This window comes from Fundulus heteroclitus, chromosome 18 (assembly GCF_011125445.2).
Source record: "Fundulus heteroclitus isolate FHET01 chromosome 18, MU-UCD_Fhet_4.1, whole genome shotgun sequence".
In the NCBI taxonomy this organism is placed as follows: domain Eukaryota; kingdom Metazoa; phylum Chordata; class Actinopteri; order Cyprinodontiformes; family Fundulidae; genus Fundulus; species Fundulus heteroclitus.
The window spans coordinates 9,563,622-9,707,800 of NC_046378.1; the positions used below are offsets into that span (position 1 = coordinate 9,563,622).

At 40.6% G+C, this 144,179-nt stretch overlaps 1 protein-coding gene across 3 annotated transcripts; it reads left to right on the forward strand.

The window, feature by feature from the left end:
* Positions 1-15,755: 15,755 nt before the first annotated feature.
* Positions 15,756-62,795, forward strand: ets1 (v-ets avian erythroblastosis virus E26 oncogene homolog 1). Of its 3 annotated transcripts, none has more exons than XM_012866729.3 (10): positions 15,756-15,877; positions 17,059-17,157; positions 24,067-24,214; positions 48,772-48,891; positions 49,668-49,868; positions 50,202-50,279; positions 50,674-50,871; positions 54,002-54,262; positions 58,361-58,479; positions 59,678-62,795. In XM_012866729.3, the coding sequence occupies exons 2-10, from the start codon at positions 17,089-17,091 to the stop codon at positions 59,891-59,893; spliced, it is 1,410 nt and encodes a 469-aa protein (XP_012722183.1). In that variant the 5' UTR covers positions 15,756-15,877; positions 17,059-17,088; the 3' UTR covers positions 59,894-62,795. The 3 variants fall into 3 exon arrangements, with proteins under 3 accessions (XP_012722183.1, XP_012722165.1, XP_012722190.1); XM_012866711.3 differs by having other exon boundaries at positions 15,758-15,877; positions 50,626-50,871; XM_012866736.3 differs by lacking the exons at positions 15,756-15,877; positions 17,059-17,157; positions 24,067-24,214 and adding an exon at positions 36,850-37,347 and having other exon boundaries at positions 50,626-50,871.
* The last annotated feature ends 81,384 nt before the right edge of the window (positions 62,796-144,179 follow it).

The window sequence follows — 144,179 nt, forward strand, 5'->3', positions numbered from 1 at the left end:
TGCACACTAGTTTCAGAAAGAAGCTGTAATCCCGCTCAGCATCGATGCCACGCTCTCTGCCATCTGCAATTTTGCCATGAGCAGCCAGCTCCCAGTCACTCCTCGCTGGCATGCTAACATTTCACAGCACCTCCCCCTGGGATTCCACCAAATGATCTTGTATTTGAGATGATGCGGGCAACCTGCAGATTTGTATGATTACATAGCCTGGAGTAAATGAAGCTCCTTACTCTGAACTGTAATGAGTTATTTATTTAGTTGAGGGGCTACTGAGAGATGATCTGGAGATGGAGATTGGTCCAGCATCGTTCCAGCCCTTTTTCTTTGCTCCTCGGGGAGGGAGAAAATCACACTGTGGCACCAGGGAAGGCAGGGCAAGAATATCAAATCTTTTCATGCACGCTCCCAAGCATTTAGGACCCAGACAAGGAAAGGCAAACAACCACAAGCCTAAAGTTCAAAAGGCTGGAAGTGCTCCTACCTAATAGAGTTTTTTGTGGTGAGCTTCCAGAAGTTTTATTAGTAATACCTCCCTGACCTGCAGCAGAAACATGTCTTATATTTGAGAAAATTAAATATCTACCATTAAGCAGTTTACTGAGTGTGAAACTATATTCCAGACTATGTAATGTAAGGAAAGAAACAAGAACATGGTTAGACTGAAGTAACTGTGATTTTTACATTTTTTTTCAGAAGCTGACTTTAATTTCACTAACCAAACACAAGCTGGATTTTCCACCAGACCTGTTAAAAAAAAGCATCACTTTCACTTCAACGGTCTCATAACATGAAGTAGACTAAAATATCTAAAAAAAAAAAAAGTACTACATTGTGCCTTGGTCTAAAGAAAATCAAGAACAGATAAGAAACAGGGTCAATCAGAAGGGGTGACCTGGTTACTTCTGGATCTGGGGATCCAGGGAACCACAGTGACAGCCCTGACATCCGTGACGTGGAAGAAGACAGAAGAGCGGTGAACAGCCTCAGCCTCGCTCCAAAAGCACACCAACAACCCTCGGTCACAAAACCACCCAGAACAAATTATTATTATCTCAGTAAATGTTGGGGTTTATGATCAATAAGGAAGAGACGAGAGAGTTCCAAGGTGGAAACCTTAGACCAGGACGAACACAAAGGCTCATCTGATGTTTGCCACAAAAAGAAAAACACTTTCGAGTTCCCCAAGACTTTTGTGAAAATATTCTGTAGAATCACAAAAAGAAAGGGATTTTTTTGTTTCCTTAAAGTTTGTGTGCTGTTATATTCAGAGTAAAATAAAACAACAACAACAACAAATAGTCAGCATTTCAGAAAAAAGCACATTAAACAGACGGCCAAACATGGTGAAGGTCTAGATGTGGGCCCCTAATTCTACTTAGGGTCCCATAGAATATTGGCCAGGCTCTGGGTTTATTAAAAAGAAAGATCTTTGTGAATTTACTCTGTCTGAGCATGGTGTTAATGGTTTATCTACCTTTCAAGAAATCTATCAAGAAGTCTACTGAGACAGCGTCACAGAAAGCGGAGTGCAGACAGCTCCCCACTTGTGTGAACAGTGATAATTAGCAAAGGGGAAGTATTAAATTAAAGCGCTCTCTTTTATGAGACCAGCATTTATGAAAGTAAAAGCATCCCTATAAATGAAAGGCGTCAACTCCAACTCGTCCCGATGTGCTGCCACTCATCAGGTCCGGGGCACAGCGCTGACATGTCCCCTGATGATTTCGGTCCGGTCTTGGTATTTTTACCCTCGGGGGTAAAGCTCAGATGAGCGCTGGGGGAGAATGGAAGGAGATGTGGCGGCGAGACGATCTGCATTTTATTATTAGCGTGCTCTTGTGCGCACTCTACAAGGGATTTCCAGGGTTTGCAATTTACATTTTAAATCATCTGGCACTTGTGAAGTAGAGGTCATCCCCGCATAAATAAAACGTGGCTAAGAAAAGCCACTGAAGGTTGGCTAAAGGAATCAGGGGGAGCAATAGCGGGAGGAAGGTAGGGGCCATTTAAAAAAACTTAAATCATCCTCTGAACTATAAATCCTCTGACCGCTCATCATTCAGCAGCGCTTCTAAAAGCCCTTAAAGAAAAACACTGAGTGAAATGAATATGCTGTCACCTCTCGTTTGAGTCTGGCCCACCAGCTCAATAAGAAGAGCGTTGTTCCTAGGGCCGAGCCGAGCTCTCAGGTTTAGGGTTTACCCTGTCCCACATTCTGGGGGCTTTCACTTTGAGGCCAGAGTCCCCTTCCTACCTCCCCCAGACATGTCTGACAGGCTGAACTCGATGTGGGCTGCTCACCAGACTACGAAAATCATTCATCTGTGCCTTCAGACGGTCAAATCTGGATCTAATAAAGGGGGTCTGCCTATTGATCCCCATTCACGAGGAGAGGCAGTGCCAGCTCCGACCACTTGAGGGCTCTCTGGCTCCAGCTAGAGGTGGCCAGTGGAGGTCTTTTGTAGTCTTGTTAATTGAGAAACATAAGATCAAAACCGGTTGAAAATGATTTCATTGAATAAAAAGAGGATTTAAATTAGCTTAAGGAATTGTGTTGAATGAAATGTTACTTGCACCAACACTGAGCCCAAACGGGATGCAGATTGAACCAGAAATTAATAACATTTCCTAAAACTTAGAATCTCATGTCTGAGCTGTTTTCCATTCACCAGAAGTGAGTATGGCGCCTTCTCTTTTCACCTGTGCGCGTGTAAGCTGTCTGTTCGACAAACCTGTTGGTGTCAGGAACGAAACCCAAAGCCCATAAAACCACCTCCCAACAAACGTGGTCACGCAAAGCGCGCCAGGCTGCAGGGAAGAACTTAGTAGTGAAAAGAGCGAGAAATGAGCCTGAGTCACTTTTTTTTTTTAAAGGTTTTGTTTATGTGCGGGTGAGGGCACTACCCCAAACGCCTGGGCAGACCGCAGCATTCCACAGAGGCTCTTAAAGAGACAGACCGACGCTGTCATCGCAGCTATCTGGGGAGTAAAGTGTTAACACATGCTGTGGCCCCTCTGACACAGCTGGTGAGATGCACAGAAGCCAGTAGGTGGCTGCGGCCCCCCCACCCCACTCCGACGGTCCCATTCCAGGGAGTCAGGTATTGAAAAATGCTGAGTTTTAAATGTGATTTTCTGCGACCAAAAGGACTGCAAAGAAACCCTTAAATTTATTTAAAATGAGTTTATTTCCCCCCCTTGAAAGTGATTCATAATCTCTGATGATTTCGAACATGCTGCTGTTCGTTGCATTTTGGGCACCCGCAGATAGAGGGCACAATTGAGCTACGGAGAAAAAAAAGGGCAAGGCACTGACACAGACAGGACCGGCCTGTGCTTCAAGCCTTTCACGTCACGAATACTTAAGTTTTACTTTGGCGTGCCGTTATCAAATAACCTTTCCTGCTCTTACGTGGGGGAACATGTCTCCGATCAAGTCACGTGAACTGGTGGTAATTCAGTTTCATTTAAAAAAAAAAAAAAAAAAAAAAAAAAAAAAAAGGAAAAACACCGCATCAATCCAGTTGAAATCTTTAGTCAAAAAATGTCTTTCTGAAATGATCTCCCACGCACAGACAGGCCCCAGAGTGGCTGGCCATTCGGAACGATGACAGGCCCTGATTGCACGCAGAAGAAGAGCAAGAACTCTCTGCCGGGAAGAGTGCAAACCAAGACGAGAAACAGCAAGAACAAGTGAGCTGGGGAGGTGTGAGCGTGGTGGTGGCTGTGGCAGTGTTGCAATGGCTGTGATGTTGGTTAGAGAAGGAGTTGAGGCATGGTAGAAAAAAAAAAGTAAAAGTGTGCTGGTATTGGGTGCTGTTTGGACAAGGTCTCTTAGAGGAAGCAGGGAAGGAAATGAACAGAGGTGAAGGGGCAAAAAAGAGAAGCAGCCTGTTTCCTCCCTGAAAAATCCATGGCACAATGTGGACTTAGTATCTTTAAACCCATCGACGGAACTCTAAAAATAACCTGCTTTCTTGCTCAGAAGGAGCCGGGAGCGGGGGTATGGGTGGAGCGAGGGGTGTGTATGTGGGTGAGTGGGAGCAAAAGCCATTTCAGAATGGGACTCAGCGGGAAACTGTAAGTGAGAAGATGGAGAGAAAGACAGAAACCCCAAACCAGCCGGAGAGCAGCATAGAGAGTGGGATCAGAAACATGAATGGGGAGCGATAAATGAATGACGCCGAACGCATGAAACTCCAAACCCCAAACTAAAAGCAAGCAAACTCACCTACCGGGATCTCAGCTAGTTGCTATGATCATGGGAAAGTAAATGGTTACATTTTTGCACAATGTAGTAGTAGCAAAACTGGACAATAAACCCAGTCTTTACTTACATGTGCTCACTGCTGCACACTTAACACATACCAAATGTTACTGAACATCTTTTATCTTTGTTTCTGCACCGTAACTTCCTCCATTCCTAAATTGAGAAATCAGATTGACCAAACCTTCTTTTTTCATCACTCCAGTTTCTTGCAAAACAAAGTTCTTGAACCTCTTGAACTTTTTTGTGTTCTTTCTGTCATGTTACCACCGCAAACCTTGCTCCGTTCCATTGCGATTTTTTATTAGGTGGACGGAAAGTATTAATGGCAGCATCCTTCCATCGATCTTTCCGTCTTCCAGCTCATCCATGCAGGTTGCAGGGTGGTGGTGGTGGTGGCGGGGGGCAAACTTTGTGGCAAACGTTAAATGGGGCATAGCAATTGTGGAAACAATTGTTCTGGTTTGGTGCTACCAAAACTGGACCTTTTAACCTCCGTCCAAAATGCGATGTTTGGAGGAAAGCTAGCATAGCGTGTTAACCTATACTCATTGTTTCCACGGTGAGAGCTCAGAGTGGCAACGTCATGCTGCATGGAAGGTTTTCTTCAGCAAAGAAAGGGAAGCTGATGAAAGTTGATGCTAAGATGGGCAGAATTAAATACAGGTTAATCATGAATTATATGAATGTTAGAGGTTGGAAAAAGTAATGAGCTAGACTAGATGTTCCTTCTTCCAGCAGGACAAGGGGGCCTATATATACAATCTGAGCTATAATAACAGCGTAAGGTATTGGAAGACTTGATTATTGATGTTCACAGATGCTCTCTGTATAAGCTGACTGAGCTTGAGCATTTAAAGGCACCCCACATAACAATGAGTAAGGCTTGAAGTTCAACAGATATGCATGCCACACTTGTCAGACATTCATCTGCAAATAAATAAATAAATCAAAAATCAACATCTTCTCTTCCGTACGTCTTTACAGTTATGTTTTAATTTTATGCACTAAGGCTATGTGGCAATGGTTTATCACCTAAGACTTGAGAAGTAATGCAGAAATCATAAAATAATGATGTGAATTTCCAAAAAAAAAGGCAAAAGAGGCTTTTTCTCTCCCAACCAAATACGTTTGTTAGTGTTTAAAGTTTCTTTCTTTCAGCGTGAGATCATGCAACTGCAATAGAAGAAGAGATTCATTTAGGTTAAATATGGTTTGGGTTAGGTCACATTACCAAAAATGCTTGAAAGTTACGGTTGACGGTGACAGTTCTGCCAGTGAGATAAAGTGTTCTACTCCAAAGGCCTGCAAGCTTACCTTGCTATTAAATGTGAAAGGATCTTGTGTTTTTATGAGATCAAGATAAAATCATGAAAATAGGCCTTAGATCCAAGACGGAGTATCATGAGCAACCTTAGAATTTCCATCCTGTTCTTCTGTACCTGGTTTTACCCAATCAGGGTTATCAAGGGGCTGGTGCACCAGTGGTTAATATGTTCTTGCCAGTTGATCAGAAAAGGGATGCAATCTCACCTAAGGTCAATGCAGAAAGTCCAATTAAACCAAGACACGTGTGGGAAGAAACTGGAAAAGAAAACATGCATTCAGAGACAGCGGCCACAAACTATCCCAACAAAGCTACAAAGCAGGGTTTGGACCTAGGATCTTCTTGCGGTGTGACAACGACCAGTGCACAGCGGTCCTGAATATGTGCACGCTTCCTCCAAGTGTGGGGCTGAGGTGGGAAGACGACCGGTATCAAGACACAAAACAGATTCTAGTGAAAACCAGCTACTGACAGCAGTTCCCTCTTCCCTCTCATCGCCCTGATAAGGCCTTTCTCTGTAGCGTGACTACACCCCCTGACAGGCTGACTGAGGAGAGCAAAGCCAACAGGCCTACCGACTAATGGCACCGCTGTCGGTTATCAGTGTGAACACAAGAGGGATGCGGTGGAGCTAATGATCATCCAGTGCTTTTTTTGTTTTTTATTTTTTTAAGGCCTGAGATCCTCAGGTGGACTTTCAGACTCAAGTCCTTAATTACCAGCAACAACAAAAGTGTGCACAGAAGGATTAACTCCGTTAAAGGAGGATACACTTTGAGTTAATCTTTTACTCTTCAAGGATTTACCCATTCTTAGGAGGAAACATCAAATTTAAAGCCATTTCATAGATTGTGTGCCTGTAATCACAGCAAGCTCCACCCGCGTGACATGGGGAAGTAGGGACGACAACTCCGCAAAAGACCCAACCAGGACAATGGGTTAAAAAGCAGGAAACTTAGTCACATTTGTCCTTGTAAGCTTGGAAACAGATTGCATTTTTGTTTTGTTTCATTAAACTTGTTTTTATTTCCATGGCTCATGCACACGTGCCACGCCTACAGATCGCCCAGTTTACGTTAGCCCAAACCTCGGGGAGCATTTGGATGATTTGAGGAAAACATGGGGCAGGAAATAAAAGAGGCAGTCTGGTAATTCTCTTTCTTTTTGTTTTCTGGGCCACCTGGTTAAGAGTTTGTGTTGATTCACGCTCTAGCTACTTATTTCCTTTTAGTTGTTTATCATATATGAACTAGGCAAAAAATAGGGCGAAAAAAGGAGGAAATATGTTTCAACTAACCTCTGTTGCTTTGCAAAAGTATTCATACCCTATGAGCTCTTACATATTTAGTCAGATTCCCACTGCAGACCTCAATGTATTTTCTTGAAAGCTCACGCGATAGACCACATAAAGTAGTACACCATTTTCAAGTAAAAAAAAAAATTTGATATATGATCTTCAAACCTTTCTTCAGGAATAAAAGCCTGAGATGTTGGCTGTGGATTGGCATGCATATCTCCACCCCTTACACAATTCTACAGAACCACATTGTGCAACTCTTTGTCCGTGCTGGATAGACAGCATATGTGACCAGCAATTTTTAAGTCTTGCTCCCTGTTCTTGATGTCGCTTTGACTGTGTGTTCAATGTTCTTGACTTGCTGAAAGGCAGATCTTTGTCCTAGTCTCAAGTCTCTTTAAGCTTCTAGGTTTCTTTTTCAGGTTTGCCCTGTATCAAGCTCCACTTGTCTTTCCATTAACCCCAACAAGCTGGATTGAACAAGGCTGTGTAAGATGTTCAACGCCTTTGGGGTTGTTCTATAATTACGGTCTGCTTTAAACTGCTCTGCAACTTTCTCCCTGATGTTTTTTGCTGTGATTTTTGGTCTTCACGATGCTGCTTGTCCGCTAATGTTGTTCGAAAACCTCCGAGGCAATCACAGAACAGCTGCATTTAAATCAAATGTGGGCGCATTTGCCCAAATCTGCACTCAAGTAAAACGAATGGAAGATGAGTGAAAAAGTATTTGGCAAGATTGTAACTCTTTGGTCATCACGACATTTTATTCAGTTTGTGAAAATGATGAATTAGGCTGACACAAATTTAGTTATATGCAAATTATGGTATTTAGATGGTAGAAACACACAAAATTACAAGATACAGAATTTGAAACCAATACAGATAACAGGGAATGTATATATGTCCAAACAAAGAAAAGTACTATGAGTAACAATATATGCTATTAAGTGTATACAGTCATATTTAATCAATTAGAGTATGGATTCCTAAGAGGCTTCTTTGTCAGATTAAAAGTACTTTTTGAAAAAACATCAACCTTTAAAGTTATTAAATATACTGTTCATCAAAGCCACAGTCGGCCCCATTTCTGCAAAAAAATAAAATAAAATAAAATAGAATTATCAGAAATAAAGGCTTTAAAGCATTCATCACCAGTCTGTGTTAACCTATGCAATGTGTTACCTTTAGTGACTTGAGTACATTAAATAAAGGAACTTTTCGATAATATTCTATTGTATTGAATATGGCTGTATTTACTTGATGTCCTAAATGCACAGCAGGCTCTCAGCGGATAGCATATACCATTAGAATAAAGAAGCTTAAGAACAAACAAAAATTCTCTCTTTAATTAAATAAAATGTCTGAGGCTGCTGCATTTTGTTTTTCATTCAGTGAAGCAAGTAGAGTAACCAGAAATTACACTCAAGAGGAAAGTTATGTTAAAATAATATTACCCAGACAGAAGTGAAAAGTGTGGTGCCGTAAAACCACTCCTAGAAGTTCTTGTTTTAAAATGACGTAAGTGAATGTAACTAGTGACGATACATGTCTGGTTTTCACTGGGATAAGTTACACATCAACGGACTCTTTTTGCTGACTAGGTGACTTGTGAAGGCGATGAGTTGCACAAGATTTAATTTAGATGTAGCCAAGAAAAAGTGACAAATACGATCATACTTTTCAGACTTTTATTTTCTATCATCACACAAAGATGCACAATAGGATTGCGATCACCATACATCTCAAGAGAGCAAATTAAAGTTTGGGTCAAAAAGTGACAAAGTTCAAGAGGTATGAATACTTCTGAAAGCCACTGTAACTATGAAAGTGTTAAGCGATCGCACTCCTCGTCGTTCTCAGGTCAAACAAACCCCTCTCTCTTCAACATGCCGCATTTGCACTTTCTTTGTTTTTTTTGTTTGTTTGTACTCCATGTATTTTTTTCTTACTTTATCGCCTTTCTGTCCCTTTCCGTCTGCCTCCCCCTGTTGCTCTCCTCGTGCCTCTCAGGCCTGCTTCTCCAGCTCCCCTCTGTAGCTCCAGACGCCGTCTTTCACTCCTCTAATGAGAGTGTGTTTCACAGGCATTCAGAAGGACCTTCTCTGCTAATTACACGACAAGCATCTCGTTCTGGGACACTAATGAAGAGGAATAGGGAGCTGGAGACGCCACTGGAGTAGGGGTAGGGGTGGGGGGGGGGGGGGGGGGGGGGGGGGTAGGGTTAAGCTCACAACCGGCCAGGCGGTTTGACTGTGTGCTTGTGTGAATGGAAGAGTGAAGAACTGTGGCACCAGGCCAGCTGCTCATCAACCGGGCCAAGTTGGACTCAACATCTTTAGGACCTGCTCTTCGATGCTAAGTGGGACGTCCACTGTCCCTTAAAAAAGTATTCGGACCCATTGAGCTTTTTCATCCCCCCCCATTACAACCACAAACTTCAGTGTATTTCAATAGGACTTTATGTAATACGCCAACATAACGAAGAATATTATTGTGAAGCTGACCTTTTCAGACTTTAAAATTGTCTTAAGTCTCAAAATGTGCAAAGCTGACAGAGACATACCCCAAAGGGCTTGCAGCTGCAATTAAAGTTCAAAGCATTGGTCCAGGGAGATTGAATGCATATTTATAGCACAGTTTTCAGATGTGCATTTGTAAAAAAAAAAAACAGTTTAAAACCCCGTATCACTTTCCTTTACGTTACTGCTTAACGTTGGCCTACCAGATTCTGTCCCACAAGCATACAGCGACGCTTGACTTTGTAAAACGCGAAATCATGAAAAAGGGGCTTGAACACTGGACTCAGTTGGTCATGGGAGAGCTATCAGTTAAAATGTGCAGTTTGATGCATGGCCTACAAACAAACCCACTCACAGGGAAGAGGAGATCGAGCGACCTCGGCCCCGATCCAACGACTCAGCGTGTGATTTGGGAGAGCTCGCTCCGTCAAGAGGCGGGCTCGAACAGAAGATCGCTGTCCCGTACCATCCCTTCGTGAAACGCTTAAGAAACACAAACCATCTGGAGGCTATAGTGCACACTCTCAGCCCGTCAAATATCGAGGATGTTTGTCTGATTTACAGGGCCCATTTAGGACTGTTTGGACAACTTGGCTGAGGGATTGGTGCTTTAATTAAAAATAATATCAAGAGCTAATATTGCCCTCAGGAACTTTGCCTCACAGTCAGCAGTGCAACAAAGTCACAGACCGCGATTTCAAGGGAGCTGGGAGCCTGAGCAACAAACAGTTGTGAATGAACGCAGTCAAGCCTGATACAAAGGCTTCTCCAAGAAGGTTGTTGCCCTAACTCCCTCCCCTCTCTCTCTCTCTCTCTCTGCTGATGCCAACAACAACGCGAACCGTTTCAGGCCCGAGCCCACCGCAGTGATAGCACATTGATACTGTCATAAAATATTACATCCTCACTTTATTCATTAGATTTGGGCTTTAATCTAAAAATACTGTGGGCAGAGAATAAAACAGAGTTTTCAGCGGCAGAAAGATTAGGCCTGCGCCCCTCTCGCTGAGCACCGAGGCTCGGAAACACTGAGGCCCAAAATAGATGTTCTCCTCATAAAGGGCTCCTTTCTTTGTAGTCGGCATACAGCAACAACATCTGCAGGGCAGTTTCTATGGGGGGATTCGGGCAGGCTATCAAAGAGAGAGGCGATCTCCTGTGAGAAGTAGTGGGTGGAGGACTTCCATATTCTTCTTTTTTTTCTTTCTTGGCCTCTCTCTTATACTCCTTCCCTCTGTCTAGCACTTCCAGAAAATCTGCAGCAATCAGGCCGATGCTAATAAAAGATCATTAATATCACCTGTCAGCGCTATCTTTGGAAGATCCAAAACGAGAAAATGAGACAAAAGAACTCCCAGTCTGAAGCTCCTCAGGGGAGGAGAGAGACGGGGGTGTTTGTTGGGTCCGTCTATTTGAATTGAAAATGGGATAACGGAAAAACCAGTCAGAAGGGGAGAACTCTGTATATTGAGTTTCAAATCCTCTTGAAAAACATTAAACTAGTTGACATGGGTCATGGCCGTCTAATGTAATTCAAAATTAAGAGTAAAATCACCGCTTTTAATTCTCAACAATCATGGATCGCTAACTCACTAAGACACATACTAAGAAGGATTCGGACGCCATCATGGCGGTGTCAAAATTTCTTCATACACGACATGAACATAGTAAAATTAAACGTGGCTTGTCTTCCTGAAAGATAAACGGTTAAGTAGCTATTTCCTTCAAATCCACCCTTGGTCTTTAACATCCACCAGTCCAGATCGCGAAGCAGAAGCTCTGCTGCATGATATCCATTCACCGGTTAAATTGCTTGTATAGTGAATCAGAATGGAAATGAAAGGAGATTTCAGGGGCACGGTTTGGCTGTCGCTACCAGAGAGAATAGTCTGAGTATTTCGGAAATTCCTCATCTACTGAGATTGTCATGAGCAACCACTCCTCAGGTATAGAGACAATGGTCTAATAAAGAGACCGTATCTAGTGATCATTAGCCGTGTGGACTAAAATACCCTGCTTGTGTCAGAGGAGAATGGGGACACAGCTTTGAAAACAGTAGCAGATCCAACAGTAGCTCAGTGAATCAGCGGTAGCAGCCAAGTTACGTGGAATATCATCTCTTAACGCACAATCTGTCAAACCTTGAAGCAGATGGACCATAGCAGCAGAAGATCACTCTAGGTGCAAAGGGTTGGGAAAACGTCGCTTGTAGTGCTCAGTCTCAGCTGCGACGTGTAGAAGACAGGGTTAGAATTTGACGCAAACGTCTTGAAAACCTGAATTTATCCTTATTCAGGTGTAATAATGCGGGGAACACATTTTCTTCACACACTTTGGGCCTGTTGGAAATTGTTTAAATGCCACAACCTGGCCAAGATTCGCTGCCGACCATGTTAATCTCCCGAGGGGTTGCTTCCAGCCGGGTAATCCTCAATGACACAAATAATCTCATGCACCTATTAGCTAAGAGAAACGTTTAGCAGGTCTGGAAACCGGTTTCTGCAGGCTGCGATAGCAATGCTCCGACTATCTGTTTAATGGAAAACATGAGCGCAAGTCAGCAGGCGCATAGAGGCACTGAGCGAAAAAAAAAAAAAGGACGGTACCGTAATGGGGAGGTGAAAGGCAGCGGCCAATGTGATGATAGCGGCTTCATGCGGAGCAGAAGGGTATCGGGGGGGCCTCGCCTTTGAACTGGTGAGCCAGCTAATTGAAACAGCATTGCCGCGGCATTGGCTTTAAGATCTGGATCACATTGAGGCTTTGCTTTTATTCAATTTGGTCTCATCACAGGGGCACAGCCCGTGCTTTTCTCTCCGCGTGGCAATAAGTCATGCCCCCGCCTTTTTGCCCTCGACGTGTTGCCCAGCTGTGTCCCCCAGAGGCCCACGGTGCTGAGGCCCACGGAGCACAGGGGGATTCAGATGAGGTCTTGAGAAAACGCAGCCTGCCTGCCTGCCACCGAGCCCCTTATGGTACTTCTTCACGCCTCTCACCTCAGACTTGACCCTCCATCTTCTCGTGTCTCCTGAGCTCTTCTCTGAGGCACACACACACCTCTTTACCCCCAGACTCAAGATTTACTGTTAAGAGCAGTGGTTGTCAGGAGGTTTGGACCATGCACTTTCTAATTCAAACAAATGCTGCGCTGGGGTCAGAGAATTATCACGGAGCCACAAGGTGTTTCAGATCATTCGCAAGTGTTGAGTGTTAGGTTGATAGAGGGGAGAAAGCAAGAGAGAGAGAGAGAGAGAGAGAGAGGGGAAAGACACACTGTTCTCAGCTATTGGCTATGGCACTGTACTGGAAAGGTTGGAAGCTTGGTGCATGGAAATAAGTGATCAAATAAAGTGATAAATAAGCAAATACACTGATAAAGCGCTGGTTTCTTATCACTAACAGTGATCAAAGCAAGAGGGAAGAGATCTTGCGCTGTGCCGAGGGAACTTTACTTCTCATTTCACAGAAGGGTGGCCAACATTGCCGCCGTAGCTGTAATCAGTGTCCCACAAGCTCCGGTTGTTTTTGGGGAGGAGGTATACGACATTCAGCCGTGTATGATAAATAGAAAGTGCAGAGGGTGCAACCACACAGTGGTAGAATTTGCGGTTGAGGTTTCTTTAAGGTTTAATATTTTTTATAATGTTCTATCCGTTATGGACATACCTATGAACATGCTATCGGGTGCAGAGTTATGACCAGCTTGCAGAATATAGTTGTTTCGCCTCGCCTTAAAACCAGCCATGACCTACGAGGCATGGACTCCATTAGATTGCAGAAGTGTGCCGTGGGAGCTGGTTCCAAGATGTTCGCAGCAGATGCTTTAAGTCCAGTACATCGAGGAGTGGGGACTCCACGGGTTGGACATGTTTGTCTGGGCCAGGTCAACACCTAAAACATTTTGCTATGATCCTTAAACTATTACAGAACCTATGGTCTACAATAATGCTTAGCTAGGTGCTGCCTGTCAAAGTTACGGCCACACTAAAGGCAGTTTTAGAACACAGTCGCTATATCTGCTCATACCTCAACATCTGTGAGCAAAAAATAGTTTCATATTGTCTAAAATGTTTTATATATTCTGTCTGAAGTGTTAAACCAATCTGGGTATGTTTAAAAACATCTGGCATACTGTTTATGAGGAAGAAAATATAACAGGAAGATTGGGCATTGTCACAGTCACACCCTCTCTGTGTGATATTTCCCTGCCTCCCTCCTGCTAGTCCCCCAGTTTGATTATGACAGTGGGGACACGATCTAAAGGAATTTAGCATAGAATAAAGTAATTAATTTGTCACAAAACCAGTGATTAATCAATTCTTCAGTAAATGTCAATGTAATAATGTTCCGATTACATACAAAACTTACAAAAGGAGAAGGTGGTGGTACATTTGATAAAAGATGAAATATTTAACTGTTTCTGTAATTCTATTAAAAAACTGAATACTCATTTAGTAGAAAAAACTCCAACTTACATTTCTTATAGCTACATATCACACAAAGGTATAAATGTCACTGATTATTTTGTTAATTTAGATGTTTCTGGCTGACAGCTAAATGGAAACCCCACATTTAATTAATATATTAGACCAAACATTAATTCATTTAAAGGACCAATATTATATTTTGAAAATAATATTACTTGCCCAATCATGGGGAAGACTGTTGCTGCAGAAGCTGGTTACTGAGTATGGTGCATGCAAGCATAGTCGTGGAAAGCTGTGTGGAAGGAAAAACTGTTGCAGAAAATAAGAAGACAAGTGACATCTGCTGTATTCAGAGGAATGTGAAACTAAGCCCATTTAGGAGTTTTATCAAGATTCAAAAGGTGTGAACAGAGACTGCAGTCAGTGATTCAATGGCTTCAACACAAGGATATGTCCAGGATGTGGAATACAACTGTCATATTCCTTGTGTTAAGCCACACCTCAACCCAACCCAAGCCAATAAAAGCAGTGTCATACTTACCTGACTCTGCCAGATAGATTTGCTCCGCATATCCATCTGGAAACCTTCCGTTGAAGTAATTTTGGGAAGGGGCGAAAATACTGGTTAGCTGATTGGCCTATGTTGGTGATAGACGGGCCAAATAAACCAATCAGATTCGTCGTCGCTTGTAACACGACGAAAACACAACCACAAGCCAAGCTACTCTTGCTGCTGCAGGTAAAGGCTCGTTAGCTCAGCAGAGAAATACTCTGTAATTCCGATAAAACTTGCTCGATAGCCATGCTAACGCTAGTTTCATCGGCTGAAGCCGCCATGTTCTTTAGACTGAACTGTCGCGCTTCCCGTTGCGTCACACCTCAACCCGCCTCAAAGCCAACGCTGATTGGACGTTCGTTTGGTGAACGGCTCCAAATTTTCTTTAACGGAGAGTAGCCAGACTGATCTGCGAGTGAAACCTTGAAAGCTCGCGAGATCAGGATGGTCTCACGAGGCTAGTGTCATACCTTGGCAAAAGAGAAAAAATGCTCTTAGTCATCTCTTGCTTGTATGCAGCTCCCTGTGAACATGACTTCATATATGACCTTTTATTGTGAAAACTCCTAGTAACGAAGCATTGGTGACTGCAGCCTCGAGAGGATGGTGAAGCAAAGCTCCCTCAAGAGTTAGGTGGACTAAGGTCACAGTCTGTGCTTCAGGACTGGACCCAAGGCAGTATCAGAAACCTCTTCCCTGGTCTGAGGAGAAAAAAAAAAAGGATTAAAAAAAAGGATTCCACTATTTACTATCTTATTAGTTCACTCTTTATTACCACACTTCCCCCTTTCTATATAAGTTTGCTTAATGCATTTTTCTATTAACAAATGGTTTCTACAGAAATTACCTTCTGTGGTTTCCCTCCTTGTATAGAGTTGTCAGTGACTGTTTGCTGGGATAACTGTCATGTCAGTTGTCTTTTTTTTAAGCTAGAACATGGTTACAGCATATTACTGTGTTAAAAGATTTTCTTGGGTTTTATACAGCCTAACATCAAAATTTCATAAAATAACGGAAGCTGGGAATGTTTTGCTGTTAATCATAAGTAACAAAAATCTACAGAAACAAATGCTTGTTGTCAGTCATTCTTGTGTACCGAATCTACGCTATGAATGGGCTTTACTTTAGAAATGAATGCACTTTTTGATGATATTTCATTAAAATGTGCCTGTGAATGTTTTAGAGAAGCAGGGAAATTACAGAATAAAGGGAAATCTCCAGTCGACTCTCTGTTCAAGATTCCACCTGCGCTGTGGCTGCCTGTCCAGTCCAGAGATCGCTCCAGTCCACGCAGAGGGAAAAAAACTGGGATTTGGAGAGGATCACCGTGCGATTGAGGGAGGGACTAGAAACGTGCATAATTTCCCTTCCTCCGCGGGTCTCGCTGCGAGCAGGTACAGCATCTCTACAGTCCGCAGCTCAGCTGTCATTCTCAGCTGTCCAGCGCTCCCAGCGTCCACAGGAAACTTTCAGCACTGCAATCGGTAAGTGAGAAGTTTTTATTCCTTAAAAAAACTAAGCGTGAGAGGTTGAATGGGGCTGGGCTCTTGTCTGGGCTCGACGGAAAGTGCTTGCCTGTAAAGTTTCAGTTTCTCCCCGCAGGAATTCTGATGAATTCATGCGAAGCGCGCCTTTGGCAAGATGCGCCACTTTCAGCTTGTTTCATATATATATATATATATATATATATATATATATATATATATATATATATATATATATATATATATATATATATATAAAGATTATATATATATATATAAAGATTATATATAAGATTGAAACATCCTATCAATTTATAGCCTCCCATTAAATTGTTTATAATAAACAGAATTTCAGCTGTAAATGATAAAACTCACACAAGGATTTCCATTTCTTTATTACAAAATTGCATCATTAAAAAAAAACAAAAAAAAACAAAAAAAACCAAGGTGAGCGAATAATCTGAATGGCAGAAATGAGTTTTATTCACTCTGTGTATGACCCCCCCCCCCACCCCTCCTCCTCCCCTCCTCTCTGAAACAGGCGCATCTGACTCTTTTAGAGCTGCTGAACATCTGCACGCATTGAACGCTTTGCAGTCTGTCAGCAGCTGCCACACAGTCTAGAAAATGCCAAATTGCTTTACATATGAATGTGAAGAAGATGGGGACCTGTGTTGCAGAATGCCACTGCCCATATACGCCGTTTCCCCTCCAATGTAATCCTGAAGCTTTGCGTCTGTAGTTAAGCGAGAAGTAACATGTGTGGGAGCCGGGTTGAGGAGGAGGAAGAGGAGGAGGAGGAGGAGGAAAAGGGATAGTGGGTATGGGGGGGGGGTAGGAGGAGGAAGAAGTGGGTTTGATGAAAGGAGGTGATAGCATAATGGGAAGGGAGAGAGACAGAGGGGGAAGTGATGGGAATGTTAGATTTGTGTAGGAAGGAATCATTTATTTAAATAAAGATCCAGTAAAATTTTGTTTTTATTTAAAGCTGCAAGAACCAAATAGCTGAAGTTTCAGCTTGAAAACCAGTTCGAATTTCTTTTTCTTTCACCCTCTTTTCCCTACTCCCACACACAAACACAGCAGACACTACAGAGATGTACACACCAAGTGTAAACAATGTGTGATAGATAGCTCATCCCACCCTGCCTGGGCTGTTTGCATGTTGATCCGTTCAACAGGCCCTGCGTCTCCTGTCCGCCGTGTCCGCGATGAGTTACTACATGGATCCAGTTTCTTCCTACCCAGCCCTTCACCCCTGTGACCGTCTGGGCGCAACGGTAGGACCTGCGTCGTAAATTATCCCTGTGTTAGGGCTACCTACCACGCAGATGGCTCGCAGCGAGAGGGGCTGAAATGTGTGTGCGCACGTGTGTCAGGAGCTCACTTTGCAGGAATGCGTGCAGAAGCCTCTGCCTGTGTGTTTGGCAACTCTTCTGTCCGGTACATAAAGTGCATACTTTTTTCTGGACAGTTTAATCCACCGGCGTTGCATTAAGACTGTTTCTGTTTGTACACACTGTTCCTCATGATTTCATTCAAAGTTAGGAAATAGTTGTTGAATAAGACAGCTTTTTCCCCTAGGTTGCACAACCATCCTGCATTATGCACTCCTATTTAGCAAGCGTTACTATAAATCATGAAACCTGCAAGCATCTCCATTGCCACTAAACAAAAGAATAGATAGAATAGAATATCCTTTATTGTCTCTCGGTGGGCAAAGTCAGGTGGGCCAGCAGCAAAGTGAAAGGCGAGGCGAAGCACGCAGATTCACACAAAGGTAAAAACATAAAAACAAAAAGCAAGAAAAAGAGATTGTACAGTAAGGGTCCAATTAGAGCATGAGGAAAAAAAATGTCGTGCAGTTAATAAAAATAGGAAAGTCAGATTCATGAAAATGCGGAGCTGAGTATGATAATAAAAAAAGTACAACATTTGCATGTGTTCTTATGGATTAAAAAGCAACAAGACTATTTACCTGAAATAAAAAAACAAAAACAAGCAAACAAAACTGTGCAATTAGCAGCTAGGATCTTACCACTTATTGGGTTTGTTTGGAGCAATTATGGTTATAAAGCCTAACAGGTGCTGGGAGGAAGGATTTTTGATATTTGCCCCTATTCTGAATCGAGGATGTTGCAGTCTGCCACTGAAGGAGATCTCCAGTTCTGCATCAGCTTCGTGGAAGGGCTAGGAAGTCTGACAATCAGAGAATCCCTGTCATCTAACACCTTTCCCCGGTGTTCGCTGACAATCTGTGCGGCAAAGCGCCGAGGCTTCGTTCAGTGTCCAAAATGAGAGCGCCGAACACAAAGTCAGAGACGGCGGTAGGTGGGAACATTTGAATTCCTGTCAGGTGAGCATTTGAAGGGTGAAGGCCAAGGAGCAGCAAAATAAATGCCTCCATTTGTATGCAGAGCACCAGCACATTAGGATAATAGACTGAGGTTACATGCAAATGGCAACCCCACCCTGGTCTGATAGACAACACGGAAGGATGCAGCCACAGAGAACCTAATTGGCTCAGGTGGCGAGGCTTGCCTTTGAAATTGAGAAGACTGTATACCATGGTTGCTTGGTCAAAAGGTTATGCCGTGTCACTTTGGTGACTGTATTCCCTTGAATTTACATAAATTTAGTCAAAAAAAGAACCAGGTCTCGTGTGTGTTATGTTTCATGTTTGGAATGATGTCACTGTTGGACCTTTAAGACCTAGAGAGAAACAGAAGTTGGGAAACCTCACAGCTTCTGTTTACCTTTAAAACGTTAGGGAGGCATTTCTCAGCAACACTTATTTCACCCTTATGAATTCATAATTGTGTGACGCTTGTGTATGAAAACGCCCAATCGTTAATGTGTGACACATCCTGACTAGAGCAGACTTTTGCACATATGTTTGGTCTACAGCAACATGCCCAAAACCTTGTTTGGATGTTTTATTTCATAGAAATGAAGACCCAATGAATTAACCCCAAAGGAAGCAGATGCCAAGAAGTGCAAAAAGAAATAAACTCTCCTTTACTCAGACACACTATCTTCATGCAACATGTACAGTATGTAAGACTAGATGGTATGTAGTAGTTCCTGGGATATTACCGATAAATCAAGGTGTGACTGTGACAAGTGTAAATCAGTTTATTAAAGCAGCACTGTGTAAGTTTTGACCCAAGTATTAGCTTGGTTTCAGATATATATTTTTTCAGGTAAATAAACAACATTGGCACATTTCAATGCTCCGTGCTGGCTGCCCTTCTCAAAAACTCATCTATGTAACTAAAGAGGGTCGGATCTGTCTGTGTGAGTGGGTCATGTGACCTAGAACACCTCTTTGGGTCACATGACTCATTCTAGGTTGCAGCAGTCTGAGCTCAGATTGCCGTAACAACAAAACAGATATGACACCTTCCTGATCAGCCATATTTTTGCTACTATGATACAGGATTTAATCTAGAGGGGTGAATGTGGCTTTGCTTTTACATCTCGATGACCTTTTAATCGGCTGGTCTAAAGTGCTCTGCTATCAGATTCCAAAACTGTTTAATTTTAGGCAACTGTTTAATTTTGCGACGGGGAGGTGTCGCTAGTGCCCCTCATGGGTGCTAAACCTGGAAATTACAGGTTGAGCGCCCCCTAGTGGCGAAATGTTACAGGGTGCTGCTTTACAAAACAGAATGGACCTTAAAAGTGGTCAGAGTGAACAAGAGACAGTTTCTTCTGGAAGGAAACAAATAGTCCAAATGCATAAAAATGAGTCATGGCAACCTAATTCTTATCACAATAAGCAACTTTGTATTTGATGGAAGGCAACCCTTCAAACACAATGTTTCCTTGTGTGACATCACAGGCAAATCAAAATAAATCAGCCAAGACATCGGGACATCAGATGCATAAAGGTTCGTCACTAATCTGTTCAAACAATTATACAATATAAGTACAAACCCCACTGGAATGTTTCTCCATCGTTCTGTTCAAGGACAATAAGGAGTTCTGTGTCCCAGAAAGTTTGAAACGTGTGTATTAACCCCTGAATAAAAGCATAAGACCTTTTTTAAAAAAAAAGCTGATAGGTAAACCGGTAAGAGAATATTGTTATCCAGAGTGAAACAAGCAACAACTAGGATTAGTTATTCAGAGAGGAAGAAGCCATTACTCCAAAAGCCACGTAAAAAAAAAAAAATAAGCTCTCAAATGCACTCAAGGGCATGCCCTGGACTTGGCACAGGACATGGTCTGTGGTGTAATAAAAACAAAACTAAAGCATTTGACCATAATGACCATTGTTACATTTGAAGGAACAGGTGGAGACCTGCCTGCCTATGAACACTATCACAAGCTTGAAGCACATGGGTGGCTGCAGCATGCCATGTAGTTGTTTTGCTGCCAGCTGGATGGGGTCACTTTATGCAATAATTGGCACAATGTGAACAGAACCATACCTGGAAACATTTAAGTGACATCTTAGCACACCAGCTAGGAAGTTAAAATTTAAACAAAAATGCATACCACCAAATTAGTTCAAAAGTATCTTGAAGGCAACAAAGTCAATATTTTTTTTCGAATAGCCATTACAAAGCTTTAACATCTTTTCATAAAAAAAGGTTTGTGTGAACAAGGCAGCCTACAAACCTACCCCAAGACTGTAGAATATCCTACTTCTCCATGTCTGCACCTCTCAGATCATAAAATCATTTAAATGTCATTTAAAAACTCGTGTCTTAATTATTCCACTTGGTGCCACTTTGCTCCCAATGAAGACATTTCAAGTACAAGAGCAAAAAAAATAGGTCAATATAAATATTATTTCTTGTGAATATGAGTATTTATATGTTTAATATACCAATTTATAATTGGATTGGTGAAAATAAGCATGGTCTCAATCGGGGCCCTTTGGATGCTAAGTGTTCATTAGATTGGCTGCCTTGGGGAAGAAACTGTCTCTGCAGCAGCTGGATTTAGCAAATAGCGCTATGTAGCGCCACCTTGAAAGTAAAAGTCTGTACAGTCCAGTTTCCCAAAATGCAGATGCAACAAGGTCAAAGTTTACATTTAATTCAATTCAATTCAATTTTATTTTATTTATGTAGCGCCAATTCATGAAACATGTAATCTCAAGGCACTTTACTATGTCAAATTCAATCATATTATACAGATTGGGTCAGATTATACAGATTGGTCAAAAATTTCTTATATAAGCACTTTATATCTTTATATCTGGACATCATGATGACAGCTTAGGCTTGTTATAGGCAAAAGTGCATACTGGCAGCAACTGACTTCATGAAAAAGACTTGGTACGTTTCAATTGTAATTACTCTTCTCACCATGACTCCACACAAGCAGTGGTTGTGTCAGAGTGCACATGAGCTCAGCGTTTGCGAACATAGCCTAGAAAATAAGAAACAATTGCTAAAAGTTAAATTACTGAGATCAGAACTATGAATAAAAAAAAAAAAAAAAAGTCAAGTAGAGACTGTTCAAACCGAAGAGATGACGCCAAAAAAGGTTGTCGCTGAATTGCTGAACTCAAACCAAAGACGTTTTAGACATTTCAGCAAAAATCAAAGGAAGTTTGGACTGCTGGAGATCACATTATTTGCTGCAATATCAGATGCGAGCACTCCCTAAAAGCAATGTATTTTCATACAGATAGATTCAAATAGTTAGACAGGGGCAGAACAGCGGGAGCTGAATCACAAGTCCTTACCGGTTAGAGGGAAAATGTGTCTGGAACTAGATCTGGAACAACCAAAATACATCATGAGGAATAAATGTGCTACATATGTAAGAATTTGTTTAAATGCATTGTTGGTGAAGAAAATCCAGCCTGAGAAATGCAGACTAATGATGCTTGATTGTTTCAGGTTCCTGTCATTTTTCTATCAGGAACAAGCCAAAGTATCTGAAAACAGCTCAAACTTAAACTGCATCTTGAGTTTTACACTTAATTTAGACAGTGTTCCCATTTGACAACACATAAAAAGGAAATAGTAAGGAATTAAAAAATATTTTATTCTTTGATTCACTTATTTTTTTCTTCATCTGTCACACCCCACCCTTTTATCCACCTTGAAAAAGCTGCATTAAGGCCCAAAATAGACAATCCCTTAGTTTGTCCAGCTAACTTCAGCCAAGCAAACGTTCTTATACGAAGTGGATTCTCTGCATGCTTCTACCAAGGTTTCAGCTCTTGGTTATGAGAAGAAAAATAAAATGCCACAATGAAAATTGGCACCTTTTACCATTGCTTTTGCAATTGTAAATGAACTAAAAAGTGTTTGGGTGCTTCATCTCAGGAGCTGAGTTGCATCTTCAAGGTCTGGGTCAAGAAAGGCCCTGTTCTTTTTTTTTTTTGATTATTATTCTGGGGTCTTCCCTCTAAGGAAAGTATGCTTACTCCATCACATTATAAATTATGCAAAAAATTGCTACCGCTGGCTCGTAAAAGCGTTCTCATTAATTGGATAAAAAAGACAAACCACCTCCTGTCACACGGTGGTACGAGGAAACATTAAGAGCCATCCCTCATGGGAGAACGTGTGCTGCTTTAGGAAACGAGGAGCTATTTGCTATCATATGGTTTCCTATGATTAAGTACTTACCTCATGAACCATCCTGTTTGTCGAGGAGAGGTCAGTTATTTTTACAATGGCCACAAACAACTGGTGCTTGAGCTGAAATATTAGTATCTCTTTTTTACTTTTTGCGATGTTGCTTTGATGTTTTGAAACACACACGTACACCATTTCATTATTGTTGAATTTCTTTTCTTTTTATATATTGTCAGTTTATTTTGATGTGTCTTTTTGTGTCGCGTGTTGAAACCTAATTCCTCCTTTCAAACCGAAGTTTGAAAGGAGAAAATAAGGCAGAAATACAAACAATACAAAAAAATTTGCAGCATTGGATGGATATAAGGCAGATAGTGGTCCAATGTTAGAAGTAGCGAATCACTAGGGTGGCCTGTATTTAAATTCTGATGAAGAATATTATGTTTTCAAACTGCTGGCCCAGCATTTAAAGTTGTTCTCCTCTCACATTGACCGAGTCTGATTTGATCCTGTTTTTATCTTTGCCTAATCTTTAAATCTCCCATGTAGCTCTTGCCGTAACATATCTAACTTTCCCCACTCGCTCGCAAAACTCGATAGGAGATAGCGGCGCTCCATGCAAATCTCTCAAGGCTGCCCTAACCCCTGATCCTCTGACCACATTAGGCATCCGTGAAGCTGGGTGATAAATGCTGCTCAGCCTAAACAGAGGCTGCTTATCAGATCACTCTGTCTGCCAGGCTGTCAGATACACTGATGACAAACAACATTCGAAAAGGCTGGCATTGTGGCTATTTTTTTTTATTTTTATTTTTTTTTGGTTAAATATTGCAAATACAGTCATGGAACACTGTCTGGAGAAGTTGAAAAATATAACACGAGCAAATCAGTTGCAGCATGAGCAATTTGATGTAGTTCTCAGTATTTACAGTGCTTGGCCAAAACTACAAAAGAAAGCAGGGAGACCACCATACCCGTGTAATTGTTGTGAGATATTCACCAGCTTCATTCTAAAATGTCCAAAAAAACATTTCCTTTTGCTTCTGTTTGTTGTCAAATGAAGGTTTGGATTAGCTAAAAATGGCCCAGTGGCTATCTCCCTCCCTGTATCCAAACAGAATTCAATATCTCCTCTGGCTCCTGCGTCAAGTGCTGACTTTAGACTCCCCCCCCCCCCCCCTCGTTTAGTTCATCTTCTGGCATGGACATTTCTGTGATAAGCTGCAGTAAAAACAAAATAAAACACACGCACACAGCAAAAGATAAACCCCGTTGAGTCAAATTTAGACGCGGGGCTTATCTGCGCATGAAAACAATGACAAAATGCAGCTTTCAAGACCTAAGGTTGCTCTCTCAGTAAAAGCTACCGGACAGATTCCTCTGTTGTAGCTTCACAACATCCAACCCCACATACGCATTACAGGCACCACGACATCAAGTCAATTTCTCAAATAGTGTACATTTTGACAGCTGTTTTAGTTTTAAACTAAAGGCAGCGAAGTACAAACACATGTTAGCGTAACCTTGACAAAGTGCAGGAACTGTTCTTCAACAACTGTCCTTGTGCAGATGAACCATGCAGCACTAAACGAGCGTGGATGCAAGTTAACTTTGGAGCATGTGTCCGCTGTCTGTTACCAGAGACAGAGTGGAGGAGTGGCAATGGGTCCTCAGAACCAGCTCCCGGGCGTGGTCCACCCCCAGCAGCAGTTTTACCCATCGCAGCCCATCCATCCGCATGAAATACCCCTCCAGGAGGTCCCAGAGGGCCACGTCGTGTGTCCTACAGGTAAGAAGTTAAGAAACAAGTTGTCTGAAACACAGCATGAAAGTCATATTTTGTTGCCTTGAAGGTGTAAGCTGCAGGCGCCATGGAGGAAAACTTATAAAAAATTAGACGAACCACAACAATATATTGATAACGGTTGCAATTCGTATTCAAAAGGCTCATCGAAGGTCCAAGGAAGAGTCTTGGAAAAGCTTTCTTTTTTTTTTTTTGTTCATACTTGACCACATTCATTCTGTCACATAAAAAATGACTAAATTCAGCGCAGCCTATTGAGGTTGTATGTGATAGATCTACACAAGATATGAAACAGGTGTGAAGTGGAATGAAAAAAGTACACAGTCTTCAAAATTTCCTTCAGATTAAAGTTTTCAGACATAAATCTGAAAAGTTTGGAATATATTCCTATGCCAGGATTACATGGAGAAGAAACCAGGAGACCCATATTAACTGCAGAGAACCACCGTTCAAGCGAGTATCTCTGCTTGCAGAACAAATATTAGCTGTGCTTTCCACAAATAGGACTTTTTTAAAGAGTGGTAAAAAGAAAATTGTTCTCGTTGAGAAAAAAAAAAAAAAGCCATAAGAAGTCCTGTTGGCAGTTTGCCTCAAGCAATGCAAGGGACACGGCTAGCATGTGAAAGAAGTAGCTCTGGTGAGATGAGGACAAAATGTAACTTTTTGACCTACGTACAAAATGCTGCGTACAGTGGAAAAGGTTAGGGAAAACCTGTTAGAGGCCTGAAACAGCTTGATTCTTGGGAGTAGGTTCACCTTCCTGCAGGATAATAACCCAACACATTCAGCCAAATCTCTAAAGAAATGGTTCAAATCAGAACATGCTTTTGTGTCCCGTCAATTATCATCTTCCCACTTCCCCATTAAAAAATATCACATTTTTGTTCATATTTAGTTTTTTTGTTGTTGTAATGTCATAAAATGTCAAAAAGTTCAGACGATCTGAATGGTGATGTATTTCGTATGCCGTAAGAAACTGACTTGTTTAGTGTTCGGTTGTCAACAGTGAATATTCAAAGTGGCAAACTAAAGGTTTTTGTCTGAAGTGTAAATAAAACTCCATTCCAACATGCTCACAGCTTTCAAATCCATGCTTGTATCATTTCAAAGGACACAAGACTGACTTAAAAGCCGTTTTCTGGAGATTTCTGTCCGCTTTGATTCCACTCCGCTCCAAGCTCAGGACCCATCTTAATCGCAAACCCAAAACTTAACATGTGGAGATTGATTGCGGTTGAGTTCTGAGGTAAACAGATTTCCGTCTCCACAAAACAAATTATACAAGCAAACTCGCGCAGAAGCGCACACATGAAATCTTCTTCTGGACCTGCCTCGCTAGAGATGCTGGCGATGGCGACCCCGAGGGCAACGCCTTTTACCAGATACCACCCCTCCGATCCATTTATTTATCCTGCCTCCCTCACACTGTACTTCTGGGGGACAGAGGCATTCCCTGAATAGTTGCTGCCCCCCCCCCTCTCTCCTCTCCTTCTAAGTTTCATTTAATTGTTTTTCAAATGAGTTTTATTTTAAGCTGGAACATTCTTTCCAGTGCATTTCCCTGTGTTTGACTCTGGCCTCTTGTAGTCCTCAAAAGTGATTGATGCTGGTGGACTGGGACGCACGCCATGGGAGGAAGGAGGGGGTGCCGGGGGGTGGGGGATAGGGTGGGGTGGGGGGGGGGGGGACACAAGCTTTCTTCCGTCACCTCCCTGTGCTGGATGCACGGGGGCAAGACAGGGGGCCAAAGGGCGGCCATCTTTTTCCCAAGCCTCAAGCTTGGTCCCAGGAGAGGCGGCAGTGAAGGGAGGTGGGGTTCGGGGAAGGAGTTGGGGGCTAAGTAAGCAGATATGCGTGTGTGTGTGTGTGTGTGTGTGTGTGTGTGTGTGTGTGTGTGCGTGTGTGTTTGTGTGTGCGTATTTGCGACTGCATGAGAGGGAGTGAGGACTTGATGGGATTTGCTGATGTTTGTTGCCAGAGATACACTCCTTTGGAGCGTTTGCTTCATCCCTCCCGGCGCGAAACTGTTGACGTAAACACCGATGCCGAGTGGAAAAAAATGGCCGAGTGCTGACCTTTTTTTTTTTTTTTTTTTCTCCTCTCTTCTTCTGACGTCCGTCTCTTGAATCAAAGCGCGCCGCATTTTCAAAATTTTTAGACACCTGGAGATACTCAAGTCATTTTGGGTCTGTGCAGCGGTATCACAAAGAGTTGCTGAGGTTTCTGAGCTACAGGCGCATGCCGTTATGAGTTGCTGCTAACCTCAGAAGCAGCTAAGGACCTCTGACACAGTCTCAACGTGCTGAGCCGTTACTTTGACTCATTTCTCTCAAACTGATGAGCGTCTCGTTAAAGAAAAATGCTTTTGCTTCTTTTTCCAAATGCAGTGCCGCGTAACGGCGTCGGTCCTCCTCTGACTTTATTAGTTTGCCGGGTTACAACCTCAAACTTCAATGTGTTTTAATCCACAGCGCAAATAATTGTTTTCTAAGTAAGTTATTGAAAATTATAATTGTAACTGTATTAAAGTCTGGACTTTGACTACACCATCTTAATACATGTTTATGATTTGATCTAAATAATTCCATTGCACCCCTGACTCTAACTTTAGGGTTGTCCTGCTGAAAGGGGAAGCCCTGCCCCAGTCTCAAGTCTTTTGAAGCACCTAACAGATTTTCCTCCACAATCATGTAACTTCATTCATTTTCCTATCAACTCTGAACAGCTTCCCTGGAGAACTAATGCACACAGAACGCTGCTACCAGCCGTTTTCCAGTAGTTATCCGCGCACGTACGGCAAAATAATTCAACTTCAGTCTCATCTAAGCAGAGCACCTTCTGCATGGTTTCTTCCTTTTTTCCTGACTTCTGGCAAGCTGCAAAGAGGACATTTTATGGCTTTATTTCAACCACGGCTTTCTTCTGCACGTAATCCCACCTAAGCTTGGGATCTCTGCATCTCTTCCAAAGTCACTGCAGGCCTCTTGGCCTCTTAAGGCTCCCCCTTTCTCTCGCCTTGTCAATGTAGCGGTGAAAACTTGAACAGTCTGCTGTCCTCCTTAACCTGCAGGACGCTGTTTGTAAACTTTACCTTCTCGAACAAGTCTTTTAGATCACAAAAGAAGTCGCCTGACTAGGTGACGTGTGAAGGAAAATGGATTGCACTGGATTTTGAATTAAAATGCATGTTGAAAGATATGTATTGTTTTCCTGCCACTCTAATTATCTAACACTGTGCTGATCAGCCACATAAAATTAAAATGAAGTACATGGAAATTTGCAGTCACACCGGGACAAAATGGGAAAAGTTACAAAAGGAATGAACACTGTAGCAAGACATTGCAAGTATGGGCCAAAAAAATCCCCAAGGTCATCATTACAGAAATGCAGCAACAGTGTATAGGAGCTTTATTCCCATATTTTGCATAATTGAAGCACATAACGGAAAGGTTCCCCCAAATCCACCCACCCAATCAGAAATGTAACATGATTTGATTGAACTGGATGACTGAATGAATATTGTGGGCTGCCACTTTAGATGCAAACCTTAAAGTGAGCGACACATTCATCTGGCTTTTATTCAAAATAAGCAGCAATTTGAGTTTGTGGTTTTAAACGCAAACATTTTTACCAGGACTTCTTTTGCCCACGCAGATCTTTAGCGAGACAAAATCTATCTGCAGATAGGGGTTTAGCTGTCAGCACGCACGCCTCAGAACCAAGACTCATTGCAATAGTTATGCGTCGACTCTTTAGTTAAAAGGATAACATTTTAGAGCATATGTCACTTTTTTTTTTTCTCATGCTAAAAGATTGAGTGTTTGTAAAATAAAATGTGACAGTGTGAGAAAGAAACTGTTCCGAACAGATGTGAGGCGGGGATGTTGGATGTTAAAAAAAAAAAAAAAAAAAAAAAAAAAAAAAAAAAAAAAACGACGCATGTTTGGCCCTGAGCCCAATGTCACACACACTCCTTCCTGACGACAGCCATGCCGTGGTTGTGTTTACACTGAAGTCGCCCCGCTCTTCAACCGTCCCAACACTCGCACCGGGGGGGGGGACCTGCTTTAAACCCCTCGCTTTGGAAATTATCTATACGTGTGAGCATGGAGGAGGAGGAAAAAAAAAAAAATTTTTTTTTTAACGAAAACAAGATGAAGTGCGTTTGTCTGCGCAGCCTCATTGAAATCCTGGGGCAGATATATCCTACATACATGTGCACACCCCGCTAACATCCTGCAATGATGCGCGCTCCACATATTCATTCATTAAATTCACACCCTGCACTCTGGCGAGTATTGTATTACAACATCCTTCCATTCAGTAAAGCAAACACACACACACACACACACACACACACAGGACACCCACCCACCCACTCCCAGGCAATTGTGAGTTCGGCGTACATTTAAACATGCACTCACATTTAGTGCATGGAGCCACAGCTGTGATTTGGCACTCAGGGACCATTGGCCTGCGTTTTATTTGATGTGATTTGACAGCTGGACAGTTGGAAGAGGAGGGGAGTTGTGGGCGATCGAGCAAAAGGGAGAGAGAGAGAGAGAGAGAGAGGAATACAGTTTTAGGAGAGAGGACGGAGAAGGAAACGGGATAAGACGCAGGACTACGACTGTGATAGGGGGAGGAGAGGAGACGAGGAGGAGGATCAGAGATGTGGAGCTCTGGGTTGTTAGGTTGTGGAGGTGATGGTGGGGAGAGGAGAGGAGCAGAAGGAAAGGGGGAGGGAGGGAGGGAGGGATGGGGCGGGGGGTTGGGGGGGGGGGGGGTACTTCGCCTCTGATGAGGGGCACGTCCTCACGGGCGCAGGCCCATTTTTTATTTCTAAAAGTAAACAGGCAGCCTGCTGGGGTCCGGGGGGTTATGGGAAAGGAGGAAACAGTGATGCTAATCAGACCAGCGCACACTTCCCCCTCTAACAATATAACAAAACATGAGTGGAAATGCGGAAAACCAGCAGACAACTGTGGAGGAATGGGCTGCCTTGGTCCTATATTTGAACTCGCACAATACGAAGCACACACCGAGGCTGGCGAATTAACAGAGGAGAGAGACAATCTGTTTCTACCAGCTTGATCAGGTGTAGGTTTTAGTTTTGGGCTTCGGTGAGTGAGGGGTGGGATTAAATTTGATAAGACAGCAGGACTCTGGATCATTATACTTATTCTCAAAACACAGATTCTGAGAAGCAGCACTTTCAAAGTTTTACTTCTCAGAAAGAACGTTTTTTTTTTTATTATTATTTCCCTCTTACAAGCCATTTACTGTGATTTCTTTCTTTTAATCATGAGTCATGACCTTCTCACATTAATTTTCTATTTTTCTTTCCTACTAATGATTAGCTACTGTGCTCGTCATGGACACTACCTGAAAACTTGACCCACTTCTTGGAGTCTGATTTAAAGTTTTCATCAAAACTGCTGAAATTTAAATCGGGGGTCTATGCAATACACCCCTTTTTTTTTTCTTTTCCAAAAAAGAAGAATTTTCTTTTCTTTTCCTGTTTGTTTCTTTTAACAAACCCTCTTGTAATCAACTCTGTTTTAAAGAATTCATGATCAGTCCATGTTGGACTTGTTAAGACAACATGTTAATGTTTTTTATAATTATCTAAATATAAGGAGGTTGAAAAAAGGGATTAAAATGTAATTCTTTTGTTCACAAATGCGTGACGTTTTGACAAGCCTCAAACCAGGTTTTACATAATCTTTGCTAAATATTTAACCAGTCTTAATATTTTATGTTTTATACTAGAGAAATGCAGTTTTATTTCATTAACTTTTAATTTGTCCTCCTTAGGGATAAGAAGCACTGAAGCAGATGCAAACCTTAGCATGGTCAATAGCTAATAGTTAGCCAGCGCAATGTCGTTACAGTACTAGCACATTGTTTCTATGTTGTCTCTCTTGCTGTTACTGTTTTGCTTTTCTGAAAGGCCACTGGTGTAATTATGTTGGTCGTGTCTTTGACTGTATTTTTGACCGAGTGCTGATGGAAAGCCCAGCAAGCACTGGATCTGTTGTTTAGAAGTGAAAGGGAGGCGTGAATCTTCTGAATTGACGGCAGTTGGGAGAGATGGCGAAGTGTAGACTGGGGTGTCTGCGAAGGCTTTTGAACAGGGAAGAGCCACAGCAGACACAGCTCATTATCAAGAGTAGGAATGACACGTGTTTATGACAGAGTCTCCCTCAGGTCAGAAAAACTCACCCATATATATATATATATATATATATATATATATATATATATATATATATATATATATATATATATATATATATATATATATATATATATATATATATATATAACTGGGGGTCATGCATCACCAAATCTGGGGCTCATGGTAGCATACTGGATGGGGCTTTGCGAGACTGACTTCAGTTTGACGAGAGATAAAGAAGTGTTGTAGATATACACTCCTACTGAAAAATCCTCCAAACGGACAACTTTTAATCTTCCCTTTTCCATGGCACCAACTATTTTATTTCCAGGAAGTGTTGGTGTGGTAAGTTCCCTGCTGCTTGTGCAATGAGTCATTGCAGACCCGGGTCGGAGAACAGACAGTTCCAATAGCTATGCAATCATTGATGGGAGATGATGCAACAGATGCCAGCTCATCGGGAGAGGTGGTGCTTTAACGAGCCCTTGGAGAGATTTCCCATTGTTTGAATATATACGTATGTCCAGCTCTTACTGTTAGCTTGTTTCTGTGAATGTCTTTTTTTTATGGATTTGTTTCACAGAATAGTCAAGTTTGGTTTGCGTTAGTTTGAGGTCATCTATTAACTGTAATGAAACGAGTTCATACAATCAAAAACACTGTCAGCTGCCTCCAGTCTGCTACTGTATTCAGGCATCCAGTAGTCTGCTGCTGGGCGTCTGATTAAGAGCAACATTAACGTTGACTGCGATGCACAGTTAAATTAAAAACAAATACTTCCCAAATAACCCTTCAGGTCTGAGGTGGAAGAGGCCCTTTTTTAAAGCGTGCTTCTAAAAGTGAGGAGGGAGGGGTAAAACGACGAGAGGGAAGTCTGGGAGGCAAAGAGCCTCAGAGGGGGGTGGGGATAATTGAATTATCTGCACAATGGAGTGATGGGGGGCACGTGGTGCCACTAATGGAGGAAGAGATGTCCTTTTTAGCGAAGCTAATTGTTCAGAAAAGAGCTGAGCCTTTGTTCAGGGAGGCCCCTGCGACTTTCCCAGTGCACTTACGCGCACATTATTCGGTAGCAGAGGCGCACACCACTGCGTGCTCTCGGTAGATACTTTGGAATGTGAGGTGCAAGGAAGAGATGTACATGAGCAACCCCACGCACGCACACACACACACACACACACACGCACACACACGTGCAGAGATCCGGTCCCAACTAAGCGTGTGATCTCAGCAGGAGTGCATCCAGCCTGTGGCACCTTCACACAGCAGCGCTCCACAGATAGAGCTGTGACTGAGCCGCCAGACAGCAGTCACAAGGACCCCACTGTTTTACTGTTTGACTGTCTGCTCTCTTTCTCTTTGTGCCCGCGAGTGCGTGTCCGCGCGCGTGTCCGTCGCCCGTCTGCGTGCGTGCTTGAGTGGTCGAAAATGAGGGGCTGATTGATGACACGCCAAATGCTTTCTATTCACATGCCATACCGAGCCCATCACGTCATACTCTATCTTTTTTTTTTTTTTTTTTTTTTTTTTCCTGAGACGTGTTACTGTTTAATCCTATATCTGGATCGCCATTTAGCAGTTTTGCAGACACGAGGGAAGAAGGGAGGGAGGGGGGGGGAAAAAAATGAAAAGAAAAGAGCTCCAAAGACTTTGAGAAGGACTAACCCTCGCAACCTGCTGGGAGGGCGCCAACATCAAACACAAATATCACTTGACAGCTGTACGGATTGCTCTAAATCGAATAACCTTTCCGTTAACTCTGTGAAAAGCAGCAGGTGCAATGGTTACATCTAAGGATTACAGACAGGCAGGCAACGCAGATGTGCCAGTGAGAGACAGCTAGCAGCGGCAGAGAGCAGCGAGGAGAAAGAGAGAGAGAGAGAGAGAGAGAGAGAGAGAGAGAGAGAGAGACGCTTGCGTCGGTGCAGCACAAATGAGTGAAGCCTGCTAACTGTCAAAACCATGGAAACAGCATTTGCCAGGTGAAGATAGGAGACACTGAAACCGAACTTCTCTTATCGGAGACAGGTCTGGTGCACGCACTGGATGTCTGTTTTCTAACTGGAAGACAATTACCGATCCCACTGGCTACACAGGAAAAGACACCATTTGTTTCGACAATAGTTTAGAGCAAAAACTTCCTAGGCCTAAAGATAAAACGGCTGTTGAGTGTTTGACCAGAGGGTCTATTGTGTTCAGTTTTTTTTCCCCCTTGTCGCTTTTCTAGTCAATGAAAAAAAACTAATAATTGGACCAGAGATGTTACCAAGGGATAGTTCAGGAGTTTGAAAGTCAAGTTCTGTTAAAATGATAGCAGTTAATATCATATAAAAGCAGTATACGACTGGTTGGACTGGGCCTATGTTGGAACAACTCAAGGCTTAAAATCATTAGCAGCTTAAGATATTGCATTACCTGTTAAACTGTCATCTATTTACACAAGAAGGTGTGGATTATTTACTCTGGAAATAAAGATTTGTGGCAGTGCCCCATCAGTTACAGTATCTTCCCACGTAAGGACGCACACAGAACAAAATATTTAACGCGGTTGTGGTCGAAGTAAAAGTATGTTCTGTTTCTAATAGACATTTAGGCAATAAGAATGCCCCCTGACTGAGAAAGTCTGAGGTCTGAGCAGCCCAGCATTTGGTTTCCAATAAGGTTGCCGTGTCTGTTAGACATAGGGAAGGTTGCAGGTATAGCTATAGGTATCTGGCAGTTTGCATCTCTTGAAACCAGCCGCACACGTATAGTTGTACAACCTCTATTTATGAACACGTCCTGTTTGTGTCTGATCAGATAACTTGGAGAGGAATTGATTTTTATCAGCTCGTATCGCTAATTGTAGTTAGAAGCTCAACAATAGCCAAAACGGAGGGGTTTTCCAACTCACCTTGAACGCACTCTTCTCTGGTGTGAAAGTCGTTCTCAGACTCGAGCTCTGACTTCCAGGACGAATCAAGTGTTGGATAACTGCCAGACGCGAAAGTAAAGCAGTGGGTGGAAAACAAGTCGTCAAAACACACGTTCACTTAAGCTGCTATAACAGTTATGCTTTTATACCTTTTTTTTTTCAGATAGTTACCCTGACTGGGCCCGGCTTACTTTTTTTTTTTAATTAAAGGCACAGGTGGCGAAGATGTAAAGTTTTATGACATAGCATTTGAAATTTTTTTCCCTCTGACATTTTTGAGGGTTAAGTTGTTTTAAGATGCTAAAAATCTTCTTCAGTCTTTTAGTCTCCTCGTCGACTAGTCGTTCAGCATATGGGACCATAATATTCCTGAAATGTCTCTTTATGAAGACTACAATGATCCTCTGAGCAATAGACTTGTAACAAAGAAAAGGGGTCTCCTTTTATACTCCTATTTTCTACGCGGAAGCAGTTGTCAGAAACTTTTGCAGGAGGGGGGAAATGAAAGCAGAAAATGTAATCAAAATGGGCTTTTTGCTGCAGCAAAACTGATTTCAGTAGGTAAAACCAAAAGAAAGGCCAAAGTAAAATGCGCTACAGTGACGCCAGACTCACTATTAGTCAGCAACGCCATTAAACCCTAAATGGCTGCCCTCGGGCGCAAAAGGACCCAGGCTGTCCTTGCTAAGAACAGAAATGAAGGGAGTTCATTAACAGAAAACAAAGAGGTTCAGTCAGAAAGAGGGAGAGACGGATGGCCCGACTGGCTGATGTGAATTGAGAGGTACTATTCCATTCTTTTCCACCCTCGCCCCCCCCTCTCTGGTGAGGCAGCTCTTCTCACCGCAGAACCCACTAGCGCTCCTCTCAGATGAGACTGCTATCAGGCCGATGAAACCTGATACGGGGCTGCTAATGGAGCCAGTGAAGTACCACCGGTTTAAAAATCCATGTGTGATCAATAATCCTGGCTCCCCTGTCTCTTTCCAGATAATCCCATTTAGAAATACATATATAAAGCAAACGCGGGGGTATCTTATTGACGTGCGGGCTGTCAGTCACAATGAGGTGGGACGTTTGGAAAATAGGAAGCTGCCGTAGAAACCATCTAGATTGTCTGAGTAATGAACTTCAGAGAGAAAGTACTTGAATCCACCCCGGTCTATCCTTTACATTCAATATTCTTGCTTTTGTTAAAAGCAATGCTATTAGAATATGTTATTAGTGTTTCTGTTGCCATGGGAGATGGCCCCTAATGGGAGAGCCTTGCGCGCAGACTTACTGTGGCTGGAGAGCACAATCTTTTTCTTGTCTTTGTTCATTTTCAGAGGCAGAACAAGATCTTGATTCAATTTCCAGCAAGGCATGGCCATTGTTCCTGATTACTGTCAATATGAAAGCACAAAACTTCATAAAAAAAGGGGGGGCTAATTTAGAACTAGTGCACCTAGTTTACCTTTAGGAAACTGGATTTTCATTGATGGTCATGGTGACAGCAGGCCCGGTTTAGCAGATTTTGATGTTAGATTAAAGTCAGAACGAGTAAACTATTTATATACTTACAACGCTCCGTACTTCGTAAGGATGACTATTGCATTTTTGTGTGAAGTTACATTTTAGGCACTGTTAAGCAATTCAGCACTGTGGTGGAAATAGACATGGTTGTTGTTATTGATCCGTAATAGGTGAACAGGAAATACTCTGAAGTGTTTATGAGAGTGAGGTATGGGGAAACCAGGGCCTGCCCAATACTTTATATAAATTATTTGAGTGAAAAAAATAACTTAAGCTGAATTTAACTTCTTCTTTTTTTTACTTTGATACTTTACTTTGTCAGGCTTATAATGCGTTAGATAGTAGCTGGATTGTAGCCTTTTACTGTGCTGTTTTTACCAACATTTAGAGACGGTTAGGAAGCACTGGCCTTTTGACATGAGTAATGTGGCTGTCTGCCCAGGGCTGCATTGCCTGCGGGGAGGCGCAACAACGGACAATAAAAGTATTCTGTCAGAAAAAAAGTGTTATGTGTCTGATGTTGCCAAAGTAAGAGTGTGAGTCAGAGCTCCACAGCTAAGCAAAGGGGTTATTTTAAAGTCTTTAAGACGTCTGGGTAGTGTTTAACTATTTCTGGTTAAAAACGGTGCCTCTTTAAATTGGCCAGGCCCCAATTTATTAATTTTACAATGAATACAGATTTATTTAAAATACAATTTGATTTATGTTAGACATTTGTTCTAGATGGGAAAAAAACATGTTGTGTTTATGGGAACAGGACCCAGGACCAGTCTGGTCAAACCTGGATTGAATTACCCTACAGGGACTATGGGGGCATTACAGTTTGGGATTTGTGCAATATCTGTGAACAAAACCACAAATGTTACGTATTCCAAAAATATTGTTGAAATCATTCCATTCATCGGTCCATCTATCCATTCATCCTTCAATCAAGACAAACATTTTTGTTGGTTCTCAAGGTTTCTGATAAGTCACGTTTTCCATCTTTTTGCTGGTTTTGGTTTTGTGTGGGTTGGAGGGAGAGGGTGGGTCTTGGTGTTTTTGTTCTGTACACTGCGGTATAAGGAAGGGCTCGCCCAGAGTGTAATTCATGTAAGAAAAGCCACTGTTGTGTTATAGAGTAAACAGTCCCAGAACTGGCCCAAGGTTGTAGGGAGCCCTTGGCAGGACTTCACGCAGGGCCCACTTGGTCCAGGCTCACCAGCCACCACAAGATCAGCGACTTTTGTTTCATATCACTCATGTTTCATCTTTTATTGTGCTGCTGTACAGTTCACTGTTGAGCCAATAGTGACGTAAAATGACTATTTAGCAGTCATGCACTTTCAGCTCTTCATATATTTAATTGCCATAGCAAATATCTATTCTAGCCCTTGAACAGGCTTGGCTATATAGTATGTAGCTTCAGGCAGAAGGTGCCAAAGTGAAGGGCTACATTCATAAGCAACAACAATTAAAAACTGACTTTTTACTTGGGTATTCGTGTACAACCATTTACAGTGCGCGCACAGTGATTTCTACACGACTAAGGCACGTGGTTCCCATTCTAAACGAGAATCGGCAATGAATCGAGTCAAAACGGATCAATGAAGGTAAAACAATAAAACGAAGGGTTTCTTTCTACACAGTATGTGTACAACTGACACATTCAGAGGGCCCCGGGCCCTTATTAAGGAGTCGCAAAGTTTGCTCGTACCAAAGGCTGACTCCAAACTTCATGGCTTTAAATAATACACAATTTAGCTATGCAATAAACTCATTGGTGTCTCTTTGTAAAGCCTTTACCTAATGATGGATACATAATTCAAGGTGCACGCCATGGACTTTTGAAATTGTCGTCCCGCTGTTGGGGGAGGGAGGGGGGGGGGGGATTTATTGAAAACAAGAAAAGACCGATAAGGGGGTCCTGACGAGAGTATTTGTAAAAAAAAAAAAATAGGAAAAAAAAATAGAAAAAAAGGAAACTGTTTGTGTCTAAGCGTGTGTGTGTGTGTCTATCGGAGAGGGTGGGACGGTGAGACTGGGACCTTGTAATTGAATTGTGAATCAACGTCAGCCCCTCAAACACCGCCCCCTTCGGCTGTAGTAGCGCTCCGGCTCTAAGCAAAACGCAACGCCCATGGCTAGAGATAGAGGAAGGAGTGAGTGAGTGAGTGAGTAAGAAAGAACGAGGAAAAGAGGGAGAGTGCGTGTGTGTGTTTGTTTGCGCCGGGAGAGGGAGAGAGAGAAAACGAGATAAGTTAGAGAGTAAAATTATCTCAATCGGCTTTTCGTGTGAGGAGAATAGAACTAGGTGCGCCAAAGGAGGTGACGATTTCCCCCACGTATTGAGTTTTTTCCCCCTCTCTCTCTCTTTTGGAGCTGTTAGAATATTAATAATATATTTTTTTTTTTAAAAAAGAAGGACGCGGCATATTTTTTTTTCAAGACACGCTGATCTGATGATCATGACGGCAGCTGTCGATATGAAACCGACGCTAACGATCATAAAGGCTGAAAAGATGGACGGTGAGTAATCCAACTCCTCTTTCTTTCTTTTTTTTTTTTTTAACGTAGAGCTCTTGACAGTTCGCATCACTCCTCGTACGTTGTCCTAGCAGCCCAGGCGAGCCGGCCGGTGACAGATTACGCTGATGGGGAAACCACGGCGCTCATTCTAAAACAATTAGACGCGTTGAACATAGCGTCCCGTGCGTCTTTAATGTGCCAAGACTGCGTTTTTGATTGCTCAATACCGGAGAGGACGCAAAGAAAAAAAACGCGGTCACGCCGGGAGGCTTTACAGTCACGCAATAGGCTGCAACTGCGTGCGTGTTTCGTGGCATCGTTGTTGAATCGAATGGGCTATCAACTTTTTTAGACGGTTATCGCTGACCCTTTTACGCATGTCTGAAAGTTTTACGAACACGCGTCGCACCGGAGTTGCTTATCTTCAAGGCAAGTTTAGACGTCACGGATCCTGTCATCTAGCTGGGATTTATTATCCCAGAAGCGTGGCCTGATGAGTGTTGTACCTTTTTCTCATTCTGAATTCTCAGATCATGATGCATATGTGCTTCATAGTTCTTATGTTGTGCACCCCCCCCCCCCCCCCCCGCCTCCTTTTTTTCTCCCACCCATCTCTACGTTTCCCATGTCATGCAGGGCAGAGCTTTGACTTTTCACTCTGGAGACAAGCAGTGGTCCCTAATAAACCCCCCCACCCCACACTCCTCCCCACTGCCTCCTTTTCCTCATTCCTCCCCACCTTCACCCCCTCCTGCTTCTCCTAAGTGGCTGAAACTGAGCATCCAGAGTGAAGGAGAGAGGGGATGAATCTGCACTGCTGAGGCTTGCCCCTCCAGCACTTGGCTTGCTCCAGGGATTGTACGGGCAGCAGTGGCCACAACTGTGAGCTCTTTTGGGTTCAAAGCCAATTGTACGGTTTCACTTCCTGTACTTAAAAGTATTTGTTTGGCCAATTTGCTTATTTCTATTTTTTTTTCCATTAACCCCCGAAAGCTCAGGTGGCTTTTAACCGCAGCTCATCTGGCTTTTTCGACTCCTGACAGCTGAGCGTCAAGCCTGCACTGATGCATTATGGAAATCTGACACTTAATTGTCAGAGTTCACTGACTTAGGGTCTAGGGAGCTCGGGTTTTGCTGTCGACACCTGCAGGGTCGAGCCTCCATATGCGTACACCTCACGAACACACAAAATGCGCTGACAGAGGCGGTAATGTTGCCAGAGTGCAGCCGTATCTTGCAGGACCGTTTCGCAACGCTCGGCCCCTCTTACCCGCGTTACTCGGGTGCACCCGGGTCACGGCGAGCCTGCCAAGGAGGAGTTCAAAAGCCAACTGAAACTCCTCAAACTGTCTCCGCCGTACACGGTTGCGTTTACTTCTTGGTGTTGCTATGCTTACAAGATAGATGCTCTCCCAGAGGTTAAAGCCTTTCCTAAGCCTAATGAGACGCAGCGTATCTGAAGGCAGGTTAAGCCTGAAACTACAAAAAAAGACTCAAAAGCCAAAATTCTGTGTGGTGTGTGTTTGCATGTGCTGGACTGCCACTGATCAGCAGTGGGGAGTTCTGCTCAGTTCTTTTTTGTTGGCCTGTTGGAACTACAGCGGTCATCTTTTCTCAGAGACACCTGCGTCGACGTAGCCGTAGTGTATGTGCGTGTGTGTACACCCCGCCATCATCCCGAAGCTGTCTCCAGTCCACCTTACTACACTGTTTGTTTTCTTTTGCGACGGAAGTGCTGCCAGTGTCGGCTTACGTGGGGCTTTCCTCACCCTCCAGCTGAGGTAATTTCTTTCAGAGCGTTCACACAACACCAGGGTCAGAGGTACACCCAAATATAGCTTCTAATGTTTCCCCAAGCTCTTATGCAGTCCCCCCCCCCCTCCACTCTTACGTTACAGTGAGTGATTCCTGGCAAAGTACTTTTTTTTTTTTTTTTTCTCTCTCACGGTAACCCAGACCATGCTAGTTTGTTACTGACAGCTTTGTGTAGCCATAACAAAACTCCTCAAGGGATGGCGTTGAAAAGACGGTCTGCATTTTTGCAGAATATGCAACGCAATCAGGCGACGTTTCATACAGTTGCAAAGAAAGAAAAAAAAGATTTGCGAATCATTTACCGGGTGAATTACATTCGTCAGCCTTTTTAGCTTTCTCCCACCTGTTTCGTAAGGCCTGAAATGCCGGGTTCAGTGGCTGGCAGGAATGCTTCCAAGCATGCCCTGCCGGGTGGCATGCACGGACTCATGGAGAGACCATGAAGGGAGGCTCGCTTTCATCAGATCGACACGCTGCTGCTCCGATGCTAATGCAGCGAGGCCTTATATGGCATCTGCTTCCAGGCCTGCTGCATACTGTACATGCACGCACAAGCCGTACCGCAGAAATGATTACTACGTCAGGATTTCCTTACTGTGGAGATTCCCATTTTGCGGATTTGTGGAGCAAGGACACAGAGAGAGAGAGAGAGAGAGAGAGAGAGAGAAAGCGAGTATTGCATAAGGTTCCGTTTTCACTATCGTGGATAGTGTCAGCGCTACCTCAGTGCCAATGTTTGAGGGTGCGTGGCTAGCTGGCAGCTGTGCAAACAGCGTTTTGGGTGATCCAGGCCTTTCTTGATGTGGTCCGTCAGTGAATTTCACCCAAGCAGTGCAAAAAGTGTCCTTTTTATATACGCAGGTGAAACTGAGATTGATCTGGTTGGAAGGATCAAAAACCGACGGACCTGGCCAGTTCGCTTGCAACACCCAACCGTTTAGACAGCCGGGTGTTGTAATGGTCAGTGCTCCATTCATCGTGTCTTCCCCGAGTCTGTCATCTGCCGCGTACAACTATGCACTGCGTGGGTTCTTTCACAGTGCTTCCCCAGTGACTGTACGCCTTAGTCGTTGCTTATAAAGCTTAGTCATAAAGTAAGGTGTGTCAGTAGCAGCAGATACAGGACTCTGCTAAATAATAAACATATGCTGAGAGCGCGATCTTTGAAGAACGACCAAGGTGTGGGTCAAGATGATAGCAGTAAATGGTCTGAATTAACAGTAATCAGTATCTAGTAGTGCCTCTCCTGGCAGCTACACCGTCTTCTTTGACTCGCGTTTGGCAAAAAAGCGAGCCACCAAAACAAATGAAAATATATTGCTTGGCTGGGGAAAGTCTAGCACAAACAAGAGTTTTCTTTTTTTTTTGCTTTTGCAACTTGATAGTCAATTACCCACCCACTCGTTCTCAAGCGATCCGCCCCCTCTTTTCTCTCCCCCCCCCCCCACCCCACTGTTTCCATTTCTTTCTGTTGGCCACATGAGTTTTTCTCACGACTCCTTGATGTGGGATATGGTGAGTGCACTTTGTCCCATCATTCCTAGCTTGAGATCCCTGAGTCATGGCACCAGACGCCTGCTGCACCACACGCCGCTGACTCCCTGAATGTTTGACTGGGTTTGAACTGTTTTTTTTTTTTTTTTTTTGGTTTATTGTTTTACCCGGTCATGCCTGTGTCCTCTTTACATTACCAGTCACAGCCTGACTGAACCCTCACTGACGTGGTCTGATACAACCATTAAATCATCCCACAACTGCATATAAATCTCAACACTAGCTTGAGTGCTTTCAGTTTCTCCCTTCTTTCTTTTTAGTCATCTATATCTTATCCCTATTTAAAAAGATTGTTTCCTGCAATAAAAAAAATAAATAAACGACACACTATAGAAAGGCGTGTAAAATGTCTGTTTCGACACGGATGTTCAACTGTCCTCATTGAGGCCATGCCACTTAATTTTGCCTTTTTTTTTTTTTTAAACCATATGCCCCAGATTTTCATTACTTATTTTGTCTTTTACTGCACACCAGCTGTTTTTTTTTTTTTTTTTTTTTTGTTTTTTTTTCCGTCTCAGCCTGGTTCTGTAATTCGTTGCATAAAGTGGGTACAGCCTCAGACTGCATGTGTGTCAGACCTACAGCATGAAAGCCATATTGATTGCCTGACAAACCCAATCAAAACGGTATTGAAGGGTTGTGTGTTTGCGAGGCTGGTGTTCTCTGCCGTTCGGTCGCATTTCTCATTCGTTGCGATGACCTGGGCTTTAATAGTTCAGAGAAATTGAAGAGATGCGCTGCAGGTTTTAAGCCGTCATTTGAGACACTGAAGCATAAACTGGAGTCATTTGTCAGTCGGAGGAAGTCATCTGCCTTGTTCCATTGCAAAATTGCCATTTTCTAAAGCCCAACTTTGTTTTGTTTTTTTTTCAGAAAATAACTCACTTTTACTGGTCAGTGCTCTTGTAAGATATGCAATCGTTATGTGTGGAGCAATATATATATATTTTGTGTATCCCGATGAATTTAAACCGCAGGTGCTACTTTACAGCTTTTTTTTTTTGTTGTTTTTGTTTCATACTTGGGTACAAAGTAGTGCTGAGCAAAGTGTGAGTCACTCACTGTGTGGAATTTTACAAGATACGGTCATTGCTTTTCTCATGACCAGTCACATAGCCTAATGAAGCAGCACGCTATCCCCTGAAGTCCAGTCATTCTTTGATGAACTGAGTCACAACCCATCTGTGTGTGTGTGTGTGTGTGTGTGTGTGTGTGTGTGTGTGTGTGTGTTTGTGTTGTTTGGAGAGAGTCGGGGAGCTGAAGAGAGGCAGATAAAGAAGCCGGTTTGTGTAAGAGTTGACATGAGTGCGCCGTTATCCTCTCGGGCTGGAAATCGCTTGCATCTCTTCTTGCTGAACACTCACATTTCACGTTATCGTAATCCTGGTTTACGTCTTTTTTTAATCAGTTAAGTCGGAGGTGTTGCGTGCCGTGGTGGAAAACTACACACATCTCAGTAAGATAAAGAAATGTGTCAACTTTTTATAATTTTTTTTTTTTATATGCTTGACACTCCTATTAGCCATGGAGGCGACACCGAGCTTAAAATAGACGGGCAATTCATCATCCAGAGCTGAAGCCCTTTTGCCGTTTAAGACCACAAGTCATTTTTTTGGTCACGATAGAGGAAAACAAGAAAGCTGCGAGAAGCACATTAAGCCATTGTAAAAGAGAAGTGGAATGTGAGGCACGCAACATGAAAACAGTGTGGTCTTGTGGGAATTTATTTATCAAGTATCCATCTGCCGAACATACAACCGCTCGTGTACACGTGAGGCGTAATTAGGTCCAGGCGTGGTGAAACGTATAGGCATACATGTTGCACCAAAAGGAACTTTGTAAAGGCATCAGTGAGCTTGAAAGTAGACCTGTACGTTGTTAGAAATAATCCAGTCCGGTGTCAGAAAAACCTGGTTGTGGAATGCGTTGGTTTGGACTAAAAATGGGACATTTTTTGGAAAAAAAAAAAAAAAAATTAAACATAAAGAGTAAACTGTTTGTCAGATATGTCGTGTGTTTGGGTTAATGCCTAAACAGTTCCTCCAGAGCATCCCATGTCTGTTTATAACAGGGGTGGACTCAGCCAGTGAGGGCTGTTTGGGCTGGGGTAGCTAGCCTAGGTATGACTGAACAAAAACTACTTACGCCTCCCAGTACTCAATTACTTTCTTCATACAAACTTGGGCTCGGCCGATAAGTTACAGAAGTCGGTCGTGTTTAGTCACTTTGCAGATCCTCTCTTGTTGGCGATCATTTTCTTCCTAGAACTAAAGGAGAACTTAAGGGTTTTGCAATTAGTTTTTGCAATAGATAAAATACTGTTACTCAATCATGAAAAAAAACGGAGACATAGCCAGAGTTCAGCTGTTTTCACACGGCTGTTCAATATTGATTAGGGAGATGAATTCTGCTCAAAGCAAACCACCAGTAGAGCAATTTATAGCTCCTCTACCTGGCTGCATGAATCAGATCAAAAAACAACTGAATATATATTGTCTGCTTCAGTTGCAAGTGTGTCTGTTGTAGTGATTGCCCTTGGCAACGCTTTTATGGCAAAAAAAAAATGTCATCAACAGTAGTCTGGTCCCTTGCAGCTGCCTAACATCACCACAGGCGCGTGTTTCAGAGGGCAGCCAAAAACCACCGGTTATGATGTTAGAACTAAACTAGTGTTTCACGGCTGGAGCCTCTGATGGTGGGATTTTCCTGTTCTGGAGCTGGATTGCCTTTGCCTATCGTTGTCCTCTTGGAGCTTGTTTTGGTCTGGGTTTGGACTGGCTTCCTCAGCTTGCCCTACACTTCTATTCCTGGTCTTTGGCATTAAAAATGGAGAATCGAAACAGCTTTGGCTAACTAAACAATAAGTCCTCTTAAAAGCAGACAGTCAGCCCCATACTCCCCCTCTTGCTTCAATGCAGGCCTCAGTAACCACTTCATTCCCCCGCACTGCTGAATGGACCCCCTTCATACTGCTAGGGTTTATGGCCTTGTGTTCCCAGATTGGAGTTCTAGATATAGATCTAAATCTTCATCAAAGGCTCTCTTGGTTAGCACTTTTCAGCTCTGTTGAATTTTAGGTAGGGTAGTCCGTCTCACAAAAAACAGCTAATGTAATACGTCTCGTATGATCAACTTGACCCTCCGTCTGTTGTCTGCGCCTTGTTGTGTTGCTTTCCAAATGTGGCTTCATGCATGTCGGGATATTCATGAAAGCCTTGACGGTAAACGTGAAATGGCCTTCACCTGAACTCACAAGCCACCCCACTTCCCACAGAAAGTTGCAGCTTAACCACAGAAAATGGACACTTTCAGATATCAGCAGAGAGATCCCTTTTTGAATAGCTTTTTAGTCACTGTTCTCACAGTTTTCCACTGTCCGCTTTCTATTTCCCGACCTAACACACACCCACTTAACTTGCTCGGGCTATTTATAGCTCAGCCGCATGATAGAAAGCATATTGTCCCTTCTTCGTGGGGTCTGGTTGCCTGCTTTCCTTGTATCATTGCATCACTGTGAGTGGAGGCAGCAGCCCGGGCTTCATGAATGAACTGATACTCTACCAGAGGCTGGGCGATGGCACCGATCCTACTGTGATGTCACCCGAGAGATGAAGAGAAGAATGAGGAAATCTTTATGAATCCTCCCATTCAACCGTTTGCCTCTGTCTCAAGTGCTTTTAGCCCACCACTGGTTCCCATATCCCATGGTGGGCTCATTTTACAGGCTGGTGAGTCACGCTCCCCCAGCTCAGCTTACCCTCATCCATTCAAGCTCCTCTCCCACTATCTTCCCCACTCCTGCCCTGCCCCACTTAGCTATTCTTTCTGAAGCGTAATCAACTTTAGTTTTAAGCCAAAAGGAATCCTAAATTCTCACCCATACCCCAGAACGCTGACAAAGATGGTTGCCGGTTCATTGTGTGCATGTCTGTGGAGAGGTGGAAAGCAGATTTGTTGTTTTTAGTTTAGGGATGTAACAGGAGAGGAAGGGTCCGTGGTAGTCGTCCCAGTCACATAATGATAAGAGCAACGAATCAATAACTTTAATGCACGTCTGCATAAAATACCTCTCTCCATTGGTGCTTCTTAGAAGAGATTAAGTTATTATTCACAATGCATCATTACTAGAAATTGCCTCCAGTTTGTATTTTCCACTGCAGGCTCCCTTTTTTTTTTTTTTTTTTTTTCTCTAATCTGAGTCTTGTTGGTGAAATGTGAACGCCATAATGCTGGCCCGTGATTTACACCCTCTCCCACAAGTGGATTGGACTCATTTTGCGGACAAACCCACACTGTCTAATGTGGAAAGTGATGACTTGTGGATGCTTTAAGGCTCGGCGCGCGCTGACCATGCTGCATCTAATGGGACTCGCAGGCATTGAAATTGTATCAGGACTTCATCATTTACTAGAGATCGTCTAGGTCCGAGCTCGCCTCTTTCCTACTAATGGATGCGTGTTGTACATTAGCCCTGCCACGGATAACTTCCATATGGATCATTCGCCTTACAGACGGCTCTATTATCACTTTACTTTTGCATTTAGAGTTTGTCTTTCAAAATTGTTCTATCCTCCGTTCCGTGCTTTATACTAAAATAAACACTGCAGATTCATAGAATGCACAAAAAAATACTTTCTTGACGTTCAAATGTACTTTCCGTTGAAGATTTGGTAACATTTTCACTCATTCTTCCAACCCCCTAAATGAAAGGAACTTGTGATTAGAAAAGCAACAACAAAACTGGCATTTTATAGTCTAATTCAGCTTCTTCTCTCCTACTTTTCTGTTTAATACACCAGACATTAATAACGTGGTGTTGAGTGTCTTTTGATGGAGGATTTAGTGCTAAAGTGGGCTCCATTTTGCGTGGGCGAGCACGCACAGCAGCCGGGCTGATAAAACGATGGGGAGGGGAGGGGAGGGGACTGAAACGGTTTGAAAGTGCAGACAAACTCCACTCCATCCAGCTCAAATAAACTACCGCATTCTGCCTCTGCCTTCACATCAAAGCGCAGACTGTCTGAGCCGTTTGCAACATGAGAGTATCTGCTCCGCTAACACCTCTTAAAAGGAAAATATGTTTAGCAAAAAAAAAAAGGCTAGTTGGAGTCTCTGTCAGGGGCAACTAACTAAACACAGCTTGCTCAGGTCTTACTTTCATTATGAAACCGTGATTTTTGAATTTTATGTCCAATGTTCCAATACAGCACTATAAAAAAAAAAGGGTGTGGGTTGGTTTAAGGTTCGTGCTCTGTGGGGGCTCTTGCACGAAACGGTGCCCTGGCCAGTTTCAGTATACGCGCTCCTCTTTTGCGTTCACAAATGGTAAAAGCAAAAACGGTCTAAGTTTCAACCTGTGTTTCAAAGAATCCCTGTGGAATAATCCAGTAAGGCGTGACTAATCTCTACGTTTTAGTTTCCTAGTTAGAGGTGAGGATGCAGCCCAAAGTCTTTCAAAACCTGTGAAATAACACTTTCTTTATTATAAGTGTTATTTATTTGTGAATAACACAAATCAGACACCAGCTTTGTCATAGTTAGTCATTTTAAACAAAAGTCAAATGTTTTAATTTAAATTTTTAAACAGTGAAAGTGCAATTATTCACACTGCTGCTAAAATAACATATTGACTTTTACATTTAAAAAGCTGCTGTCAGTCATTCTACTCACAGCACATGTATAGCAAACTAGTAATGCCTGGCAAATTAGTTAGGCTGCTCAGGTAAGCAGGCAAATAGTGCAGAATCATTTTAGCCAGCTGACCCACAGTGTGCATCAGCAAGTGAAGGAGGGGCAGACCTGCATTACTTTATGCTCTATTCAGCTGCAGAAAACTCTGATTACTTCAGCCCTCTTTTTCATGTCTTACTAATAAATCTGCGTAGACTTTGATACCAGAATCCCGCCCATTTCCCTTGAAATGTTCCTTTTTCCGTTTGCCCGTGTAACAAAGCGAATATTTACCACAGACCTAACTGACTTCAATGGACAACCAAGGAGCCATCTTTTGTCCCAGGTCGGTTTGGAACTGCCTTGCTCTTTACAGACAGCCAGACAGACACTGGTTACATGGGTGAAGGAGGGACAGCTGCTGCACATTCCAGACAAAATCGAGAGACGTCAGCGAGCGGCGAAGGCAAGCATGAGCTGAGGTCTGCTTGGCAGATAAAAGCACGCGCCAGCGGAGACGCCGAGACATCTGGGCTCGACGAACGGTGGTTCTGTGCTTGGCCAGTGACACGGTTTTCCCTCGTACCAATATGTTTGTTGTGATTAGGTCACTGATTTTTTTTTTTAACTGCCTAGAAAGATGAAAGGCGGCGATAGAGGTGGGACAAAAGTCGAGGCCTGGTAAAAAGCTTTGCTGCGCGTGCACCAAAGCCCCTAAGGTTCTGTGTTGCGGTCTGTAAATTTGACGTTTACCCCAGTGATGATCACATTAATCTGTCAAACGCTCAACGATCATGCTAGATGTGGGCTTTTTCGTAAATGCATGCAGGCTCTTTGCAGATTGAACGATAGGTTAGATGGCACTCAGTTGTGCTGCTCTGTCTGCTAAGAAAAAAAAAAAAAAAAAATGTTGAGTTTGTTGTTTTGGTGGTCTTTTCCAGCGCTTCTTAGCCGTAAGGCCTTTATGCCTTTCTCTTCTCATCATCTCCCCTGCTTTGCCCCCCCGTTCTCCCACACTTCTACAGCTTGGTCAATCTAATTAGATGGGTGCAAGTCATCAGGCTCTGTTTAAAGCCATCAAAGGCGGCTCTGTTCCCTGCTGGGTGCCCACTGGCAGTGAGCAGAGAACAGTAAACACAGTGTTGTCACTGCAAGCCTCAAGACAGCCCGGCCCCTCCACTCTCCCAGCCACCCACCAGCAGCCGCCGTGACATCACCCCCCCCCCCCCCCTCCCCCTCCCGCCATCCCATGACCCTTGACCTGTCAGAATGTTTGACCCCATGCTTGGTCTTGCGACAGTAGCCCCACTGTGTCAGGGCGACGTGGTAGGGGTCGCAGTGTCGCTGATGGGCACCAGGCGGTTAGCTCCCACCCAGGGTGTATGGGCAGGGGGAGCAGACTGGGTTCCAGGAGCTTCTAAATAAACTTGCATGGCTGTTACAAAGCTCGGTGCCAGATGAGCTCTGATTTCCGTGCGGTATTGTATAAATGTTGGAACCTCAGACGCTTAAAATACTGCGAACGCAGGGCAACACGGGCACCTCGCAGTCTACTGTACACTCTCACGCCGGCGTGACGTCTCTGCATGCGTCCACGTGCTGCCTGGATGTGCGTGGCAGTGCCGACGGTGCGCACGAACCGCGACATCGAACCTCCCGGCGCAAATACGGTGCTAAACATAAAACGGTTAAAGAAAACCACTGGCCAGATCATGATTATAAGAAGAAAAACAACAATTCTTGTTAATAAAGAAACAATACAGGTAGGGACGATCTGCTGTTTGCCCAGTTTGGATAGATTATGTCTCAGGCAGCACAAGGATGCAACGGTTTCATAGATTTCCGGGTAAGAAATCGCTTTGTTCGACAAAGTTTACACTTCTGTGCATCATCACCCCCCCCCCCCCCCCCACCCCCTACAGCTGGGGTGGTAGCTGTATTACCTGGAGTGTAACGCTGTGGTTCGGCCGAGCCAGCAATACTGTAAATGCAGATGAGTAATTGTTTATGTGGCCCAAGCAGCTCACGCTTTAGAACGGCTTTAGAATCTCTCACCTGTTATGTGTTATTTTATTTATTTTTTTACATTTTTCTTTACATACAAACCATGGTCTGTCCTGACAGAATGTTGTTGATGCACTCTGCAGCATAAAAATAAGTGTTTCAGTGAATAAAACAAACCTATCCGCTTCATCCTCTCTGTCTTTAGTCGGGTTTTTTCTGTTCCATCAGGTAAAGAACAATTAGGTATTCACTCCACTAATTGTGTTGTTGATTGGAGTTACAGCAGTGTTTGTTGATGGTCTATTGCTTTTGAAGGAGAACTAAAATATCTTTAAAGTCTATATATCTAAATAAAAAGTATTTTATATTGGTGTTTTATAGATCCTGAGTGTGGAGACGTCCCCCTGTTGACTCCGGGGAGTAAAGAGATGATGTCCCAAGCTCTGAAGGCCACGTTCAGCGGCTTCACAAAGGAGCAGCAAAGGCTGGGTATTCCCAAAGGTAAAGACAGTCAGCTGCCTATTTGTGGGAATCTAATTTTCTTCGTTAGGTCTCAGACTGCAAAAACCGCTGCAATGTTCTACATGTCTGGCATGCACATGCTCTATCACCCCCTGAACCTGATCCCGGGCATTCTTTGAAAATGACTAAAAGCAAGAAAAACCCCAACTTTATACCTCCTTGCGTTTTGCTCCGAGCAGACATTACTTCTAGACGGAGTGAAAAATTATGGGTTTGCCTGCAAATTCAAGCAACCACAAACAGGCTCCATGCTATTTGCAATCAGCCCGTCTGACAGTATCGCGATGTAATCCTACTTTAACCTGACAACTATTGGTTTTTAGATTTCCATTACCGCTGTGGTTTATGTTCCCTTCCTCCCCTATGTTCTTTGTGACACTTTACAGTTAGCGAGCGCAAAAACCAGAAAGTTGCACATTCAGCCTTTTTAAAAAAAATAAATAAAAAAATCAATCCATGATTTAGATTTTTTGCTTCTTTAGGAAGAGTGAATGCTGTTTGTCATGACTTTGATGCAATCAACTGGGTCCCTTTTTATATAGGACATTTTTTGACCAAATCTGTATAATCTGACCCAATCTGTATAATCTTATTGAATTTGACTTTGTAAAGTGCCTTGAGATGACATGTTTCATGAATTGGTGCTATATAAATAAAATAAAATTGAATTGAATTGAATAGATGAATGTTGTCGATGCACTTTAAGCAGGTTTCACAGTAAATATACCCATCGTCAACTGTATATTGCTCTGCAGATCCCAGACAGTGGACAGAAAACCATGTGGCCGAGTGGCTAGCGTGGACGGTAAACGAGTTTAGTCTGAAGAATGTCGACTTTGAGAAATTTGGCATGAATGGAGCCAGCCTGTGTGCGATGGGGAAGGACCGGTTCCTGGACTTAGCACCTGACTTTGTGGGCGACATCCTTTGGGAACATTTAGAGATGCTCCAGAAAGGTAATGCTGCGATAATTTCAAATGCTGCGATAATTTCAACAAACAAAAGCTAATTTTACCTTTTTTTTTTTTTTTTTTTTTTTTTTTTTTTTTTTTTTTTTTTTTTAATCTTCTGTATTTGCTGTGATGAAAAAATAAATAGTTTTGTTTTATCTAACTGAGGCTCCTTGGGCAAATTGCTTTAGTAACAGGAGCCAAACAGGAAGACGCGTTTTGGCACGAGACATGAATTTTTGATAACGCTGGATGCAGTTACATGATAGAAAAAAAAAGACCAGAAAAAAATCAATGATGAGGTCACTGACGCTTACTCTCTATCAATTTTTTATGAAGAGGATACAAAGCATTACCCCATCAATGGACTGACCTCCAACTTCCAGGAATCCCGCTATACCTCAGACTATTTTGTCAGTAAGTACTCATCACAATTATTGTCAGTTGGGCTCTCTGATTGATGAAGATGCATGCCTAAGATATGAACGGAAAGCCGTACAGCTGTTTGGGAATACAAACAGCTGTATGGCTTCAGCTGTAGCTGGCCACTTAGCCTAGGACATTAACATTCAAGGTAAATCTAAATTTAGGCTCTTCTTCTAAAGTCATGCCAAAGATCTACAGGGATTATTTCATTAAGTATTTGACATTTTTGTTACATTTTAACACAAGAGGAATTCTAGACTATGCCTTTGCTTCTTTTATCGTCCTGTTTTACTTTTTGCTCTTGATGTCCCCCATTAATTCGCCTCTGTGTTTCCAGGCTATGGTATTGAGCATGCTCAGTGTGTCCCTCCTTCTGAATACTCAGAGCCGGGCTTCATCACGGAGTCCTATCAGACGCTTCATCCCATCAGCTCCGAGGAACTGCTCACGCTCAAGTATGAGAGCGAGTACCCCGGCATCATCCTACGCGACACGGCCCTCAACTCCATGCAGGGCGATTACTTCTCTGTCAAGCAGGAAGTGGTGTCCCCCGACAATATGTGTGTGGGACGCCTCAGCAGAGGTGAGGGGCCGTGTGTGCTACACTAACTTGCGAAAGTGTTCAGGCCGTTTCCATGTTTTGTCACTTTTTAGGCCCTACTCTTATTGTGTTTCATTGAGATCTGGTTGGGATAGGCCAACTCAGGGTTGTGCATGACTGTCGTAAAGGAAGAGAAGACACTGTTTTCAACATATTCTTAATATAAATAGCTGAAGCATGGCATACATTTGTATGCATCGTCTTTCACTGTGATGCTCCGAAATAAAAACCTTCATTTATGTCATGCATCATGGCAGCAAAAACACTAATAAATGACAAAGTAGAGCGATAACATATCACGACTGGGAGTGAAAAAAATATTTGGTAAACAATGGAATAACTATAATAATGAATTTAATGCAGGTGTTTTGCTGTTCAGTAAAGACCTCTGAGGTTTCTTAAACACATTAGTGAACAAACGGCCTCGTTTAAAACCGGATAGGGAGTAGAGAACTTCAAAGCAGAATTACAATAAAAAAAAAAACAAAAAAAAAAACACAAAGCCCGATGTGTGGCAGACACCCAACACTGGACATAACCCTGAACTCCCCATCCCCTAGCATCATGATGGTGGCAGAATCATGTTGCAGGGATGCTTTTCTTCAGCAAGGAACGGGAACTTGATCAGACTGGATGGAAGGACAGATGCAGCTGAACACAGGGCTAGAATAACTCCAGGGCTAAACCTTATTAAGAAGCTTAGGCAACACTGTAAAACTGATGCTCACAGACACTATTTCCTTATAGCTAAAGTGATAAACATACCCAAATATACCCAAATAGACTTTCCCCTGTATATCTTTTTAGAACATAGAAACTATAAATAAGAAAAGCAACCAACAGCCCCACTTTCACTCTTGAGGAGCCACACAGCCACAGAAAGCTCAGGTGTGAAAATTGCATTTAAAAAAAAAAAAAAAAAAAAAAAAATTGGAAACCATCGCTCCATGTCTACTTTATGTTTTTGTTTGTTTGTGTGCGTTGAAGTTTGTGGTTGTAACCGGAAAATATACAAGAGAGTTCAAATGACGCAAATGCCTTTGCAAACCATCGGCCTTGCGTTTTGGGAGGTCCTTTCAGCAAGAGGAAGCACATTTCAATCCAAACCGAATATTTCTTTTGCACCAGCTTATTGAACCTCTCCATAGGTGCATGCATGTGCTGGTGCGAGTGCGAGCAAACGTCGGAGGCGTCTGTGGGTGTCGGCCTGCGTGTGATTGTGCTGAAGCTACCAGAATCTTGTCATGCCACATCAGTGTGCACGCATTAGAAGAGAAAAAAAAAGCAGGCCCTCTGGTTGGTTTGTGGTTCATGCGAACCCGACTCACAAACTCGAGACTAGGTTGGGAAAAAAAAAAAAAAAAAAAAAAAGAAAACCCTATTGTTTTTGTCAGAGTGATACACGAACCAAAGCCACAATGTGTTCTCTGCTTACCGCTTGTCCCTTATGTAAAGCAGTTCAAACGGCGTAACCTTAAAGAAGGAGAGTAATTGTTCTCTCTTGTTTTTCTTGGCCTCTTTTCCTCGACTCTCGCTTCGGTGTTCTGGGTAAGGAGATAGAGGTGTCATCTTCAGTTAGCAGGCTAGGGGTTTTCTCATGAAAACCGTTTTGCTTTCTCAAAAAAAAAAAAAAAAAAAAAAAATCTGCAGGCTTGTTTTCTCTCCAAGTGATAGTTTACAGAGGAATTAGCATGATGGTTTACATTTTAAGCCATGAAGAGAGGGGCTTTTCTTCTCACAAATCCCCAGCTGTATAAATGAAGAGCATCTGCCATGTACGCCATTCAAAGCCTTCCTATTTTTAATGGTTTAAGCGTTTGCCTGCAAGATTTAGGGTCCGATCATCACGCAACACGCATACCAAGCTCTCAGGGGTTGTGTTGTGCTTGCTCGACGTGGGAAAAGCGCTTTGTAGCCCGACTGATGTTCACATGTGGCTTCAATTTTACCAGCCGAAGATCTCGGGAGTCGATGGAGGCACTGCTTTATCTGTCATTTGTTAATGACTTACCATTCAAAGGCGCCGCTTATCTTTCCCAGGGCCAAAAATAGCGAGACGGTTTGTGTGATTGTCTTCCATTTAGAATCAAGTCCAAATGGTGGTTGTAAAAGCGAAATGGGGCGTAAAATGGAGAGAGCGGCACGACGCAGAGCCGTGCGGCTTAGTGGGACACAAGGTTTGCACTGCCAAGGTGCTATGTATGTCAGCTGTTTCGCTTTTGCCCCTGAGTCAGCCACTTTCCAAAGTTATCGCGTTGCAGTTTATGAATCAGACCTAATGCAAAAGTATTCATTTAATGTACTTTACTGTGATAATTGGGATATACCAGAACAAAATATAGTGTATCGTAGTAAGGTGGAATGGAAATGATACATGGCTTCCAACTTAAGAGAATATAAAGATCTGAAAAGTGTGAACATGCATTCAGCCCCTTTTTTACTCATGTACCCCCAAATAAAATCCAATGCAACCAGCAGCCTTGTGAAGGCATCACAATTAGTAAACAGACACCTTTATGTAATCTAATCTTAGTGCTAAGGCTTCGGTGGGTTGTTAGCGAAAATTAGTGAATGAACAGCATCACAGCTGGAACACCGCACTCGAGACAAGTCAGGAATGAAGTTGTAGAGAAGTTTAAAATGAACATAAAATAATATTACAAAATGTCTTGCAGAGCACTGCTCAAACCGCCACCCCGAAGCTGAAAGGGTATGACACAACTGCAAATTTACCAATCCACTAATCTGGCCTTTTTGGAAGAGTTGGGAGTAACGAAGCCATCGGAAGTTAAATCCATATAGGGGACACTGCAAACATAAGGAAGTTTGTGGCTATTTATTAAAACAAAATGTGTGGAGAGAGAGAAAAAAAAAAACGATCCCTATCCACTATTACATCTGTGATGAGCTGTGGAATCTGCTGTACACATATGCTAGGCATGTCACTTTATTTTGCAAAACAAAACAAAAAGCAATGTCATCTATCTTTTAGAGAAGCTAGTAGAAACATGGACCCGAAAAGGCTACATAGATTGCTTTTAATTCCCGTAGTGTGGTAAAAGTTAAATATCCTCCTCGGTGACAAATCTTCTTCCCTCTTCTCGTTCTCCAGGTAAACTCGGCGGTCAGGACTCCTTCGAGAGCATTGACAGTTTCGAGAGCTGTGACCGGCTGACCCAGTCGTGGAGCAGCCAGTCCTCGTTCAGCAGCCTGCAGCGGGTGCCGTCCTACGACAGCTTTGACTCAGAAGACTACCCCACCGCCTTGCACGGCCACAAGCCCAAGGGCACCTTCAAGGACTACGTGAGGGAGCGTTCTGACCTCAGCAAGGATAAGCCCGTCATCCCAGCAGCAGCGCTGGCGGGGTACACAGGTAGGACGACCGGAGGTCAAACATCAAGCGTGACAATGTTTTTGGCTTGGAAACTCTTTCAGGGACACTTGAGAAGGCTGAATTAAAATATCGATGCCGTTGCGCAGACATGATTTCCTTTTTTGGAGTAAAATTAGTCCATCACAGGTAGTTTCTTATCGCCATCACCAGGCCTCAAGTAAAAATAGTGTTATCCTTGTAGTTGCATTGCACAGCTGTAACACTCGTCGATGCTCTGCAAAAGTCCCACATGTGGGAGTTTTTTTGCACCACTTTTAGAGTAAAAAAAAAAAAGAGACACCTTTAACCCAAGCTGCCCAAGTTATGCAGATCAAAGGAAACAAAATAGACTTTGCTCCTGCCTCCTCCTCCTTCTTCTTCTTCTTTTTCGTCTTTGCTCTCTGTTTTTCTGTCTCACCCTCTTGTTCTGCCTTCACTTCTCATCTACCTCGTTGCTATCTGCAGCCCGCATCTGAACCTATTTTTCCAGGTCGTCCTAGCAACGCTGGTGAAATAAAGAAATATGCCTTCCCTTGCGCGTCGCAAAAAACAGCGAAAATTATCTCTTCATCTCACCGAGGCATCTTCGCACCCATACATGCTCGAAAAAGCTGCTTGACGTACGCTCTTCAGGTTCACTGAGATGTTGAGATACTCGCAAACCTCTAAAGCAAATGCACTATTTTTGCATCTGCTGGAGGTTTTGGTTTAAATTCTTGCTGCCGTTGTTCCCTTTAATTGGGAACTTGATGTGCGCGGCAAGATACGCACGCGCTGTGTGATTGTTCGCCTTACATTGCGCCGGCTTAATCTCGATGTTAAACTCTGGCACACGGGGGTAAATCATGAGCGTGTTTTCTCAGCTCTCGCTCTGTAAAGCCAGATTTTTTTTGCCGACTGTCGGAGGCTTGCCATGCAGATGCTGCAACGGGACTTTCTCAGCCCTGCTTGAAATTATAGTCACAAGAGCGCGCCACTGTTTGTAATAAAAAAAGGGGAAATCCAAGCAGATTTTTCTAACGTCACAAACAATGCATACATGAGATCTCATTAGACTGACCTAAAGTCGGTATGCACGAGTCGATTCTTCATGCGCATGGTTATTAGTTCAAAAGCCACTTGTGGAACAATGAGTCATTCATTTGTAATGATGTTGGAAAGATGTTGTAATGGATTTATAATCAAATAACAAAGGGAAGACGCAGCTCTCCCAGAACCATTAAAGTCCCACGTTGCTCCCCGAGCCGAATGTCTGAACGGGCTTTGGTTAAAACTTCAATATGGCACGTTTTTTGTTTTTTTTTTGTTTTTTTTTTGGGCCCCGCCAAGCTGGTCTAGATATTTTATAAGCTACTGATCTACTAGCATTTTCACGCATAACCACCTCTAAGGTTTACAGCAGGGAGACATTTTTTTATTTTAGTGTGCCAGAACTGTGTGGACAAAAATACCTTGTTGATATCTGAGGAGAGAGGGCAAACTGACAGAATATGGTAGAAAACCAACAGTTGCTCAAATAATCGCTGATCATTACAGCAGAGTTATGCAGAACACCTTCACTGGACATGCCCGCACGTCAGCCCCGGAAACAGACAGGCGATAGGATATTTTTGGGCACCCTTTGGGCCCCTTAGCAGCGACCGAGCATTATTTAAACACCACAGCCTACCTGAGCGTTGATTCTGACCACGTCCATCGCTCTGACCAGCGGGACAGTGCACGACGTGGAAAAGCTCAGGTCATTCCAGACCGCTTACTTTGAACACAACAATGAGTTCGCTGTACTTCCGTCGCCTTCCCGTCCTGTAGAGTTCCTCTGACATGTGGAGCAATGGGAGATTTCCTTTATGGATGTGCAGAAGACAAAGCTACAGCAGCTGTGTGATGCTGTCCTGCCTATATGGACCAAAATCTCCAAGGAACATTTCTGCCATGAAAAGATTAAGGTAGTTCTAAAGGCAACTCATTACCAGCAATTTGCATGTACCAAAATAAAGTCTCTGGCGAGGATATAATATTTACGGTGCAATAGCCCGACAACAGGAATTTCCACGGCAAGCTTGGGGATAGATGGCAAGTTTAATCCTACCAAGATGGGATGCATCTCTGTGTCTACATCTCTGTGCTCAGCCAGGGGCTCCTGGGCAACGTAGATACAATAATAACAGAAAAAACATTGACAACATATCCAGAACCCTGTTTATGACAGCTCGACAAGTTGCGCTGCTCGGTTTCCTGACACCCACGGCGAGGACAGGGAGTTAGATAAGGCTGCACCGTGATAAGTGAAGCTCCAGTTGTCATCTTTGCAGCTTTCCTGTGGTCGTTTACCTTTTTAGACCTCTGTCTCCTCCGTCACCAGCCGGCTTTACAAACTGCTTAACTCTCAATATTTTAATACTGATCATGGTTTTTTTTCTTTCTCTGTTGGAAAAAAAAAAAAAAGATCCACATCAGCATTTGTTTCGTTGCACTGCGACATGAAATGGTCAAATAACCAAAGTCTCATCTGTCAGTGTTCTTGTTTCTGGCTTAGCTGCAAATATTCGAGACACATTAAGCGTGCCATGGATGACATACTAAACTTGCAGTGAATGGAAGCACCCACCCTTTTGCCACAGTGTATGCTTTTCAATGAGGTCCTTTGTGCATGAAGGGTGCAACATATTTTTGGAAACTTTTTCTCTGGAAGCGGGTCGCCTGCGTTCGGGCATGAGAGCGCAGCGGGCTGGTATCGCCCGTGCATGTGGGCTGACTGCTACTTTGGCTCACTTTTGAACGTTCCTGAGCCTAAAAGAGACGCAGTGTTGCAAGAGGCCACTTATTTCTAAACCCAAAGTAGCTGTTTGTTCGGCACCATCTTCAGGTCCCAACAGGGGTTTTATAAAAAGGTCTCCGAAATGCCATTTCAGGCCTTCGGCCCACGCGTCTGTTTCGTTGAAAGCTTTGGTTTTGAGTTGTGTAAGGGCACATTCGTTTTTCTTTTTTTTTTTTTTTTTTTTTATATACGCACTCGAGAGTGAGACAGAGAGGTGAGTTTAACTAAACTCCAGTTCTGCTGAGGCGGCGCACGCTGCACAGGCAGGTGTGATTTCAACATGTGAGCCTCAAAAGTGGGCGCGTTCTTCTATGTGAAGAAAAACCACACGATCAAAGTGTAGCGCAGTGAATCTAGTTCAGAGACAAAACCAGCTTCTTTTTTTTTTTTTTTTTGATTGTCTTTGTTCTGCCTTCCCTCCTTTTTCCATCAAGTGTCACAAACTCTTGTATTAGAGTTTATAATAGGCTTCCTTGGATTATTATCTTATTTAAAAAAAAAAAAAAAAAATCAACCTTGTTGCAATATAAACATTGGACCTAGCAGCTGTTCGCTTTCTGAAGCACTAGTTGTAAGTTGTTAGATGTGCTGCAGCAGCCCAGAGGGAGCGCCTCTTTTTTTTTTTTTTTTTTTTTAAAAAGGGTGATTTCATCAGTAAGGAACTCATACAGACACAGACTCCAGATTCACATACTGTACGGGCAGACAAGGGAATACATGATGAATGAAACTGTTGTATTTAAGAGGACATTTGGTTCCACTGCTTTCCTTCAGCCTGACCCAGATCAGAAGGTTTACTTTGTCCCTCTTCAGACCTAAGTGAATAATTGGCATGAATATTTAACAGTTTCATATTTAGGACCGGAGTGTTGAGATGTGGAATTCTGTTTGACCTAAAAGTCTCTTTTCTTTCCCCGCGAACGTCTCTTGCACTGCAGTGTGTTACAAAATTCCTAAAAGCAAGCTATGCCAACAGATCTGTAAGACCTTGGTTTGTATGCTGCATTCAGATGCTATGGACGCAGGGCATTATTATCCGCACTGCAGAGTTTTAACAACTTGAACCTAAACGTAAACCTAAGATCTTGGAAATGTTCCCTTTTACCAGATCCCTTTAGTCTGAGCTAACACTTACCTCAGTAAACCCTCACACTGTCCAGCATCAGCACAAAAAAAAAAAAAAATGGGGAAAAAAAGCAACAACAACAATGCGCTCTCTTTATGTAAACTGGCCAAAACAGAACACCCCCTTCAAACACCGTCTCGCATCTGTTCCACAGGCAGTGGCCCCATCCAGCTGTGGCAGTTCCTCCTGGAGTTGCTGACCGACAAGTCCTGCCAGTCCTTCATCAGCTGGACAGGCGACGGCTGGGAGTTTAAGCTCTCCGACCCGGATGAGGTGAGAGGTTGTGACCCTCCTGGTCACTGGCACACGAGATGGGAGGTCCTGAGTGCTTGGCCAGATGAATAAGATGTCTTCTTTGTGAAAACAGTTGCCTCTTGTTTCTGACTCCAGTAATCATTTAGCATGATATTTTGGGCTTGTCTTGCATACGTAGGTCCTATCCAGTGTATAGAACTTTGCAAAAATAATTTTTTTTCCTGTGTTGTTTCAACACAGCAAGAAACGTTCATGCATTTAACTGGGAGTTTTTGACAGGTCAGCACAAAGTTGTGCATATTTGTAAAGTGGTACAGAAACACATAGTTTACTACATAGTTACTACTACTAGAACATTTTCAATATTTGCAAAAAAATAAAAATAAATCTTTGACATACACTTCTGAGCAACAATTTTCAAGTGTTCCCCCTGATTCTCAGTCGTATATCGGTCTGAACTAGGCCTGCGACTGTACATTCATCTAAACCATTCCAGTATTGCTCTGGCTGTACGTTTTATAGCCTCCAACCGTTATTTTTCCTGCCAGTGTTACGTTGTGTTTAGTTCCACCAAACTTCCCACTAACTCTGACCAGCTTCCCCTTTCATGCTGAAAGAAAGGATAACCTCAGCATGATGCTACTGCTTCTCTGTTTGCCACGGGGATGGCGTGTCCAGGGTTGGGCGCCAGTGATTGTTTTCTGCTACTCGTAGCATTTTACGTGTAGGCCAAAAGGTTCAACGTTGGCCTGATATTTCCGCCACATTTTATGTCCCCTACATGGCTTTTGGTATGCTGCGAACCAGAAATCCTCTGGCTTTCAACATTTCAGCTATTGTTCCACATCTCCCAAAAAGGTCAGGATAGTGGAGGGCAAACCAAATAGTTGTTCTTCCACCAGAGCTGTGGATCTCTGCAGCTCTTCCAGTGTTTCTCTGAATATTGCTCCCCTTGCCCTGCCTGTCGGTTTCAGGTTAAATAACGTACAAATGAGCTCTGCTTGCTAATTAGTCGACGTCTTAAGGCAATAAATTGCCCTGTTTCGTATTTAGGGGCATCAGTGTATTTGATAGGTAAATTCATATCAAATACATTGAAGTTTGTGGTTGTAAGAAAACAAAATCTGGAAAAGTGTGAGGTGTATCATTACTTTTGCAAGGCACTTTATATGCATTTTCGCCCTTATTCCAATGTGCTTGTTCTGTCTTCCTCCAGGTTGCCCGGAGGTGGGGCAAAAGGAAAAACAAGCCCAAGATGAATTACGAGAAACTGAGCCGCGGCCTGCGCTACTATTACGACAAGAACATCATCCACAAGACGTCCGGGAAGCGCTACGTCTACCGCTTTGTCTGTGACTTGAAAAGCTTGCTGGGCTACACGCCGGAAGAACTGCACGCCATGTTGGACGTGAAGCCCGATACAGACGAGTGAAGGCCGAACGGGTGGCGAAAATAAAAGCAGAAACAAACTGAGGACACGAGTTAAAGGAGCCACTGGGACTGAGGCTCGTAAAGTTGTCTTAGCTGTTTGATAGAGTTGGTAATCCATTTTTCTGAGGGGACCGAGAAGTTTTTAAAAACGACCAAGTGCGGCCGTCGTCGGTTTTTTGCCTCCATGTCTTTCAGGCCACCGTTTTTAAAAGGAAGGCAGAAGCCAAGAAAACCTGTATTCACAACCTGTTGGAATTGACGTGTTATGTGTGCATGCGTGAGTATGTGTGAGAGCGATTGTGCGCGTGTCTGCCATATTACTGGTATTATTTAGCAGCTCGAGGCAAACGAGACGCTGTTGGGTGTAATTATCAGGTTAACTTCCGTTCCGTTTAAGTAGCAAAGCGGGGGAGGCGAGAGCTCCGAGACACAAGGTGTGAATGAACCGAGCTGAGAGGTAGCCTTTTTAAAGCAACTCATTTCATTTTTGGGTTAAACAGCAAGTAGGTGAAAGGTTCCCCCCAGAGATAACGGTTGCCAAAATGTCAAGACTGAACTGATATTTATCATTGTTTCTCTCCTGCAAGGGGAGATTTTTCAGCGAGGACCAAAAAAAATAAAATAAAATAAAAAGTGTTATGTAGGATTTTGATGTTTAAGGACCATATGCTTGTGCCAGTATTATATTCAGAGCACCCGATTTTAAGTCCGTCGGGCGGATGACTGGGCAGATGTATTTTTTTTGTCTCTAAGTGTTTTTAAATTAGAATTCACCTTTTGAATGCCAAGTTACACTGTTCTGTTCTCATGGAGCCCGTAGCAGAGATGCGCCGATGTGAGTCAGACAACACTATAGACACACACTGGGCCCGTGCTCTGTCGGGTTGCAAGAGCCTTGTTGAAGATTACTCATTCCCAAAGAGGTCTGAAAGACAACCGAAAGCAGCCGTTGCTTTTGAAACTGAAGCATTCACCTTAATGTACACGTTGCCACCTTGCTAGGGACGCATTCTGTGACTGAAACGTATGCATTTTTGCATATGCCTCCAGTGTTAGCAAACTGTAGACAATCTATGTGGGGTCGAATCAGGAGTTTTTTTTGTTTTTTTTTTTTTTGGTGCAAATTAGATGAACAGTTTTTTTTTGTCAGTTCACTGTCCACATCAACCATGGATATGATGATGTTTTACTAGTCCTGTCTGTCCGTCCTGTAAAAGTTCTAATAGTGAATGGGGAGGGGGTGGGGATTTTTTTTTACACAACCCTAAGAATGTCAAACGTGGGCCAATTGTTGTCTTAAGCAGCACATTGTGTCCACAAGAAAGGAGCTAGAGTGGTGTGATGGTACAGTGTAAGACAAAGAGAAAGGCAATAGACAAATGTTGACTTCAGAGAAGGGGAACCTGTTTGGTATGAACGAAGGTCACGGAGAGGAGTCCACGGACAGCGCAGGTGATTATCACTCAGGCAATAGAAAGGACGCGGGATGGCTTGTATGGCTCATGCATGGCTGACAGCAGACTGTTCGGATTGTAGTTTGTGTGCGTTTTTATCAATGAACAAAATAATATATGTCTCAGAGAGTGCCGTAATCGAAGAGCACATTTATAACAATTCACTGGTTACATTTTAGGCAAATTGGCAGCGGTTTCCCCCCCCCAACGAACAGTGGGAACAGTGTCGGTACACTGGGAAATGCCAAAGTTGAATATTATCCTAGAATACTATGTTATTGTTTACAGTGGCTGAATGTTACCCATATGGATGAAAATAGCTTTTGGAGATGTCTATTTGTACAGATTGTGTTTCATAATGCTTTATTGAGACCCGGATTACACAAATAATCGTGAGACAAAGCAGGAATAATAACCAAAACCCACGTGAGGTCTTTTGGCTACGGTGCTTTGGGTGTCTACAGCATTTGGAGACTTGGGGCAGAAATTTCTCATGTATTTGGAACGTGTTGTCTTTTATCTTTTTTTTTTTTTTTTATATATATATATTTGTAAAGCAGACAGCTTTAGGATAAATTCTTTGTCAATTCGGGTTTCCCACTGAGTGCAAAGAAGAGATGCTGTATTTGTTGTCTTCTTGTCTACCTGGTAAAAAGCTCCATTGTCATCGAGCACTGACTCTCAAACCTGTGTTGCTTTTTTTTTTACAATGCAGAGAATTAGACCTTAAAAATGTATTAAACTGCACTGTATGTTCATTCCTTTCTAAATGTTGTTTCAAAACAGTGTTTCCTCTTTTGCTTTATTTTTTTTTTGTCATGATGTTCATAACAAAGGAAAAACTTTATTGCCTATAATGTTAATATTTTTTAAGAAAATGGTTTGTCAGGACACATTCTGTTGTGTGATGTGGGAGACTACAATCTACTGCAGGACTTGTGTCATCGGTGACAAGTATTTACACACCAATATTTTGTGGCATATGCATATCTCAACAATGGATTTTAGAAGGAAAGCCTTATTGTTTTTTATTGGATGTTATTCTTTTCTGTATATTTTATAGTGTGTTTTGTATTTTTGTTATGAGATCATTTTTATTGTATTTAGTTCACAAGCATTTGAATATTTTTCAATAATTTATATTTTATAAAAGACGAGAGACGCAGACAGCTGGTGCTTTCATGGGAATTTAAAGGTAGCGCAGGACAAAATAATGTAGCGGATTTTTTTCTTTTTTTTTCTTCAATTGTCCATTTTTTTGGTTTGTTTTTTTTCAAGTTTTTTTTTTTTTTAATAAAGAAAAGAGACCTGTCTGCTTGAGGAAAAAATGGCTGATGCTGGCCCATCAATGATTTCTGCTGGAAAGGTTTTATAAACTGTAGCTTCTATTTCTAAAATGTACTTAATGTACTTCAAAATGTTATAAAATATATGTGAAGAAAGATTTTATCACAGTGTGGCGTTTTCTTTTAGTTATTCATCTTTCATCCTGTATATCGAGGCAAAATGGTATGCATCTATCTGTCAGTACATGCCAATGTACTGTTTATTGTGAATGCTTTAAAACTTTGAAAGCTTTTAAAACATGGGATAACTGGTTTATGAGCAAGTTTTTATTTTTAACAGGGAATTAATGGGGGATTCTGAATGAAAACTTACCTTCTACACCATGAATATTGAAAAGCTGCTTCTAGTCAGTTCTAAATATGTAGTCACTTTTTTCTGACATAATAAGGTGGAAACACTTTTTTCTAAAGTGACTAAATTCTTGCTTTCAAGTAGCCACAGTAAAGCTAAAACCCAGCTTTGTTAGCAATAATACGTTTAGCACTGTTTACAATTTGGTTTTAATGACCGACTGAGGAGTCTTTTTTGAGGTCAGGCCAGCAGAAAGGTAATTTCCTGGGTAAACAGCATGTCAAGATATTCCCTACCAGTAGTATCTGATGCATCTGGTGAGGTCCATAGTTGGTTCTCAGAGAGAGGTGGCAGTACACCACGATTTCAGGCCAAAGTAAAGGGGTCCTCATCAACGCTGCTGACGGTCCAAAGGTGTCTCGCTTGCATTAAAAAAAACATTTTTTTTACTTTCCAGACCCTTAAAATTAGGTGTCTCCAATACATACTTTACACATGTCTGAAACAGAAGTGACCCATGCCCTTAAACTGCTATGTTGGTAGGCACGCCTATGATAATCATCATGGCTTCCAGACAAACAAAAATAAACTATATTGATACTCTTTACTAATGTGCAAAATAACGATAAAAGAATTGCGGTAGAGAACAGACAAATGTCAGACGATGCAGACAAACTGCTTTCGATGCCTTACTCAGACACAATTAATTACTTAATAAACATGACGAGTCTCTACTGTCAGCCAGAAATCCATGGACGCATGCAATCAGTGTTTTAATTGCTTTGCAAAAGACGTCCAAATTCTTCATGTGAATAACAAGGATCTGTTGACTGACACAAACATGTCCCTTCTAGCTTGCAGAGATGCACTAAAAGTCATGAACAGAACTGTTCCGGCACGCGTACAGTTAAACCAATGGGCCTCAATCCGGGTCCCCGAGGTCCAGTGTCCTGCAACTTTTAGATGTGTCCCTGGTCCAAAACACCTGAATCAAATGACTGAATTAGCTTCTCAGTGTGCAGTCAAGTTCTCCAGAGTCCTGTTGATGACCTGATTATTCGTTTCAGGAGTGTCGAAGCAGAGATGCATCTAAAAGTTGCAAAATGACCGGAATTGAGGACCCCTGAGTTAAACTGTTTAACGAAAGGATTTATATAATTTTCTTTTGCGATTAAAGCGACTGGAGTAGAATCTTGACGTTTTCGATGGCTGATCCTGGCAGCCAATGTTTCCAAGCCAGACTCGCTGACGTTCAGCACTCAACTCCTCCGTTTGTGGTCCTTCGTATTTTCAAATATTTGGGATGTAATGAAAGCTGCGCTTTGCCAAACCATCTGAGTGGTTGGAACATTCTTTCACCCAACATGACATAACCATTGTAGGCCTTTGTAAAAAATTATAATTCTTCAACTGAGTAGTCAAACTTACTCAGTTGTTTCTAAAGCGATACTGCCTACCAACATGGCAGTTGGAGTTAGAGTGCAAGGATATGTTTTTTTAAAAACTTTATGTTGATTTTCAAACAAACAGCAAAGATCCACCAGTTTACATTTTCACAATTCTAAAATCTGTCATCATATATGACAATGGAGACTCAAAAGCTTCAAGACATATCCTGGATAGAACAAAAAAAAAGGATCTTAGACAAGTTTCGCAATATCCTTGTTCACATTCATCAGTAAATACAGGATATTCAGCTTTTACGTTTTCCCTTTCCTAGTTGTTTTGTGATGCTCATGTGGCATACTTATTATTGCTATATATTAAGTTTTGAACCAGAACATTACTGTAACTAAGTTGAACAATGGTTGTAACTTGAACTATCTGAAGCTGTGACTCCAGAGGACTGTAGGCAGACACAAGCCGACCACAGATTGTCCCAGTTTTAACAGGGTTTTCTTGCGTGCTGATAAGCTGATGTAAAACTGAAACTAACACATTAGGACTCATTCATGTTCTCGCAAACCCTCATAGACATTCCAGCAAAGATAGAAAACATGCAGGGCCATAGCCTGCTGCCCCAAAACTTCACAGATGTTTGGCCCCTCTGCAGCAGAGTCCAAGTCCAAGTCCACATCACCCTATCCTTTTTATCTGAAGAGAAAGCAGAGTGTACATTTCAACATCTTCAGGACAATCATGGTTTTTGGATGTGTGTTTAGTTAGAGAGACGTTTATGTACTTGAAACATGTATTGTTTAATGTAATATTTTATGTGGAAATGTAAATTAGCTGCCTTTACTCCTGATATTCTCCTCTGAGGGCTTTTTTTTTTCTTTTTACAGAGGGCAAGCTGAGGTTACCAGGTGGCTTTTCTCCTATTCCACCTCCGCGCTCTGACTGGGCTGATGATTGAAACCAGGCATGATTGTGAAGCAGGTTTCAAAATACTTTTCCAGACAGAGCAAGCTCGAACAGACCATTGAGATACCACTCATGCCCACCATCCAAACACAGAGTCATAGCTGGCTCATGAAGAATCCTCTCCCCGACCCGCGCCGGCTGCCTCTGTAACAGCGCTTAAATCTTCCACTGATTTAACAAGGGTTTAAAGGTGGATGGCAGAGGAAGTCAGAGCAGAAAGTGAGAACAGTCACAACTGACAGACACCGAAACATGACAGATAACTCCTTGCTGCTCCATCCGAAAGTATCACCTCTCATGTTCAGCAGCTCACCGGCCTCTGGATGGCTGAGTGTGGCTGGCTCGCCAGATTTCAAAGTTAAATATTTAGCAAAAAAGGTCTTACTAAGTTACATCTGTCTTTCTGCATGTAGTCCTATCACCGCTGGAACAGACAGGGGGAGATTAGAAGATATATTGGTGTGACCATATTGTAAAGAAGTGCAAGAAAATCTGCCCCTCTTTATTTAAAGATTTGTTTATTTAAAAAATGCTCTGGATCAATATAACCGTTTGTGCTTACTCGCATTGTATATGGCAACTCATTTTAAGCACAATGTAGCATAGCACTGTAAAGAATGGCACTTAGCTGTGTGAACTATCCACTGAGTGCTTCTAATTAATCCTCTTTAATTTCACTTTTGAACTTTAGGATCATTTTGATGTTTATCGTTTAGAGAGATGAGTAATGGGAGTGCGTACAAGAAAACGTAATGAAATTTGTCTCCAAATAAAATTAGCTCAACAACCAAATCCTCTTTGCTTAACACGCCTTCTTTAATGCATGATACATGAATATGTCTATTTTCACTGCCTTAAATTACCATCCCCTTCATCAAAAGATAATCTTTGTGACGCACAAGGGACCAAGTCAATGGTTCCATTACGCAGGCAAGTTGTGAAATATGGACAATGTGTCTCAGAGGGCCCTTAAGGGGACTAGGGCCAATGTAGACTCCAGTGGTGTCAAGGGATAAAGAGTTAGGTTTGGCATTAGTCTCAAATGTGAACAGTATCACAGAGTTTCAAGAGAGTAAATATTTTATTTTTTTTATTTTTCTCAACTCAGCGAGTTGCTTTAATCAAAGCTTAGATCTTGAGTCCACTGAGTTCTCACACACTCAGTTCAAAGCACATTGTTTGCAGCAGTCACAATTGTAAAATGGTTAAAGTAAAATAGAATTTCAGCCAGGATTTTTTATTTTTTTTATTTTTTAGGATTACCATAGCATTACAGGATATTGGAGAAAAAAAAGATAATCACAATGTTACTGTTTTGATTGGGATCAACCCAAAACTTTCATTACCAGTCTCTTTCTTTTCCATCATCATGATGTCCCCACCAATCTCCCTGACCTTCAGAATTTTGGTCACCAATAACTGACCAATAACTATGTGAGCATAAAACTTAAAGCCCATCCCAGTAGCAAAACGTATTGCTTTCAGGCAGAGTTTTCATCCTTCTGAATTAGCTTAGCTGCCAAACGTTGCATCTAAACAGCCCTTTTCTGGTTGTGATACTGTGATTGTGAGTCAAAGAAATGGTCAGCTCTAGAATACAGATTTACTGTAAGTAAAGCTTCACATTCTGGTAACAGAAAACTATTTGGTTAGGAAACTAGCAGATATTAAAGGATGCAACGCTTCTCTTGACACAATACATGCCCTGTGATATAACTGATTTGTCTTGTTTTAACTGTTCTATCAAACCAAATATTGATCGACCTTGTGTCTGGAAATGCATCAGCATTTTGCTATTGCTCAAATTCAGGAGAATTTTGAGAATAAGTGTTTGAAGAGCAACTGGTTTCTGTGTTCTTGTGGCAATCCGTACTATAATATTATAAGAGGTGTTATGCTTTGTTACATTTCTGAGTAACTTGAAATGATGCCTATCTTGGCCAGGTCTCCCTTGCAAAAGAGATTTTTAATCTCAATGGTTATAACCTGGTTAAATAAAGGATAAATAAAAAAAATAAAAAAAAGATTTTCCGTCTCAATTATGACCACTTTATTTAAATAAGATCTAGCACTTAATAAGGTACTTTAAGTTGCATTAATGTTCATAAACCAGTCACTCTCCGGATCTATCAAGCAACAGTCTGATGGTTGAATCTGTGACTTTCATGTTGAGCAATCTGTAACGCATATTTAGTATATTTCACAGGATTATAATTAATTCAGGATAAAAGCCCAAGATAAATCCATGTTTCAAATTTCAATTGAAAATTTTATAAACAGTTCAAAATCATTCCTTGAATCAAGGATATTTTTTATTCACCATTTTGTGATCTACTCATGAGTGTTTAATGCCGTAAAAGAAACACAAACAAACAAGAGTCAATAACAAGAGCATTCTTAAATCCTGGAAATTCAGGGACACCTTCTCTGGCAAGGACCTTTTAATCTGACCTGTGAGATAGGTGAACTATGGAATTTAAACCGCCTTCATTTCGTAGTCAGGGATGTTTAAAAGGCCTAGGACCCTAGCCCCTGAGGACCAGAATGGGCCACAGCTGTCCCAAATAGTCCTCAAATAAATGAAACCTGTCTTAAGAGAGTTTGAAAAATAAATGATTCCTGTAAATAATGTTCAATATTTTTTTTTTTTTTTTTGCTGAAGCCAATAAAAGCTAAATAGACTATTTACAACATTGTCAGTTATTGGTAAAATGCATTGTTTCAAAAAGCCTGAGCTATAGCTCCTTCGCACTCATGGTTGACACGATACCTGTGTCTTCATACCCGCCGTCTCTCTTTCCGTCATTTATGCTATTGTTGTGTCTGTGATGTGTTGAACTACTTGTCTTGGCAGGTGTGGTGGGTGTATTATCCAGGCTTATGGAGGGCAGATTCAGGGCATCTCCTGCTTTGGCTGCTAATTTGCATTTTTATTGCCGCTGTCACATCCTCAGTTAATACACCATTGACTTCCTGAGCCACCCCGGACCACACGGCATCACCTTGCTATCCCAACTGAAATGAGAGTGCCTGCTGGCCCCTGGATCTACATTGGCTGGAGCTCGGGTACTATTCGACCTGGCATTCTTGGACGGAAATGGAGTGTCCTCTCATGTTAATGTGGACTTTTCATTTGGCAAAAGATGATTGATTTGTGTTGTACTGTTTCTGTGAATAGGAAATACAGCCACACAATAGAGGAGAGCGATGGATCTTTGTGTGCAGGTGAGGCCGCATGCAAACTGGAATCAGGGAGCAGATGGCGGGGGCGGTGGGCGAGAGGCTCGGAGACGAAGAGAGACGAGAGATGGAATAGAAAGCTGAATGTGCGAGGGTGAAGGTTAGGAGGTGAAAAGGAGCAAAGGATCAGTGGAGGGTTTCGAGGTGTGAAGGGATGGGGAGACGAGTGGTGAGAGATGGCAAAGGTGTTGAGGTGGTGAACAGCTTTGATTTCAAACACTGTCTCCAGGCGAGATGACAGGCGACAGCAGAAAAGAGAATAATCTTTAAGTAAGCTTGTGATATTCTTGGGTTTGTGAGGAAGCTGAAGAAATACCCAAAAGCCAATTCATTCAAGATGTAATTCAATATCCACAGCTGCAACATTCAGAGACAACCTTGCATTGAACGACAGCTTAAGGGAGAAAGAGCTGGATTGAAACAGCCTTTGGTCACTGTCCTGTTAAACAAGTCAATGTTTTCACTTTTATTTCACTGTGATCCAGGCGGGATTCAGCAACTTTCCCAGGACATCTGCTCCCAACGCCCACGTTTGTGTCCCCGTCCAATGGAAGAGCTTCATTCACAACTAGGACCTGTGGGGGCTGTGCCGCGATTGGCCCACCCGGACCAGAGCCCAGAAAGGGACGGTTGAGCCCTGAGAATTTTCCGAAACATTTTCTCCGCTTTGGCTTTAAACAGCATCTGCTTCCAATCAACAAGAATGACTGCTTTGCCTTTTTTCTCTCTATGTGACGTAGACTTACAAGCAAATCTGATGTACAGGGCTTTGTAAAAGTATTAATCCCACTTGAACTTTTTATCATTTTGTCATATAACAACCACTAACATCAGTGCTTTTGTTGAAGTGTTTATCATGATTGAGCAAGATAAAGCCGTGCATTGTTGTGTAGAGGATAGAATATGATACTTTGTTTCCAAAATGTTTTACAAATGCAATTCTTAGCAATGTGGCTTTCATTTATATTCAACTTCCAGGAAATCATAGTTTGTAGAAGCGTTGCAATTGTAGCTGTATGTGGATGGTATATCTTCACCAGCTTGGCACATCTAAATACGTCCTTTTTTTCCCCGATCTTTCTCCATTCTTTTTTGCAATAGAGCTGAAGCTCATTCATATGGGATAGGGATTTCTGTGAACTGGGCTTTAAGTGAGTACATTCTAACACATGAGAATGCTTTGATCTAAACCATATCCTTGGAGCACTGACTGAATGCTCTGGGTAGAAGGTGGACCTCCTCCTCAGTCTCGTGTTTTGCATCTTCTAACAGAATTTCTTCCAGAATTGCCTTGTTTTCAAAACCAAAACAAGCTTCCTTTCTGCTGCTGAAGACAAACATCCCACAGCATACTGTTCCCATCTCCATTTTTCCTGGTGTGGATGGTATGTTCAGACTATTAGTTTTCAGCCATCTTGTTCAGACAGGACTTCTCATTGTTTTCTCTCTGGACTTAGATAATCTCACCACTCTTTCATGAAGGTCAGATTTGTGGAGTAATTATCCCACCTGAGCTGCGGATCTCTACAGCTCAGGTCTACTCTTGGTAGCTTTTTTTAATGCTCTCCTTGCCCATTCTTAGTTTAGATGGAAAGGGGTCAAATTTGACATAGGTGGACTTTGTAATAACCCAGTAATCTTTCAAAGCCATTGCTTGCACAAACGGGAAGTTTAGAGAACAATTAACCTAACGTTTAGGTTTATGGACTTTTGGAGGACGCTTGAATACCATGCATTCATAGGGAGAACATTCAAACTCTGTGCAGAAAGACCCCAGCCCAGGAATAAACGATGCCAACAATTGTGTCAAAACGCAGACCACCTTCACAAAAACATATTAATGTTTGAGGTTTTTTATAAAATGTGAAAAAAGTTGAAGTACTTCACAAAGGTACAGTAGCCTACTAGTTTTAAAGACTTGACCTAGAAATGACAGAGGTAAAAGGGGCCATGAACATATTTACATTGAACTGGAAACTTATTTGACAGTGATTTAGTTTCTGGATCAGTCCTGACTGGAGGGCATGTCAGCAAATTTGGGAGGTGAAAATTTAAAAAAAAAGTGTGGCTTAACTGCTGCCCTCAGCACTTCAACCCACCACGTACAAGAGAAACTATTACAAAAGGTCAACATGTTTTACCACAAGTGCTGTGCAAGTTGTGCTTTTGCCTCATACTATCATGCATTAACTATAGCTCAACTATTGTGTCACTACTGTTTTCTAATGACTTTCAGCCACAACAGATATACAAACCACAGTAACACTGCTTAGTACAGCAGGTACTTTCTACAGATATTTGGAAATAAGGACCATTATTCACTGTAACCAAAGAGACACATACTACGCAGGCAACAGCAACTAAAGTTCTTGGATATGGTGTCTGTGTTATTTCTGCCAGCAAATTGTTCCAGAGGCTTTTGCCCCCATGGCTAAACAGTAATGTGACAAATAACTTGGAGGCTAAAGTGCCGGTCGGATTTAAGAGTTAGTACTTGTAGTTCTGTGCAACTACAAGTACAAACAACTGGGTCTATCTGTGAATATCAGCTACAAACAAATGTAAACACAGATTCAAATGTGACGTGAACAAGGGATGTAAGAACGTGCAAAGAATCCAAAAGGTTTTCTATATCAGTCTCACAATTGCTCATCAACAAAGTCAAAGTTATTGAGCAAAATTGCTGTAAATACAAGAACTAAGGGGTCCAATGCAGATAAAGCTAATACCAGTGGCTGCCTGTTTTCAAGCTTCCTCCCATTGACCTTTGACTTCATGGTCCTGCTCCAGCTAGGCACATCCTAATTTACAGAGCAGAAGGCCTTAAAACACACATGTGGGTCACACTTCACCAATATACGTCTGTTTTCTCTCCAGGAGAAAGTTATTATGTTTCATCTTACTGCCTCTGCAATCCTTGCCTAAATTTGGATTTTTACTAACTGTATGTATTTGGGTAAATGCTGTATATATCATGTTATGCAAACTTTACGGATATTGAAGTTTAAAAGATTTTAACAAAGAACATGTTTTCCTTTCCTAACACTTCAAAGTTTTGCACAGTTCAAAGGTTTGATTACGTTAGCAAGACATTGCAATAATTTTCAGAGTTAAAACGATTTTCTTTCTGGTGCATTCTGCAGCAAATGATCATGGGAATGTTTTTCTGCTCAATTAAATGCCAGGCATTTAGTATTTTTCACAAGACTTGTGTATTATCAAACTGACATTTCTGTGACAGAAAGCAAACTTTCTTAATATGCTGCATAATGATGGAAAATATGAGCTAAATTACAGCCTAAAGACAAGTAATGCCGTATGAAATCCAGGAAGAAGTGATTTCATGTCAAAGTCTACTTTGTGGTCAGTTGAATAGATTAAAATCATCGGCCAAATTATATTAATTCTTGGCTTCAATGTTGCTGTCGATCGCTGCTTGGTTTCCATTACAAAATCCCATGTACAGCTGATTTTCCTTTTGAAAAAGTGCTTAGTTTCTGATTAACAAAATACATCACGGACAAAAACAGGAAAATATGAAGAATGATGTTTTGATTATGCACATATTTTTGTTATAACAGTAATTGTACTTTTTTCAAACTTTATTTTTTTCTTTATTCTTCATAGCTTAGCCTAAAGCTTCAAAATATCTTTTAGTTGCATCAAAGATGTAATTTCATTACATAAAGAGAACAGAATCAGTACCAGCTGTTGCACAGTTTGCACTGAGTCATGAGAACAAGCTGACAATGTGTCTCATCACATGTATGCCATGTTTTGCTTAAAGATTGAGTAACTACTTTAAACAGCTAATTGCTGACTGTATTTTTTACCATGTAAACTGAAAACAAAAAAGAAGGGAAGGATGTTTAGTGATCATACAAAAAAATCTAGGAAACTGAATAATTCCACATAGGCCTACAAGTTAACAATGTTTCTGCCTTTGTTACCCATGGAGTTAAGGTTTTCTGGAAAAGGACAGAAACACTTAAAGTTGTACAAACACATATTCATGCAATTTAATGTCTAATTTTGGTGATGTATGTCAGTGTGCTGGTTTTTCCCAAAACTGTTTTCAAATCAGGAGCGACAAGAACAAGAAAACAGGACAGCTCGACCCTGTACTTATGCAACAGGCGGCTCTAGAAGAAAGAAAGAAAGAAAGAAAGAAAGAAAGAAAGAAAGAAAGAAAGAAAGAAAGAAAGAAAGAAAGAAAACACTTCATCAAATGCTGAAATCAGGGTGGATTTAGGAGATTGGCAAGTTGGAAAAAATTCTAATTTAAGATGCCAGTGCAAGAAAAAGATAAAAATCGTTGTCATAATTTGACAACACACGTCATGCAAACAACCACCACACACAACATGAATCTAACATAAGACATTAAGAGGTAGAAATTGCAGAAGTGGCACTTTCTCCTAAGCCATCAAAATCCCACATTGGGTGTAAAAAATTAACTCAGTGAGTAAAGTCTATTTTTCTAACGATTTTTATCATGTATTGTGTTATTTGACCCTTCTACAAGATTAATATTGGGTACCTAGCTCAGTTTATTTTTGTGGCCCTCATTATCTCCCACTTTCTTTTTGTTCCTTGTAGCTGCTGTAGGTTAAAACAAATGTAAGAAGCAATGATCATTGGTAGTGTTGATAAGATGAAGCATGGGGTGGCTAGGCAAATTTGGGCCTCATCTACACTGATTAATTTGTGATACAGACAGAGCTAAGGTCAAGAGAGAAGCTCTCGATTTAGAGGTTCTTTTTACATTTGTACACTCACCTAAAAAACAACACACAAAAAAAAAATCAGGTGGGTGGAGGAAAAGAAAAGTCCACAGAGTTCAGGTGGGCGATCTGGAGGTTGTCCCGGAGGTTGTCCCGATCAAGCAACAAGTTCAGGAGGCAGGCGGAGCAAAAGCAGGAATCTAGGTGGCCACTGTCGGTGCAGCATGCATCTTGGGGACTGTGGAGATGCAAAAGACTGGGAGACTTGATCTCTGGCTGAAGCCTGTGAAACCTGATCTCTGGATGGAGCTTGGGGGACTTGAGCTCTGGCATGAGGTTTGGGAACGTTAACCCATGAAAAAGCTCTGGTAATGGTAACCCACAGAGGGACCCTTGAGGGTTTGCCTTGTATTCCTGGAGCTCAGGAATACAAGGCAAACCTATCTGGACTCCCTCAGGGATGAACTCTGGAACATGGACAGGAGGCAGGTCCACCTGGACCCACTCGGAGAGTGAGGAGTCAGAAACCTGAGCAAATGCTGACACTGGGGATCACAGGTGGCACAGAGCTGACAAAGAGGTTCCCAGGTGGTGGTGAAAGGCAAGATAGAGAGGTCAACTAGACCCTCCAGGACAGAGATGAGGCATCAGCTGGACCCCCTTACGCTGGAGCAGAGGTGTTGAACTGACCTTTGAAGGCAGACACTTTGCATCGGGTAGACCCAAGACCCGCAATGGTGGGCACTGAGGCATTGGTCTGACCCTCAATCAAGGGTGTAGAGGCAATGGGCAGAACCTCAGTGGGAGGGGCAGAGGCATCAGCTGTACCCTAGGTGACAGGAGCAGAAGCATTGACCCGACCCTCAGAGACTAGAGGTGTTGGCCGGACCTCCAGCAACAGCACAGAGGTGCCGGCCAGAACTTTGGTGACAGTACCTCCTCTGCAGCGTGCAGAGGAGGTACAGGGGACAGCAGACCCACAGCGGGAAATGGGGGCTGTGGCTGAAATGAAGGTGGGCTAAGGTTGAACTCTTCCATTGTTGCTTCATAGCTCCGCTGCATCTTCTCCAATATTGTGTTTCTATGCAATAATCCTCAAATCCGTAAATGGGGATAACTGCAGCCTTGAGAGGATTGTCAAGCAATTTGGCTGGATTCAGAGCATAAAGAGCCACATTCCTCTTGTAAAGTGTCTTACATAGACTAAAGAGAAACACACTAACTGGAATGTAGCTCAATGGTCCAAAGTCTTCTTTTCACATCAAAGTAAAATTTGCCTTTCATTTGGAAATCGAGGTCAAAGAGCCTGGTATAGAAGAGTGGTAATTCCCAGAATCCACATAGCTTGAAGTCTGGTGTGAACTTTCCACAGTGAATGATGATTTAGGGTGCCATGTAATCTGCTGGTGTTGGTCCACTGTGTTTTCTGAAGTTCTACCAGGAGATTTGAGAGCACTTTATGCTTCCTTCTGTTGACAAGCTTTATGGAGATCCTAAATTCATTTTCCAGCAGGACTTGACAATCATCCAAGCTTCTAGAGGTACCAAAAACTGGTTTATTGACCATGGTATTACTGTTATTGACCATGGTGTTACTGGTATTGATTTGATTGCTTTGATTTGTGTGTAGAGTGTCTTAAGATGACTTTTGTTGTAGATTGATTACCTGACTCCGCCAGATAGATTTGCTCCGCATATCCATCTGGAAACCTTCCGTTAAAGTAATTTTGGGAAGGGGCGAAAATACTGGTTAGCTGATTGGCCTATGTTGGTGATAGATGGGCCAAATAAACCAATCAGATTCGTCGTCGCTCTGTTACGAGCGACGACGAAAACACAACCACAAGCCAAGCTACTCTTGCTGCTGCAGGTAAAGGCTCGTTAGCTCAGCAAAGAAATACTCTGTAATTCCGATAAAACTTGCTCGATAGCCACGCTAACGCTAGTTTCGTCAGGTGAAGCCGCCATGTTCTTTAGACTGAACTGTCGCTCCTCGTTGCGTCACACCTCAACCCGCCTCAAAGCCAACGCTGATTGGACATTCGTTTGGTGAACGGCTCCAAATTTTCTTCAACGGAGGGTAGCCAGACTGATCTGCGAGTGAAACCTTGAAAGCTCGCGAGATCAGGATGGTCTCACGAGGCTAGTAGATTGATGCTATATAAGTAAAGCTAATTTAACTGAAAGGGAACAACAACTCAATAAACCTTATGGATTACAATGAATATGCCTCCATGTGTAGGGATAAAAAAATAAAATAAATTACACTAACGTTACACCAAACAGTAGTGCTGTGAGGACAAACAAAACAGCATTGTTTTGCTTCAAAAAAATTACCAGGACTTCGGGACATGGATGACAAACTCCTTCCCTGAGTCCGGTGAAAAAGCTTTCTGCTGACTTCTGAGTTGAGGTCAGAGACCTGGGTGGGAATTCCTCAGCTAATCAGACACGTACGCGGTCCAACTGTGGGGACTGGCTTACTTGCACAGCAAAGAACAAGTGGCAGGTATCTTTATAATATTTCCTTTGGGCTCCAAAAATCACTTCGGCTGCACATACATCACACAGTACCTTGAAGCAAGTAATTGACTAACTGAAAACTACTAAATAGTATGTAACATTTAAATTCCAAGTTTAACACAGAAAGCAATGGATAATATTAGGTTATTTCAAACATTTTCTGGATTTTTGAGTGAAAAAGGAATAGCATTATTTATTTCGATAAAAGTTTTTGCTTAGTCTCATCTAGATAAAATTGCACATGGGCCAATAAGGGTTCAGATAGCAAACTTATCAATACCCCCTAGGCATATGTTTGGAGATGGACATCTCCCTTGACCAGTGTGGATAAGTGTTTGAGTAGGCTAAAGCTATGATGCTATAATACCATTTGAACTGACCAGTAAAAAGACAGTTCTGTAGGTTACTGTTCAAATTTCATGTGTTTGTACAATTCCATCACAATCAAAAAAATGTTAGTTACTTCAAAATCTTACTGCATTTTAACTGTATGGTCAACAGTTTAAAAATGTATCCAAGTCATTATTGTTTCTTTTTCACTGTTGTTAATTTTCTATGAAAAAAGAGAAGTATCTCTGTAATAATATGATAGTTATAATAAAAAAAAAAACTTTGCCAAGCGGATATAGCCAAAGTTAAATATAATATATTAGACTACACAAATGGAAACAATTAGGGTGAGTAAATAATTCAGAGTAAATCTATCATGATGCAGTTAAAGTGACGTCTTTAAAGAGTTTGAACACAAAGACAAAATATAACAAGTTCTTGGAATCATAATGACTTTTCAGCAAAAGGCAGACCTTTAGAATTCAGTGCATGAGTAACAGTCTGTGAAAAAAGGCCATAAACCACACATGAGGTAATGTAGACTTAATCTTAAACCAAAACTAAAATTAGATTTCAGAAAATATGCAGTTAGCAACAACAAGATCATACAGTGGCTTATAAAAATAATCATACTTCTTGAACATTCTCACATTTGGTCATGTTACAAATGTAATGTATTTTGGTGGGATTTTATGTGATAGAGCTACTTAAAGCAGTACATATTGTGAAGTGGACCGTGATTGATAAGAGGGGGGAAGAGGGGCATCCTTGACCTCATTTTATTAGTTTATTTATTTTTGAAATGTGCAGTATCTGTTGAACCTGACATCATCAATGAATCTCTGGTTAACCAAGATTCCCTATGAAATTGTTAATGTTTTAAATGCCCCAGGTGGGGTTGCGTTCTATTGATCAACCTAAAAATGTTTCATGGCTGTGTGTTAAAGAGCAATGTTAAGATTGATCTATAGTCTGTAAGAGCAAGGGATTTTATGTTAAGTTAGATTTACTACTCCTGTTGGGAGGCTATTGATAGATTTTTGTACAGGTTGCTATAATGTGATTGTTAAAGAGATATTGTGTGTATTATTTGGTTGTCTGATTGCACATTTTGTGGGGAGCCTGTATGTGTGACGTTTTTACTTTGCTTCGGTGCAGTTTTGTGCTAATGGCATGTTCTTTATTATGTGTTTAATAGTTCTACGCTTTTAACATGAGTCCAAGAGAGAGTTTTTTTAAGTTTGCTGTATTTTATGTTGTTTTTGGGTTGAAAAGTATTAGTCGGACTTGGCAACACTGAGTCTAGTGCTGTGTTCACTCAATTGCAACATTTTTCAGACTATAAGGTGCACTTAAAATCCTTACATTTTTTCAAAATTTGAAGGTGCGCCTTATAATCCGGTGCACCTTATATATGATTACTCATGTGCTTACTGACTGATTTTATGTGGTACAATGTGCTCAAAAATCTGTTAAAATGTCTAAGTACGACTTTGGTAAGCAATGAAGTCGCTCCACTCAATGGATATCCGTATCATTACCGTACACTGTGTCACTACCTGATCGGACACCTGAGCAGTCTACAAGACTCCCTGACTGCAATGTTGAAACTAGAAGCACATTCATGTAAAGAGCCCCACTTTCTCGGGTGTAATTCACACCATGGAGGTCCGCGCAAACATGTACGTGCACAGCTCAATTTGTACAACTTCTCGGCGGCAAAAGTCTTTACATCAAACTTTTTTTATATGTGATACCAAGCTTGACACACTGAGCTGCTCCAAGCAGGCGGTTGCAAGGACGCGGGGCATCACAGCCCCTCTCTGTTCTCACTGACAGGCGAGGGAGCCTGCTGGAAAGACTTAGACAACTTAGGCACAAAGTGCGTAAAGAACAAAATTTTGCTTGCATACAGCTTGAAAAATCACAGTAAATTGCAGTAAATTTCAGGATAAAGATGCAGCAGCGATTTATGTAAACAATTGAATGTAAACAATGTAAACAATGAAAACAATGTAGGGGAAATAGACAGTGTGCGATTCACGGTGTCCAGGTGGAGTCCATTTGTGGTTTCAGCACTTCAGAGTCCATTTTGTGGCTTCGGCAGTTCAACAGTCTGATGGCATATGTGCACATGTTCAATGTGCGAATGTGGTGCAGAGTCCGTTTGTGGCTTCAGCGGTTCAGCAGTCTGAAGCATATGTGCAAATGTGTAAATGTGCAGATATACAAATGTATATCTGCACATTTAAATCTGTATATCTGAAAGGAAACGGCTTGTGGTGCTCAGCTAGCTAATAACGCATTTTACCATCCGTTCCACTGCTTGTGCAAGCCTAGTAGAGAAATAATCCTTTTTGCAGTTGTAGAGAAATTTTCTCTTACAAAGCTTTGACTAAAGGCCATTACATACTCCAATAGAACCGATCATTTTTGTCTTGTAGTCGTGGATGGGAAGAACAGGAAAAAGTTTAGTTTTGGCTCTGTCTATTCATACTCTGTGAAATGCTCAGCTGCAGAAGTCAGCCCCACCATACACGTCATGGTAAATCAGACGGGAGAGGGGGACACAGAGACCCGTGCACGGAGCAGACGGAGAGCTAAAAGTTGAGGAGCAGACACATAACAGCTCACCGGTGTCCTCTGCCGCTATTTGGAAAGACTGTGACCACCGGGGGCTTACGGTGCTACAGCCGTGGGGCTGCCCTGCTAGGATAATTTATGAAGGAAATGCTGCAATTGAGTGGAATTGGCATGTTCGATCGCTTAAACCACCAGAGTTGAACTTAACTGCAGGACTGCAGTTCGACAGATTAGTGACACATTTCCGCTTTTCCAACCAAAACACACCCATCTAAATCCTACCCAATCAGAGTACAGTAGTCGGACAGTCTGTGAGAAAAATGTTCTGCCCAGACATTGTGACGAGACAAAGCAGGGAGACCCTCCAAGACAGGGCCAAGAGTTAAAAATTATGTTATTTGCTGTTCGAGCGAGACAAATTCAAATGGATGCCACACTTTATAGACTTTTATGTGCATAAAATCTTAAAAACCCTAAATATATTTTTTTCCCACCTTATGTTGATTCATCTCAAAATGCCTCAGTAATACCCATCAAGGCTTGTGGGTGTAATGTGACAAACTACAACGATTTTCATGGTATAAATAACGTTGCCCGGCATTGTATTTCTGCCTTAATCATACCCAAAGAACAACATCAGCGCAGCATTTTTGAATAGCAATGGCTATTCTGGAAAGAGTCGGTTATTTGTATCCCACCTATGTTAACATAAACCAGCTAAAAATGCTCTGTGGTTGGTTTGTGATCATGTGTTTACTGTGACTCTGCAGCAGCAATATACCATTACAAAAAGCTTGGTGTTCCTCTTTCCACTTATTGTGCGAGTTCTTAGTGACAGTGCATAAAAATATCTTGTTCACGTAACCACAAACCAACCATATTACATACTGCCTGTGCCAACCCTTGCTTTGGCTAGACCCCCTTCAATGTGCTTGTCTATTATAGAAAACATGAGTGTCAAGTCTCTTTTGGACCTTTTCCAAGCATCCCTTTCCCTGTCACTGTCCTCATGGCTCAGCGAATGTAAAGAAAATAAGATGTGGTCTTGTACCAGCTTGTCACTTTTTTTTACTGAAAACAATCAAAGCAAAGTTTCTGAGAGAAAAATACTGCATAATATCACATTTGGCAAAGAAGCAGCGGAGGGTGTGGGTAAAACGAAGAGGAGATGGTGGTCGCTCACATGCAGCGGGAGACGATCATCCCTCAGGTCACAGAGTTTCCCATGCAAAGATCAGCTCCTTCACAAATGGAAGCTAAATCAGTGCAACAGGCTAGCTGGAAGAGCATTAAACTAAGCTCGATGAGACTTGACGCATTGTCTTTCACATGGTCATGGCAAGAACTTGGATCAGAGACATGTCCTGAAATAATTACACTTTGTTTTTGCAACCCTAGCCCCTATAATTCTCGTTTCCCTCAAGCTTTGGACAACTTATCTTTGCAGTTGTGCAGAGTTGCTTCATTGCTGTACGCGTGAGCATGTGCTTTTGTTTGGATTGTTATAGGATTTGACACTTCACAGACACTTCTGCTTTTTATCACTGATACAAGGGAACCAGCCTAAGCCTACTTGCTTTTTTTCCCCCCGTGGACGTTTATTTCTTCAACCTCAACCACGGAGTTACATCATAAATCCATCCTACAATCACAGAAGTTACAAGGGAAGTAACATAACCACAGATTTATGCCAGGAACACAAGCGTTAAACTCAGTCTTAATCAGTCTAATTTTACTTTTTTTAGCAAGTTGTAGCAAGAATTCCTGTCTGACTAGTGAAGGTTTGACCTCGCTGATTCCCACTGCAACTTGTGTGGTATTTCTGTTTGGTCAAAGGCAAGGTGAAACAACATGGCAAACCCAAACACTCACAAAGAAAGCTATCTTTAACAACCTCGTCTTGGCCTGACTAATGCTGCCACTGACAGGGCTGCAGCGATAGGTTCGGATCCTGGGACAGCCGCCTCAGCACGCTCAGCGGGACACCCTCCCGGCCTTTTCCCACATCACTGGGGGCCGGTGGGGGCTAAGGGGGCTGAGGCGAGAGGTGGGCTGCTTGCTCCAATCTTCTGGGTTGTGGCTGGGAAAGGCTGCAGCCCACTGTTCTCACCATCTCCCCTATAGTCACAGACCCAGCAGTGGGAGCAATAACGGGGCAAAAGAGATACTCACAAAGTGACACTGCTCATGACTTTTAGCTCGATTTTCACAGGGAAATCAGATGGAGGTTTGCTGAATTACATTAGTGTAGATGGTTTGTATATGCCTGAGTGTGTGCCTACACCCCAGTTTGAACTAAAGTCAGCGGTTTCTAATGATTCATCAGACGACTGCATAACATTAACAACTGAACTTGCCTACGCAGCATGTGGACCTCATGCTTACATTTCAGCAGCCTGTGTCCTGAGAGAAGTGTTGTTTAACTAAAGATTTGGGTTGTTTAATTCAATTTGTTACAAGCGGAAAGTTGGTCATGTTTTGTTTTGCTTGTGAACTATTAAAGGAATACCCCTGACCACAGAAAAGCGATCCAGATAGAAGTGGCTTTTCCGTATTTGGCTTTACCTTGCAGACTGAGTTTCTTGTAAACTTCTTTTCCACTGCTTTTCCTGTAGAGTTAGACTAGTATAGAAAAAAAAATAAATCAATCAAAATAAAATAAAACAAAATTGTAATGACAATATCGCAGTTTAATTAAAAAGACAAGGTTTGACATAGACATAGTTTATCCAGAAAGCTATGGTCATTTGAATTAGTTCTAATATTGTGATATTTTGTTTGCTTCTTTATGGATAAAAGTAAAAATGATAGTGCCTAGTCATGTACTGTGACACCAGTAGCTTTCTGTGGTTTCATACAAAAGTTTTCTGATTAAATTATTGCACCTTAATCGCTTATTATATTTTATTTATGTCTATTTTTCAGTAAACAAAGTGATTTTGTGTATATTTACAGCAATGAGACCACATAACCAGAAGTATGATACTGCGCATGTGCACAATGAGTTAACAATGATAGATAATGGAGCCCGCAGCATACAACTTTACAATGATGTTATAATGAACAAGTATATGTTCATTCTTACCTGTGAAAAGTAATGCGGGTAGGGCTTGTTTTTACTGTGAATCAGGTAGTACAATTCCACACAGCACATGAATGAGGCATCTTCTCCAAATTACTTTACGATGCCGCTTCTAATATGGTGGCGACATCGGCGTGCTATTCACCCATCAACATGGCATCTACGTATATATGTCTGTTATGGAAGCGAGCAAGACAGCAATTCTTAGCAGAGGTGTGAAAAGAAAGTGTTAAAGTAACCCTAATCCAGTAGCTCAGGTTGGTCTTGCCGAGCTGTAACTTTACTGCAAGGCATTACTGTATGGTCTACTTAATCTGACTCTCGCCAGATGGATTTAGTTCCACAGAGATCCACACATCCATCTGGGATTGCTCTAATGGAGATGTATTTGTCATAAATCCTTGCATATGATTGGATAAACCACTTGTCCGTCATCTTCACTGACGTGCTACTTCAACCACTCACATGGAAACCAACCTATGACGCTGACGTAAATGAAGATCGATCTCTGAAACCCGGTCGGGAGAAGGGCAAAAACATCATACCCACTAACAAAAGCCTTCAGAGCCGTTCTCTGGTGTTCTTTTAAATAATTAATATTCGTCAGATTGGACAACACTAATGAAATAGCAGCATCAATGTTATTGCTTGCTTCCTTGCTCCAAGTCGCCATTGTTGTCTGAATCCAAACAGTCGCTTCTCTGATACGTTGCGTCTACGAAAAACCCGCCAAGTGATCCTGATTGGCTCGTCCATTTTATGTGGTTTTGAAAGATGGACGTGTGGAGCTCGGCGCAGCGACATCCATCTGGTGAGAGTCAGGTTACGGTCTATTCTACAGTAGATTTGTCAATTGTCGCCATCTTGCTTTCTAATAGTTCCACAGTACTGCTGGCCAGCAGATGGGACAACAATATTTATGTTTATGTACAGTGATCGTGACTGAAGCAAAATTATTTTCAGGCTCAAAATGGACTAAACAAACACTTTCAGGACAAACGCTTGTCATATATTGTTTTATTTGAAGATGAATATATGTGTTTTTGTCTTATTCTTTTTATGATCAAAATACGTCCTCTTTAAAGTAAATTTCTGAAAAGCATTGTTATGTATAGACTAATATAAATAAAGCTGTTAGTTGTACTATAAGTATTAGTAGTTTAATTTTATTATATAAGGAATGGCACAATACATAATCTGACCTTTGACATCCAGGCACAGCAGGGTTCTTTAATTGTGTTAACACTCTTCACTCACTCAAGTTATGTTGTATTCTAATTTATAAAACTGTTTATGGTCGTCTTTTAATAATAATAATAATAATAATACATTTTATTTAAAAGGCGCCTTTCTAGACACTCAAGGTCGCCGTACAGAAGGGTAAAAAACAGAATGTCAGGAACAGAATCAAAACAAAAAACATTTAAAAAATAAATAAAAAATAAATAAATACCGAGGCTGGGACAGGGAAATTGATCATTAAAGAGAATAGGCGGTCTTAAACAGATGAGTTTTGAGTTGTGATTTAAAATTTTGAAGTGAGTCCGTGTTTCTAAGTAGGGGTGGTAGAGAGTTCCAGAGGCGGGGGGCAGAGCGGCTGAATGCTCTGCTCCCCATGGGGAGCAGAGCTTTTATATCAAACCTCAGTCTTACAAGTAAAGACCTTTTGAGCCTCCTTCACACATATTGGGACCCCAAATGATGATGTTGAAGAAACCTAAAAAATGTAACTGTTACTGTATTAGCATAAACCTTTACTGAATGTTTGAAAAGAACACAAATGCCTGGTTTCATTACGGCAACCTCAGATAAATCCTGTGAATGAGGAGAAGAGTCTAAATGGGAAGACCCATGACCATGATGAGCTCAACAGGTTGTGCAAAGGGGAATTGTCAAAAATCCATCTGTCTATATGCTCCAACCTTTTGATATTTTGACAGAGGAGAAAAGAAGGATTCTACCGGCAAAATGGGATTAAGTAAAACATTGTTAATGGTGCAAACCAACCATATTACAAATATGCATTACTTTATGTTTATCTATTATAGCTAATCTTCTCCTCTAATCAAGAAAATCTCACTGAATTTGCAAGTGTTATAGCCGTGTAGACATGTGCAGCAAATCACCATAATAAGAAAAAAAAAACACAAACCAATGAAAAACAATGAAAAGCAGAAATTAACACCATAACAACTGTCAGACCGCTCAAAACAAGCTCTGAAAACAAATGCACAACTGAAAAGGCTTTGGTGGATGCAACAATTCTAACTAACAAACCAATTATCTCCAGGTTGTACATGCTAGCCTCACCTCAAAAGCTGGCAGGATTGGTGTATCTGGTATTATTAACCTTGGCTGTTCTAAACCAGCATTTTATCGTTAATTAACATCATTGCTCCAAGGCAAAAAAACAAAAAAAAAACACAAAAGAAAAAACTAGTAATTGCTTTTTGTACTCATAAATGTATCCTGGCATGCACAGTAAAATCACAACACTTCAATGTTACAAATGTGAAACAGCCAATGAACATTTGAGGTGGTTTTAAAGTTGTTTATTGCACTAGATGAAGACAGTATTACTTCTAAAAGTGTTGTGAAATGGAAGCAGAAATGTGTGCTTTTTGTCACACTTTCAGTTTCTGCACACTCAGTCATCCCAAATCCCCCACCCCCTTACCACTCAACAGTGATAAGGCCTGGCGAGCAGAAGGGGATGGAGGAAGCTGGCCTGCTTTGAGGGTCATTGACCAGGCAAAAATTAGCAAGTTGCTGTATGGTCACAAACACAAAGCTACTGGAGGTGGGGTGGTCGCACAATTATATCAGCTTGCACATGTACTCGCTTTTATGGACAGACCGACACAGACGCACACATATATAAGCATGCACACGCTGGAATGACCAAGAAGATACTTCATATTTTGCTGATTTGACAATTCTTTCCACTCTGTGTTTAGCTTGGGGTGCTTTTTTTTTCAATAGATCTCTCGCTTGCTCTCTCTCACTCACACATTCACACACAAAGTCACACTATAAGAAGCATATACAGGAAACCACCTTTATCAGAAACTCCACCCCAGAAGTAATTTTTTGCTGCACCCGCAAGGCTCAAACGCCTTCAGCTAGTTTGAACTAAAATATCAGCAGCGTAACGGCTCTGCACCACAAACCTCCTTGAAACAACTGCTTAGATGAAAACAACACATTGTATATTTATTAAGCCTTAGTGATTTAACAAAAGAAAGATACATCAATAGAGGTTATTTCCACTCTTCTCACAGATATTTGAACAAGAAATGTTTTTTTTTAATTCATTTGTTTTTCTTTGATTCACTTACAAGTTGAACAAAAAGCTTGAAAGACTTTTCTTGAAAAGTAATTCCTGAAACAACCGGTATTAAATTTAGCGTTATTAAATACTTTGCCTGCAATTGTATTTTCTTAATTCTTCTAAGAGGCGAACAAGCCAAGGGCGTTTTTCATTGCCAACTTCTATAAAACCACAAGACAGATAAATAATGATCTTATTACATAGATTTACTAACTACATTTCTGAGACTAGCTGCGATCAGGAGAATAAGAAAATAGCAATACTGTAACAACATTGTTTTGCTTCAACAACGATTTCTATAAAATATACATAAAACAGAATATTTTTGCACACACAAATTGTGTCACTTTCAGGCATTTAGTTCAGGTTATCTATCTTAGAGTGTGAACTTCACAAGAATTTCCCTAATTGAGATTTCAGAAGATAACACCATAAACACATAAAATGTATTGTCTTTTTTTTAATGCAAAGGAACTGTAAAGTAAGCTTGTGATAATATTTTTGCTTTACATTGTAAACATTTATGTAGATTGTAGTTTCATTAACAAAAAACATTAATCAATAAGGCATTAATCAGTTTAGCAGTTTTGTGTAATGAAGGTATAAATAAACCTTTAAATTAATTTGGTTCTTCCCCGGTACTTTATCATGCATTGTTTTTCCTTATCAAACCAATAATTATGACAAAGATCTAAATATAAAAAAAAGACAACTTCACATATACAATATAATTTCATTTTATATGTAGAGAAGAGCAAATAACGCACGACTAAACATTCTCCTTAACCTGAAGTCTTGCAGCTCTCATCATCTTGTCATTATGGTTTATTTTGTAAATTGATCTCAATTTTTGTCATTTTATTAAAAATTACCTGTCTATTTCTGAACAATGATGTGGAGATAGTTATTTTTTAATCTTGAGAGTTCATCCTGATATAAATAAAGATAAAATAAAAAAGGCATATGAACAAGTAAGTAGTTAGTGAAGTTTTGCAATGCTCCACTAATTTACACAGACTAAACTCTACACTGTCAAAAAGTATTTGTCCGCTTATAGATTTTATTATTTTTTTGTCACACTTAAAGCTTCAGACTATTAAACATGATATAAAAGGTAAAAACACCAAATAAGTCTACTGATATCTAACTGCTTCTGAAACATAGCTGGAGTAAAATAAATAGGCTGGCCCAGTTTCATATAAAATAACCAAAATACATTTTGGATGAAATTATTTTAAACTGTACTCTAAAGACAAAAACAGTGTTTTCAAATAGATTTTCTATATACAAGCTGCTAATAACCTAAGGCAGAATCACTGAAATAAAATAGAATTCATTGTCATCGTTTTACACAATAAAAAAATTACAACTCCTACTGCTGACCTCACCAGGGTCTTCTTGTTCTCCAGAGAATAGTTGGAGAACCACACAGAGCAACAATATCAATCAATATTTTATTTGTCACAGCGTGTTACAGCAACAAAGGTTCACATTACACTTAATGAAGGCAAAAAAGCTGACAAACAAACAGGCAATGAACAAGGGTTATTTTTTTATTTTTTTTTAGCGTTCAGGAAAGTCACAGATATGCCAGGAGACTTTCCATCAATGACCTGTAGATGTCTGTGAGCAGCGAGTAAGGGAGGTGAACATGTTTTAACTTCCTGAAAAAATAAAGTCTTAGTAGGGCTTTCCCCACCAGGTGTGAGATTTGTGTTCCAGGTGAGGTCAGCAAAGAGGTGGACATCCAGTAACTTTTAATTTTCAACACTCAGCTTCCTCGCCATGTATCGAGAGGGGAGTGTCTGTGTGTGTGTGTGTGTGTGTGTGTGTGTGTGTGTGTTACACTTCGAGTTCCTGAACTCTATAATTAATTTGTTTGCCTTAGAGGTGTCCAGGTCCAGGTTATCTTTCTGGCACCGTAATGTCAAGAGCTGGATCTCCTCTCAATAGGGCAACTCAATATTATCAGAGATCAAACCTAGAGCAGTGGTGTCATTAACAAACTTAACGATGGTATTGGTGTAGTGAATGGAGGTGCAATCCTGAGTAAAGTTGGAGGACTGCATAAATAAATTGAAACATTGAGACCGGGGTGAGATGGAGTCATGTTTCTTGCCCATTTCTGAATGGAGAACAGGTTGGTATCGATGATCTCTTGGTAGTATCCCCTACCAAAAATGGTGCTGCTTTTCACAAGTGTTGTTCTATATGCTGCTTGTACCAGCAAAAAAAATAAAATATATATATATATATATATATATATATATATATATATATATAGACTTATATATATATATATATATATGTATATAGACTTAGACAACTTTCTTTGTCATTCTGCACAGAGTGTGTACAGAACGAAATTTTGTTTGAATACAGCTTGAAAATTACAGTAAATTACAGGATAAAGTGCAGCAGTAATTTAAAAGAAAACAATTGAAATGTAAACAATGCAGGAGAAAGAGACAGTGTGCGGTCACAGTGTACAGGTGAGTATTTTTAAAAACCATTTGTATGTGCAGAAATGACTGTGCAAAGGTTATTTGTGCAAGAATGAATTTTAGAAACTGAGACTTCGGCAGCATTTGTAATGCTAGATGAGGATGCAATGATGCAAATGTGCAAATATGCGAATGTGGTACAGAGTCCAGTTTATAGTTCAGCAGTTCAAAAGTCTGATGGCAACAGGGAAAAAGCTTTTGCAGAACCTGGTGGACCTGCAGCGGATGCTGCGAAGCCTCTTCCCAGTGTGCAGCAGGGAGAACAGTCCATGGTGGGGGTGTGGGGGGTCTCTGATGATGTTACGGGCTCGGGACACACAGCGCTGAGGTGAAATGTCCTTAATGGAGGGGAGAGGAGCCCCAATGATCCCTTCTGCTGTCCTCACCACTCTTCGAGTCGGAGGCACTGCAGCCTCCACACCACACAGAGAGACAGCTGGTCAGAATGCTCTCTATGGTGCTTCTGTAGAAAGTCGTGAGGATGGGCGGGGGCAGGTGGCCTCTCCTCATCCTCCGCAGGAAGTACAGTCGCTTCTGTGCCCTCTTCACCAGTGACGTGGTGTTCACAGACCAGGTGAGGTTGTCTGTGATGTGCACCCCCAGGAATTTGGTGCTGCTGACCACCTCCACAGCTGAGCTGTTGATGAGCAGTGGAGCGTGGTGAGGCTGGTTCTTCCTGAAGTCGACGATGATCTCCTTTGTCTTCTCCACGTTCAGGATCAGGCTGTTGTCTCTGCACCAGCCCACCAGCTGCTTCACCTCCTCTCTGTAGTCCTGGTCGTTGTCGTCTCTGATCAGGCCCACCACGGTTGTGCCGTTTGCAGATGACACACATATACATATATATATATATATATATATATATATATATATATATATATATATATATATATATATATATATGTGTGTGTGTGTGTGTGTGTGTGTGTGTGTGTGTGTGTGTTCTAGATATTTACTGTTTTGGTTGGTTAGTTTTTGCCTGCAGCCTGATTGATGTGCAGGCATGGATTAGGGCCAGAAAGCAGTGATCAGAGAGCCCCAGATGTGGCTGAGGGATAGTCTTGTATATACACTGCAAAAACGGATCTAAAAATAAGTAAAATGTTCTTAAAGTTAGTTTATTTACCCTTGATTTGAGCAGGTAAATAAGATTATTTGCCAATGGAATGAGTATGTTGACCCCTAAAATAAGATAATGAGACATCCTGCACTTGAAATAAGATGATGGAGATGAGTTGTTCCTATTTTAAGTGGAAAAATCTCATTCCATTGGCAAATCATCTTATTTACCTGCTCAAATCAAGGGTAAATACACTAACTTTAAGAACATTTTACTTATTTTTAGTTCCGTTTTTGCATTGTATGTGGAATAATACAATAAGCCATGCCAAATGTGTTCTCTCTTGTTGGAAAGTTCACATATTGTTCGAATTTGAGCAAAACAGACTAAAGGCTGACCCGTTTAAAGTCTCCTGTTGCAATGATGATGATGCCTGGTTTAGCCGTTAAGTGCTTGCTGATGATGTGATTATTTATCCCTTGTTTAACTATAGTCATTATCACAAAAGCAAGCTTTAACCACAACACTAATTTTCCATACACCACAAAATTCAAGAAGTGGCACTTCTTTTTGAAAATCAAGGAGCTAGATTTCTGCTTGAGCGCATCCTGCTGACGAGTTCATGGAAAATTTTCTGACTTGTTGAAAACTAGCAACTACTAACCCTTTGCTAGGCGGTGTGAAATTCAGTGGCCTACTTGATAGGGCAGTGGTTAGCACTGTCAGAACAAGAAAGATTCTGATTTAATATATGTACTCCAGCTCCTTCCACAGGCTCACATGTTTTTGTTTTTCATAAGTGTCTCTGGATTGATCCTGGTAGCTACATGCAGTCTGTCTAGGATGTATGCAGTGATAGTTAAGTTACTCCACAAAACACAATTAGTTTATAGTTACTACACTCAGAATCAGTTTAATTGTCAAGTTGTTTCATACAAAGTGTTTGACTTTGGTTCCACTTTGCTCTCAATCAAGACATTTACGTGCATTGTGCAAAAAGGTAAATAGAAAACTTTTTCTTGTAAATAAGAATATCTAGATTTAAATGAAAGACAATAGGATTGGTGCAAACCGGTATGGCATCTATCTGGGCACTCTTACTGTTTATTGTTCTTAATTGTTGAGTGACTATGTTGTGGATGAGACAAACCACGCAGTGTTGGGCGAACATAGGACAAACTGAATGATGACAGTTTGGAAGATGACCAGCAGCTTCCGTGGAAGCTTGCACTTCTTTACCTGCCGCAGGAAGTAACGTCTCTGCTGGGTTTTCTTCTGAACAATGTCTGTGTGTGAGGACCATCTCAGGTCCTGAGAGTTGGAGGTTCCTGGGCATCGGATGTGATCCACAGCAGGCACCGTGTTGTTGTCCAGTTACTTCTTCAAAAAAGAGTTACAAATATTATAGAAGTAACTAGTTCCCAGATAGTCACTTGCTTTATGAAAAAAACAAAAAAACATGTATAAACATGTACATTACATATACATTTGCAATACCGTACTTTAACTGTAATATGCAATTACCTTCCACTGCACTTTAATTTAAATAGCTGCTGTCCAAACTCTAATTATTCATTTTATAGTAATAGCTACCTGTATATCATGCTCACAATTCTGCCTATAGTACTAGCCACCTGTACATATATTCATAGTACATGTAAACTCTGTTGTAATAATCATCCGTATATTATGCTACTGTACATATCTGTAAAACTCTATTCACAGTAATATCCACCTGCTATTGCACTTCTGGTTAGACCTAAACTGCATTTGGTTGCCTTGTACCTGTACCTGTGTAATGACAGTAAAGTTGAATCTAATCTAATCTAATCTAAAAACATTTGAATCCCCTCTAAATTAAATTTCAACACCGTTCAAATGTTTATCATAACAATATTTATTATAACTGAATACTACTACTACTACTATTCATCATCATCATCATCATCATCATCATCATTATCATGTCATTGCAACATATATAATTAAATAAATGAACATATAACAGAAGAAACTACTAAAAGTACAAACAGCACACTATAAATTATTCAGATGCCACTGTATGATAATGGGAAACAAGACAACAATCAAATTAAATGGATACTTGTAGGTACAATTAAGCCTGCATTTGTAGTATCAGAACAATAAAACACAATAGGTGTTTTAGATTTGATATTTATTGCCTATCACCAGGCTGTAACTGGCTACCAAATAAGAATGAAATTGAATTATGATTGTCAAACAATATAGCTTAAATTAAATATGCCAAATGGTCACAAGTTTAGAGACTTTTGAGTATTTTCTTCCACACAAAAGTAAACAGGTGATGCGGTTTCACTGCAACACTAAAAAGTATGTTCACTGTTTAGTAAAACTAAGCTATAAAAATGTGAACATGTACAAAAAAATGCTAACTCCATGGCTCTTAACATAGATAGCTCTCACACAAGTACTGGTCTCACAGAAGAGACTTAGTAGACGGACCGGTTTTCATTTGCATTATTTTTTTGCCACATCCAAGTTCAGCTTCATTCAATCTAGCCATTAAACCAGTGGTATCTGAAAAAAGTCCCTCTGTGGTCTAGTGGATTAATTATGTCACAGGACATATCATGCAAAATCCCCTTTTTAGTCCTTAAATACATTTGGTTGTGTACTTAAAGTCTCTAGGAATACAGAAAATTTTAATATAGTCTGTGTAGGAGTTACGTAGTTATCGAATTTTGGTTGTGTGTGTTGGATCACTCAATGATTGCATTGCATGAATGGAATTGTGCATTTAGAGAGTATATTCCATGTGATTCTAAATTGAAATAATCTGAGACTTGTAATCAAGTTTAGACTGCACGGATAGCCTTACCTAGTATCCTTTGTTCACTCAGCTCACGTTGGCCTCTCCTAAGTTTGGGCTGTGACTGCTAGCATCAGCACCATCATTCTTGGAGACCAGTATTGTTGAATCATGTTACGCTGAGATTCAAATTGCCTACAACTGATGTCAAGAATCACTTTGTTCCAGGCCATAAATTACGTTTCATATTTTGATACTAGCCTTGTAACTCCTTGAGAGGAAATGAAAGTCTTTACTTCCCCTTAAAGAAGCTCTATGTGTGATCACTGCGCGTGTGTGTTTATGTGTGAAAACATGGCCATGCCTGCCTCTGGTTTGCTTACTGCGACTACTTTACTCTTCCTCTGCCAATCAACATCACTTATATGATTGTTTTAAACCCCTGAGCTCCTGGTAAGATGAAGACAACTTCAACTTTCACTGTGCTAGATTTTAGTAACACGCCTGTGCCGCATTTTATTGTCAGCAATGGTTACTCAGTTGTTACTATAGAAACAGTAATTAGCCAGCTACCCATTACTGGAAAAGTAATGCTGTTAGTAACGGTCTTTACATCAACATCACTGTTATTCCCATCATTAGATTTATGCCACACATAGCCCATGGACAGCTAAATTGGCATTGAGAAGCCATACAGTTGTTACCTTGCATTTTCCTTGTTTCCTTTTGAGAAGAACCTGGACCAAGAAGTAAATTGCAACCTTCAAGTGAGCTTTTTTATTTTTTCTTCTGAAATGCTATACACAAGATCATCAGCCTACAGAGAAATGCCAAAAAAACTCAACTTCAAACCCTGCTTGAGGTTTTCAATTACTTACAACTTAGAGGAACACGATTGCCCCAGATACTGTGCTATTGAAACTATGTCTACAACACAAGGGCTTTTATTAGAGTAACATGTTAGGTTGCAATGATGAGTAATAATCACAGAGTAGATAGGAGTTGCAAAAGGAGAATTAGATGGTGATTTGAGTGTTGGGATTGTGCTGCTGAATCTAGAACAGAGTAATGGTTGGAACTGGAAAATATTGTGTTTTTGTTGTTTAATGTCATCTCATGGATTCATTTACGTATGTGTGGGGTGACACTTTCAAATAATGGACATGCAAGACAAATCTGTTTTCAGTTTAATAACGCTTTAGTAACACTCAATAGGATTGATCTTTAGTGGCTCTTTAAAGGCATTTTAACTGTTTCAGGTTTGTGACCATGTACATGAACATTTTTGAAAATTAACATATTAGTTCAGATGACATTATTAACAATTATTCAGGCAGCCAATGAAATGAGTATCCGAAGATGTCATCCCATGAGTTTGCATGCAGAAGCAGTTCATAAATTAGTGGCACACACAGGTCAGAAAGAGCTTATTGTAGAGCACGAGTGTCAGAGGGTCAAATGCATGTGTCTGTTGGCACAGTCTGTGTTTCTTTTCCATTTGTTTCATTTACGTTTGGATGAATAACACGATGATTTATTTGGTCACCTTTTAATTTCCCACTCTCTTGGGCTCACCCTGTTTTGTGGAGAATTAATCATTTGTCTGACACATGCAGCGAGGCAGACAGGGAGGCAGACATACAGCGATAGGGAGAAACATGACGGGGGAGGAGGCTGGGAGGGATAAGGGTGGCACGAGTCAAATTGGAAACATACCCTTTCAACAGGTCCTATCAGAGCATTTGATCTGTGGAAAAAGACACTAAAAGGAGTTAAGAGGGTGGGGGGTGCGTTGGTGATTCAAAGGCCTAAAGTCAATACCTTGGCAACCATACAAACAGCTAATAGCTTCGGGAAAACAAAAAGCGTGCGCGCAACAAGCAACTTTTAAAGTGATAGCTAAAATTAAGAGGTTGCTGAAATTTAATTCAAGGTTATACTTTGTGCCACGTATATATTCCTGTTTGAAGAATGAACAGTGGTAAAATGTTTTTCATGTGTGTCTGACTGTTCTTCCAATAATTTGCTGAAAATGTTCTCAAAGTGTGGGGAAGGCCCACATGAGGGAGTGTTGTCACAAGGAATATATATTTGATTATTAATGTATTTAAAAAAGAAAAAAACACTTTCCTGCTACCGGTGCTGGTGTATCATCTTCTACCGTAGCAACCCAGACTTGTTTTTATATTACACACTCCAGAGATCAGCGTTTCTCTGTTGACATTGAACAGCAGCTGACTGCATACACTAAAACTGGCAGAGGTCTACTGGCAGGCTCCCATGGTGTGAGCCTATCCAGCACACTGCAGCCGAAAGATGAGCAGCAAGAGGAGTTTTATTTCTTTGATAGTGTTCAAGTGAAAAAGGATTCCCAATGAAATCCAATGTTGTTGCCTTAAATCAGCTAAAACACCTGAGCATTGGTGATGCATGTATTTATTTAATGTGTTGCTATCATGTGAACTTAATGAGGAAAAGTGACACAGTCAATCTTTGCCTCTTGCATTTTAATAGCTGAAGGCCTAAAGTATAAAAATAAATAAAAAAATAAATAAAAATTACACTATGCCATGAAAGCCACACAATGACTTTAGGAGAAAAGTAAAAGTCATCCAAAAGCAGGAACATTTATTTAACCAATTGCCTCAGAAAAGGATAAAGCGCTAAATCACTGATCCGTTATAAAGTGACATTAGCAGCTCACTAATTAAAGAAAAAAATAGAAGCCTTGATGAAACTTTCTTCCATGTGGTCAATTTAAGTGGAAAATATAGTGTTTATATGGCATTTTTTGATGTTCTTCGCACACACAGAATGTGTGATTCTTAAAAGATGTCAGCAAATCATACCATAACTCTATTTTTGAATAATTAAAGGCTGATAGAGCAGTCAACTTCATTTATATTGCTTTTGGAAAGTCAGTTTCTTGCTGGAGTGTTTTGTCAATAGTCAAAATAACAACAATCCAAAATATAAAAGGGAAATAAAGACTAGTTTTTTTCTACACAACAAAAAAGAAAGAATATAACAGAAATATACAGTAATAAATAAAAATAATGCATCGCCAGCAATAAGATGGCTCTTTCATTGGTGGATCATGCTTCTATAAAGAATAAAAAGACTGCAGACATAATACAAATACTTGTTTTTTACAGACTTTGGTCGTCATGCACCTTGACGTAGTTACTGAGTCATTCATTTCAAACAGTGAGGTAACAGTTGGTCATAATATTAGCTGGCAATGCTGAATACCCCAGACCCAATGGGTTAACCTAACAGGAAACCTGGAGGATACACCCTATTAGGCCTCTACTTCCTGTTGCTTTGAGGAATGTACAATTTATGAGGCCAGAGGAACGGTGCACCACTACAGATCTGATGGATTTCCTTTTTCCTTCTCCAAAAAAAGACTAAGCCAAAGGATTTCACGAAAGAAAAATGAGAAAGAAAAAACAGTCAGATAAAGTGAATAAAAGAACCATCTGCAGGGCACTTCACACAAACTTGTGCCAAATGGTCTGGAAAGAATCACACCTCCTGGCAATACAACTTAAATAAGCTCTGATCTTTATATTTCAAATGAAATGTAGGAGGAAATTAAATGGATCCCGTTTCACGAAAGCCAGTAGATACATGTGCCAAAGTTGTCAGCGCAGTAACACATCCGGTGTTGGGGTGCATTCATAATAAATCTGAACTGATAACAGGTAAAAAAAATGTTTCTTTTTTTTCTGCGGTCAGACTGATACATCACCTCAGATCTTTGCACATTGAACTGGTGCATTCAGGGTATTTCTCTGGTGACTGCAAAGCTCTTTTGAAATAGATTCAAATGAGTACACTGGAAAATGTGACATAAGGCAGCTTTGGTATCGCAGCAACGCAAGTAAGAAAAACCACAAAACCCAAAAAGAGAAGTATTATGCAAAACAATCACACAAGTGGCTTAACACTGAAAACATGTTCATGGACCTGGTGGAAAGAAGTTCTATGAGTGTTTCATCACTGTAAAGTCAGAATCGAGTTTGCATTTAACATCAAATGCAAATCTTTCAGACACAAGCAGGGAAGTGTGTGCTTAAACAACAATGTGCATAGCACTGGGTTTCTGTGAATCTGTGGGTGGGGAGCGGTGCGATGTGCGCACATACCCAACTATTAAACAATCTCTCTGCAGTTATTAATTGCATAATGTACAATGTGTTGATTATCCCAAAAGGACATTTTGCATGACTTTGCAGTACAACATCTTATTGTGACAGAGATCTTGCAATGCGAGTGTTGATTCCATCTTTCAATTTTAGAGTTAGGTTTGCAAAGGGTGTTATAGTCAGAAAACGTCTGATCGAATAAGCAAACCACCAATCAGAAAAAAAGGGGTCCGAGAAGGTATAAAAAAGGAAGAAATGTGTCAGGAAAGGGATTATGATCAGTTTGAGGAGGATTTCATTGGGTTGAGAGCTTGATGGAGAGTTGGGAAAATAAACATATCAGGAAGAAGAGGATGAGACAGGAGATAGGCTGCCAGTCTCCACAGCTGTCAGAGATGACGGAGCTACTTGACTGCTTGTAGGAGTCTGTCTCCTACTGTCATCTAATAATAGAAAAACACAGGTCTGTGCATTGTTGAGATCCAAATCTTCTATTTTTATTTTGTCTGCCACCAGTGTGATCAATTCCAAGGTAATTCCTGGGATGCATTTTATGCAGGGAGCTGATCCACTTACAGTGGCATGCAGAAATATTCCTACCCCTTGAACCTTTTCACATTGTCACATTACAACCACAAACATAAGTATATTTTGTTGGAATCATACGTAAAAAATACCAACACAAAGTGGTATACAGTGGTGAAGTGGAGTCCACCTGTGTGTAATCTAATCTTAGTAAATACAGATACTCTGTGATGGTCTCAGAGGTTGGTTAAGTATGTATGGCACAACTGTAAACCTACCAAGACAAGGTTGTCCATGTAAACTTACAGGCTAAATAAGGAGAGCACTGATCAAAGATTCAGCCAAGAGGCCCATGGTGACTCTGGATGAACTGCAGAACTCAGTTGGGGAGATCTCTCTACTGGACAACTATTAGCCATGCACTGCACAAATGTGGTCTTTACGGAAGAGTAGCAAAAAGAAAGCCATTGGAGATTCACCTTCCAGCAAGACAACGACCCTAAACATAAAGCCAAGGCTACAATGGAATAGTTTGAAATAACATATACATGTGTTAGAATGGTCCAGTTAATGTCCAAACCTGAACCCGACCGAGAATCTGTGACAAAATCTGAAAACTGCTGTTAACAAATGCTCTTTTGAGCTGTTTTGCAAAACAAAATGGGCAAACATTTCAGTCACTAGATGTGCAAAGCTGGTAAATGCCCTAAAAGACTTGCAGCTGTAATTGCAACAAAACGTGGTTCCAAAAGTCTTGACTCAGAGGGGCAGAATACTTTTGCACAATGCACTTTTCTGTTTTTTTTATCTTAAATAAAGCATGTACAATTTTATTTGTATTTCCCAATTGTATACCACTTTGTGTTGGTCTTTCACATAAAATTCCAATAAAATATATTTATGTTTGTGGTTGTAATCTGACAATATGTGAAAAAAGTTCAAGAGGTATGAATACATTTGCAAGCCACAGTATATCAGTGTTGACAACACCATCTATAACAACAAAGGTTGCTGTTCACTTATGTTATGCCAAAGTTTCACTTTCCTTTCTTAGCTAATTAGGACTTATTGTGCATTTCTATTGAATGTCACAGGACATGTGTGGTTGACAGAAAGGTTTCTACTTTGTGTCAACCTTGGGTTGATGCAACATGTCTGATGTTTGCTGGGATGGGCTAGCATGAGGTTTCGTGGTACAAACACTTTGAGTATAAAAAGTCCCACTGCAATACTTACACAAAGATTTAAAACAATCATATATCTATCTATCTATCTATATCTATCTATCTATCTATCTATCTATCTATCTATCTATCTATCTATCTATCTATCTATCTATCTATCTATCTATCTATATATATATATATATATATATATATATATATATATATATATATATATATACATACATACAACCTCTTTATTATAATAAAGTTATGGATAACATTTATTTTAACATCTGTTAGCATTCTGGCTAACTCTAGCATATTGACAAAAATGTTATTAATATGCACTGTCCCTGTAATAAAAAAGATTAATTATTTAATTAGTTAAAACAAAAGCAAAAACAAAATGGAATGTTGAAAAATCAAATGTCAGACACAATTTATGAGACAACAGGTATGGGAATGAATTTTTATTTCATTCTTTATGTTGACTCTCTCTGCAATTTTGATGCAGGCATCATCGATCGCCCCCTACTGACAAGGTGCCACTGCTAGTCACGCTGTTCAATTCATGCATTGTTACAGTGATTTCCCTATTAGTGCATTTCAGTTATAGATTGCTTGAAAATAAAGGATGACATTATGCTTCAGTTAAAATGTGTGAATCAATGAGAAATAAAATAGATCAGCTGGGGAATTTTGTTGGGTATCTTTGCTGCTCATTGCTTGCTGCTTTCAAAGCAGCTTTACCTCAAGGAGAACAATCATTGGCACTCCTGCAGGTTGTTGAGCAGCTAACTTTGGCTTTTTTAAAGTAGTGCTGCTAAATTAGCACTAACGAAAAATATTTAATGTGGCATGTCCACATCATGCAACATTGCAAATATTGCAGTGCTTTTCATAAACATCATAATAAATTAACTATTGTAGGTTTCCAGAACAAACTTTAACAAGTGGTTCAAAGTTTTGAATCAGACACTTAATCTATCCACTAATTTATCCACTGCCTGCCACATTGTGCACTGAAGACTCTGAAAGACAACATATTTGGATTTTATGATGTTTCTTTATCGTCTGGGCATGTAACGCAGGCATTATATTTTGCAACATCAAACCATATGTTTTAATAACAATGATTTTGGATAGTATCTAACCAGTCTCATGGGTAACCTAGATGCTTGTACTGATTTGTCATCTGAGTCTGCTGCAGCTGGAAAGATTGCAAAATTGGCTTGCAGATATATTTAGATAATGGTTTTACCTAGTTGTGCATTGCTTGACAAACATAGCTATGGTATTTGCTACAACTCACACATACACATATTTAATGCTTTATAGTATCTATTAAAAGCTATAGCTGCAGGGTCAACAGCTGTAGCTACTAAAGGTTTAATTATGTTGACTATACAAACTTCAATGCTGTGTAGAAAAATGTGTTTAATTTGGATTTGTTTAATTTAAGTTAGATTTGCAGTCTGTATTCTCTGTGTATCCTAGATTTACCGTCAGATATCTTTTATTTAACAATTTTGAGCATACTAATATAAGATTGTATGATACATAATGTTGGTTTTCTGAAATAGAGTCCTATGGAGATGTTTAGTAAAACTATGCCATAGTAAAACTCCCACACCTCATGCAACTACAATTCAAAGGCTCCCATAGTATGGCTAGTCATTGCTTTCTCTGGACAGAATAGCTTTCTATCAGCTTGTTGTTTTTCTTTTTTTTTTGAAGAAGAAACATAAGATAACTTGGTTTGATAATACACATTGGTGTGTATTCATGGAACAATAACCTTTCTGCATTTTGACTGTTTACACTCAGATATTCTCTAAGTTTTACGGTCTGTTTTACTACAGCAATGTGACTCCTTTGACAACCAAAGGGATACCCAGGGCTTTTACGTGGTGTTTGTGACGTCATGTTACAATGTGTCTATAATAAAGAAAAAAAGAACAGAACTAATAAACATCCCCCACACACACAACCCCGAAACACCTCCCACCCAAACAACAACAACAACAACAGCAACAACAATTAAAAAAAAAACTCAATGGCCACAACAAAGCACATTTTCCGTGTCTGTTTGGCTGAAGTCTGGAATCTGGTTAAAAAATACTTTCTTTAAGGATATTCTTAAGTAAAAAGGTGGTTCATGACCTTGAATAAGATAATACGATTTACTAGTAGTTTTAGCATCTCATAGAAGAAGGAGCTGCTTCACGAAATGTTAAACAACAATACAGTAAAACCTTTAAAACTGAAATGCAATTTAACCACGGATCCGCTCAGGATCAACCAAGGTACAGATTCCTTCTATTTAAAGTCCAAGATGTTATGAACTAAGTAGCTGCTGAGATTCAGGTAGATCTATGGTAAATCCTCTATCTGTGAACACTCTGACATAAGTTGTTGAATCTCGTTCAAGATCAAATATTTTTGATGTAATCATACGCTATTGCTTTCCACATTTTGTAATTTGGAGTTATTTTTTAATGTATCTAACAGCACTGCATTGATTTTCATCTAATAAACTAACTATCAATTAAAAAAATATGTGAACTAAACATTGTTGTTAACGACTAACCTGCAAATGGCAACATAAAAATTACACCTGAGACAGCAATCTTCGAGGGACATGTGTAAAATAGGAAAACATGTTTCTTCTACACAGCAATAATGAATACAATCTTTATTTATGCTTTTCTAGTCAAAATAGTGCACATTAATATATATCACTGATGTTACAACAACAAATAACTGTAAACGTCATGATTTATGTCATGTTTGTTAAAGAATGATTATAGAGGGGAAAAGGGACCTCCAGAAATGCTCAACACTGTGTTCTGGGCTTCCAGCAGTGTTGCCAGGTGTGCTTATTATCACCAACTTTGGGCTTGTTCATTTATAGTGTTTACAAGGTAAAGGTAATAGAGCGAGTTGCTTGTTTTTCGCGCAATAACTGGCAACACTAGAGTGGCTTCCCGACTCGCATGCAATGTTTTTTTGTAAATGCTGCGGTCTGGGCATAGAGAGATTGAATATTCTTCTCAATATAAGCATTCACTGCTGTATAAAAGTTAAAGTTTGAAAGTCATTATTCCAAAACTAAAACGGATATCCCCTCAAACATGCAGCGGTGTGCACGTTCATCATGAGCTGTGTGTGCGTGCACGTCTAAAGATGTGTGACACAGACTGAGTGACAGCCGGTGGTTATCAGTGAGTGGCTAGTGTTACCTACCTCAAACTTTTTGGTTAGCTATGCCCAACACTTCCTGAGACTACTGTATGGGTTAGATAGGTGAGATATTTAATCAGCTTTTAAGATTTTCAGAATTAAAATTAGTTTTTAGCCTATAAATGGATAAATATCACATGTTTATCAATTGGGAGTTGTGGGTCTGATGTTTATTGTATAGAATCAGTAGTGCTGATGATGGTAGTGTGAACCACAATAAACAGCAATGTATACATGTCTAGCCTCCAGGCCATTTGGTAATATTACAACAATATAGTGATGAAATAATTTTCCAGAGTTCAGTCTGGACTTGCATTTAGAACAATTATTTAGGCTGTTAGCCAAACTATTTGTTAAGCAGGACAAAGGAATTTAAATGTGATCCTGAATGAGCAGTGGATAAAGTCACGTAGGCATTAATTACCTAACTTTGATAGTCTGATTATCACATTCAACTCTCTGCTTTCTGAACTCCTGTGTAAAACAGATACAGTCATGAAATACAAAGACATAATGACTTTTTGGCAAATGGAGTTCTCAGACAAAAAAAAAAAATCCCCCCATTTGCACTTTTTGAAGGCCAAACCACTCGCCCCACATTAAAAATAGCTCACCTCCCCCACAGATGATGACATTTGTAGCATGATTTAGCCTTGTCGCCAAGTTACTATCAGTGTGGGGCCTTAGGTAAACACATTTAATGGGACCCAAAGGTCTAGCACCAGCACTGGGCTGGGAGGACAGGCAAGTGCACAAGCCCTTGGCTCTACTAAGAATCAGCAGAAGCCAAGCAGGAAACATCTGGAAGACCTAGTGCAAACAGATGTCGGAATGAGATAAGAGCTCATGAGTTCAGCCTCTCATCTCCGTATGATGAGACTTTGCAATATCCAGGTGGGCTGTGGTCATTCCCCAACAGCTTAAAGGTCTAAATAATCAAACTCCAACTGTTCTTTTCTCACACAAGCATCTGGTTGAAGCTGTGAACTTTTGTTCCATTGTTCTGAGTCTCATTTTGATCCATTGTCAGCCAGACTCTCATGAGACTCCCTCTATACAATGTTTTTTGCCTCTCCAGGTCACCTTTTACATCACATCCGCCCATAGAGTTCACAAACTGAAGTATGCATCAATGGTTACCCATTCATTTGTAATGCCCACACTCATAGAGATTGTTTGATACTACATATTGGTATGAAAATCTATTGTACATTCTCAATTGCTCATCTAAATATGGCCATAGACTGTGAAAACAAAAAACCCTGCCACCAAACTGTAATAGCTGTGCATGCATAGGATTTTACATGAAAGTATCATTGTGTTCTAGTTTTCAAGTCTTTGCCTCACCATCTTCTATATACAAAAAAAAAAAAATCCACCCTCCCTCTGGCCACTGATTACTTTGTGTGAGGAACATAAAACAGAGAGAAAAAAATAACAGATAAATTATGAAGAAAACTGTGTCATTCGCACAGATGAATACAATACACAAGGGAGGCTTGGTTCCTGTTAAACTATAAAAAGGTCCCTCTTGGGAGGAGAGATCTGAAGAGGAACTCACAGATTGTTCTGCAATCAGAAGCAAATGCACATCACCAGCCCGGATCTTTATAACTGATAAATAGCGGGCCCTTGGTTATATGGAAAAGTTAGAGAAAAGTTACTCAGAATGAGAAAGGAAAGGTACTGTTTCAACTGGTTTAAAAATTGGGCAGAGCTATATTTATTTATTTTCATAAAACATTAATAAAAGAATTAGATGTATGCTAAATGACATGAAATAATTTTCAACATTGAGGTCAACAATATTATAAAGGCTTAAATAGGACATATAATGAAAAAGAACATTTTACAGCATGACAAGTCTCTAACACGCTGTAATACTTAAATAAATGTCTACTGAACGAAAAGTAATGCCCATTTTTTGTCTTCTCCAAAAGTTATTCAAACAAAGTAATTTTTTTCCCAAAATCCCCTGAAGAACGAGGGTTACATGTTTCTAAAATAAGTCGCTAAAATAGCTTTTTCACAACTTCTATCGGTTTTACGGAAGGTTAAACACAAAATATGTCAATTTATGGTCTACCAAACATGGCGGACTCTTCCAGAAAAATGCTTCAGGACACACATACATTCTTGCTCTGGCCCTCATGGCTAGTACCATGTGACTTTATCTTGCAAAATAAATGTGAGTATTGTTTGCTTTGGATAAGACTGGGATTGATTTATTCTTGAAACCCTGTTGTATGTGTATTCAAGACTTTTATCGAAGTTAAAAGTGGGAGTAGTTACTGCTTTTTCGTGTTTTGTTGACAGTCTTCTAACACTGGACAATCTGGCAAACAGAACACAATACAAAATCAATGAAAACATTCCCACTCCTTTTTAATTGATTTGTGTAGCAGCATGTTGAGTTTTCGTTTGAAAAAAAAAATGGTAATTGAGTATCTAGTACATACTGTAACTGGTTAACTGTTAGGCAGATCTGTTTTATTGCTTTCACTAAGATAGGACTGTATTAGATCCATTGTGGTTCAAAATCTAAAATTATTAACACACCATACCTGAACTGGACAAAACAACATTTCTGAAACCTTTATTCTTCATGTGAAAACAAACCAAAAAAATCACAAAATTTGAAAAATGCATTTTACTTTTTACATTTGAGAAAATAAAGGATGAATTGTATGATTTATTAATTTTTGCCTTTTTTTCACCTACCTCACATAACATGACTTCCAACCCCCCATTTGTAACATCAGTATAATACTACTCTTGTAATTCCATCTAGCGTTTGGTGTTGGTTTGCCAGAACAGAATTATATTCAGCCCATATCGGGTCAACCCTTTGAAAACCTTCCTGAGGCGCCACGTGATTTGAAAGGTTCTTTGAAAAGAAATCCTCTAAATTAAAAACATGCATTGTTCTATTGTCCGTAAAATAACTTGCTTTGGCTAATAGCACAACCATGAATCAGATTTTATCCTTTCTGTACCTTCAACAGATGACTGTTTTCATGTGTACAGTGAATTAACCGAGCTACCCTTGGGATGACCGCCGATCCACCGCACAAACAGGAAGCAGAGAAGAGGTCGACGAATGAAAGGAGGAAGTGCTGGCAAACAGCAACAATACAGGAGGAGGAAACCCCCTCATTATAAATAGGAACAGACCCCCGCCGTGTGTTGTTTGGGGTCACGACTACAGGGATATAAGACAATAGGGGAACAAGGCCACTTGCTGATCAGCAAAGGTGTGATTTGTCTGTTTGTATGAGATAGGAGAATGACAAGAGCAAAGTACACGCTTCAAAACTTTAGGGATTGCTGTCTAAAACCAATGCTTTTGCACTCCATGAGCAGTCTTTTTCTCTAAGTGTGTGTGTGTGTGTATGTGTACTTGTACTTGCAGCTGAGTGAGAACATATTTTTATATTTTGCCATCAAAGTGAAGTCTTTGATGTAAAGTGAGGACCATTTTTCGGTTTGGACTAAAGTTTCAGTTAAGTTTAGGGTTAGGGTCTAGGGTAAGGCCATAGAAAGAGATGAAAATGAATGGAAATCAATGGAAGTCAAGGCAAGGTCCTCAGTAAGTATTTAAAACAACTGTGTGCATGCGTGCACGTGCTTCCCATTGGACAGCAGGGGTCATCCAGTTTTTCACCTAAAGCTGCCTGTAAAGCTGTTAAGAGCTGGACCTCCACCCATTTTCAGTGAAGCGTCGTCACAACTAAAGCCAGACACTTCCCAGAGGAAATCCTCTGCCAGGCCAGACACAACAGCATAATTACTATCACAGTGTACCATCTGCTTGTACTTTACACAAGCTGAGTCAGGCTGAGTGTATATGTATAATTACAAAAAAGAAACTAAAATTCTGGTGTTGACAACAGAATGAGCTTTTCTTATGTCAGCACAACATTTGCTGTGATTTTTCTTCCTGACAAGTCAGCAAGAAAGTGGATGTAACTCTTAACTTTCTATTCAGCCAAACACAGACGTGTCTCAAAAAAAAAAAAAAAGACTGTACACCTCCATGTGCCAGAAATTTCCAGAGGATGTTAGTGATCTGATTCATCTAGGTTATGGTTTAGAGAACCTGCAAAGAGATACCTTTAGAAAAATGTGATTAACTCAGAAAGAGGAAACTGATGAGTGAAATGAAACTGACAGAAAAGACAAATCACACCTGTGGAAGAAGAACAACAGTTATCTTGAGAGGCAAGTCCTCAGATAGAAAATGACAAGTGTAATTCTGACAAAAAGAGCAGAGGGTCTGTGGGCCTGCAATGGATCACACATCAATTAGGGCATTCAGACTGAACTTGACAGGTTCAACTGTGGTACATAAGCAGATAATGGTTTGAGAGATAATGGAAATTTCGCCCAGCAGAACTCTGACATGCTGTCAAAATGATAAATTGTCGGGTCAGGAAAAGGGTTTAAACAAGAGCCGAGTATATAGTTGACAAGTAGGAATACGTTTGTATAGGTCTTATTTCCACTTTCTCGATTGCAATAAGGGCTGAGTTGCTTATTTGACACATCATTCAAGTAAACACTGGTGATAACCTCACACCTAGACAGCTAGTAATTAATTGGCGTAAGACACTGAATTATCTGGTTTTTCTTTCATACCTATTAAGTGCACTGCAAAAAGGGAATTAAAAGTAAGTACAATTTTCTTGAAATTTGTATATTTTACCTTGGTTTGAACAGCTTAATAAGACCATTTGCCAATGGAATGAGTATTTTTACCCCTAAGATAAGATAATTAGATATCCTGCACTTGAAATAAGATGATGGAGATGAATTGTTCTTATTTTAAGTGCAAAAATCTTATTCCATTGGCAAATAGTCTTATTTACCTGCTCAAATCAAGGAAATATACATACATTTCAAGAAAAGTTTACTTCATTTGAGTTCCCTTTTTGCAGTGTGCCGCTTTTCTACTGGAAGTAGTGAAACATTTTACTCTAAGCAGAAGCAGTTACGTAACACAGTGCTATCCCTATAGGCACAAACTAGGCCTTGTACACAAGCAACAACAGACCCAAGGAAGATATCCAAGCCTGCAATGTGCCAGGGGGTTTGAAACATGGTGAGTTAGGCCAGCGTTCAAGGCCTTTCACCTCAGAACTGTTAACATTCAGGCCTGTGATCCCAAGACCCCAGTTAAAGACCCCCTTGGGTATAAAACTGTAACCAGAGAGTTGGGATAACAGAGGGGAGAAGCACCATGCTGGGGAGCCTCACATGGCGTAGTGGGTTCAACTCACTGCTCCCCTGCTCCGGGCCTGGATAGAGGTCACAGAGTGAGAAATCTTTTTTTCCACTCTTTTTTTTACTCTTCCTCCCCATCCTTCTCTCTCTTTTTAAAATATGGACCAGCCGAGTTGGAGGTCAGGAAGAGGTGGATTCCCTGGGGTCTCTGGTGGGTGAACACAGCGGCGAATGTCAAAAGAATCCGCCTCCTCTTCAGGACATGCTTTCAATGTATTGTGGATCTTGCAATATAATGTGTTCTTCATTATATTGCAAGGAGCAAGGCCGCACCTCCACCTCACCTCTGATTACCCAGCAGGCTATTTATACCCATTTCACTTAACTTTCCCAGTCTGTCACATTTTCTCAACGGTCAGACATGCCTGCGCTCCTCTCATATTTAAACAGTGTTTTGACTCACCATGGACAGTGTTACATTCTCTCAACCCCACCCTCCCCTGCCTTCAATCACATTCTTACATCTTCCCTCTTCCTTCTGTTCATCCCACCATCCTCATCTCTCTTTCTTCCCTTCATCCCATCAACACTGTCATCTCTGTTCCCTCATCTGTTATCCTCTTCTCTTTGTTGTAGCTATTTCCTAAAGACTGAACCCTGACGCACAGTCTGATCCTCCCAAGCCTTCAAGAAGTTTCCTCAGATCATCCAATCCTCTCTTTCCGTTCATACATCTCATCGACCCCTTTCTTCAGTAAATCTTGACTCTGATGTCTTTGTGGTATGGTCCTTGATCGGGAAATAGATAATAACTGGCCTCCTCAAAATGTTTAAAGTAAATGAAATTATCTTTTATGACAGAAAAGGAGCCTTTTGATTCATGCCTTCTAAAATTGGAAGGCACTACCACAAAGGGATGATGCCCTAAACCAGGGATCACCAACCTTTTAGAAACTGAGAGCTACTTCATTGGTGTTGTGTCATACGAAGGGCTACCGGTACTGACCATTGAACAAGAACAGTCAAAGTTCACCTTAACGTTATGTAAAATAAATATTTATCATGCATTGTCATAGATATTGTCATTTTTTAAATCTATATGAATCCAAGTGTGATTAAACAAGAAGAGTAATGGAATAAAATAAACTTTGGGTGATGGATTGTGTATTTTTTGGAACAGGCTTGTGGGGACCAAATGTGGTCCTCGAGGGCTACTTGGTGGCCACGGGTACCATGTTGGTGACCCCTGCCCCAGTGTTTGTAAGAGAACAGTCTAGAAAACAATTCTTTCTGATTACCGTGAAATATTTTCAAACGGGAAATAATTTCTGTACAACTGATAACGACAACAGTCAAACCAATGAAGTGACTACGGGTGTTGGTCATGGGCATAAAATTGATGAGGTAAGAAAATATTTCCCTTCTGTTAGCTGTAGCAGCATTGTTTTTCCCACTGAGTTTGAGTCAAAAGAGCGAGATGAAGGAGATAGGCATGGCCTGTTCATTCTGTTAAAGTGTCATATTTCCCTTAAACCATACACATGTGTCTCATTAGCCTGAAATTACTAAGGCTACGTTCACACTGCAGGTTTTGATGCTCAATTCCGATTTTTTTGCTGAAATCTGTTTGTTTTTTTTTAGGTGGCCGTTCATACCACTCTTAAATGCAACAGCCATCAGACTTCTGTCTGAACGGTTCAAGACTGCAAAGCGACCCGCACGCACGGACAACAGACGTGACACAGCAGCCCACTGTTTATGGAAGTAATGGTGAATGTAATTGTTTCCAGAAGTGTTCAATAAAATTTTGTTAAAAAAAGAACTTGAAAAAAAAAAATGGATACCAGCTGGCATCTCTCCTTGCTTTTATTAAAAAGCTGCTGAGCAATGGGAGCCGGCGTTATTAAGACCACATCATAGCGAGACTAAATAAGGTAAGAAGAAGGCAGCACAACTATTAACAATGGTCATAATTGGAGCGCTAACTGCTACCGCTGTGTGTGGATGTAAGAGCCAGGAGAGTGACATAAAAGACGGATAAAATGCGACATTACCGTTCAGACAGCAGACGCTTTGAAAAAAAATCCCATACGTATCCGAATTAGTACCACATATGGAAATGGCACAACTCAGATTTTCTTTTTCTTTGGGGGGGGGGGGGGGGAAAAGATTGGAACTGGGCTGTTCACACTGCCAAGCAAAAGACAGATATGGGTCGCATATGGGCAAAAAGATCGGAATTGGGTGTGAACATAGACTTAGTGCTGATCGCAATGTTGAAAGAAAGCTAACTGTGGGCAGACCAATTGATTAGCTAGTTTGACTGGTGTGATAGACATCTGCGGGCTTCAAGGTAATAATGCTGGTCAGAAGTGGAGCCAAAATGACATCTGGAATACTATTGGAATTGGTGAAGTTATAGTTTTTCTCATAAGCAGCCGTTCACTCACATTCATATCCATAGGCCAAAAACAGGTGGTTGATCAGGATGTGTTTGTAAATCTGCATCTATCTTCTCTGATTTCTAAAGACAGTGATTGGCCAAGTCAGGTCTCTTGTGTTGGAAAAAGTCAGCTGTGGTGAATAGTGCATAACACTAGCAGGTTGGTGCATGCAAATAATGCAGACTTCCTGAAAGTTTTGTCACTTTAACTGTCTTAGTTAAGAAGTGTGTTGTGCTTTATGGCATCTGGTTAATATAATTTATCAAATAATAAATGTAGTACAATTTAGTATTGAACTGAAATGGTATTGAGATACAATACAGATATTTTTCATCCATATAGAATTACCTTTCATACATAGACATTTCATCACAATATATATTCTCTAGTCATAATTTTTACTAAAGTCTTCATGATGGAGAATACTGAATGTTGCACGCAGGGTGAAGTCAAAATATATGTATACCTTGTGAGTGGGCTCAAGCATAAGGGCAAAACTCCTACTGTCTTTGCCAAAATCCACCAGAACATCTACTTGAGCTGATTAACATTTGGCCCAGTTGATTAAACAGCATTTGAACTCTCTGTAACCCTATTCTAGCATGCACTTCCTAATGCTCAGCATAATCTCCATCAGCTTTCAGTAATATTTAAGAGCGACCTGCTGAATTCAACTTGAGCAAAACACGTATCTGAAAGTCATTTAAATTTTAAGCACAGACTACTTTCAGTTTTATATCTCGGGTATAAAGGTTGGTGTGGGTTAACCAACTGTAACATTTTGTTTCAGCTCAAACCCTCACGGTTCAGCTCAGTTTAACAGTGGAATGGAAAAATTGAAAGGTCAAGTTGTGCAGCGGTTGTTTCAATGCAAAACTTTTGTAACCTGATTTTTTTTTTTTCTCTCTGACTTGATTCCCTCGCTTGAACCAATGAGAGGTTTAAATAACCTTTTTTTTTTTTTTTTGTAAATCTAACACCTTCGAGATGGTTGGTAAACAAATGCTAAGCATCCCATGGGTGTGGAGCCTGGCGAACCGCAGAGCCTTATTTGCTTCTGCTTGTCTCAGCTTGCGGCTGTGTATTTCTGTCCTTCTGAAGATGCAAAGGTAGCACGGTAGGACACACTTCAGCACACACAAGTGCACACGTTTGTGTGTACAGCCTCACAGAAACACACAAACAAAGGTACTTAAACACACAGAGAGCTCTTCAACAAAGCAGCCAAAAATAACAGGCACCTGTTGCTCAAACCACATTGTCTACGATAACGCTAAATTAGAGCATTTCCCTAGCAACGGTAATTTTAATCACAAACTGAAACAACAACCCAGAAAACAACTACACCTAGATTAGGCTTCAGGGTAAATCTCCATTTTTTTGTATCTGCTTTATCACTTCAACCTAAATTTTGGAAAATGGTATTCAGTTATTTAAATGGATATTTATATGCTCTGTGGTTTTCGTTTATCAATCAAAAGTTAAGGAAAATAATTTTATCTAAATGATAAAAAGTAGAAAAAAAAGTCACTGTTGCTTAGTTTAACATGAGCAGATGTACTGTCCTATGATTCAGGATGAGCCTGTGATCATGTGTCAAAGGGGCTCCTCTAGTGGTAAAAACCCAAAACTACGCCACAGAAACTAGTTTTCTAACATCTATCTATCTAAAAGCAGGTAACGGCTACTCCTAAGAGAGTCATGAAAATCTATCATTACTACAAGCAGTTTTATACCCTGTCAAGTTATGCTCTTTTTTGATCATGTCAGAAGACATGATCAATTGTTAGTGTGTGTGAGGAATTCAATAGGGTATTAAGACTGCCATAGGTTAAATATTTAATTTGACAAAGAATCTGAATGCAGAACTACAAAACATGTAGTTTATCTTTAATTCTGTTCAGCACACGTGTTAATTTTAATAAAAGAGACCTATTTATATTTGGGGTAGCTGTGGGGTGTGAATCCAAGGAAGAAGTGGTGGTCTTGGGAGCCTTATGTCTTTACAAAAGAAAACCTAATTGGAAGCACATGTGTTGCACTGTGCAGAAGTTTAGGGTGATAGAGTGGGGTTGGAAAGTTGGGGGGTGGGGGGTATAGGTTGCTATTGTGAATGAGGGTGTTACTGATGAGAGAAAGAAACAGAGCAAGGCAGAAAAAAAAATCCGTTTGTAGGGGGTGGGAGTAAGGGTCTGGTGGTTGCAAGGGCATGAGAATGTAAACCTCGACGTAAGTGGGGCGAGTTGCTCAAGCCTGGGAATTTGACGTGGGCGCAGAGTTGGGGGCGCGGTGTGAGTGGACTGGATTTAAACCATATTGTCCTAAAAACGGAGTGCTAACAGGAATAATACATGTTCTGCTTCGATTTGTTCTCGTATTCCTTTCCACCGCACTGATGTTCACCATTGTTTCAGTCACAACAATTCAATCCAAACAACACACTTATTAAGACACCCAATATAACCAGCGGGATGATACAGTGTTCTGGAAAAAGTTAGAGTGCCTCTTGAACTTTTGTTCTTCCAATTTATTTACAAGTACAGATCTGAACGTCGTGGTGTACATTTTCTTTAGCGTCTCTTGACTCATTGCTTTGCTCAACCCTTTGAAGCAGTTACAACTTCAAGTAGGTTGTGGTATATAACGGAGATTATTTACCCGTTCTTCATTGTAAAAAAAGGTCAAATGCACTCAGGTTCTATGGATATCCACTGAGAACATTAACTTTCAAACCAGATTCTCTGTTGAATTTACTTAAAAGGTGTCATCCTACAGTCTTATTCAAACAGGCTCTGTCATCTGTGCGTTTTGCTCTCTGTTGCAAATAGAAGACATTCTTGTCAATTCAATAATTCACACTGGATCCACGGTGCCTCCTCTGTTGCCCATCAGGGATGTAGATTTAGTCTATTTTTGACAGATGACGGAGCACCCGCGCATCAAGTTTCAAAGACCAGATAGAGCCCAACAGGAAGTCAGACTCCGGTAAAGTTCATCCCATGCTTTTTTTTAAAAACAAGAGAGATGCAATCGCAACGTAAATATTACGTCAGAACTTGTAATACGAGGTGACATATAAGTGAAAAAGTTTGGGGAGTTATTGCAAACCATAGACGACAAGGATTTATTTTGGAATTTGAAAAGCACACGATTTTTTTATTATATAAAATTATCTATTCAAATTATCTGATACCAGGTGAACTCTCCACTTCCCGTGTAAACTTGCTACTCTCCTGTGAACTCATGCTTTTGGAAGTCCAGTTGCCTCTGCTGTTGATGGATGCATGAACACAATTTAAAGGCAGCCAGTGTGGATCGCCGCACAGCACAATTTGCGACGGATGGAGGAGCCGACATTGAACGTAGCCAGTTTAAATCAGGCATAACACTTGAATATATTTGATCTTAATATTTCATTATGGTTCTGTCTGTATGTTTAGAGTTGTGCGAAGATGAACCTACACCCTAGTCGACCGCATCCTCCAACAGGTTTTCTTCCATTCTTCCCCCAGTATTGAACTCCATTCATCTTCTCCTTAACTCTGACCGGTGCCTGTTGAAGAAAGGCATCTTTCACCATTTTCCTGCCACCACTACGTTTGACTGTGCAGACGGTGTATTCTGGGTGATGTGCAGTGCTAGTTTTCTCCCATACAGGCCATAAACTTTAATTTAGGCCTCACCTGCCTAGAAAACCTTTATTGTACATGTTTGTTTCTTGTGAACTTTGAATGGAAATTCTTATGACTTTCTTTCAACAGCAGCTTCTTCCTACCTTTCTTCCATCAAGGCTATTTTTAATTGTATGTCTCATAGTTAAGCTGTATATGGATTCTCCCTCCTGAGCTGTGGGTCCCTGTAGCTCCTTCAAAGTCACCATGGACCTCTTTGCTGCTTCTCTGATTAATGCACTCCTTGCCTGACCTGTCAGTTTCCATTTTCAGATGATGGATTGAACCGTGCTCTGTGGGATGATAAAAATGCTAGGAGTATTGTTTTTAAAACCTAAACCGGCTTTACACTTCTCCACACTTTCACCAGTGTTCCCAGACAACCCTCTGTGGGACTGGACCGCTGCATTTAAAACGAGATTAAATTACATACAGGTTGACTCTATTTTCTTTCTTGAATCACTTTCTATTCAAGTAGGTGATTCCTGAAGGCAGCTGTTTGCAAGGGATATTTCAGGAATATCAGAGAAAAGGGGGATGAAAACAAATGCTTGCCGTACATCACTGATTTGTATTTGTAAGGAATGTTATCAACCATGTGGCAACTTTGTTCCACTTTAAAAGTATGAACAATTTTGTTTTTGTCTATCACATAAGATAAGATCCCAATAAAAAGACATAGAAGTCTTGTTGTTGTAACGTGACAAAATGTGAAAAACTTAAATGGTTATGAACACATGGAGTGCAAGGCACTGTACATCAGTCATGATCTCAAGCTTTATTGTTTAGGTTTATTGACTAGTTCAAAGCATTCATGCGAAATACCTCCCATAACTTGAATAATAAAACAGACGGGATTTATTTTGTTTTACTTTTGATTCATAAATGTCTATCTTGTAAATCCCATCCACCTCACGAAAAATGTACCACTAAAGTTTGGTGTGTAAACATGAATAACACATGCTACTGTAACCAAATTCAGCCTCAAGCTTCTGTGCTACAATAAGAGTCCCACATAAGAACAGCAGGCCATAGGGCTGAACGTATAATTCTCCTGTGTGGAGATTGGACCAAAACATCTGGTACATAAAATGCACTGGCCTGACTTTGAATTGCAGCCAGGAAAATAACATGTAGACCAAAGAAAGTATCACTTTAAATGGCAAAGATCAAACAAATGGAAGGCCAAGAGCATGAAGGTAGTGAAAAGTGAGCAATGTGAACGTGGGAAGAAAATCGATCCGAGTTATGACACAAAAATGTTACAAAAGAACAGGAACATTTTGGGGATTTACATAAAATTCGGATATGGCCTTAAAACATGGCTTTACCTCCCCCCCTTCTGTATCTTCAGGTTGCTCCCATCCCTCACATCATGCTCAGAGCAGGCAGTACCTGGATGCTGGGTCTCATCATAGCTTTCTGCCAAGGATTAACCAGAACCTGTTGCTCCTCTGTGTCAGATGACTTAGCTCTCTTTCTCTCTTTCTTTCTCACACCAACACACACACACACACACACACACACACACACACACACCTAAACACACATTGTAAGAGTCTGTAATAGGAAGCAGCTGGGCTTTCAAGGCCCTGCAGTGGGCCAGACAGGCCCATTCATAACCCTCTAGTGAGTTTTAATGAAGGTGGGTTCTGGGGCAGCGGCAGCAGCATGGAGGGAGTGGGGAAATGATGAAAGAGGGGGGAAGATGGCTGACTCTTTTCTCCTCACTTTCTGTGCCTTCCATTCATGGAATGTACTGTACCCAAACCTGAATGGGTCAGAAGTTCACCTTTAATCCATTCACTTACCGCATGTGCAAGAGCAATGCTGTTCTGTTTTGCACAAATGTGAAAGGACTGTCACTGAGATGTGAGACCTTTCACCAAAATGTCAAGATAAATGATACTGTATATGTAAGTATATCGACATCACACTGCAGTTTAACTTTAATTGATTACGCCTAATGGTTATTAAAAATGAGAACACAATTCAAATCTTTGAAAAATCAGATTTTAGGCATTAAAGGTGAAATTTGTTAATTTTTTTTTTATAATAAACAGTGTAGAGCATAACACAAAGTTTTGAACTGAAACCTTCAAACCTTCCAGCACATAATCCAAGCTGTACACTTGGGACTGTTCAAAAGCTTGCAAGAACATATGCATTTTTAACATTTATTTTATTTTCCTGTATCCTGTTTCTTCGGCCGCCTTTTCATTTTGGCATTACCAAGCCGGGGCCAAACATGAGTCGACAAGGATAGATTCCAGATATCTGTTTCTACTGTTCATTTGCAATAACATTTTCCCAACAATGCACATCTTGTGTGAACCGTGCATTTGGCATCCGTACTTCTCTTTATTTTCCAGCACGTATAAAACCATAATGGATGCCAAATGCTGCATGGTGTTGAGGAGATTTGACACGTTCCTTAATTTGCGAGTGAGAGAGCAGGTTTGACTTGCGGAGAAGTCGCCTACATTTTGCTTTCTTTCTAGGTGAACTGGCTGAGGTTTGTGTAACCTGAGCTGATGAAGTAACAGCCCTTTACACCCTGGGGTCAGACTCATGTGAACACCAATAAAATAGGGACTGGGACAAATTCCTTCAATGCACAGAGGAAAAAAAAAAGGTAAAAAAAAAAAGTGGCATTATGCCAAAGGAAAAAAAAACCCTGGAAAAGCTTTGAAATAAAACCTGCTCTTATTAGAGAACCCTTATTATCATTATTTTCCTATTTGTCAAAAGAAGAACATTATCATGGAGCTCTAATTTAACTTGGTGCACAATTATTTTAATGTGATTTCTAAGACGTGAGTTTTTTGTATTATAGAACTGAGATGAGCTAGGTTTGTGTAATTAGACCCGTTGAACTTTTTTAACAGCTGGTCACGTGACAACAATAATCCTCAATGTACTTTATTGAGGTTTTATGCAACTGACTAACAGAAAGGAAGGAAAAGGACATGTAGTTTTGAAAAAAAAAGTGATTTTCACTGGTATTTTCCACTGCAAATTATTACCAGGGTAAAAAAAAACCCACTTAAAGTAAAAAAAAAAAAAAAACCTCTTAACACAAAAGTTCTTTTTTTACTTTAAGTGTTCAACTTTATACTGTAATCTTAAATCAAGAAAACTTGTCAAGTGAAATTAACTTGCTACATGGACAGATGATGTTACTTGCTTTCAGTATCTTTCCCCCAGATTTGAGGCTTCCATCTCGATTTTAGACACCACTTTTTCTTTGTTTTTGCAGTGTGACCCTTTTAAACTCTGAAGCCTCTAAACAAAAGGTAATTGAACTAATTGCATTCAGAAGTTAGCGAATTAGCAAGAACAAATAGTCTTCCTCTGTGTATTTAAATCTTTATATAAATAAACCTGTAACATGATGCTGTTCTGAGAACATTTGTGAAAAAACAACATCATGAGTACTTAAGAACCACACCTGACATTTTAGGGATAACGCAGTTGAAATGTTTAAAGTAGTTTCAGGTCATAAAGCAAAATCCCAGGCTCTGGAAAATCATGGTGCACAGTGTTGTTCATCAACCCAAAACGGATAAAGTATAGCACAACGGCAAACCTACCAAGACATTGCTGCCCAACTAAAATGACATTTGGGGCAAGGAGAGCATTTATACAGAAAAACAACCATGACACAGGGTAACTTCAGAAGAGTTGCAGGGATCCACATTTCAGGAGGGAAAATATTGACTGGACAACTATTTGTCATACTCCCCACACATCAGGACTTCATGTAAAAATTGCAAGGGGAAAGCTTTTGTTGAAACAAAGTGTTTTTTTGCAGTTTGAAATAAGTCATGTAGTGGACCTTTCCAAACATGTGAAACAATGTTCTCTGGTCAAATCAGACCAAAATTTTACCTTTTGCCACTGCATGCAGAATGCTATGTGTGGCAGAAAATTAGTACTGCATTTAATCCTGAACACATCTTCCTTACTGTGAATCATGCTGTAAGGGATGCTTTTCTTTTGCCAAGACATGGAAGCTTGTCAGACATAAGGGGCAAATAAATAACACTAAATACAGGGCATTCTTGAAAAAGACTGCAAAAGAAAAACCCATTAGAGGCACTGAAACGTACAAATGACTGGGGTAGAGGCTCTCCTTCTGTCAGGACATCAATCCTAAATACACGACCAGCAACATGTGTTTTTATCTATCCACTTTACAAATATGCTCTAATTTGTGCTGGTCTATCGCAAAGATATGTTGTAAGATGACCAAGTGTGAAAAAAGCTGAAGATTGCAGTGCATCGGCAAAAATTTGTACCTAAAAATATAACACGAAATCTTATACAAACTCTTGCTTGGGTTTGGTTGGGGTCACGTGGGTTTGGGCCATGGTTAATGACTTTTGGTCATGTAGGGGCTTTAGTCATGAGGCGGTCAGTCTGAACTGAAAGGAAGATGACTCTCTTGCTCTGCTGGGTTTTCCTCTCTCGTCATAATCTGAACGGCATACAGTACATGTGGGGGTGAGGGCCAAAAAAACGTAAGAGCTGCCTGGTAGCGTGTTGAGTGATTTCCTGTCTGGCGAGTCTACTTGTTGATATAATGCGAGCTGCCCTTGGTCCAAACATAGCCAGTATCCTTAATTTGGAATGATGGTGCAAAGCCTGCGGATCTTTTAAAGCAACTTGCCTTGCAGTGGCGGCTGGTGAAAAAAAATCTTGGTGGGGCTGGCCAATAGATTTCCCTGCCTAACCCAGTGCATGCATTTAAATTAAAAGTCGGAAAATTACTACGATTCCACAATAAGCATTTATTTAATAAAAAAAAACATTGTTCACAAAGTATTATTTTGGTGATTTTGTCTTATTAATCCTTTTCACAGACTCATACCAGAGGGTTTGCATATATTGTACGTGTACGTATATTATTACAAAACAAACGTTTACATCTTGACTTAAATATATATCCTAATTTTTTATTTATATAATTATTTAAGTAGAACAATGACTAGTGCAAAACTAAGTTGCATTTACCGGAGATGAAGTGTCGACTGCAAATTCTGTCATGGTATGATGGCTCCCACAGTCGATTGGGATTGTCTGCCTGCATCCTTTTCATTTAAATTATCCATTTCTTTCTTCGTCCTTCGGTAAACGAAAGAAACGTACATCCGACGATTTGGAATGCCTCTGTGTGCAACAACAAGTCGTAGGCATTGTTTAGATTCCAAAAATAAACTAAAAGTACGGTCTAATTCACCCGTTTTGTGTACTGTTCAGCGAAAACAGTATTGTTTTTGCCTACCACCGTGACCCGGATGTAGCGCGGATATAGCTCGTGACGTCACGCGTGAACTGGTCTATACACCTATCACTGTGTAGCTAGGACAAAGACTCCAGGAGCCCCAAAGCCATTCATTTGGTGATGCTGATTGTGATGCTGATTGTATAATAATACTTTTAAAATCTATATATATTTTGACTTTTCCCCTCCACGTCTAGGGAGGGCAGCGCTCGAGCGCCCCCTATGGGCCAGCTGCCACTGTTGCCTTGTTTCCTTTCTCATTGGATCGTGACCAAAGCGGATAGCAACCAAAATACTGTCAGCAGTTGGCAAGTTCGAGAAAAGGCCATCCCATCAATGAAAAGCAGGCGATCCTTTTTTAAGGCACTTGTCAAGTTCAAGCAACAATCTTTTCTGAAATAGCAACAAGTATTTACTTTTGGCCCCACCACTAGTTTCTGCCGATGTCTGAAAATTCTGGAGCGGAGTTTCAAAAAGAAAAAGGACAATCAAAATCCACACAATCTCTCAAGGGTTTAAATGAAACAGTCAGTACCTCTGTGCTTCTTTTCACAACAATGTAAGATTTAAGTGGTTTCATTTGACCCTGACATGCATTATCATTGCAAACTGGGGCCGATAACAAACCAACAGTTTTATCCCCTTTTACTGCCGGCTTAGACAGAATAAAAAAGAGAGGCAGAGTAATAGTAAAGAGGGTGGGGGGGTTTCTTTTAATCTCAACTTCTGGAAAGCTGGTTTGGGAATCATATCAAAGACTATAGCTGATGGTAAAGAGGGAGAAGACATAGCCCACTTTAAAAGGTCTGACCCTGGTGGGTCGAATATTTCCAAAAAGGAGTTGCTGTTCCATAAATGGAACAGCACATTTGTGCAGGTCTTCCTCTACAGTGCCTTGATTCTACCGGTGGGTGGGTTGTCTTTTGGTCATCAGGCAGCTATCTTGGTAGTTTGTTTGATGTTTTTCACCGCATCTTACAAAACCACAGCACACCAGATAATGAAGAGGGGGAGACACAAAGTACTCCAGTTCCCTTTGAAGAAGATCCACCACAGAAATACCAGTATGTCTAAAACATGGTTAAAGGAGTGAAGAACAGGTCTACAACAGACACATAAATTACTGTGTATTGGTTAAAATATGAGCAAAGAGGGGGGAAGGGGGGGGGGGGACAAACATAAAAAAGACATAATAATGAAACAAATCTGCACACAGCCTTTTTGTTTAATGAATATGGAGCTGATTTTGTTTTCCCTATGTGTCTGCAGATTTTTCTGGACTCGGAACAGAGTGCGCTCTGTTCTGACTGCCACGCTCAGCGGCCAGGTGCAGGACAGACGGCCTGAAACAGTTAAAAGTAAACTCAGCACAGGGTGGATTTTGTTTCAAAATTTTGCAGACCCTTTTCATTTAGGTTTTATAGGTTTGCCAGAAGGAAACCGATTTGGCACAAACAGTAAACTTGCAAAGTCCCTTAACCTTTAGAGTTTTTCAAAACTTTGTCCCATACAACCACCAACTTCAGAAACTTTCTCTTCAATTAGTACTTCAAACCTCGAGGTTTGTGTCGACTAGCTTCGCACATCTGGAGAAAAAAACGTTTTTGCCCATTCTTCTTTGCAAGGCACCTCGAATTCAGTGTTCTCAATTAGATTAGATTAGACGATGAGTATATGTGAACACCAGTTTCCATGTCTGATAACAGATCCTTCATTAGATTTAGGTCTGTAGACTGGGCCAATTCCAACACTTGCATATGCTGTGATCTAAACCATTCCAATAGAGCTCTGGCTTTATGTTAAACGTTGTCTCCTGCTAGAAGTTGAACCTCCACCCCAGTTTCAATTATTTTGCATACTGTAAAACATTTTCCCTTGTATTTAGCTCCACCCATTTCCTACCAGTTCTGACTCGGCTTCCTGTCCTTGTTTAAGAAAAGCATCCCTAGAGAATGACTTGCCATAGAGCTGGCCTGTTTTGGGTGATGTGATGTGTTTTGTGTGCAGGACGTATACAATGTGCAAGTAGGTAGGTTCAATTGACCTTATCACCTTTTTCCACATGCTTGCTGTGTCTCCTGCAATGCTTGTAGAAAAGTGCAAATGGGACTTTCATCTTCTCCGCTCTTCTTCAAAGGCCAGAGTTATGGAGTGCAACACTTTTAGTTGCCATGCCAACAAATCCCCCCACCTGAGTGGTGAATCTCTGCAGATCACCTGAGTCACTACGAGCTTCTTAGCTGCTTCTCTCATTATTACTCTCCTTGCTTGACCTGTGAGCTTAGATGACGAGTCCAGGCTTGGTAGTTTTGCAGTTGTGTCACACTCTTTCCATTTTCCAACCAATGGAAATGGATTTCCAACAAATCCAACCCAGCGCTATTTGAGATGTTCAAAGCTTGAAATATGGTTTCATAACCTAACTCTCCTTTACACTTCTCCATATCATTATCTCTGCTGTGTTCTGTGGTCATCATGATGCAACTTCTTCACCAATGTTCTCTAAGAAACCTCTTAAGCCTTCGCAGAGCATTGCATCATTTACCACCTTGTTAACTTCTACATCGGGGACATTTCTTGCACTGTTGTTTCAGAGCAAAGGGGGCCAAATATAAATACACATCCCACTTTCCTAAATCTGGTTTGTAAATATTTATTTTGAAAACCCTACATCATTGTTCCTTTGACTTTACAATTAAGCACCATGACGGTTTTTTGTGATTTTAAAGTGACAAAATGTGAAAGTGTTGACAAAAAAAAACCCAGATAGAAAATAATCTTCTTTAGATCTCTCAAGTCAGAATAAGTGGATCATATGCATTTTTTGCTGCACTTGAAAAGGGTTGTTTCACCAGTAAACGGTCAAGGGGCGTATGATCGGGTTACATCTGTCAACGTAGGGAATAATTAGTGAGAATTAAGATAAAATATCTTTCAAAAGCTGAATCTGTAAACCAGCCATTCTGAATGATGATGACAGAAGATGGTTAAAGAAAGAAGAAGACGCAGACGATTAAAGAAGATTAGTTAAAGGAGCAAGAATGTTAGAGCAGGAGATGGAGTAGCCTCAGCTGAGAAGAAAGAACCACAAACAAACAGTTAGGGGAAGGATTATCATAAACACATCTACTCAGGCAGTCCAAGCAATGCAAATATGAAAGATGCCAAACTGCAGTACATGAGCCTTTGCAGGAATGAAAGCCTTTTTTGTGCCAGAGTAACTTCTGTCTATGAAGACAAGCAAATACGGCCCTCGAAGAGGTCATTGGGGGATGCTTCGCTGCTTTATTTTTTTATTTTTTTTACTCTTAATGACGCCCCCTCCCTCTGATTTACCCGACAAGCGGCACAGAATCCATCTTGATCAGAAACATAATTATCTGCAGATCAGGTCACTGATCTTGACCTAGAATAAAATGCTGACGGAGGACAATTTTCAACTATTCCAAAAATCGTGATAGATATCCAACCAGAGTTTCCGTTACCTGTGGTTTCTGTGCCCTTTATCTTAGGATCTCTCAAAGTCTAATGCATGTTCACTTTCAGTTGAGATGGATCAAAGTTCATGTACAGTAAAATTGAAACCGCACAAGTTTAACCTATGCGCTTTTTAATGTGCAAAAGTTTTGAACACTAGACAGACATCCACTCAAGCTGTGTAATGTTTTAAAAAATAGAATATTGCATCTGTTCGGAGACAACATTGATCATATAAGGTGGTGCAAAGCTTTCAGTGGGTCACATAATGACTGTCAGACTCTCTTATCGGTGAAATAATGACAGGGCATCCGAAGGCCAAGACAACAATCCAAAACATTTGACAGAAAACAAAGTAGTTATGACAAAAAGTCCATAGTGACTTTTAACCCCTGTTACTCCCTTTGTCATCCACTTTGTGTTGACAACACCAACGATGGGTTCAAAAGCATACCTCCCTATTGCTCAAATTAAGTCACAATCCAAGCTGACATATTGTTTCAATGGAGTAATCCGCATGCAACCCCAAATATAACTGGCAGCCTTTCAACTATGCTTTGAGATGGAGCAAATGGTGGTTTGGCTCCCCTCAGACAGAACATTTTTTTCAACCAAAGAATCAAACAATCTTAAATTGGACAAATTAGAAGGAGTGTGATCAACTTAAGTTCATGGCTTGTCTTGTGGCTCCGTTTTTGACAACATGAAACGTTCTTTTTTCAGTGGCTTACTGCTGCCATCTGTCAAAAAATAAAGGGTACTGCAGTAAGCTTGTAAAAGAGGAACAGTAGCAAAGTGACCAAATTCCCCTGATGGAAAATAAAATCCAAACAATAAAGGGTTCATCAAATAATTTGCAGAACCCCGTTTTCCTTGTGACAGTCTTTCTCACTTTGTGAGCCTGAGTCCTGTTCCAGGAATGTGACTGCAGACGCAGCACTTCTGCCTCCCAGTGTGTGTTTCATTTGGGCTCTCTGTCTCAGACACACATGTGGCTCAAATATGTGGCCCAGTGCTCCAACAGAAACAGGCTAGGAGCCATCACGGCCCTTATGTGTACCTCGCTGGAACGTGCCGCACTGACATTAAACTCAGTCAGACAGGGCCACGTGTTAGAAAATTTAACACACATTCTTCAGAAGCTCTGTCACAACCCTCAGCGGGTGACTGTTCTCTGAGTCAGAGGTGTCTGACACGAACAATCATCTTATTAACAAACAGTTTGGGACTTTAAAGACGCACATTGTACTCCGCTTGATGATAAGTTCTGTAAAATAAAAATCAAATGTCAAGGGTCCCCATGACTTGAAAAAATAAACTATGTCACTGGAGCAATCCAAATACACAATGAAGTCTGAATAAGTAAGACTCATTTTACACTATAAGCCTAGACAACGGTATGTTGAATATTTGTCATGATTTGCATTGCCTAAATTAGAAGTGTAAGGACTTTGCATTGTAGATCCATGTTGTGTGTGGGTAAAATTTTAACTGATATAGTGAAAAAAGGTTTTAAGTATTATGTATGTTAAAATATCTAAGACAGATATCACTATTAAATTCACACAAAGATCTAAAAAGAGGGCTAATTTGTGTGACGGCACCGTTAGTCTTGAGAAGCATTGGCACAACAGACATTGAAGGAGCATAACTCAAGTTCCAGAGTTTTCGCAGACGTTTGCCCCCTCTGGTGACGAGTTGAAACGATATCAGTGTTGTGCAGACAAATGGCAGAAGAAGGAAAGCCTCGGACGCTGTGACCGCACTTTTATTTAGAGCCGTGATAACGTCTGAGGAAGAAGGTCACGTATATTGAAGTTAGCCCATGTCTTCTCACTAATGCCCAGAGAATACGACCCAAATTATTTTATCATGGACTGACTAATGGAGCCTATAGAGGCAACTGCGGTAAATAGAGGAAAACTCATTTTACACGTTGGGAGATAGTAAGGGCACGTTTGGGAAATAAATAAAATTAACCTTTAAACTTGCACAGGGCTCCTTTCAGTTGGTAATCCTGTTCGGAAGCACTTTTTATTAAACTGGGTAAAATCGTCCTTCCATCCTGAAAGTAGTCAATACATTATGTTGTCAGAACAAGCAGGTTAAATGTATATAGCCATGTAATATATGCTTCTAAAAAAGACCAGAAACTGTATGATTATGATAAAATAAAGTTACATACACCAAGTCTCCATCTTGATAGTGTTTTGATAGTCCTTTTTGAGCCAAAAAATAATTTGCTCTCGGGCACAATGAACAAGTAGAAACAGACGTGGGGACATATGGCGACAGTAGCAGAACTATCATGATACCAGTTTGTGAATGATTGTAAATAATGCCGAACCGAGGCTGACCCTCTGCAATGCCTCACAATAAAGCATTAGCTCGGCGTGATTGAAGACCAACCAATCTAGAGAAACTTTAACAGCCTCATCAGAACATTTATTCATGTCAATCAACTCTGCGGTCACATCTGAGCCCCCGCAGGTTTAGCCTCTGCTTCAGTGAACACCATACTGTGTTCCCAGCAACATTCCAGTCATTTCCCTCTTGGAATCATATTATTTATTTACTTATTGCGATATCTTTTCACAGGATCTTCGACCTTTCTTCGTTGTTTCGCTGGGAGATGCTAATAGCCGTTAGCTGCTTCCTTGCTTTAACCCCTGCTGCGTCTGCGCTGACGTACTTCCGTTAAAATCGGAAATAAATACGAAAGGCTTTATTTACCAACAAATTGAGCAAAAATAAAGCACAAAACACCACAAATAACAACTAAATACACCAGCAGAAGTGATACTCTTCCATAAAAACTTTTTATGCAACCAGCGTGAGCTACTGACATAAAAATAAAAAAAAGTCAAATAATGTGGCTATGCACTTATATAAAAAAAAAAAAACAATCTCTGTGGGAGCTGCAGGCCTGTAAAAACGCTAATCTATCATTGTCATTTTAAAGCTTCTTCCACTTCTTGGTAGCCATGGCTCGGACATCTATTTGAATACATTGTTTTTGGTTGCTCCAGCAAGCTTCCTCTGTGTCTTCTCATCAGCTACCAAGCACAAAAATGTCTGCACATGGTTGTTGGACCACGGTGTTTATTTCAGCGCTTGGGTTTGCTTTAAAGCTCGGAATATGCTGAGCCGCTGTCAGGAGTTTTTAAAAATGACAGGTCTGATTCTTGTAAGAAAGTTCCTCGAGGGATGCAACCAGAGATGCTACCTTTCTTCCCAGTAAATGACTGACAGTCTTCTGAAGATGTGTTTTAAGCCCGACTCAGCTCTCTTGAAACCCCAGCCGAGAGGGTACTAAAAAATGGGGTTGGTACCAAGTAACTGTTACTAATGGAAAACCCCTTATTACCAAGTAGAGCCAAGAAAAGTTGTTCTGAGAAGGTACCAATGGTAAGGGCCATAACTAGTATTAAATCCACTAAAAGTGTCTAAAGCCTAAGAATGGTGAAACGCTAGTCACACAGACTTTAGCCATTTCAAACTACTCAACCTTAGAAGGTTTGTCTTTGAGATGCAATGCTGTATTAGATTAAATCTGACCTAAACTAATCTAAAATAAAATATTTATAAAATAACAAATTAAGGCAGAAGAAACACTATTCTAAATCATGTTTTTTTCCAAAACAAAATATATAAAACCAACACTTAAAACAGTTAATGTCTATACAGTATGTTAGAACAGTCCAAAGTGCCTCCAATAACGCAATCTTACTGGTTACTATATGTTTAGTTGAGCTCCAAATGGCTCACTGAGCTAAAAGTAAACCTTACTACCCACCTCTGGGAAAGATGTCTGAGCATCTAGTGGCTTTTGCAGCCCAGCATGTCTTTGATGATTCCACTTTGACGTAGATCATGCAAGCCTATTGTCAAGCACTTAAGGCTATGCAACGTGTACACTTGCAGACTGCCTCTGGGAGCCACTGTGAAAAGTTCAGGCTTGAAATGTATACCAGAACTAAAACGTGTGGGAATCCTTCTTTTGCCCAGAATTTGATTTTGAGAAGCTCTGTTCCATTAAATGTGATGGCCAGAAAGAGGCCTCCAAAAATACGTCTCACAATGGCTCTGTAATTTACAACTTGGACACAGAGCATTATAAATTTAGATTTTATGTTCTCATGACAGGAAATATATAGGGATCTGAATATACTTAGTGTGCTCTGATTGAAGATAAGACACCATCTGAAAAAAAAAAAAAAAAAGAACTGAGAAAAGATTGAAATGTGCTTTTGGTGGTGGCGGCGGATTGCTTTTCCCTTTTGGGATGATTGCAGCATACAGCATACGTTTAGCCAAGGCTACAAGCACAATCTCTGGCCAAACTTCACCTTGTTCCAAATCTCTGACAGAGAGGCTATACGTACAGAGACTTTAGGCAAAAAGCCAGCGTGGAAAGGAAAAATAAGTTTTCCAAAATATAGCAAGGCTGCTTGCCAATTAAACTCGCAGCAGCTGGATAACAGATACCATAAAATGTTTGATTATTCTATAAATACCATCAACAGCTGCTTCCCGTGAATGTCAGAGGATTAGTAAAAATCATCACAGTTTAACTGTTTATTATCACTTAATCGGCCATAATGTTTCTTTGTTAAGCATCCAAATGATCACCTTAAAGTAATCTACCATTACATTAATTATAAAACGCAGGTTCATGAGCTGGGTGACGTATTGCACAGCATTAATTCAGAAGAGGTTGTACAAGTAATAATTTGTGGAACAATGTGTGAAATGTAATTTGCTTAGGATATTTCAGAATAACATGTGGATGTGAGTACTAACAATATATTTCACTGGTCTCCGTCTTAAGGTTATTGTACGATCTCAGGGAGTGTGTGTGTGTGTGTGTGTGTGGGGGGGGGGGGGGGCTGGAGATGGAGATGCTTCTCTTGTCTCCCAGTGGCTCTCAGCAGCATAAGTAAATAATTAGCATTAGGAATATATGCTGTTTCTGTAACAGGACGTGTTGCAGAAAGGGAATATCGGCAAAACATCCTCAAAGGCTAATGTTTCTCTCAAGTCACGTCATTGTTGAAAGTCACATTTACAATAAACTTGCACCAACTGAGACATTTCTTTTTTTATATACTGTATTTTTACTGGATTATGTGGATGCTGTGTTTTCCTTCAGGCTTAAAACAAGTGTCACGTTTCACATTTACCTGCCAGAGCTGACAACAGGCCCCTGGGACCCGCATACCCAAAATGCCACTGTTTTGGCAGAGACCGGCTACAGGTAGAAAATGTCGAGAGAACATGAGAATATAAATGAAACTCGCCTCAAGCTCACCCACCAGGATGGAATGGCGGATGTCTGTGTCAATATTTTATAAATATCAGTGTTGCTGACATCCTGCGCGCACACACATGTAAACACACCCACACACGCACACAGGGCAGCGCGGATCACAATGTTTTGGTTAACATTTGAAAAGAACGTGTCAACTGTCAGGGACAAAAATCCACACAGAAAGAGTCCGGGTGATTGAGGTTATGTGGTCACCTGGGCAAAGTGTGACTATTTTACCCAGAAAGGGACACGTCTTTGTCTCTGGCTGCGAAGCATCCATCCAGCTTGGCTGTCTCTGTTTGATTTAATTTATTTTAGTTCTAGTCATCCAAGTAATGTATGTGCCATGCAAAAAAAACTTTCAGACCTTTATACGGTTCACCAAACCTGAACTATATGCAAAATGCCATGCTTGGCAGAAAGATAACACTGCACATCATCTTAAAAAAATACCTTCTGCACAGAGAAACATGATGGTGTAAGCATCGTGCTGTGGGGATGCTTTTCTTAAGCTGCCTCGGGGCAGTGGAGGCAGAAACCCTGTGCAGCAAAAGACCTGAGAAGATTTGCCTTGACACACAGGTTTCCTGTTTGTGCGTTAATTCCACTTCACATTAATTGTGCTATACATTCTTCTGGTCTTTTCACCCGGATTTTCACAAAACACATTGAAGTTTGTGGTTGTAACATCTGAAAATGGGAAAAGGTTCAAGGGTTATTAAGCGCGTTGTGAGGCACATCACCGGCGATCGTTGCTGACAGCGTAGCGAGGCTCGTGTCTGCGCGCGAATGTGCTAACTTAATGTGGTTTTCTCGGCCAGTAAAAGCTCAGCCTTGTTTGCGTTTTGATTGATATTGGCCCACAGCGCACTGTAACCCTCGGATGGCTGTGCGCAGACTAGCTCTGCCCTGCTCTACACAGCTGTTTCCTGCCCCAAACTGCTGAAAAAGTGCTGCAGCAGTAACAGAGGTGGGCCAACACAAACCGAAGGCTGTCTGCCGCACACGCACACACATGCACTCACACACTCTTTAGGGACTTTCTGCTGATATAAAGCATTCACTTGCCTCCAACGTCCCCTTTATAACTGAAAGCCTAACCCTTAGCCTCTGATCAGGTTTAAGCATAAAAACAAAAAGAAAGCACATGTTCACATGTTAAACTTGACATCCAGCAGTGCTTTATTTTATCGGTAAGTTGTCTTCACCGTATTTTGTGCGCTCCCTGTTGTATGCCAACACAAGTTTACACATAACCGCAGCCAAAGGAACTATCCCCACCTCCGTGCAGATGACTACTGTTCACCTCCCAGGGCTTCCTGTTTGAACGGGGTCATTTCCTCTTTCTTTCTGCTGAGAGAGGTTTCAGGGTTTGCTGAGGCTGAAACTCAGGAGGAATGAGGGGCGAACAAGGTCATGGCTTTCTATCTATTAATCACATCCAATCTTACATTCATAGACTTGCATGTAGAAGAAACATGTAAAGAGCTAGCTTTTTTTTTTTTCTCTCTACTTGAAGAATTCACCAGTAGTTTCTTTGAAAACCGCATTAGTCCCTTGTAGACCATTTGCCCATATTCACATCTGGGCTGAATGAGGTCTTGCGAAACTGTGGGACTCATAATTCTAAATAGGGGATCGTGGAGGTATAAATGGCTGAAAAACAGACTTGTAGACTGGAGAATTTAAGTTCAGACTGTGTCCAGGAAAGAATTTTTGAGCTTTGGCCCTGTACCTCTTACCCAGATACTGAGGTTGAGAAGTGTATATTAAGGAGCGGTTGGAAGAGGAGGTTCCAAATGTGTGGCCATTTATTCATGTACAGGAAAAATAATTTTCAATATAAAAAATCTACAAGAAATAGATGCTACAAACCACATTGTATGGTGTTTGCTTCAAGAAAAACTGCTCTGCCCCTAAGTAAATTCGTCTTTTGAAAACAATTACCTTCATTTTGTACACATGCAGTCATTCTATCCCTTTTTAAATCCCCTTTTACACCTGAAAATGTACCCATGTACTTAAACCATTGCACATATTTTTATTTCTTTCAGTACTTAAGATTTGTTTGATACATTATGAAGAAAAACAGTAAACAAAAAAGAAAAACAAACCCTCCACTTTGAAATTAATTATTTTTCATTGTACAGCATTAACTTTTTTACTATTTCTGCTTATTTTGGATTTGATCAAGGCCATCATTTTTTATAAAAAAAAAAAGAACCTGATAGGTAAATAATATTCATACAACCAAATTTCCTTTCAGCAAAGCATGATTCGAATACAGAAAACCACTTTAAATCATTGATGGTCGAAGGTGGTATTAAGTGGCCTCCTGGCGGATACGAATTGATGCATGGTTGGTGTAAAAAAGTTGTGCACAAAAGTTTGAAATGGCCAAGGGGTGAAAAGACCAGCTCTTACAATACTCACATATTCTGGAAAAACATCACCAAAGATGGCATTTTCTGTTTTACTCCCTGAATATTTTCCCTTGCTTCTCTGATGACGAACCAAAACAAACCTAAATAGGGGTTTGTTTATCGCCTCAGACTAAAGCAACTGTTTAGAGATAATCCCAAAACGCAGACTGCGGAGGAGAAGTGGGGAAATATTCTTGTGAAACGCCAGAGAACACTTCAAAGTAGTCCCAAATGAGCAGACTCACAAATGGTTTGCCTCTTAAGTGTGTTCAGAGCAATCACCTTCTGGTAGCAAGGGGTAGAGAAACGAGGCAAATTGTTTGTGACAATTAGGGTGATGCCAGATACTGCCTTCTATTGCCTGCACAATCACTTGTTCCCATCAGCCAACTGTGTTTATCAGTAATTGCAATTTGGAAAGAACTCTGTGGTGATTAGGCCAAGGGAGTGGTCAGACATAGTGCCTGCCCAGCCCTAAACAAGAGAGCAGTGTTTGGGTAGAGTCGGCACGAGGTCCCACTGAGAGAGAGCCGCAGCTCTGGAGAGAAAATCTGAGGGGTAGAATATAAGGATAGAAAAAGAAGGAAGTGGGAAAGGAAAGAAAGAAAGAAAGAAAGAAAGAAAGAAAGAAAGAAAGAAAGAAAGAAAGAAAGAAAGAAAGAAAGAAAGAAAGAAAGAAAGAAAGAAAGAAAGAAAGAGAAAGAAAGAACAGATCTGCATCTCTAAGTAATGATTTTTTTCCCCATCTTGCATTGGAGAAAAAATAATTTTGTTCCATTTTGATCAGGTTTTTTTGGTCTTTATTCTGAGTATTTACAATGTCTGCAATACGTAATAAGACCACTGATAAAATCGTGTAAGACGGTTTAGAAAAGTCACGTATACGGCAGTCGAATTATCTACTACTGAATCATTTGCAGTAGTAGATATCAACAGTAAACTTTAGAGATCTGTTTTTCTTATACTATCATTATTGTTTGGAGCCCTGTTTGGAACAGTTCCAGTTCTTGTAAACTTTTTTAATTTCTTCTCTTACTGTACCTGTGGAAAGCCTTTCAGGAGGAACTATTTTCTAAAGAAAAAAGTTTAACACATATCAGCCTTACTGGAATAACATGCTGTCTTGTCTTTCTCATTTTGAATATCTGTTAAGAGATATAGGCTTCTGTGTCTTTTCATATTTCTACCCAGACGGAACAAGATGTGATGGATTACTAATTGCAGTTTCTTAAATGCTATGATCATCAAGAATCAATATGGTCCTTATGTGACCATAAGGACATTTCAATTAAAAACACTTATATAAAAAAAGGGAAAAAGCATAAAAATGTTCCCAAAAGTCAATATTGAGATAATAAGAGACCACAACATCTAATTTCCCTCAAAGATCAATAAAGTGTTACTGAACTAAAGGAAACTGACTCAATCAAATAAAAAAAAGGTTCATAGAATTTAACAAATGCTGCATTTATTTTATAGAAATAGTTAGGAGTGCTTCTAACTGTGGTGCAAGTGGTTTCCCTCGATTAAATAGAATTGCTTAAATTAAAAGTTGGACTTGAATATATTTTTTAGAGTGAGATTGTGCTACCACAATAAAATTAAATAATTTTAGAGGATGAATATTTACTGCTGGCTTTTGTATCTATTTATTAACATAATATCAAACTCTATTTACGACCGTATCTCTCTACTGATGATCATTCAAAAGGAATGCAATAAGCTGACAAAAATACCACAAGTGACATGAGTAACGGCATATTTAACAGTTTGCAGTGGTTGAGTGAGAACACCGAATCATCTTTGAACCACATGTTATCAAGGCTGTTTTCTCGTTACATTTGAAATTTCAACTTCATCAGCGGGATTTCATTTGCACGCAAAAACCTATAGTGCCTCGGATGTTGCAGCAGACATCTGAAACCCTCCTGCATGCTGGAAAACAAGGACATAAGCAATGAAAGGAAAATAATGTAAGGCATTATGCTATTACCAAAAAAAGAGATTCAATTCTTTACCAAACTGTACACTGTCCATCTCTGTTTATGTAATGCTTTGGTTTTGTTTCCTTTAAGCGAAGATCAGCTTCATGCTAAAATAATGCAACTGGTCTTTCATCCTTAACAAAGAAAAGACAAAAAAAAGCATTAACAAAAATGATGGGATGCAATAAAACAAATAAAAGCAGTCAGGACCAAGAAACATACCTCTCTATCGCTGCAGCTGGATATCACATGACAGATATTCAGCTCCAGTATTTCTTAAAAGTATTTTTTCAGTTCATTTTGGGTCACTTCTCACTCTTCAGCAGCCCTTTGATGTCAAGGACGTCACACGTTATTTGAGGAACTATTTATGTGAGGAGCTTGACTGACATCTACTGGATTTATCTGGTAATTGCAAACACAGTGTATGGTGTGAATGAAAAATTGCAAGAGTTCTTACACATTTTTATTGAACATAGCTGTATTATTTAAAATGTTTTAATTCTTATGTGATGTTGAGAAAGTATATGTAAATATAAACACTTGAAATGTGGACTTTAGAAAGAGGTGCAGTAGAAAACAAGACAGACATTGGACAATTTAACTAACTTCATATATTTAATACAGTTTGAGATATTGTTCACCATAAATTCAAATTTAAATAACTTAATTACTAATGGCCAGACTTTTCTGTGAAACCACTCAACCTGGCTTTAGGTATAGTTTGTATTTTGTAGAATAACATGTGTTGGTCTTTGTTTCTATTAGTTTTTGTTTTTTTTCAATGTTTTGGTAAATTGTTATTTAATCAAGATAAAATCTACCCTCCCAAAAACAAGCTTCCACTGATACGTGTCTCTGAATATGTCGCACAAGGCAGCTGAAGCATATTTTATTCTGTTTTATTATTTATTTGTTCATTAATTCATCAACTAATTTGTTGGCAACACCATAGACAACATGACAAACTATAACAGGGTAATGATTAAAAAGGTAGAGGCAGAAGAACAAGGCTTTTCCCTATGCATAAGCCTTTTCTTTTGCATGTATATTTGTATTTTGATGTTTTTTTTTTATTTCTTTTTACATAACTAGATAAATATATAGCATTTTGTTGGAGTTAAACAAAAGGCATCTTATCCCTGAAATAGATAGTATAGGAAACCAATGTTTCTGGTGAGAAAATACTTTATTGTTTAAACAATGGTGCCTCCCATGGCCTCACAAGTTTTGTAGTATCCTCCTATGGGGTAGTGGAGAGCAATTTGTTCATCATTCTGCAGTTGATGTACTTTGGCACTGCCAGGGCAATGTGAATGTTAAAATGACTGAGGTTTTTTCAGTGCACAAATATAATGGTATATTCACAGATTGCTCAAAGCTATTTTGTTTAACACCCAAGGCATCGTTGCTCATTATTCTTCTACTATTTTTTTTAATCAGATGATAGTATAATTTGCAATCATTTGCAAATAACAAGAAAAGTTAAAATTGACTTATTGGGGTGCAGGAGGTCATTAAAGACACGTTTACCAGTCCTAGCAAAAACTAAAAGAAATACAATCAGGGCAGATATTCAATCTGAATTATGTTTCCTAAAGGAGGAGGTTGACTTCCTGTTTTTGCAACTCAATGAAAACAGGAAGGGAAACAGGACACATTGCAGAGCCTGCAGACAGCTCCCACCACAATTCATTCTCCAACCCAATGCCAGAAACTTAAGATGCTGCAGACAATGGCTGAGTCTCAACTCAAGTGTGCCAGCGCCCGCTGGGTCCTACATTTTGTCCTGAAGACTGTAAATAAACTTGACCACTCAGAGGGATTTCTCTGTAAACAGAAACAAAAACTCAGCTAGTGATATTATAAACTTAAATCAACAGCTAAAGGGGAATTTGTATTGCTTTTGAAACCTAAGTTTCACTCAGTTTGTCAAGGCAGAGCCTATTGGTAAACTTACTCAGAAATTCATAAAGTCGGCTAAATCACCAATGTTAGTTTTGCTCAGAATGATCAAGTAAATCATCCTGATGCCAAATAAAAAAACAAAAATAACCTTTTTTTTCTTTTTTACCTCTACTAAGAGATTTGCCATTTAAGAGTGACCAGCTGGCATCTTTGTGGCCTTCAATATGCCAGGCCCAAAACAAAAGCCAGAAATTACACCTTTAGATTTGTGAAAAAAAGACAATTAAAGCCCTATTGTGTATCGATTTCACTGTTCATTTGGTACTGTTCAAGAGCTGTTGTGGATGACTTTCATTTTGAGTCCATGTTGATTTATTTCCAACCATATATAATAACAATCCAACCAGATATTTTAATTTGTTATTTTAATTTAGAGCTTTCGATTTTGCTATCCTTTTTAAATCTTCAAATATTTCACAAACTCCTTGTACTCTCCCATTGCCATACTATACCCTTTGCCCTCCCTATCAATCTTTCTACCTCCAGCTCACCAGCAGCCCCCTCTCTTCATCCTGTTTGCAGGCTGCCAGGCACAGATAAGGTGTCTTGGCAGGGAGTTGGAATGCTGGCCTTCGCCTCACTGTGTGAGAATCCAGGAATCTTTGTTCACACTAAGTGGCTAGAACAAAAGAAATGGCTAAAGCAGTTGGGATGGAAATCAAACAAAAGGATGAAGAGAAGAAAACTGAATCAAGTACTATCACAGACTTGTTGTCAGAAGTGAATGCCATGATTTAATAGTGGTCGAGGATGGTTGGTTTTTAGCTTTGTAAAACACTTTTTTTTGTATTTATCCAGGGAGTAAACATTGTACATTTTCCATTCTATACACAATAATTCTCACTCAGTAAAATATGAAATTAAAGTGAGATGAAAGATAATACAACTGAAATAATGTATAGACTTTGAAATAAAGGACGCACATCACAATTTTCTTTATCTAATCACAAGAGCACGTGATGTGCATCCTTTATTTCAAAGCCTATAATTCTGCTTCTGGATTTAATATTTGTGACAGGAAACTGGGCAGGACTCAAATGACCACAGTCATTTCCAAAACAAAATTCTGTGGTTTAATGATAGTCCAAAGGTCAGTACACAAATGTTATATCTTTGACAGATAATATCAACATACCAGTCACAGGTGATCACTTAAATGGAATCTATATAAATGTACATTTATTTATCTTATCTACCTTACTGCTACAGCTAAAAACTGAGGTCAACACATAGCTTAATTAGGTCCTGATTTGACATTTTCTATGTTGCTAAATCCTCTGCAGTGCTTTCGATGCATATTTAGCTATTTAGCTAAAAGTTATTTTGTTGCAGTTCTGAATGCAGTTAGAGATAGAAAGACAAGGATGTCCTGCACTAAATTCCTTGGGATCATATTGTTATTTCTGACACATAAAAACATCCCTGATCTGCTCTCAGCACCGCAAATCCTTTTTAGAAGGCGATATGTGTTCTCTATTTGATGATTGCATCCCAAGCCGAGGCGAGGTTGGATTTTTCTCCTCCCTGGGCTTTAGTTTGTAAAATGAGCACACCTGCTGGGCTTTCAGTGGTTGCTTTAAAATTGGATTTTTCTGGCACAATTTTCTTTAGTCCTCACATGTTGGTAACTGATGAAAAGTATTCCACTGTTTGTTGAGCCACCGATCTGAGTTGTCTTTTAGATGCATGTTACACACACACCTGTGAAGCAACAAGTTATGCTTCATCTGATAAACATTCTCCAAGTAGAAACAGGTTGTCTCGAATTACAAAGGACTTTCTCTCGTCACTACCTTGAAGAAGACAACATTTGAAACCATAGCTTTGCACGCCTGACGCATGACCCAATCTAAACAGACTCTCACCCCAGCGTTACTTCAAAGTGCTCTACTGTTCTACTGTTCATCATAAGGGTTCACCATAATAGGCTGTATTTTGGCAGATATACTTGGTTTAGGATAATACAAGCTATTATTTTTTTTTATCATGTTTTACTTTGTGGTGCTTCACTACTTAAGTGCAAACAGGCCTCTGAGCCTTGTGCTCCAAAAAATAGTGTTGGGTTGCTTTTGATGTTGCGACAAACTTTATTTCACTGAGCGGTTTGTCTAACAACCAGAGCTCCATTTTATTGATGATCACCGTTCTTCATCACCAGCCAGCATAAAATATGTTTGCATGGTCCTTTCTAGCATGCCAGGCTGTTTCTCTATCATCTCAGCTGCTTATGCCAAAGCTAAAAGCTCTGCTAAAGCTAAGGCGGTAGCCACCCTTCGTTTTGGTGTGTTTAATACACAGCTCTGTACTGATTGGCCGTCCATCACGCCATTAAATCTGTCACTGTGATTTCTAGTTAAAATATAATTAAGAATCAATTTGTTCAGAATGTTATTGATTTCTAATTCAGCAAACGAGTGGTAGTTGCATATTGGTAGAGGTGTGTTGCAACACTTCCTGTTGCACTCAGTGGACAGGTTTGGTGTTTCAGACTCTCGTTCTAGTTACTGTGACATTTCTCAGTCACTGTAACACATGAGCACTTAAAGATACCTATTTTCTGGTAAAGCACTTTATGTTTGGGAACTACACGTTTTACACAGCTTGTGTCAGTGTGGTAAGAGCAAGCTAGCTCAGCTTTAGCTTCAGCACTACAATGGTAAAGTGCTCTGTCTCTCCAGTTGTTTCTCTGTCTGAATCTACTCCTCGCTCCTGCTCTGTCTGTCAGATGCTTTGTTACTGGTACGGTAATGATACATACATACATACAAACATACATGTAGTATTTTTTTAACTTTGGAGACAAGGGTGTTGGAATTGAAGATAAGGCTATGCATTGTCTAAAACCCAGGAGATAACCGAGGCCCTTGGCCAGCTCGGAGCCACTGAGGAAAGTTTCACATTGTGGTCCTTCAGCAGAGCGTGTGCAGCCAGGTTCTCAGGCTGGCTGGGTGACGGTACATAGGAAGCATAGTCCTAGATCCCAGCCCACGGGTCACCATCGACTAGTCTCTGTTTCTAAAAATGTTCCTTGCTCAGTGACACACCCAATGAGAAGCTTACTCTGGTAATTAGTAGCTCCATAGCCAGAAATGTGGCATTAGAGGCACCAGCGACCATAGTCAAATGTCTGCCATGGGCTAGAAGGGCCACATCAAGTCATACTGGAAACTGCCGGCTAAGGATAAGAGTAAATACAGTAAGATTGTTCAAGCTGGCAGTAATAACGCTCAGTTTCAGCAATCAGAGCCTAGACAATGTCTGGCTCCATAATTTTCTCACGTATCCTCTCTGATCTAACCAGTGACAACATGTTTAGTCACATGCTGTTATTCAAATGCTGGTTATTCTTTCTAAATATCTGGCAAAATGTATTTTTTCTCCAAAACACTACTAACCCAGGGTCCAGACCAGGAAGCAGGGTCATAGAGTCCTCTGCAGTTTTTGTAATGTTACCCACCCATTGCCTCATTGAGACAGTGTCTTGCCCACAGCTATAATGAAATAGATTAAAAACTAATCTAAAGGAGAAAATCATGAAAACAAACATGACTCAGTCAAACAAAAACACACAAAATAATGAAATGTGGTTTACTGAAGATAAGATCTCTCAGTTCATGGAGTCTTTGTTCCTGACTTTGATCTGTGATGATCAGATTTATTTTCTAACGATTTATTTTGTGTAACAGAAACCAGGCTGCAGTAAGAGGATTATGCTAGTTTAAATGAGTCAACTCTACATAATTATTTAAAATTTCACATTGCTCAAAATACAACCATCTTTGAGACCAATTTATTGATTTATCCCAGGCCAAGTGATAGCTACAATTCTTTTGAATATCTAATCCTTAATTTCCCCAAAGCCCTAGGGCAAACCTAAAAAAAAACACTTCAGTTTGTTGTTTTGTATCACCCACCAGTAACCTGGCCAGCCAGATTGATTATGTGTAGCACTCTAGTTCTGCACATTATCAGTCGGGGACTGCTCCATTTGAATCTGTTTGTGGAAAGGAGGGAGTTTCAGAAAACCTCGCTGAGCTGATGGAGTAAAGCGACACCTAATGTGCCCACCTATAAAAGGTTGGTTTTAGCCAATCGCGGTATCAAATTAAAACATTTGAGAAGAATACATTATGAGAAACACAAGAAGTTAAGCTAGTTAAGGTATTTCTTCCAGTTCTTCTTTCAAAGAAGAAATTGTGGATTCTTACCAGACAGATGTAATAGCAGCAGGTACGAGTGCGTCCTCCTGCGCTGCCATGTTTGTGTTGGTTCACCTGTGGTGTCAACCGTTCTTACTTTCGTTGCACCAGTATGTCACACCATAAACCTCAATACTGCAACCGTTTTTGTTTTGAACACAAATGGTATAAGCCAGATTGATATAAAATGGATTCTTGTGTGTTTGTGAATGCACAAATACTGCGAGAATTCATCTCGCAGGCAAGGTTAACCCACCACTGGATTTTTACATCAGATTTTTAGATTGGTGAATTGGATTATCTGACCCAAATAATGTATAAAAACAAATCATGCGTCAGGGCACAGCATAACCAGTAACAAGTCTTCCCAGGGCTGTTTTGTGTTACTTACAGATCCTGAAAGAGTGGAATCCAAGCTTCCCAATGATATCCAACTTGTGAAAATCAAAAAGAAGATTAGGGCTGCACAGTGGCACACCATTTATTTTTTATTTTTAAAGGAGCAATAAGAAAAATTTCAATATTTTAGATAGAAAGAACTGAAAGTTAATGATGTGAAGAATTAAAAGATAATATTTCAGATGGACTACTATGGAATGACGTCACCGCGGCTTTCTGCGCTGTTGTCCGCAGATGGCGGAGAGCATCTCACCAGATCTAGATGTTCTCTTACTAACAATCATTATTGTCATATTTTTTCCTAGATGAACCCAGAATGCACACCAAGCTTATTTCTGAGAGTTTATTGAATGAAGGATGAGTAGTGGAGGAAGGAAACCAGAGAGGCTGTACCGGACTGGAACTGGGGGTGTAGATGGGAGCAGGAGCTGGATGACCAAGAGAGAGTTCTTGGGAGTGCAGGGCTGCTGGAGTACAGGCGTAGCAGGAGATCCAGGCAACAAAGCAGAAGGCAAACTTGGACCACTGGGGCAGCATGGAATCCAGCAGCTAGCAGAGACCTTACTTGGTGGACAGGGGTAGCAGGAGATCCAGCAGTGAGCAGAGAGCAACAGGCTGACAGCCGTGGAGTGAGTGGAGACTGATGACGAACTGGCGGGGAAGAGAAGACTGAGGGAGGCTTATGTAGGGAGGCTGGCAGGTGGAGTGAGTTCTGACTGATTAGTGCCTAACAGGTGTGACTGATTGCTGAGGGAGTGGAAGGTGAGCTGAATGAGAGGAGGAGGTACTGAAAAATAACAGGAAAACAGCCAGACCAAAACTGAACCATGACAGTTATGAGTTACTTACTTCTTCACTTATAATGTTGCTGATGCTGTTTTGTTGTGTTTTTTCATAGAGGACAACTCGTGAGAAAGGAAAGGAGGAGCTGTATTTTTAATTTTTGGGGGGGTCTAAAGAAAGTGCTCAAGCACTGGTGAAATATTGCTTATTGCTCCTTTAAATAAAAATGTAAAGAACGGTAAAAAATGGAAGTTGATATTTAACATTAATTTATTCTCTGTTGATAAATGCCTGTCACATTTTCTGTCGGAAAAAAACTTCCTGGATAAATAAAATGGATTTAAAATAGAAATCTGACATGGATGTGAAAAGTTTCAGGCTTAACTCACAACTCTGAGTACAACTCCAGATACATGTTGTTAATGTACCGTATGTAATTTTTTAACACCTTGCACCAGCAAGCCAAATGAGCATGTTTTGCATAGCCAATAAAAAAAAAGTAGTTTCAGGTGCAACTGTATTATGGGGAATGCTAATTATTTTGTCATCGTAACAGTCTGGGTTTGCCCCTGCAGTCTGAGTTGCAGTGATGTTAACAGTGAAAGAGATACTGTATTAACTGCAGCAGCTCCCTTTCTGTGTGATGTGTCTAAAGGCTACCACATACTCTAAGAGAAAGAGAAAATGTGTCTTGCTCGCACAGCGAATGGTGTCATTTTGATCTCTCGGCCCTGTCTTGGCGGATCCCCCTGCTTTGTCTAGACCAGGAATGTCCAAAGTGCGGACCATTTGTAGCTCCTGTACTGATTTTGGGTCGCCCCCCAACTGCCTCTCAAGAAAGATTTGGTCCACAAGTACAGGTGGCTGACGCAGATGGGAAATTTTAGTCTTTAATTAGGGCAAAATTATTACACAAAAGTTAAAATCCTACAACTGAAAATGTTATGTACAACACAAACTATTCATCTTTTAATAAACACACTTTTGACATTCGCTTTAATTTTAATAGTAACATCTATCCAATGATATTTAATTGCTCAAACGCAGGGGTGGGGTAGGGTTCATTAAAATCTGCTTTGAATTCAAATATTAAAATTGGCTAATTACAACAAAGTGCTACAACAAAGTCAAAGAACAATTGACCCAATTACTGTTCTTATATTGCTAGACGGCTGCACAGTGGTGCAGTGGGTAGCGCTGTTGCCTTGCAGCAAGAAGGTCCTGGGTTCAAGTACACCCCTGGGTCTTTCTGCATGGAGTTTGCATGTTCTCCCTGTGCATGTGTGGGTTCTCTCCGGGTACTCTGGCTTCCTCCCACAGACCAAAAACATGACTGTTAGGTTAATTGGCTTCTCCAAATTGTCCTTAGGTGTGAGTGTGTGCGTGAATGGTTGTTTGTCCTGTCTGTCTCTATGTTGCCCTGCGACAGACTGGCGACCTGTCCAGGGTTTACCCCGCCTCTCGCCCAGTGAACGCTGGAGATAGGCACCAGCACCCCCGCGACCCCATGAGGGATAAAGCGGTTCGGAAAATGGATGGATGGATGGATATTGCTAGACCAAAAAGAGTTCAGTTTATTATTATTAAAGAGTCAAATTAAATTATTCAAAATAATTTGCAAACTAGATGACTATCTTTTAATACAACAAATTAGCAAAGCCCTTTTCTAAATTTTGGATCTTTTTTTTGGACTGATTTGTGTGTGTTAGGGAGTGTGGTGTTAATGTTGCTGTCATAACAGGCTTTATACTTACCATATTTTTTGGACTATAACGTGCACTTAACAGCCTTACATTTTCTCAAAAATTGATGGTGCGCCTTATATATGATTATCGTTTTGTTTACTGACCGATTTTATGTAGTACAACGCGCTCAAAAATCTGTTAAAAAGTACAACTTTGGTAAGCAATGAAGCCACTCCCCTCAATAGGTATTTGGAGCATTATGGTACACTGTGTCACTAACTGATCGGACCCCTGAGCTGTCTACAAGACTGCCTGACTGTAATGTCTAAACCAGAAGTGCATTCATGTAAAGGCCCCTCGATTTTTACCACTGCGTATGCGGTGTCACACCATAAACATCTCGGCCACAAGGAGTCTTTACATCAAACTGTTTTCTATGTGACACCAAGCTTGATACAGTGAGCTGCTCCAAGCAGACGATTGCAAGGACGAGCAGCATCACAGTCCCTCTCTGTTCTCACTGACAGGTGTGCAGTGGGAGCATGCGCCATATAATTTGGTGTGCCTTATGGTCCGAAAAATATGGTAATCTTATTATAAACTTTTAAAAGATTAACTTAAAACCATTAGCTTCAACTTTGTTGTTTAAGGTTCCTCACAGGTTGTGTGTAATTCATAGTAAAAAAAGTGACCCATTGAAATGTGAAAAACGCGCTCATTGTAGTGTGCTGCTTGCCTAAAAAGAGACTGTGAACATGTGTTGTTTACCACCTTTTAAAAAAAACAAATGGGGTGGAGGTTAGTAAAAAATAATAATTTCTCTCTGTCAAGCAAATTTCCACAATCATTTGTGCTTAATCTATTGGAACAAATGAAATCAATTGAGTGTTTCTGCAAAAAGAATTAGCAGAAACAAACAGGAACAGATGTGCAGTCAGTGGCTTGAGAAGAAAATGTGACAGATTGTTTGATGGTCACTGTCTCAGTGAAAGTTATTTTTTCAAACACAGTTTTTCTCGGGTATCTTAATTGGTAAAGCTGTCATACATGGCAGGAATTTCTAAAGAACAATAATAAGGAAAAATATTTTGAGATATATCACTTTTTTGCCTGCTTTTTATTTTATCCCCCCCCCAACAGGATAGCCAGTTGAAATTCAAGGTAGGCACTATCATCATCATTATTGTCATATGTTGGTATGCATGTCTTCTTGCAAGCCCAGCAGTTGGGGTCTTTTAGTACTGCTCAGTGATCAAATATCCTTTATTCCGAAAGTAAACATCTTGCTTACAACTGATCCAAAACGTATTCTTAATGTACATTCAATCCTTTACTGTCTGTCTTTGAACTAGGTGGGAAACTGGAACACCTGCAGAAAATCCACACAGACCAAAGCAGAACATGTAGCGTTTTGAACTTCAAGGCAACAGTGTCTAGAAGCTATTCATCTACCGACATCAAGGATGCTATGTTAAATAAGAATATATAAAAAATGTGCAAAGTTATAGTTTTTGTGGTTAACTGTTCATGCCACATAAATTTACTTCAGCAATTGGTTATTTTCTTAAAAAAAGAAAGAAAGTTATAGCACACAGTCTATAGCAGAAAGTATACTTTAGTCTATTTGAATGTACTGCAGAGGATATTCTTTCTATGGATGTTCTTTCTGCGTCTTTTCCTTTCTTTGCAGTAGGACTGCTATCATGAGAAGGTGAAACAAAAAAGAGGGAAAAAAGGCAAAAGATGTGAGAGCTGCTTTCCTTGAGCCATCCCAGAGAGGCAGTAAATCATAATCCCTAAGCAGAAACTAAATTCACCACACCTATCAAACCCCATTTAGGATCAGAGGCCAGAGGTCCAACCCTTTACAATCTGTGAGCCCCCTCCCTTTTTTCCCTCTAATCCTTTTTCTTTCAGGGCAAATAAAAAAAAGGAAAAAAGCAAATCCAAATAGACATGGCTAATCCTCAGCGTCTTTCCAAAAAGGAAATTATCATATTTGAAGTTATGAAAATGCTTCCTGAAGTGAAGGTAATGCACAGAGGTTTTTTTTTAGGCCTTGTGTCTTGATCTAAAAAAAAAAACACAATGCAGATACGTTGCCAGAAAGGCTCATTCATAGTGCTCTTACGTTTTTACTAGCACATCTGCTCCATGTATACTGTGATTTACAGCACATCTCAAGGCATAAAGGTATTTTATTTTTTACTCACCAGTTAAGCAAGTGGTAGAAAACTAGAAAAGGGCCCTCTGGCTATGAAAGGAGGAAATTGCTCTGATTTATACTCAGCTTATTTTTGCATCTGTCTGTATTAAGTTTTTATTTCTTGTTCGACTGGAGCCCCACTGCTCTACTCTCTATCATAAAACGTTTTACTTTCTCCTTATAGTAATTACAGTAACCTAATAAGTGGGAGTGACAGCCCGCCAGATGTCACAAAATCCTTCAAAATATTGACCTGTTTTCTTAAAACGATTGAAATTACGGTACTTGAGTTCTAGCCCCTTGAAGTTAAAAGGCTATAGCTGGCATTTTTTATTGCCATGAGTTACTATAATGAATTTTAAAAAACAAAAACATTTGATTTCACTTACCAAGAGTGCTTCCCGAAAATCTTCAAGCTGTCAAGATTTAAGGAGCCTGACTGAAGCAAAAAAAAAAAAAAAGAGCTCGGTAGCTTCTTATGTATTGAAGATGATTTTAATAAGAAACAAAGCTTACAGAAATGACAGTGAAACATAAACCAGGAACACGGCGAACATGACCACAACAGCAAAGTTTGAGGAATGAAGACGGAGGACCTGACTGTGGATGTCATGGATGGATATCATTATGAGCATGAATGTCATATAATGTGCTTTTAATTATGTTTTTCAAAAGTGTTCTTTTTTCAGATGAAATGCTTATATAATGTACAACTGCAAGGGTTAAAAAAGAATTTGGTGCACACATTAGAACAGATTTCAGATTTATAGATTTTTGGCACTCTCAAACCTATAGTTGTAATCCTGTTCAGAAACACTTTTTGTAGTACTTCCAAAAAAACGAAAAAAAAAAAGAAAAAAAAGTAAAAAACAAAGCAATTGGACTTGTTTTCCATAGTTGAAGACGTTTCGCTTCCTCTCCAGGAAGCTTTCTCAATTCAAAAAGTCTGGTGTAATGTGCAGTACCAAGCTTTATACTACTGCCTAGCAAAGGCCTTGTAATGGCTTAGACAACATGCAAATGTTGTCTAAGCAATGGGCAATGCCCATTACTAAGGGGTGGACCTGTTTCGGTTGAATTAAGCAATTCTTAATGCAACAATGCCAGACTAACCTGACTCTCCCAAGATGGATTTTGTTCCGCAGAGCTCCACACATCTATCTGGGATTGCTCAATTGGAGATGTATCTCAGAAGGAGGGGCCTTATCAAACATCCTTGGATATGATTGGATCTTTACTAACGTGCTACTTCAACCACTCACACAGAAAACAGCCCATGATGCTGAAGATAGAGAGGATCAAGGTATTGCCAAACCCGGTTGGGAGAAGGGCCAAAACATTGTTTCCACTAACAAAAGCCTTCAAAGCCACTCTCTGGCATTCTTTTAAAGAATTAATATTTGGTAGATTGGACAACACTGATGAAATAGCAGCATCAACGTTACCACTTGCTTCCTTGCTGTGAGCTGCCGTTGTTGTCTCTGAATCCAAACAGTCGCTTCTGTGAAATGTCACATCCCGCCCGGTGATCCTGATTGGCTCATCTATTTTATGTGCTATTGAAATTCCAGAAGAGTCCAGCTGGCTGAGCACACAGGGACTGTTAGAGGCAGAGTACATCACAAAGGACAAGATGAGATGTTCTGGCAGTGAGTGGAAGACTGAGGTTAACAGGTGAGCTGAGTTTACTGTAAATTAGTGGCAACAGGTGGAGCTGATCTAGAGCAGAGTGGTGGCTGGAGGGAGACTGAGGTGATTGGATGATGGCTTAGAGGGGAAGGCTGATTAGGAAAAGTCCAGAAAAGTCAAACGTAAAACAAACAAAAACCTAAATCATGACAAAAGCATCTTTTCTCGACTGGCAGATGTGTTCATATTTTTTCTCAGTTTACCCCAAGACGCAAAGATTTTCTCCAAAACAATCATTTTGCATCTTGATGAAATCAGAGGTACCATGGGTAATTGGCCTGCATATTTATGAGCTTGCAGGTTCTGATTGTTGTCATTTCTAAATCCGGGTTAAATTATTTGCAGACCTATGTTCTGCTTTACTACTGCTTGTGGATGAGTCTTTGCGTTGTGACTACTTCAAAGGAAAACAAAAATGATGAGTTGAAATATTATTTTACAATTCTATATTTTAGTATGTACTATAAATGTTATTTTTAATGCTATCCCTGCCATATCTTCACAGCATAAAAATTCTGTGTATGCCTGCGGATCTGTGATTCCATGTTAAAGAGATGGGTTTCTCTCTGGGATGATTGATGGCTGCCTCCCTGCTAGGATCATATAGCGCTGGCCCACTTCTTCACAGAGCCCAAGCTAATCACCTCATTTCCCTGTGGTGTAAATCTAATAATTTGCAGGGTTAAGCTGCCACAAACCAAGAGAGGTCTAATCATGCTTGTTTCAACAAAACCAGCAGATCTCTCCCTGAAAATGATGGCTGCAACTTGAGCCTCTCTTTTGTGCCTACACCACACATATGTTACATGTTATCGGTTTAACAGTGGG

Bases quoted from the DNA above. Each gene is read 5' to 3' on its own strand.
- ets1 (XM_012866711.3), top strand. From the start codon at position 17,089: ATGAGTTACTACATGGATCCAGTTTCTTCCTACCCAGCCCTTCACCCC. The intron at 17,158-24,066 runs GTAGGACCTGCG...GTCTGTTACCAG, and splicing joins GTGACCGTCTGGGCGCAACG to AGACAGAGTGGAGGAGTGGC. The intron at 58,480-59,677 runs GTGAGAGGTTGT...GTCTTCCTCCAG, and splicing joins AGCTCTCCGACCCGGATGAG to GTTGCCCGGAGGTGGGGCAA.